This window comes from Gymnodraco acuticeps, unplaced genomic scaffold (genome assembly GCF_902827175.1).
Source record: "Gymnodraco acuticeps unplaced genomic scaffold, fGymAcu1.1, whole genome shotgun sequence".
Lineage (NCBI taxonomy): Eukaryota > Metazoa > Chordata > Actinopteri > Perciformes > Bathydraconidae > Gymnodraco > Gymnodraco acuticeps.
Genome location: NW_022992177.1, coordinates 188,166 through 332,344, shown reverse-complemented (window position 1 = coordinate 332,344; position 144,179 = coordinate 188,166). Strand labels below are relative to the sequence as shown.

Here is a 144,179-nt window from a genome sequence, read left to right as displayed (position 1 = left end):
TGGCCAGAACATAAGGGACTGGTTTGTTTATTTGCCCTATTTAGTTTGTTTCTACCTGCCCTGACTAAGCAAAGGGAAACGCCACATCATTATCTGCATTTTTGTTGTCGACAGATCCCTTATGTCGTGAATGGTGCTTCCTGCTTTCCTGCATTCTTTTCCTTATTGATTCACAAATGTACATCATTATTGCACTCATAGTCTTCACTGATGACTTTATTGTCACAACAGCTGTTTCCAGTTTGCTGTAACGATAAAATGATATGATGGATTGTTGACAGACGTCTCCTCCTCCTCTCTGTGAGTGCAGTTCTCTCTGCTCTTCTGTCTGGATGCAGGTTTCACACCGACAGACAGGGACGTTGACTGTAAACACTGTGATCTGTTTTGATGACGCACAACCCAGTCCCAGCTCATTGATATGGAGAGGGAACTGAGGGCAGCAGCTTCCTCATCAGCAAACACATTCCTGTGATGTTGACCAAATGAACTCCAGACTCTGCTGCATTATTTATGAACATATGCACGTTTGTGTGCATTAATGGAGCAAAGCCTAAAAGTGAGTTCACAGGAACACATGGAGCTGCTCTGCTACACTCAAATCACATACTGTATACTCTAGCTAGCATATATTCAATTTAAAGGAGAAGTGCCAACATTTTTGAGAATATGTTTATTAGTTAGATTATCATATTAACATTTTGATATCCTCTGTGTCCCCCTGCATCCAGTCTTAAGCTGAGTTTGTGTAATTGCCTTGTGGCTCTAATGTCCTACTTCAGAAACAGAAAGGATGGTGGTATGGATCCTCTTATCTAACTCCTCCTAAAAAAACAAATAGGCAGATTTCCCTCCAATATGTGAAATCATCCTTTTACCTCTCAACAAATTGTTTCTGCGCATGTAGTATTTGATAAACAAGCTTCTCTGATCTGATAACACGCCAGAACGGCTTTTTGAAGGTTTGCATACCAGCACTTCCTGCTGTCACGCTTTCACATCTCTTTGTTGATTTTCTTTTCAGGTCATGCATTCTGTAGTTGACATCATAGAACATTGCAGCCTGTGTTTGTGTTTTAGATATTTGTATTCTTCCGTAACTATAACTACTACTTTTTTTAATGATTTCCCATGGATCTTTATGTATAAACATTAGTTTGGCTGTTCATTTTAATAACTAAGAGTTAACCAAACTCATTGAGCTTACCTCACCTGTTTATCAAGCTCCAAAACCCTATTTATGGATCTATCTGCTCCAAACCTACATTCTTTTGTAGCTTGATTGTTGTCTTCTTGGGATTGCATTGATGTAATTACATGTATACGATCAGTGGCCACTTTTAATGTTTACCTAAACAATCATCTATTGTAACATTTGTAATTTTACCTTAAAAATGTAATAATGTTCAGTTTTTACTGACATTGTTGTAAATGTGTAAATTCAGTTTATTATTGAGGTCATAGCGAAAGGTTATGTTGCTGGACTACATGATTTTGAGAGCTGTTTTTCATTTCACCAAACTCTGAATTTACATAGTTTCATGTTAGTTGAATTTCAGTCCAATGAATCATGTATTATTCGCACAAATGCAAACATACAAAGACAGAAGGTTAAAGTGTCTTACACATCTATGTTCACACAACTTTCTTCATTTTAAATCCTCGACCTGTAAACCATAAATGATTGGCAGGTATGTTTGTGGGCATGTATATACTGGATTGTTGAGCGATCCACAGGGAGACTTTTTCTCTTCAAAAGAGTGAATGTAATTATCACACAACAATGCTTATAATTAGCCTGAGCACAAGCTGGTACACTCTGACAAACCTTGCTCCAGATTCTTTGAATTATATTGCTTTTTTTCTTCTTGTGAACATTTTCATTATCATACGATGAACTGTCCTCTTCCTGCGCACATCTCACTTTGTTTATTTTCTCTCACTACAGATAACCCTTTGTTGTTCTCTTCCTCCTTTTCTTCCTTTATCACATCTATATTAGTCAAACAGTGTCTGCTGTTTGCTCTCTCTCTCTCTCTCTCTCTCTCTCTCTCTCTCTCTCTCTCTCTCTCTCTCTCTCTCTCTCTCTCTCTCTCTCTCTCTCTCTCTCTCTCTCTCTCACTGATTACTACTTACTGTAGAAAGTGCTTTCCATAATCTCCCCCCTCTCCTCCCTCTGTCCCTCCCTCTTCTTATTAAAAACTCCCACTTTAGTGTCGCCCTGGCCCAGGTCCCAAACACCTCAGCTAAATGATCCAAGGCATCTTTCTATCCTCTCTCGCTCCCTAACTCCTCTCCCTGCTCTATCTCTCCTCTCTCCCTCCCTAACTCCTCTCCATGTCATCCCTCTCCTCTCTCCCTCCCTAACTCCTCTCCCTGCTCTCTCTCTCTCCTCTATCCCTCCTGCTCTCTCTCGCTGGCTCGGCATGTAAGGAGTGACGCACGGCCCTGCTGTCAGGTGGAGATAGCGGACCTGACTGACTGTTACGTCACCAGGTTATCTCCAAGCTGTCTTGCAGAACTGCTACACACACACACACACACACACACACACACACACACACACACACACACACACACACACACACACACACACACACACACACACACACTTGCACTAATATTTGGCTGCACATAAGCATCACCGTCAAGATTACTGTGCTTCTGCTTCTACAGTATATTTGACATGCACACACACATGCAGTCATGATTCACACCTCTTAAACCTAAAAGCAATTACTAGTACGCATGTCTTAGTGCTGCACCTTTGCATGCAGCTACACCAGGCTTGGAATTTCGTCATTTTAGGGGCAAGGCCATTTGGCCTTCCCGTTCACATTTTTTTCAAGGGCACAAAGGCCACATGACAGGGCACAAAGGCCGTTTGGTTAAATTACGCTGGTCAATCAACATGACTGAAAAGTGTAGCACTAACGTCAACACCAGTCGTTTTACAAATGGCTGAATAGCAATAGTGTTTCTTTAACGTATACGTTAAGTTCAGCCATAAACCACATAAGTCAGTCATGTATTATATCAAAACCGCTTAGCAAGAAAAATACTAGATTCAAAGGTGACAGCCATCTGCTAGCTTGTAGAAGCAACACTAGATGTAGACCCCTTGAAGGGAAGACGTTAGCGCTATCCAAACTAGCTAGCTATCGCTAGTTTTCATGACAAAATGTAACGAGTCGACTTTAAATAGGCTAATACAATGGTAATTACCTATCAATAGTACTTTCTATAAACACGTAAATGTTAAGTCCTTTCAAATACTACCACATACTTCAGTTAAATCATATCAAAACAGCTTGGTCCGCTTGCTTACCTGTGCTTGTCTTGCTCCCGCGGCTGAGGAGCAGGCTGTCGGGCCCCTACAGGCATTTCTGACGGAACAATCACAGCAGAGCAATCGCTCTGATCCACAGGCACGGGACTATCCTACTGCGTGCACTAATATGACTTTACTAGCGTTGTTTACACTGGAACTTTTGACAGGGGCACCAAGGCCACTTTGGCCGTGAATTGCATTTTTTTTCACAGGGCATCACGGCCAAAGTGCGGGGCAACGACGGCCATGGCCGTCGTGAAATTCCCACCCTGAGCTACACCCGGTGTAAATCCCTTACACATATATATATATATATATATATATATATATATATATATATATATATATATATATATATATATATATATATATATATATATATATATATATATATATATATATATATATATATATATATGACATTTCTTAACATGTACGTTTTATTCTTGCCCCATGTGGACAGACAATTTAAATATTGTTTCAAACAATCACCCATGGAGAACACAGGGTCTGACTTGCCGCATATGCAAAAAATGACTTACTTTATAAAAGAAAATCGCAAATTATATTGTCTTTCTTCCTATATTTCTAAGATATATACTTTCATCTTTATGTTTTGTATATCAGCATTATCAATCTTGAATAAAAGTATAATACCAACACCATTTTTAACAGCCCAAAGAGACATCTTGTCTGAAGTCTCGATCATCAGTCCAACCCAAACTGATTTCTTATTACGTTTTATAAACTCACATCTAACAGGCTGGTACAACCTTTTTAATTTATAACCTTTTGTTGTTGTCTTTCTTTACTTGCTTGTAAAGCATTTTTGAGCACGAGGAAAAGCGGCATTAAAAATACCATATTTATTATTATTATTGTTATTATAATTATTGCCATTTATGCTTTAAAAGTGACTCAAGAGATTAATGAATGATCAAGATAGTTGCACATTACTTGTGTTGATTTGCCAATCTATTAATAAACTTGTCGATTTAACTCCTTAGAGGGAACAATATATAATGTTCAAAAGTAAATCATAAAAAAAAGTGATAGTATTAAATAAACCAATATGTGGAGTAATTATACAAAAAGAGAATAAATGATGAGCTTTCAAGTTGATGATGGTAAAGCCCCCCAGCTGTCAGGCCATTATTGGGGCGGGGGGGGGATTGAGTGAGCTCCATTGCTGCAGCATCTCATCCCGATATGAGAGCAGAGGGTCTGTGCTGCAGTGTGTTTGTGAAGGTGGGCAGGGGTCCCACAGTTTTCATAATAGATGGATAGGGAGGACCCCTGGACAGATTTTTCATTAAGACTCTTAGCTTGTAATTATGTATTCGATATTATTTTATTTATATTTCTCTCTGTAAATGTATTTTCTGCCCCACATATTAAATAAAAACAACACATTTAATAGTGGTGGTTTAAGTGGGTCAGAATCTGCTTATTTAGTCAGCCTTCTCTTGTGGCTCCGTCCCTTATGCCCTGTCCAGTTTGAACCTCCCAAAATATGCTCCGCTACAAAGGTAATCTTTTGTTCTCACTCTTTGTGAATGTCCCTGAGGTGCTGTCAAAAGTACGCCGGCTCCACAGATAGCTCCACAGGAAGAGAAAGCATCTCTTTTTTTCAAATAACATTTCCAATGCCCGATTTCACATTTACAGTCTCACTCGCAAACTGATTGAAACCTTGATTCGCGAAGCAGGAAAAAAGGGCCACTCTCAATATTCCTTTGAAGTGGAAAATCCGGCTATGGTGAAGTTCAGTTGGTTAGGGTGGGAACACATGAATAAAATTGGACGCCCTGCTTTTTTCCATTTCATTGAATTTAGATCAGGACGCGACGCCAACTCTTAGATGTGTCGCCGAATTTGGCATCGGGACAGCTGCCAGAAAAAGAAAACTATACCAACCACCCACAACGTTTTCATCTTCCTGTCCTTTGTTATAATTGACGGATCGCTCTCTTTCATCTGATCATATTATCAGCTTCTTTGTTTGAAAAGAATAACACGTTTTCAAAATTTCACATTGCTGTTCTCTTACAATTGTTCTCTGGAAACATTGTCTTAATCCTCCAGCTCAGGCTGAAAGAGATTCCCAGTCTCACCAGAATGAGGACTCCAGACGCAGGCAGATGTCTGGAGTGCTGTCTGGGTGTGGTCAGGCTGTGTTAGACGATAAAAACCGCAGGACAGGCTTCCCCAAAGTAATGACGTTGAGCGTTTCCCTTTGTGTTCACCAGCTTACATCAGCCGTCCATGATGCAACACGGCAAAGGAGAGGAGGCTCACAATAGACATGTTGCAGGAGAACACTTTGAACATGAAGCACGATGGGACAATTGCAGTTTTCTTTTTTAAGCTGCGGCATACAGCTCACAGTACTCTGAGCATTTGATCAAACTCTCCCTCTGCTCAGACTTAGTTAAATCAGAGCTTCATGGAGGAGGGATAGCGTTACAGTTGTGTGAAATTAAAAATGCTGGAAGCAGAGGAAATGCAATTGAGATCAAATGTCGGCACCTCAGTTGTTTCCCCGACTCAGACTGCAAGGAATCTGGGTGTGACCCTAGATAACAACCTGTCCTTCACTGCAAACATCGCTGCTACAACCCGTTGCTGCAGATACACGCTTTACAACATCAGGAAGATACGTCCCCAGCTGACACAGAAAGCGACGCAGGTTCTGGTCCAGGCTCTCGTCACCTCACGCCTAGACTACTGCAACTCCCTCCTGGCTGGTCTACCTGCATGTGCCATCCGACCTCTGCAGCTCACCCAGAATGCAGCGGCTCGTCTGGTCTTCAACCTTCCTACATTTTCCCACACCACTCCGCTCCTCCGCTCCCTTCACTGGCTTCCGGTAACTGCTAGAATCCACTTCAAGACACTGGTACTTGCTTACCATGCTGCGAATGGATCTGGCCCTTCCTACATCCAGGACATGGTTAAACCGTACACCCCAGCGCGTGCACTACGCTCTGCATCAGCCAAACGACTCGCTGCACCCTCGCTGCGAGGGGGACCCAAGTTCCCATCAGCAAAAACACGTGGGTTTGCTGTCCTGGCTCCAAGATGGTGGAATGAGCTCCCCATTGACATCAGGACAGCAGATAGCTTGCACATCTTCCGGCGCAAACTGAAAACTCATCTCTTTCGACTCTACTTCGAGCGATAGAATTATTAACAAAGCACTTATATACTAATAAAGGACTGGCTTATCTAAAGCCAGTTGAGTAGCACTTGAAATGTTTGGCTCTATGAAACCTGATGTACTTATATGATTCTGTTTTCTTCAAGGTTGTGTCTTCCTGGTCGAATGTACTTATTGTAAGTCGCTTTGGATAAAAGCGTCAGCTAAATGTAATGTAATGTAAAAATGTACTACGTAAAGAGATTTTTCACACTTTTACATGACTTGAGAACTTTACTTCTTATATCTTAAAAGGGAAGTTGTGTTTATAGAGTCACTTCTCTGGCTGTGAACCCTACTGTTCTCAAGGTCCCTCCTCTTCCTCTCTTATTGACTCTGATAACTAAACTCAAGATACCTCCCATTAGAAACAGTAACCTTAATACACACTAAACTACAGTATAGGGGAAAGGCAAACATTATTTCTGAAGAGATAGTTTGCTTATACATTTATTTTGATGAGAAGATAGATTAACTGTCATGTCTGCCTGTTAGATCTCAGTGGCTCTATCAGCATGTTTGAGGCTGATTAATTGTTATGTAATGCTTGTTTCATTAGTTTAGTTTGATTCGCTACAGCATTTGTAGAGTTAAGTTTGTATGCTTGTGGATCGCGGCAATATAGCTTAACAAAATGACGTTAACTGGATCCACCTGCTGCATTTCCTCAAACGTTTAAGACACATCGTATGGTCTTTATCGCAGTTTTACATATCTGATTACAATACGTCAACATGTTTTTTTAAACATAATTTTTTCCTCATTATCTAGATTTGTTTCTGTTTACTGTTCCTCTTGTAATTTACTACACAAGCTAATGTTTGTTCGCATTAGTTATGCAACACAAGGGATGAACGACTCTTCCAGTTCTCTTTAAACGTCAATATGCATTTGTATCTTCCATAATGGTCTTGATCATTGCACCTGTTCTCCTTGATTTATAGAAACCTATATAAGTCATTCAGAAGCGTAAAACAACTCTCAGACAACAGACGCAAGTGAAATGATTGCATGGAGAGTGCATGGGAGGAAATCACCTGAGAGTGCTAACAGTCACTTTTGATTACATTACATCTCATACTATCATGATAAATGCATCATCCCAAAAGCAGATACAAAGACGTGGCGCTAAAATAGATGAATGTACACTGATAAAGACCGCTCCTCTATTTTTATTTTATTTTTATAAATGCTCCACCTCAAGATTCAAACCACGCGTTTCTCTGGTTAGATTCGACAATTTCCACAGAATTAGATACCAATCCAAAAAAAATAATTAAAGTATAACTGTTCCAATAGAAAGTCTTCAGCTTCAATCTTAGAAGTGAAATGGTAATTTTATGAATTTATATCCGCAAATTGTCCTGTCACATCCTATAATATGCAGCGCACCTTGATGCTATTGAAAGATCATTTGGATTCTGGCTATGAGTGTGTGCGATACATACAAATCACGTTATTATCATACATGCAATCATACATGCAATCATACATGATCCTGAGTTCTTCACTCTGGCTGGCTGTTGTGACTCAAAGAGGAAAATGTAAACAGAATGAATTTAGGGAAATGGGAATGGCTTCAACAATGCAGGGGATTTCCCCTCATACACTGAACAAAAATATAAACGCAACACTTTTGTTTTTGCTCCCATTTTTCATGAGATGAACTCAAAGATCTAAAACATTTTCTATATACACAAAATAACCATTTCTCTCAAATATTGTTCACAAATCTGAAAAAAATCTGTGATAGTGAGCACTTCTCCTTTGCCGAGATAATCCATCCCACCTCACAGGTGTGGCATATCAAGATGCTGATTAGACAGCATGATTATTGCACAGGTGTGCCTTAGGCTGGCCACAATAAAAGGCCAATCTGAAACGTGCATTTTTGCTTTATTGGGGGGGTCTGGGGGGTTCCGAAAACCAGTCAGTATCTGGTGTGAGGGGTAGGGGTAGGGTTAGGGTTAGGGTTAGGGTAATGTTGTGAATCGAGTGGCCCATGGTGGTGGGGTTATGGTATGGACGACGAACACAGGCCACTCGATTCACAACATTACCCTAACCCTACCCCTACCCCTCACACCAGATACTGACTGGTTTTCGGACCCCCTCAATAAAGCAAAACTGCACGTTTCAGAGTGGCCTTTTATTGTGGCCAGCCTAAGGCACACCTGTGCAATAATCATGCTGTCTAATCAGCATCTTGATATGCCACACCTGTGAGGTGGGATGGATTATCTCGGCAAAGGAGAAGTGCTCACTATCACAGATTTTTTCAGATTTGTGAACAATATTTGAGAGAAATGGTTATTTTGTGTATATAGAAAATGTTTTAGATCTTTGAGTTCATCTCATGACAAATGGGAGCAAAAACAAAAGTGTTGCATTTATATTTTTGTTCAGTGTACTTCCCCTCATACTTCTAGACTTATTCTTCCATATTGCTCCAAAACATGTGCAGGGTTGGAGAGGGTTACTTTAAAAATGTATTCAGTTACAATTACTTAATACCTGTAAAAAATGTAACCTAATCTAAGTATCAAAATACCATGATTACTTAGCTTTACTTTTAGATTATCTCAATATCAAATGCAATGCAAATACATATAAAGATGAAAATAATTACAATGGGTTTTTAATAAAGTGTGTTAGGTAAGTCAACAGTAACCTTAGAAAGGATACAGTACAGCAACAATTAAACACATGAGCACATACTACAGTTTGAAAACAAAACAAAAATAAAATCTGAGCTAAGAGTAAATAGTCAATTTTAGTTTAATCCATTAAGCTCACACACACACACAATTGTATGAACATATACATTCTCCAACTGAATTAAAAAAAGAACCAAAGAAACCATGAAGCAAATGCAGGCAGCAATCGTATAGATTCACACTTAAAGTATTGGCCTACATAACAGTATAGCTTACAAAGAAGAAATCAAGTCTGTTCCTTTTCCAACAAACACTGTATGCTCTTTTGTAGTAACATTGTAATCCAGCTCCCCAATTTTGAGAAACACAACAGAAATCTGACCACATGTTTTTGTTGTGTAACTGTAAGGGATTACCTTTTTTTTGTGTCCTGATTACATAAACCCATGTGATCCTTTACCCCCCATGCCTGAATGTGTGTGGTGGAAACTATTCTCTCTTTTTGGGATGTCACTCACTCCGGCTGCTGGCCTCATTGTGTGATTCATAGTTCATCTGATAGTAAGTCAAAGGAAGGAGAGAGCAAGGAGAGGACAACGAGCACAATCCCTCTGTGGCCTCAGATGTGCCAGCGAACCTTTAGTCTTCTCCTTCACGGTGACAAGTGAGAAATCGACCATCTGAGAAAGGGAGTTTGTCTCCCGAGCTCCTGGCTGTTAACACGGCCGATGAGAGGGAGACTTTCCGCAGTGATGAGAGGCGTCACGGGAGAAACAGACAGTGCTAGAGCCGGGAAACAATCTCTTTATTTTCCCGACATAAAAAGAATGTACAGTCTGCACATGTAACGACTCTGAAGAAGACAGCAGAGAGATTAGTGCGGAGCTTAATGTGGGAGACAGATAATCATGTCCTCACTTTGCTTTGGAAAGATCCTTCCCTTATTAGCCAGAGAAATCAAACAGGTCAATTCACTTTAGAGGCTGATCTCATTATGACTCAGTGTGTTAAACTGATGACTACAGTATATCCTTTCAATACAAGACAAGCATGTCCAAGTGTGCCATTACTTCGATTCAGGAAGGATGACTACTGTATCTGGAGAGTTTTCATTTACTATGGAAATGTCCATGAAAGTACTCTTGTTTTGTACAATACAGATTGATAACACACAATAGCGATTCAAACTACTGTGTGAATTGATTCTCGGGTTTCTAAATTATTGTTACAATTTTAGTACTCCGTATACTAATGGAAAATGTGTTTATTTCTGTTCCAAATGGACACATTGAAGAGCATGGGGAAAGCCTGCAGTCATAGAGAGCAATGCGGTGAATTGTTCAAATGGGGATAATGGTCCATATTTTTGGACAAACTGGCGTGTGGACCCTCAAACCTCCACAGCTGTGTAATTGGGGCTGGCGCGGGGACTGGGCGTGTGCCTCTTGAAATCTGAAACATCGGTCTGCGGCCGTGCCAAATGTTGATGATTGACTCGTTGGTCAGTGGAACCCGCAACCAATTCAATTTCTTTTAAACGTCAATCCAAAAAACACAGAGCTGCAACATTTAAAGACGAGAAAAATGAGGAAGCAAGAAACAAACGCTTCCAATGTGTTGTACAATGGCGAGTATTTAAGTTGAAGATGTACAATTGTCCACAGTTCCACTACAGTTTCAGAGAGGAACTGTAACTCTCACACAGCGTAACTTGATGTTGTTTTTTATTAGTTGCACACGTGACCAAGATGGCACATGCATTAAGGCGGGATCCATGCTGTGATCCATGCATTCACAATTTTTTTAGAAAAGTTCAAATCCTGCATACTTTGTCACCTCTGCACACCTGGCCAATCAACTTTAAAGTGGGCGTTGTTACAATATGTGATTGTCGGAAGAACTTAGGGACAAACCCCCTACATTTTGAAAATTGGTGGGGAAAGGGTTTCAGATGCTGGTAGACAATACGATAAGAACTTAGTTTGAAGCATACTGACTTATTATCAGTCACATCTGCTTCTGTTAAGGAAAACCCTTGGTCACATGCTGAAGGCCTACATGTAGTCCAGGTGCACATCCATAAGAGGTGCGCAAAAGGTGCAATGCCATTTTTTCCAGGTGCAAACCCATTTCGTTTGCACTCACATTTGGATGGGGGTAGTGTATGGCAGCTTGTTGCAAGGTAACAATTAACATTTAAAGTTAATGGTTTGTTTTTTTCAACTATGTAAAGGGAGAATCTTAGAACTTCAAATATGAAGTGGACAAGAAGATTTAACTCCTGATTTTCTTTACATTTCTAAATGCTCACCTGAAATTCGACACTTTCATGGGCTGCCACCCTTCCAGTTATCCGATGGTAGATAATCTCTGCATCACGACAGTAGAAGGCCAAACCCCGAGGTGGCCTTGATGGATTACTGTGGTGCCCTCTGCACTGTTTATCAGACCTCTTTTTACTGCCTGTATCTATCAGGCTCACAGTAGTTAAATAGTGAAGATAAAAGCATATAGTGCAGGGCCCACATAAAAAACAGCCACTCAGCTGATTTATTAGGTTGTCCTCCACCAAAGATCAGTGATTCTCAGGGCCACTGTGCAGTGACCATGTTGTGCTGTATCTGCGGACCCCCCTCTCAACTGAGCTTCCTGGCAGTCATTGTCACCTCCTTAATGGCCCTGTGTTCAGCTTTGATGCATTTTCACATGTTGAGCGACTGAACAGGGTGTTCTTTGGTTGGCTGGTTGATGTCACACTAAAGGCCCGTCTGTGGCACATGCTGCCTCACTGTTTGCCGTGCCACTGCTGCTTTTTATTTTAAATTCAAAGGATTTTATGATTTGATAGGACCTGAGGAAACACATCTCCTGTGTCCTGCCCGTGGTTAATCTGAAGCTGACACTACGATGGTTGTTTAAAGTGTGTTGCCTGCAGTCATTCTCCTGTATATGATTGACATTTGGAGATAGCAGGGGTTGTTGGAAAGGCTCTGTTTGCTCACAGTGATGCAGAGTAGGCCGGGGAGCTGAGAGGAAGAGCGTGGAAAAGATAGATGGAGAGATTGAGAGAAAATGTGAGAGCAGAGCATCTTGAAATACGATAACCTTAAGTCCTCCTCTGATGACACATGCTCCCATCTCTGACTGGGTTGATTGTGGTGACAGCATCCTTTGCTCATCTCAGCCTTGTCTCTGCATCACAGTCCTATGATGAAGACACTGGAAGAACTGTGTTTGTTGTTGTTCTTTATTATGTCTTACTATTGAAGACAGGGTTCATTTTAACAGAGAGAAAGATCGGATTTTGAAAATATCAAACAAGATCTGATATTATATTTGTTTCAACAACTTAATCCGGTATATTTGATGCTGAAATAAATATTTCTGGTAAAGCAAAGAAATATAACTGAGAAAATGTTTTCTTTGTTAACACCCAATTAACATGAATATGACCCCTACAGTTACGTAAACATCGAATAGTTGTACAGTTACAGTGTATATAGTTTCTACGCTTTTTTAATGTCATCAACATTGCTTGGAATAGCTTTTATTAGAGTAGAAACAGCACTCCAATCAATGTCTGAAAGGAAAATATAATAGTTTGTCTAAAATCTGCCGATGTTAATCTCTGACATGAGAATTACCAAACAACTTTATTTATTGAAATCTGAGAGGAAGTGTGCGACGGACTGGAGAAGTTTACCAGGCTGTTTATATGCAGTCTGAGAAAAAATTCCCTATGGACTTGCTAAGAGTTTAAGGACTTTTTGATGATTAAAAAAATTCCTATCGTCTCAATTTCAAGTTGCTTAATGGTTATAGGTGGTGTCAAACATTTACTGTGATGGCATGTTGGTCTATTGATCTCTTTTAGATGCTGACGTACATAGAGTGCTTGTGTAAGGGCCACATATTTAAAGACAAAGCCTTAGTTAATGAATGGCTACAGTTAGTTTGTGTGACTGGCTTCATGTTATATGAAACCATAAACTAAGAAATATTCAGTGTAATATTCTCTTATGTGCCTCACTGTCGAGGGCTTGTATGTCACTTTTTAGATTAAATCTTGCTGTGTTCTTTGAGAGCAGCTTAGTCTCGTTAGTTGTGACGTTCCTTGACGATGTTTGTGTATGATCATGTGCGTCATTGTTTGGAAATTTGCATGTGTGAGAGATTGTGCAATTCGTCTTATTTGTGCTTTTGAGATGGAAATCGTGGCAACCATGGTCATACAGAATGTCACACAAATCAACAGTCACTATGGAAGAAAAGTAAGAGAGACAGGAAAACAATAAAAGACGTTATACAACTTTAATGGGAGCATTCATGTATACTATGTGCGTGCATATGACTGTTTGTGCATGCATGCGTATCTCAGTCTCAAGAGATTCCTCACAGCCACTGGCATTTTTACGTCATATCATGTTGTCTTATTTCATCTTTTAACATGAGATCATAAAGGAAACATAGGTTCAAATGTTCAGGCCTTTTACATTTTGTGGAATTTTTATTTCCATCTTATGCAGTTCTTATTCAGGACATTTAACATCCATGCTTCCAGCTGCAGCAGACGCAGAGCCGGTATGTGATTAGAGCCTTCCAGCCTGACCACAAACACCACTGCCGTCACCACCGCCGCCACAGTCCTTCTAAGAAATAGATCACCTCCAAATATTATGTTGTGTAACCTTTAAACAACTGCAGATTTCTCTCTCTGCTTCGTTCTTGAGACACTCTGGACCACAAGCGTGACTGGAGGCCTGATGCAGATGATGGTCTGTCAGTTTGCGGACCCATGGTGAGTCCATCGTGATGACATTAACACTCCAAGAATGTCTGCAGCACTCACTCGCAACCATGTTTCCACCCTCAGCCCGAACAGTGGAGGCTAATTCTCCCCTGAAGAATGTGGATTGTTATGAAGAATTGCTTGTACAGTAACTTTGTTAAACCGCAGTTCTCCCTCTTTAGGTAAGCCTTTCTTTTCTTTGTTTGTGTAAAACCCCTTGAATTATCCATCAAGTATGGTATACGGTCATGCCAAGATTTTTACATAAATGTTTATGATGAAGCGAAAAATGAAAGGTTTTTCATGTTAATTTAGATTTGAGTTGTAAAAAATGTTTGCGACATTGCGGCAACAGCAAATTATTTGCCAGTATTTGCCATTGGAGCGATGCCGTGCAGCATCAGAGTGTAAGTGAGGACTTATAAAAAGAGATTTTTCATGCATCACAGAAGAAGTCCCACTGGGTCTGCTCATGACATGCAAGGAGCTTCAAATACTTTGAGGGGGGTCAAGCTCCTTTCCATTGGCTCGATCTCACCACCTGATTTCACTCTTTCCTCCTCCCTCCTCTCTTTCTCTCTCTGACCCTTTTTGTTTTTTGCGATAGCAGCACTGATGTGACGAGGGTTTCATGAAAGAAATATTTAGACAGATCACACGCTACAGCCAGAGCTTTGAAGCCCACGATGGTGGTGTTGACAGCCGCTATGGAGCGCCTAATTAGGCTGTGGAGACTCAGTGAGGCTCCTGATGCAACTTGGAAGACACCCAGCTAATGTCACCATACTGTAACACTGTGGAGATAAAGCATGCAACATAACTGATTAGTGTTTACATTGTGTCACTCACAGCTCCAGCATGGATTTACATTCAGGATGTAATTGCTGACAGCTTTGGATAATAGCCGGGAGAAGTTGTTTGGTTGTTAGTAAACTGATGGGAAATCCGAGGTTAGCAGGGGTGCAAGAACTGGGCTTGAAGAATCATGTTCTGCCTGCTGATCATAAATCCTGTCTCGGAGTTCCGCCTCGATAAAGAATCTGACGCAGGAAAGTGCAATGGCCGTCGCTTGTAATGCCAGCTTCCTGTGTGGAGACTCACTCTGCGCGGCTTGTATGAATTAAACATGGACCGGGGCCATTATAAATGACAGGGTCAGACCAGCCAAATAGAGATGTTGGAAAAACAATGCGACCAACAGAATCTATCATCTCTGCCAGCTCACTGAAACTTTGTCAAGTAAGGCCAAGTCAGCAACTATTAGACTACAGCTCCAGTGAAAACAATACTGAAACTAACAGAGCCTCGTTCAAACCCTGTAATGGATTATGACAGTAATGACTGAAGAGCAGTGCAGTGACGTGGTGTGTGCTGTGGTATCGCTGTCGGTATGTTATGAATGACAATCGGATGGAGGCTGCTTTTCACCATCTTATTAATTCACACACAAAAAAGACGTTATATACTCCAGTACTGTACGTCCTGACAGGCTGTTCCTCATGTGCTAAACACATTGGAGGTTCCCCGTATCAGGTTTTGATAATGGCCGATAGTTCAAGAGACCCTTAGAGGTTTTTTCAAATGATTTATTTATATACCAATGTTAAAACATTTATTTTACTAAATCATTTATTTTTTCAGCTGCTAAAATGAAATTAGTTGCTGCAATACTTACAATATATATATTTGATAATAATGAACTTGGGCTCTGGAAAATTATAAATAATTAAAATAATATAATGTTTCATTTGATGCCATTGATGTCATATTTAGTTTAGAATAAGCTCAGCTTTATCAACAAAAATATATGTATATATAATATAATATATTATATATAATATATATATTTGCATTAGTGCTGTCAAAATTATCGCGTTAACGGTGGTAATTAATTTTTTGAATTAATTGCGTTAAAATATTTAACGCATTTAACACATGTGCAGAATGGCCCGCCCCATACATGCCACCAGTGGCAGCGCCAGGGTATGGCTGGGGTAGGCTACACCCATACCAAGAAATGGCTTAGCCCCACCATGAAAAATGATGTTAAAGTAAGCAAAATAAAGGCTGCCAACTCGCGCGGAGTAAATTGCACAGACAGCAGTAAGATTGATTTCAGTAGCCACGGTTTTGAAAACTTTTGTCACGTAGTGATCGTCTTCTCAATAGAACATCTTTGATAACGGCGTGGTGTTGTTGCAGGAAGTCCCGACGGAGAATACTTTTGCTGTAGTACAGGGGTGCACATAACTGGTACGCAGGTTATGTGCGTAATCTGAAATGCTTACCGTCACTTGTGTCACAAAGCGCATTTGCGTACCGACGTAGGCCTACTTCTGAATACTTTCCAGAAGGCGGTTAGATCACCGGACGACAGAGTCGGTCTCCGTGTGCACAGACAGGGCTGCTGTTAACGTCGGTCTGTACAACGGAATTGTGCCAAAACTACGCCAACCGGCTGCGGAGGGAGACTCCCCCCCTTCACTGGAGAACTGCGCTAAAACAGCTGATCACAACGTTCACACTCTGTGGTCACGAAGTACTCCACTAGCCGCCGCCGCCGCCGCCCCCCCCCCCCCCCTCCGGCGACTTTCCTGAAGTACCGCCCCGTTGATAGAAATCAACAGGTAATGAATTAAGACCCCACGGTTTGATGATTGATAGGTGTGTGGTGTTGTCTTTCATTTTGACACGCAGAGAAATGTTATAATAAACATAGATAGCCTACTGTATGTTAAATGATATATCCGCCTTCTTTCATTTATCTTTCCATTCCCACAACAATATACATAAATAAATGGCATATTTTGGACATAGTTCGAATGGTGATTAATCATGATTAATACATGTTTAAGCTGTGATTAATCTGATAAAAAATTGTAATCGTTTGACAGCCCTAATTTGCATACATTCTTAGATTTTCTTCATGGTCAAAAGCTAATCATAATAATTTCCAAAATTGCACTTTTTTTTCTCCAAATCAAACGGGCACTTCCTGAAATCACTGACTTAAAGGCCCGTCTACACTACAGGCGTCGAAAAAGCTTGAAGCTGGGCGTGTCTGAGGCTTGGCGATTTTTTGCGAGCAACGCGACCAACAACCAATCACATGAATCTCCCGCCCCCGACATACAAAGCAATAGCAATGTTAAAACGAAGTAAACTGGATATCAAATCCCCAAACAGGCGAAAACCTACCAGTTTCACCCACTGTCTCTGCCACCTCCCTCCATGCCTCGCTCCTCCGGTTTGTATCCCGGTAGATGAACAGAGACTGATCATACAGCACCGGGTGATTCACTACCGCTATAATGAATTTTCCCTCCATTTTTTTGAATATGAGGAAATGACCTGCGTAGTCTCTCCCAGCATACACGCGGTTTGATTGGCTAGCTTGTACTGGCAGATTTGCATAAACGGGGTTTCATTGGCTGACGCCAGCTTCGAGCAAGCATCGAGCCTCAAAAGTTGAACATTGTTCAACTTTTGACGCCGATAGACGCTCGCGATGCTTGCAACGCCTTGCCATGCTACCCACAATGCAGTTCGGCGAAGTTTGAAAATATCCTACGTCACCCCATTCAAATGAATGGGCGAAGCGTTGAAAGCTTTTTTTGACGCCTGTAGTGTAGACGGGCCGTTAACGGCCCGTCTACACTACAGGCGTCAAAAAATGCAATTCCCAAAAAATGCAATTCCCGCCAGTACAAGCGCTAGCCAATCAAACCGCGTGCAAGCTGGGAGAGCCAGACCGCAGTTCATTTCCTCATATTCCAAACGAGAAATTACGGTAGCAAATCACCCGGTTCTTTCCGACCAGAACTATTTACCAGGATACAAACCGGAGGAACCAGGCATGGAGGGAGGTGGCAGAGACAGTGGGTGAAACTGGTAGGTTTTCGCCTGTTTGGGGATTTTATATCCAGTTTACTTCGTTTTAACATTGCTATTGCTTTGTATGTCGTATGACATATGACATACGTATGTTTGGGTATATGTTTTGGAGAAAAAGAGGGATTGGAATTATACTAATTATTTCGATAGGATGATTTTATGATTTATGAAATGCAGAATGTGCAAGAATAGAACAAAAAACAATGTTTCAGCAGTTTAAAGAAAAACAGAGCCGGAATATTCTGTACAAGATAAACAGGAAGTAAGACATACGCAGCGTCCACACGGCAGCGTGCGTTGAAGCTTGCCGGCGGGCATGTCTGAAACTCGACCAACAACCAATCACATGAATCTCCCGCCCGGACACACAAGCATATGATTTGATTGGCTGACGCTTCCGTCGACGCTTCAAAAGTTGAACTTTTCTCAACTTTTGAAGCGAGCAACGCGAGCAAAGTGAAGCGACGGAACCACAATGCAGTTCGTCCTGTTTTCAGTGTAGCATTGTTTCTCTTCAACACATGAAGTCATAAAAACAGAATATTGAGATATTTGTTGCAGTTAATTTGGGGTTTTATATTGTTTTGACGTCATGTATGAGACTTTTCAGTCTGTGGCTTTAAGTATGGTTTTATTGTTCTGTGTTTTACATATGTTTAATATCTGTTTGTTTATTTTTAATATATATATTTATTGATGTACAGCGCTTGGTCATCTCTGTTGTTTTTAAATGTGCTCTAGAAATAAAGTAGGATTGGATTGGATAGTGATCAAAGTGTCAAATCTGATTATGATCGTCAAATCCTCTGCAGTAATCCCCATCTATTACTGTAGTTGTTTTCATAAAAACTGGTGTCCTGCTGCAGCAGCCTCACATGCACTGTGCTGTTGGTCCCTCTCCGGACATTAGTCCAGCCTCTCTGCTGCTGATGAGGAAGACTCCGGTTAGCCGAGAGTCCAAGACTCCATCCAAATCTCTCACTGGGTGAAACTTGGACTCCCTGTTTGTTTCATATGCCTGAGCTTCGTTATCTGGACCGCAAACAGACACATTGATTAAGTGGACCCTTAAAAAATAGTGGAAGGTTACCAGAACACATCTGTCTCTCTCGTTGTGGAAATAAACCAAACAAGAATATAATTAAAACGCAGACAGGGGTGATCCTTACTGAGCGGTAAACACTGTCGATTCTGTTTAATCCTGAGACATTAACAAATTACGATAAAGGAAAACAAATATTTTCAAAGATATCACATCCCTTACTCGTGTTACTACGTTCTTCCTACATGGAAAATTGAGTTGGCTTGAATCTCTTGTTGTGAAATGTAAATTATTCTGCATCCTGGTCTCTGAAATTGGTTTCTAGATCCATCTGTGGCTTTTCTTAGAGGACTTTGTAATGTGCAAAAGTGTATGTTGACTCCCCCTGAACTCACCAACAGAGCTATGTTGCAGTGGTTATAGTTTTTAGAAAAGAAAATGGGGGCTTGGAAAATCACAGTTATTTTTTCTTAAAATAAAAAGGCTTTACATTGAATAATTTAAAAAGTCTAAATGATGAACTTGAGAAAATCGTTAACACCTTGTCAGGTACATTTTGCAAAATGTTCTGACTAGCAATACTGTGAGAGCATTGCATTACATATTTATTACAGAGTTAAGCTGAGTTGCAGTACGATGCTCTTTCGAAACTGAGCCGTTCCTTTATCTTCCCCACTTTCATAACCCAGTCCGTTATAAAACACTATAAAAACCCTTTAATTGTACATTGCTAACCAAACAGATTCCTGTGTTGATTTCTACACAGAGCAGCTGGAAAGATTCCCGCTGGAGAGAGAGAGGAGTAGACAGAATAAAATGATTGGTTGGTAACAGGGTGGCCTTATGTTCAGAGATACCCTCTCAACACTGAAGGGTCAAGGATATGATTTGCAGTCCCGCCACAAAATGCATACTCACCTAGTTTCTACATAACTACTGCCAATAAAACCAAATAAAGACATCTACCAATAACACAATATAGTAATAGTTGCCTTAAATTAGTCAGGTGAACACAGGTATGTCTTACTTCCTGTTTATCTTGTACAGAATATTCCGGCTCTGTTTTTCTTTAAACTGCTGAAACATTGTTTTTTCTTCTATTCTTGCACATTCTGCATTTCATAAATCATAAAATCATCCTATCAAAATAATTAGTATAATTCCAATCCCTCTTTTGCTCCAAAACATATACCCAAACTCCCAAGATGATAACAAGTACAACAAAATACAAAACCAACATATGCCAATCTAGATTAGATGGACACACACAAATGTAAAATAAAAGATAGGAGATCAAAACAAAGGTTTTCTCTCATGATCAAAAAAACTCTCAGTTTGACAGCTACGTTGTTGCTCCAAACCAGGAGGGAGTGAGGTCATGAACACACACAGTCTCTGCAACAATGTTTTATATGTTGGCACACTTTGGCTGTCCTGCGGTGTTAGCATGAGTGTATCTCTCACATTCTTCATTGTCAGACAGACTATCATCTAGTGTGGTCTGAAAGGTAAAAAGGACCCCGGGGGGTCTGGAGCTCCAGTCTGCATCCTCTCCTCTGTGTCAGAGTCAAGTGTTGGCTAATGGAGCCTGTCAAAATCCCTGCAGCCTAAAACCACCTGCCCTGAGAGGCCTTGTGTGTAGATGTCAAGTTACTGTTGTAATACCCACCGGCCCCGCAGCAAGACTCAATACTGTGCTGTCACATTTGATTTATACACACAGCGGAGAGGAATACATGTTACAATTAATCTGAATTAAGCCTTTGTAATCCTGACAGAACTCTATTAGCCATGACTTGTGTGACCTCTACATTGAAAACGCCTCTGTGTGTGGACTCGGTCAGTAAGGTAGCAGGTCGGCCATTATTCACATGTGAGAAAACAATATCAATATTATCATGTTTGTTGAAATGTTTGAAAAATAATGATTTAATATTCTGAAATTATTGACTGTCATTTATCATTACTATTGAGTGCTTTTAATTAAGTGGGTTGATGGGCACTACAATAATAATGGATACAACTTCATGGTACTCCATTCCAGCATGTGTGCATCGAAATGAACACACACACACACACACACACTAAACAATTGTGTATCATATTAATGGTAAGAATTGAATTGGGACATGAAGTATTGCATATCAAGATCAAATATAAAAATGGTATTATTGCTGCAATTGATTAACATAATGAGTATCATAACGTTGTTTCTGTGCGTGGTTGAATCGATCGTCCAATTATTCGGCAAAGGAAGACAAATCTAAACTCTATTGAAAAAACTAATATAATTATTTATTTTTAACATGAATGTCAGAAATGATATGTTTTTTAAACCATTCATCCAAACCGAATGGCCGATGGGTTTGTCTTTGCATGTGTTAAAGCTTGTCAGCAAGGTCGAGAATGAATCAATGTGGACGATTGTTCTCGGAATTGACAATGGGATAAAGAATTAAGTGGCATTATTGTTTGTGCTGCTGATGCAAATACATCTCAATGCTTGTAGTTTCCTCAGTTACCAACGACACAGGGCAAACTGCAGCATCACATCTAATTGTTGACTTGACAAATTTATAAATATATTATAAACCCTGACCCAGTGCAGAGAAAAAGAAAGGCAGAGTAAAACATCTTGTACTTTAAAAGATTAGCGGGTTCTGTTACTCAATGATTTAGGTTAGTAGAAAGTACGAGTTAATTGACCATTTATTTTTTGTTCTGTAAACTCGGGATAGCTACTCTAAACTTGTTTGTTGAGTTGCCTCTGTGGAATGAATCTTTGGTAGTATTTTATTGTGAAAGCGACCTGGAGGAATAACAAATTGCAAAGTGAAGGTGAGGCTTATAAGGAACCAATATAAACACCAAAGATATCTTCATTCTCCAGCCATTACATTGTGCAATAAACATATACATCATATTGACAGGTTCGAGCGGAAAGTTCTCGATTGACACTTTAATCCATGAGCTGGATACTCTCCTCCTCAATATAGAAACCCTCTCTCTGCTCCTGGTGTTCACACATGCAGTGTTCATTCATGCTGCAGAAACGCTGCAGGTCGGTTGAATGAACCTGGCTTTCTCAACTTGCATTACCAGCAGCTGTTATATGAGCCAGGACCAGAGCAGGAGAAGGAGCTGATGCATGCTCAAAAGGTCTTGTATTTGTAGCAGCAGAGTTTGCCATTCCCTATAAAAGCTAATTGTGTTTTCTTTTATTTATCCTGTATTAATACAGGCTATGTAAGCTGAGCACACATTTTATTTGACAGCAGTGGTGTGGTTACAAGTGGGAGTTAATGTCAAAAGAACAGGCAGGCACAGATTATAGTATGGAGAGATTATTTAGTTACAGAAGAGTACATGTTTTGATTCTAGGTGGCTTTGTAGATGACTCCATGACATCAGCACATTACAGTCAGAGCTCCCCCTCCTAAATAACTTCTCTCCTTGGCTCCTGAAACATCAGAGCAGAGAGTTAAGTATGGAGCAGAGATCCAAAAATGATGAGATATAAGATTGCAATTTCCCGACTGGGACTTTTTAGATAAATAAATAACAGTGTTTATTACGTCTCTCATTGAGGGAAGACCAACCAACCTTAGTGTTTAAAATGCAGTGGTGTGAGTGTTGTAATTATTTCCAGTCGTGACGCTGAGAGTGAATGGTAAACTGGATCTCAGGGCTACATGTGGAGACAGCATCATGTCTATAACATAAAATCCCCATGACACAGGGAAACTCTTTCAATTATCCTTTTCATACAATTCAAAGGGGAAACTGCTTGTGTTTTTCAACGGAAAAATAATAACCGCACATTATGTAAGTTTACCAACAAGGTAGTCTATATGAAAAGTAAACCTAGGTTATATTTTGAGACCCTCTCATTATCCAAACTTACAATGAGGAACCCTCTTGTCTTTTAATGTTTAGCTTTGACTCTCTTTAGCTCTAAGTATCATGTATGGAATTCCGTCAGAGAGGTCAAAGGTGAATGTCAGCCATGCTTTGGTTTCTCTGAAGCAGTAAGGGTATCAGCCTCCAGTTTAAAGCAGGGATAAGTTGCACATAAGTGTTTTTGAAATCATAATCATACCATGTCTCCATATTCTTATTGATATGGGGAAATGCATTAATGTTGCATTTGTTGCCAATAATAGAAAACGTACAGTGCTTAATGAATTGAACAGTAGCACAGTTCAAAATAGTATCACCTGTATATCTGTTAGATACCTCGTGTGGGCTGTAAACAAGACAGGAATAAGCACTCTAAATCTTAAAGGTCCCATGTCATGCTTTTCCGGTTATTACCCGTCCCCTTGTGTGTTATGAAGGTTTTTATGCATGTAAACGGTCTGCAAAGTCACAAACCCTCAAAGTACACCCTGTAGCGAGTAAAACTCTAACACAGAAAATACCTGTCTATGCTGCCCCAGAACGCCTCGTTGGACATTTCTCTTTTTCTTCCTGGGTACAGTGACGTGCCCATACACAAATGGACCAATTCGTGGAGCCGTTATGTTACGTCCGCGGAGCCTTTATGTTACGTCTGCGGAGCCGTTACGTTAAGTCCGCGGATTGGTCCAAATGGACGAATCCGCAGACTTCCTCACACACACACACTCAATCTTTTCTCGGCTGCAGCTCCGCCGATTTCTCCTCCCTGAGACGGCGGGACGCGGCGAGGCACACACAAACTCCCAGCCAGGCTGCGGGTGGGTGGGTGTGTGTGTTCGGGCTGGGTTTTGCTGTGTCTCGCTGTCTCGCAGACGGCCACTGGGCTCACAGGGAGGGAGGGGGGGGGCAGGAGCTCCAACAAGCCGTTTAGGACAGAGAGTGAATACACATACTATACAGAGATGCTGTTTGAGAAACCAATGTGATTTTGGAAAATTGAACAATGTAAATATATTCTAGTAGACCTCAACAATGGAATTATGATCAGTAGAAATGGCCATGACATGGGACCTTTAAACTTTGGACACTATATGAAGCTGCAGGATATGGTTCATGGAGAGAAGTCAACTACTGCTTCTAAGGAATCTCTTGAAGAGTCATATCCAATCATTAACTTAGTACCTTTATTTGTCAATGGAGGGGAATCCAGCAACCATGGTGCTGTGCTTTGTAACAGATAGCAAAGAGGAAGTCTGATGTTGACAATGCATCATTGTTAGTGACTCTATGTTAATTATTTTAATACATAAAAGGTTTTGCTCGTTATAGTTCTCATGATTGGAAAACATTTACCTCATTGCTTCCTGTTTCACATCCAATGAATTTCTCAGTACATTGCATTGCCAAAGCAAGCAAGCACAATGAAGAGCTGGAAATGAACATGAGACGCAGTCTAACTTCCAGTTGACGGATGGGCATTGACCTCCTGCCCTTTCTTCCTGGGTATTATAAATCCTGGGTGTGTACATGCTTAATACCTCTGTGTACTTGGTGTGTGTGTGTGTGTGTGTGTGTGTGTGTGTGTGTGTGTGTGTGTGTGTGTGTGTGTGTGTTGTGTGTGTGTGTGTGTGTGTGTGTGTGTGTGTGTGTGTGTGTGTGTGTGTGTGTGTGTGTGTGTGTGTGTGTGTGTGTGTGTGTGTGTGTGTGTGTGTGTGTGTGTGTGTGTGTGTGTGTGTGTGTGTGTGTGTGTGTGTGTGTGTGTGTGTGTGTGTGTGGTAAAGCTTACAGTGGTTTATCCCAAGGTCACTGGATGACATCACATAATGTCAGTGTCTCGTACACAGCGCACTACAGCAAGAGCTCCTGCTTCTCTGCCAGTCATCATGGATCAGCAAAATATCCAGCCAAGGAAACTTGAAAATACTGAGTATATTCTTCCCAGATGGTGTGCATGCTGTATCAGCCAAACATGATGTGCATGTGCCGTCAGCTGCACATACAAACAAACATGAAATGCTCTCATACATATGCAAATATGGCTGGAGGCTTGGTTTGTCAGACACACTCACACTCATGACTACTTGCTCATACATTTATCTACGGGCATACGTTTCCTGAACAGACTTAATCTTGGGATTCCTGAGCTGTTAGTGAGTCTGCAGGCTTATCTGGCCACTGAGGCCAACATCAGAGCACAAGGAACACTTTTCTCCTGCACCGGAGGAATAACAAGCTGTGCTGTCTGTCGGAGAGCTCCAGTCTCTGGCTTTTACCACTTGGACCACGTTTAGGCCCGCTCCCCAGGGAGCAGAGTGAGGGCTGCAGGGAAACTCCAACACGCATACATGTAGGTCTGAGCACCAGGAAGCACAGACAGGAAATGACCTAGGCCTTTGGAAGTCATTAAGCCCTTAATCTGATACCGCAGGGATGGGACACACTTCAGCAGCTCCCATCGCTCTCTGCTCTGGATATTTTATTCAGTCTTTCCAGATAATTTTTCAGTTTGCAATTTATTTTTCGCTGCGTAGTAGACTGTTTTTATTTGATTTGATTTCTCATGTCTAAATTATTAAATCCATGTATGTGTTTTATTTAAATAATTTAAAATCCATCGTGTCATGGCAAATCAGCTAAGTAGGATCTTGTCACCAACATACTTACAACAAAGGAATCATTGTTTTTTAATTGTACAATTTTGATGAAATAGATATTTTTGAAAGGAACTCAGACATAGTGTAAGATTTTTTTTTGGAATAATTCCACTTATCTCTTTTTGGTTGTTTTGTGTGACAACAATGTTAGTTGTATCCTGTTAAGTCGCTGTACGACACATCCCCCATGCACATCTAGCTGGTGGGATAGAGGGAAAAATAGTACAGTGCACAAGTAAGGCGAAAGGGGGTGTTTAAATTTTTAAACATATGCCATTTTAGCACTTTAATTATTGAACACTCCCAGTGAGCCGTGAATAACTTGTGCATAATGCAGGCCCAGGGAAATGTTTCAGCTCTATATATTCTGAAAAATGTGGCTCATGTCCGAACTCAGTGTAGCACTCATTAAGGTTTCCTGAAGGAGAAAAATAAGCAGTCAGGGGTTTGTGGCGTCACAGGGTTTGAAAGTCAGCTAACTGTTTTGTCAACATGAAAACAAATTCCTGGAGAAGATGGCCTTGACTTAAAACTGCCTCCTAGCTCAGTGGATACACATAAAGAGACACGCCAGCACAGATTACAGAAAACACAGGAGGCTCCTGATGACATTAGTGTCCTTTGGTTCACCTTCAACCCAGAACACAGAGAGATACTCACTGCCTGTGATGGTGTAGTTTGAAAACGCTCTTTAGTGTAACATTATAGCATTTCATTTCATGATAACTTTATTATTTCAGCTCCGGGAAAATCTTACTTAACATGTGAACTCCTTATTTTCAATCACCATTTAAATCGAAATCACGATATACCCGTGTAGATGATAGCAGTAGAATTACAAAACGTACATGTTAATATTAAATATGATATTATTGTGTAAAATGATCCAGCAAATAATAAATATAGGCTTTTGAACAGACATGATTTCTGACTCTCTCTCCAGCTCAATAACTTGTATTTTAAGTTTAATTAATTGCCGAAAAAGAGACAAAACACACAGAAAACCTAGTAAGGGGTTCATTTGACTGATAGCATTATTTATTATATATATATTTATTTCTATTGGTATTATTTTGGCCATGATCATTGTCTAGTGAAAATCTGATATCGTGACAACTCTAAATTCAACAGTAACATATGTCTCTGCTGGCTTTGCCTTTTAAAGGGATGTGTTGGTACAGAGAGTCTGTGCATGCACCGCTCTTATAAACACTCCTGACACCAGTTCATGCTCAGTGTATCCTGGGGCACACATGCCTTCTGTAAATTGAACCAAATCTATTTTGCTCTAAACAAAAGTCAGACAAAAGCTTATCATCCAGTCACGGGAAAAGGCAAATAATACAGCTTTTTCAAGAAGTTGTTTTTTTCTAATTGTATGCCTTGATCAAATCTAGGTTTTTTCCGTCAATTAAACACACGTCCTCTCTCTGTGCCAACTCTGAACATCTGTTTAAACAACGTCAGGCAGAGAAATCCCTATTACCAACAAAAGCCCTGCATTTAGAGATGAATCCAGTCAAATGCTTTTGCTGAGCTGCTGCTAACTGACGGTATTATATCTCTGTCAATTTCCATGGTAATCTGGTAAATATATTAAGATGCCGAGTGATTTACTTACTGAGAGAAAGTGACTTGACAGGTGAACATGAAGAAAACTAATGTAGGCAACACTAAGGGGGGATACAGTTCTTCACCAAACACAAGGAGTATTTCAATTGTCACTGACAGATGTTTGGCATTTTAGCCAAAATGTCTCAAATGTCTCCCTAGAGGTCTTTCCTTGGCAGCACCTTGAGTGGTTAAGATGAAAGAAAATACAAAAATGGAACAATTGCATCTAAAAAAAAAAGTAAAGTTTGCAGTTTTACCCATGGAGGATGTATTAAATACACATTCGAAGTTGATTAAAAGAGAGCTAAAGTATTGGCTGTAATGTGTGTATTTATTTAAACAAGGACCACGCATACAAATACATTATTCTCAGAAGAGATGATTTATGCCAGATTTAAGGTAATAGCTCATTTCCATCTATACAGGTACATAACACTAAAAACATTGCATATGATCTATCACGCAAACAATTATATAACAAGATTAAAGTTCAGGTCAATCAAATAGTGCATAGTACAGTTAAAATATAATATTACAATATCATTCAAATAGATAAACTCTGATTACAGTGTAATTAATGTTGGCATGACTGGCTCTTTCCTCCCCTTCATTCCACCTCCACAGCACATCTGGATTTGCAAAGCTCCTTATTAATTTGTTTTACTGCTTGGGTCAGGATTTCACTTATGAATGACATGATGTTTTATATCATGCTTAATCTATCTGCTTGGATCTCTGAATCTATTATAGGGTGTTAAGTTATTATCGGATAAGAGGTATTTCATTCCTGTGTTATGAGGTATATAATGAATAGCCTTTAAAAATTTCATCGTGTTAACACTTAACTTATAGCACATATTGTACTCGGCAGGATCATGTGCGATTTTTCCCTGATGTTTACAACTCTCAGGCTTAACCAAATGACAACTGTAAGCTGTTAGAGAGGTTTCTCATTTTTGTCAGTTTACTTAAGACAGTCTTTCCTATATTAAATGACGTCAAACAGCCACTGGGAAGACTAAGTAGGGCTTTTTAAAGCCTGTTGCCGTCTACAAGACTGTCCTCACGCAATTCTTAATGGGATATTTTGAGGCCCTCCTCCCTAGTTGATGAACGGAAAAAAATTAAGGGGACGAGACGCTTTATATTCTCAATTTAAGAGGCAAAAACGTTTCCTTAAAAGTCTCTGTTCTGTGTATCAACCATGTAGGTGTTTCCCATAAAATGTTATTGATAGAGATGGAACCAGAGTGGAGAGTGAGAGTTTGTAAATGGAGGCCTAAATCTGCCTGCTTCCTCTTGAGGGACCACACACTTCAGAGATCACTTCCTCCTCTTCTGGTCCAGGATCAGCCTGACGTGTGTCGGCGCCGCGCTCTGTGATGGCAACCAGGACAAACGGTACAAACAGCGAGGGATTCATGGCAGCTTAAAAGCCTCTGTCCCAAATATAAGTTACAAAAAAAACAGAAACAGGGAAAGGAGCTGTCAGAATCTAGAGATGAAGACCAGCCATGTGAGATGCGATCTGATTGGACGGAGGCAGGATGAGGCAGAAGGTGCTGCTGATGCTTCTGGAGGACAGGAAGTCTGCCGTGGTGTCCTGTCTTCTCTCTGTCTCTCCCTCTGTTTACGTGCCAGTCTTCTGTGTGCCAACTCTTCATAGCTCAGCCAACATCGACAAGTGATTCAGAAAAACTGACTTTTGTGAATGTCTGAAGTTTGGAGAATTTGGCCACAGGAGAGGAAAGTTGCTTTGCGTGCTTCGGTGAAAGCTCGCAGCTGTTGGCTGGTTCTGAGTGGTACCCTAAATTGTTCCGTAGGTTTTCCTCCGTGTTTGTGTCTGGCATTTGGAAGACCAATAGCGTGTACTTCAGATTCCTCTCAAGTCCTCCCTAAGCAGCCAGACACATTCTCCAATAGCATATTTACACCGAAGGAGAATAAAGTGGTCTGCCAGCCTGCAATGTCACTGAATTATTACATACAGTATTTGGTATCTGAGTTTTTCTCTCCTAATTCTGAACTCACAGCCAATACAGATTACAGATACAAGTTTAGCCTTGGGGTTTATTAACCAGTATTCACTTTCTTTTTCCACTAAGCAGTAACAGCTGCCCATTGCTGCCTGAAAGGACACAAATGAGAGTGAACTGAAGCAGTAGAGTTGACGTATGATCCCCCTAGATTATTGTAGCTGCTTTAACAATATTGCTAAAGACGGTTTACAAGACTGTCTTGATAGTCTGGGATTTTACCATATCAAGAGAAAAAGAAAACTCTAAAATGTAACATTTATGTTTAACAGATCTCAGATCATCTACCAATTGTGTTGGGTCACCACGAAGTAAAAATGTGGATCTCCAAACAGAGTCAACAGATCAAAGCCTAAACTAAATCAGGCTTGTTTTTTATCCTCAGTCATTTCAAGCTTAAACATTTAGAACAGGCCGACTTCATCTTCGACTTCATCTACTGTAGTAGCTCGGAGAGAGTTTCAACAGTAATGGGATTTTGTCATCGCATTAAAGCCCTTGTGATCTTTCAGTGAAAGGAAAATCAACAGAACTGAAGTAGCACGGTGTCTCGCCTGAGGTTTGTTCCAGGTAATTAGTTACTTAAACATACAGAACAAGGCAGCATGTTGCAGTCAATAAGGATCTGTTTGATTGTTGTTTGTGATTATGCTTTTGGAAAAGGTTGTCCATTACCTTCACCCTTTTTCCTGACTGGAAAGTTGCCGTGAGGCACTTTACCCATGACCCCCTGTTTCCCTAACAAGTGAATAGAGCCTAAGGATCTGTTTCTGGGCCTGAGCTCCCGGCAGCATTCCTCATGTTTAGGAAAACATGTAAACTGACGTCGAAAAAATAAAAGTGAGCAGTCAGCTCCCTTGGCCTTTCTCGCCCAGAAGCCCATATGAAAGCTGACTTTTGTGTGCTGGACAACTCTCATACAAGGTGGACGGCCGGTGTTTTCCCTGGCATGTCTTGAACAAACACAGACCAATTGCACTGGGCTGCCTGGTGTGTCAAGCCATGATCTACAGTTTTGTTTTGCATTATTTGAGAAGGCTCAGGAAGTTAATCTATACTCCACAGAACAAGAGAGACAGATATATAATACAAGTTCCTGCAGTTTCCCTGTGTTAGCATAAATCCCAGGCTCAAGCTGATATCCAGTGTCTAAGACAAGCAGCAGGTCCCACGCCAGCTAGCTGCCACATGGTCTGAGCGAGCTGCGGTGGCAGAGCAGCTTTGAAAACTCTGATATGAAATATTCAAAACTCACACATGCAACTTTCCTAACTCTCCTGAATATATGCAATCAAATGTGTGGCTCCTTTCCCACTCAAACCTTGGAATTGCATTATTCATCTGAGGCAGTGTTTCAACTTTCTCTCTTTCTTTGCCCGCAGTGCTCCCACCCACACCAGTGAATTAAGTCCCCGTCTTCTAATTCAATCCCAATATTCTTCCCCGTCATTCTCCAAAAACTGAGCCCTGCCAGTGTGCACATGTTCTGTCTGTATATGAATAACACATATTACAACATGTACAACATATGCTCATTTTTTATCCAACAACTATATTGTGTTACTATGAGTGAAAATGTGGTTCTCTTAAATGTCAACAGATCAAAGCCTAAACAACATTGGGCTTGTTTTTATCTTGACTGTCATTTCAAGCTAAAACATTCATCTAGTTTCTTTGAAAGAGTTTCAACAGTAATGGGAAAACAGATTACGCTCATTTTCAGGTTCATACTTGTTTACATGCTTCAATGTTCAAGAAACACATTATTTTTCTCCATCACCTTTGCAAAATCATCATTCTCAAATTGTGGCGGGGAGAGGGAGAGAGTTATATTTTAATGAGCATTTAATGTGACATAGAAAGAGGATACAAATCAAATATTAACAGCTTGTTGAAACTCGTGTTTTCTGACTGGGGCAAAAAACTGGGTTGTCTTGTTTCACATGTGGTGTTTCGGTAGGCACTCCAGATACCCAAATGTATGTGAACAAGCACAGAAACAGTAAGGTTATTAAGATATATCCCCTTAAAGTAAATGTAACACCACCACAAAGTAAAAATACTACTATAGCCTACAAGTTAAGGCCCTGTAACCCTTGTTGTAGCTCATCCTTTATGCGTTTTCAAATCTCAATTTGTAATGTTAGATAAATGCAGTATATTTTCCTCGACAATGTTATGGTGTAGACTAAAACACGGTGCCATTGATTGATTTCCTGGGTAGTTTCTACAAATCCATTTTTTATTTAAAGTCTGTTAAAGACCTCACAGTTTACTGTTTGCTGTTCTGTTAATCCTACCTAGAGCTGCCAGAAGAATTTAATTAGTCTTGGTTTTGTTCAGAGATTATGTCCCACTGGTTGAATGTGATTTCTGAGGAAATATTCAGGCGGTGACACTTTCTCTGCCATGAAAATGAGCAAAACCAAAACAACTATTGGCAGTCCCAGTCTCTTATATGTATTGGCATCAGCTTTCAAACATCAACCCGATTAACCCCTGTGTGTGTTTGTGTTGGTTTGCATGTTCTGTACTGTGAGACACCTGTTTTGGTGTGACATTTTACGACACTTCTTCTAGGTATGTTACAGTCTGCCATGCCTAGAGAGTCGGCAGCTTTATTTACCAACAAACACAGGAGGAAGGTAGCGACAACCTATTCTCTTCAACAGTAGACAGTATTGGACTTCAAGCAGGGGAATATTTGCATTAATAACTCAACTGGAGATAATTATATTTTGAAACAGTAGAAAACTGTACAAATATTGGATATAGGACAAGGTCATGCTAGTCCACACATTTGAAAAGCTGATGGGAACATGAAATGTTTGTTCAAAGACAGACAAATCTATTAGCCATTATTGCAGATGAATCTTTTATTGATCATTGTTGTTCTTGTCATTTAACTAGAGGGTAATTACAGTTTCTGATAACAGTGGGTAATTCTCATCATCTTTATCTTGAGTAAATGGATATAGGATTTGTAAAAGTGTTACTAGACATCTAAATCCTAAAGCTCTCTTGTGCCAATGACTCACTGGATTGTACAAATTGGAAAATTGATGGGAACATTTCGCAAATGTTGAAACCACTGACCCAGGCTCATACATAATGCAGCTGGCTCTGATGTAGGTTCCTGCTCCATTTTTGTCCTGATTGAGTAATACAAGATAGCACAGACTAATTACAGTTTGGGAAACAACGTCAGGTCAGATCCGTGTTTCTGAAGAGAAGGGAAGCTTGTTGACTCCTCCTGGTTTGCATTTGGCTTGTGTGTGTGTGTGTGTGTGTGTGTGTGTGTGTGTGTGTGTGTGTGTGTGTGTGTGTGTGTGTGTGTGTGTGTGTGGTGTGTGTGTGTGTGTGTGTGTGTGTGTGTGTGTGTGGGTGTGTGTGTGTGTGTGTGTGTGTGTGTGTGTGTGTGTGTGTGTGTGTGTGTGTGTGTGTGTGTGTGTGTGTGTGTGTGTGTGTGTGTGTGTGTGTGTGTGTGTGTGGTGTGTGTGTGTGTGGTGTCCACAGCACCTCAGTGGAAACTTGGCCATGAGCCGACCGTTGCCCATGAGGGCTGGTAAACACGCTGCAATGGAGTGTCAAACACAATGTAAACTTGTTTCCATCACTCCATTCAGCCGCTCGCTCTTCTTCTTCGCTTCGTTTCCTTGGTCTTTGAACTCTAAATCATCCTGTGTTTTATGTGTAATCATGTACAGATAATCCACATTGGGTAGCTCATGTGCTTCATTACAATTCCTGCCAAGTGTGATTGAACCGACAGCTGTTATTGTTGAGTTACATTAAAGATAACTAAAAGTCATTTGCAACCAGATTTTTTTGAAATGTAATTTAGTGTGAGGTAGGTCATCTGTTCATGTTCCTATGGGAGCATTTAGAGCATGTACAGTGTGCAGTGGATCAATGGTAAACAACTGTGTAGCACGTTCACACGTCCTGAGTATACATCATATCTGTCAGCCGCAGTCCCAGAGGCCAGTGAGGGTCTGAGCGAGGTCACATCAGATCACTGCCCCCCATGCTACACCCAAATCAGATGTCTGATGAATTGCTCTCCATAAAAAGATTCCTCTGTTACAGTGGACCGTGACACAGCCAAATAGGGTAAGATGGTTACGTGAGCATTCCCCAGTCGTTAAAATTCTTACGGGTAATTCAGAAAGGCCTCTAGACGGGTTTGTCGATACAACCTGTGCCCAATGATCTTGCCCGTGGCTGCTGTAACTGTGGTTTTTGGTTTTCATCTGAACCAGAAAGTGATGCTTTTCATACAAGAAAATGCAAGTTATGCTGGGTGTCATTCCTCCTGACAGTTTTCAGGAAAAAAAAGACAGCTGTTTTGGCTTTTCATAGTTGATCCAGATATTCCACAGCTGGCATAACTGTAATTTTACTCTTGTTTTCCAGCCTTTAAAATATTATAACCTGCGTCATTTCATATCACCGTACCACACACAGATAAAGTTATTTTGAACAACCTTTTGTCCCTGACATGATGAATTTGCCTCTAAAATATAAAAAAGGAACACCAATGTCACAACAGTAGTGCACGAGTGTCCTACAAGAAAAATGAATACCTGCATATTCCAGTTTTCTGGCTTCAACTCCTCTCGCCTTTATCTTGCTCTTATCTTCTGTTTGTAAAAAGAGAATGTTTCTGTTCCTGTCACCCCTTAAATAAACCATTCAGATGAAGCAGTCTTGTTTCAACTGTTCCAAAGAAAAGTTACAAATGTGGGTTTTGATAAGGTGAAAAAAACTGATGTTGTCGCAACAATCTGCTCGCACTTGGAGCCGACAGCTGTCCTGTGTGATACACTGCATTGAAAGGGGCTGTCTGGCACTCAGTGAGCATGTGCTGAGAGGTGACGGACAGGACCTGGCCTCCTCCTGCTCCTATCGCTCCCTGTTAGCACTTCTTCTCCTCCTGTACTTCCCGCTAATCACAACTGACAAGGGGTCCACAGGACTCTGTCTACACACACTGATAGAGAGAGTGCTGAGCTGTCTGGGAAAGAGCACAGGTAGAGACAGGGAAAAAAAGACAGATTTCAACAACATCTGCATCACCTGCTAAATAGTCTGCTTCTCAGTTTTGAAGGCTGCAGGATTTGCATGAATTAATGAAGGACATGAGGTTGCAAGAGCATGGCATGACAGAGCATTGTCAATTAGAACGCTCTGACTGATGTGGATGCTGTGAGAAGACCAGATGTTGAAAAGCTTCAGGGGCAAATGTATACAAATATGTACGAGAGAGGGTCGAGAAGTACTGTGCACAGTATACGTCATATTCTTAGTGTGTGCATCAGCAAACATGTGCTTGCTTAGATGTTTATATATGTGCGAAGGTGTGATCCCAGGAGAGCTTTACATCTGAGGGTACACACGTGTGCCTCCTGGACTGAGCACACATTTTCTTATGCACACGGAAGACCTGCATGCTGAAACATTGATGGAGACCTTCCACTGTGATGCAACACATCATCAGTGACACTTAAAGTACGATGAATATTTCAATGACCTGGTGCAGTGGGGACATTAGGAGTCAAGCTGGAGGGCAACCACAGGACTATTCTGAACATTTCACAGCAACACTTTGTGTGTGAAGAGGTAACCTTTTTCTCATCAACATCTAAAACATTGCTACCTAGTTCAAGAGGTGTCGATAAAACCACACATCAAAAGGGCACCAATTGAGATTAAAAATGGCCTGAAATGTTTATATAGGTCAACCATATTTTATAAAAAAACTGGTTTTGCTGCTGTATTTAAAAAAACAATAATTCATTTTTTTATGATGTAAGAAGAGATAACAAATCTAAACATAATTCAGATCTAATTAGGACAATGCCTGCTGGGCTGCATGGCTGAGATAAGATTTGGGGGTTTCACTGCTGCTGTAATCGTGCTCCCTGTGTGAAGTGGGAACTCGGGGGTGTGAATAAGCTGAGAGCTGGTTGGAGAGCTGGTGACAAACGCTCCGGATTTGCCCCACAAAACGCAGAGCAGTAACCTGACGGACACTCGCTTAAACTGTTTAAATTCCTGAGCAGCGTATCCTCGAAAGTAGCAGGGGAGCCCCTACTGTTTCATGAGAGACTGGGAAGTGCTCAAACAATGGACACGGGGAGCGCGTTTTGTCGCTGAGTGTTCACGGAACGGGACTGATGTTTTGCAAAGACTGCTGCTGCTGCTGCTGCTGCACGGAAGGGGCCGTGGAACCACAAAGCGAGGAGAAGGAGAACTCAAAGGGAAGACACGCCAATAAGGAGGGCAAAGCAGGACGCGTGTGTGCAGAGAAGCAGTGCCCTAGATCTGAATAACATCTGAGTAACTCTGTCATTCAGGATCCTTTTATGCTGTTTCGAGCACAAGTTTCTCCACCCGCACCTGGATAAACAAAGGGAATGCGTTCAGTGGCAGCCCATCTCCATGCGTAACTGGAGACGCATGGGCGCGTATTCGCTGTACTTTTTCATTATGCGTACAATAAATGATGTTTGTTTTGTCACCTACTCATGTCCTGTCCCATGACCACACTGCTATAGATGCAAAATAGACTTCCTCATACTTCATATCTGCCATGAGTGATGGCGATGCCTGCAGAATCTGACAGTACCGGTGCGCAGAGTAGCACTCGTGAAAAAAGCTTCAGCGCACCGGATAGCAATGGTTATGTGAAAACATGTGTCATCCCACTGTGCCGTGACCGAGATTACGAGTCGTGGGTGAGGCTAATGTTCACAAAAATATGGAGTTCCCAGAGACTCCGGAGTGCGGTGTGTGTGGGGTCGCTTTCGGTTTTTCTCGCTCTGCTGGTCAAATGTGCAGACTGGAAAGCTGAAGCCAGCAGCAGCAGCGCTGACAACACACTCTCGCGTTCATCGTCTCCCCTTCACTTCGTCTCAGGCTGCGCGGCGGAGCTGTTGCAAACTTGCTGGAGTGTTGTTTCCCCACTGGTTACCCTCGTTTGTGCCTTCTTTTGGGTCGGTGTCTACTTAATCCGCTGCGGAGTGCTCATCCAGAGCGCCCTCTCCTTTCTAACCTTGTGCCACCTGGGCGAAGCAGCGGCGTGGTCTCTCGTGGACGGGACAGATGAGCAGCTGTTTTCATTCACGACAGCAGCCGTGGTCGTGCTCTTCTGCGTGGCCACCGGTGCACTCATGGTAGCACGGCTGAATCAGGGCATATCGTTGATATTTTTCATCAGCTTTGTCAGGACTATCTCACTCTTTTCGCTGCAAAAAGTTCGGTCCACTTGGAGACCGTACGTAGCGTACCTGGTTGGAGTGCTGGGCATCCTGCTGGCGAGGTATGCTGACAAGCTCCTTCCCAACCAAGGGAGACACAAGGAGGGCTGCACCCCCGTGACTGGAGCCAGGGAAGATATCCCTGTATTTAAAAGGTGCAGGAGGTCCAGTTCTGTGATAGCCTCAGAGATGGCACACAGTCAGTCCAACAGTAAGTCACATCGCCGGACCTCTCTGCCATGCATCCAGAGGGACCAGGTAAGAAGTTTCTGTCCCAGACAACTTTTCTATGTTTGCCTTGTTTTCTGCTTACAATGACCAGATTTGTGTTTTTGGGAAACGGAGGAAAGGAGGGAGAAGGGATATAGCAAAACCAATCATACAACATTGCCTTGTTTATTATTATTATAACAATTATTATTACCATTATTTGTATTATGATTATTTATTAAAAACACATTTGTATTTTTATAATTATTATTAATATTATTACTGTAAATACATATTTGATTGAAGATTACAGAGGTGTATTTTTTATTTCTTGTATGTGTAGTATAACACAACACCACAACATCAATAATAGAATAATAATTGTAATAATAATGAAAATACAATATTATTACTTGGATCATAATCATTTTAAAAAGTAGTAGTTGTGGATTTTCTTTTTCTTTTCTCTTGTTGTATTACAGTACGTGTTTACATGTCATGCCTCTGTTTTACACTACAGTGCGGATAAGACATTTTGCTTTGATCTTTGCTCAGTTGTTGTTGCTCAGATCGTCTTTGGACTGATATCATGTGATATTATGTGGATCCACTTACAGCCATTGGCTGGCAATAAAGGAATTGCAACCATTTATAATATTTTATTTTCTGTTTTAACATATCTCTGCATAATGCTTCATTATTTTTGTATTTTATGTTACGTTATCTTCTTCTAAAGTTATGAATTATTCCACATGTCTGAAATGCTCCTGTGAAGATGTGCTCCAGTCAGTCCGAGTTGATGATTTATTAATGCAAATGTAACAGTATAATTGCAAGTGTAGCTCTTTTCTTAAAATAAAATTCCAAATTTGGTATTTAGTTGCTGAAGTGATGCTATTTTGGAAACAGCTTTCAAGTGCTGATGAGAAAGGGAAGCTGAGGACACGATGTCAATGATTCATCTCATCTCTAATTATTTATGTCAAACATTCTCCCCGGATGATCTCTAAGCCACTGCCACAAAACTGACAAATGCATTATTATCTCTCTGTCCTGGACTTTAAAACCACTTGCTCCTCATCATTTATCGGGGATTGCCATCCGTAAACTCCTGGAATGTAGCAGCTCTGCTTTAAACCTCCTCTAGTTCTAAAACACATGCATACCTTTGTTGAAAGGAGATGGGGGGCTTCACTCAAGCAGACTTATCAGCTCCTCGGCCCTCCTTATGGAAAAGCAATGAGCATGCTGAGCATGTGGATGGGAAACAGATTTCTGCAGTGATCAAAGCTCTCGTTGTGACCTGTGAGTGCGGTGAGGTTGTGAGATGAGAGGCTGCTCTGTCGGCCGGCCACTTGAAAGATGCCCTCAGCTCTCAGGCTAGTTAGCGTTGTAGTGTGCTTGTTTGTTTTTCTTTGTGGTGACACTCACACACTCCTGCATACACACATCGGATATGAAAAGACTCTTAGATACTTTACAGTTTACATTTTATTCTGATTTAGGTTTGATGTCTCAGCTGAAGCTAATCCAAGTGTCAATCATTATTAGTTTAATGTGAAGTAGTTTCCTGCAGAAAGGGAGTGAGCTTTTGGATGAGCTGGAAGATGGTTGCATATTCATTGAATACTTGCTGGATGGTCATAAACAAGGATGTGCACTGATGGCATATTATTTTAAACTCTGCTGTGTTTAAAAGTACTATGATGCAAATGATGGAGAGAATGTCATATACATATTACATATACAAAGACAATTGAATTATTATACATTGTCGTTTATATACATTTTCCATTAAGGTTATACCTTTTATCTCTAATCTCATATTCATATCATAAGAAACAAGAAGAAAACTGTATAGCTAAAAAACAGTGTTTCCATTTTGGTAATCGTGAACATTACCAGGTTTTTAATCAACAAACCAAAGATTTTCTTTGCTGTTGCAGAAGATGAATGTCAGATGAATTTGAATTCAGACTCCATAACTCTAGGGGATTTAATATGGAGTTTCTCAGAGAACAATGAAAACAGCCCTAACAGCAAGAGATTAGTTGTAAACAACTCTCATTGATGCAACTACGGTACTTAACACATTTTTCTGCTTCCAATTTATTTTCTTATAGTCATATCCCAATAAAAGCTGAGCAGAATGGAACAACAAGATGAACAAAACAGAGAATATATTGTAAAGATGGGTAACATGTAAGACTTCTCTGCCTCTGCTCTGTCACCTCAGCCAGGCTGGAGCCCTCTGCTGAGAGATGATCTCTATTACACGCTTCTGTTGTGGGGTAAGACAGCAGTGCTCAAACTGTCTTCATAGTATGTGAAAATAAGAATATAATAGATTTTCTGTAACGAAACCTGAGTGAGCTACCAACCGCTCTCATCTCTAAGCAGTTGAGCTTTCATGGCCTGCCTGTAATTGAGACACACATGGTGTACATATGCTGTCTTAACCGTGTCTTGTCTGTGTGGTCTGTAATGTGTAAACACGTCCATGCTGACCCTCTCTAGTCATCACCTCGCTCACACAGGGCTCTGGCCTCCCTGGGGGGGGTCAGACCCATGTTGGGGGCCACAATGCAACCACCACATGGTGACGGTAACAGCAGAGACGGTAGGCAGAAAAAGTGTCTAACTGCCTCTCCCTGGGAGACAAAATGACTGCATGACAATAACAAGGCCTAAAGAGGCTACATGATGTTGTTACACTTCTGTACCCTTGCCGTGTTCAGCAGAGTTATGATGTTTAAAGGAAGCTGTAAGAGCACCATAACAAGGAGTAGATTTGAGTGACAATGTTTGCATTAGTGCCGTGCGTCTGAAGTGTTTGAAGAATGGTGTGAGGTTGAAGAAGGGATTACGGTTTATACTTAACTTTGTTTTCTTTCAGGAATCGTTTCTCACAGACCTTAGAGTCTTATATAAATGCTCTTCAGATTGATAGGCACTGTGTAAAAACAGTTTATTCATAAAATAAATAGAGCGAAGAGCTATCCCTCTGACTCTTCTTCCTCAGAAGCCTCAAAGCTGCCATGTTGCCCTCGCCGCTCTGCCAAAGCCATGCTCCGAGGCGATTTGTGGATTTAATAAACAGCCATTTTCCCTCCTTTTGATTAGAAAATTGTCTGCCAGTATCTATCAGCTCACTAAGTAGATGCATTTCGTCCTTCCCATCATGAGCGTAATAAAATAAGGTCATTATCAGCTGATCTGATAGCGGTTAGCGGGGGCCTCTGCGGGATAGTCCTCCTTCTTGGGTTAATACAAAATGACAGGCCGGTCTACTGTGTTTCAGCTGGGAATATTGAACTGGAGGAAGAGGTGTGGACTTGTGGCGTGGATCGCTTTTCACAGTGTGTAAGGAAATTTGAGTCTGAGGCTCTCCGTCTGCAGACATCAGCACTGTCATAGAACTTCCTCTCCTCTCATGCAGAGGAAACCAGTCTGCCATGTTGCCAGCTCTTATCCAATGTTGTTAACTAATCTTACCTGAGCTGCAAAGTCTGAGCAGGGCTGGCTGGCCAGGAAGGGGAGTGGACTTTAGCAAAACACTGCTTTTCAGACTTTTCTCTTTAGGAGGCGTTGAAAGCCCCTCCCTTTTCTGTCAGTAACTCCATCCCTCTCCGCGGTGCTCTGCTCTCTGTCCTCTCACTGACACCAACACAAATATTATCCCAACCAGAGGAGGAAATTCTTTCTTAACTTGGATGATAAAGATATTCTTGAAATGTATGGTAATGACTTCCTGTGGAATGGGATCCAAACACAATTACTGTTGCTGTTGTAAATGTTTCCTGTTACTCTATTTTTGCTGCACCATCCATAATTGAATTGTGTTTTGGATGGAGGAGATTGTTGATAGCCTGTAGGGAAGTGATTTACCACTGGGCCACTGCGCTCTCTCATTCCAACAGCTTGTTTGTATTCTAAACACATCGCCTCTTGGGATATCATTTTTTAAAACTTTTTTTTAACTGGACTTGCCTTGGTTTGGAAAGGGTTTCATTGAAAACCTTACTCTGCGTTAGGAAAGGTAGCTGATACCAGCATGGAGTTGTGTGACTTGTGATTGGTCGATCCACTTCACACTTACAATCCCCATTCAGTCCTGTTGTATGAACTGCGCTGTGTGTTTGTGGGGTAGAAATCAAAAGTAGGTCATTCGAGGTTTTGTTGAGTAGCCAGGCAAAACTGCAGGCTCACTCGTACGCTCCTGCATGGTGGAGGGGTCTTGGTCTTACTGATTCAGCGTAACAACTTTAAGCGTGCCGAAGCTTGAGCTCCAGATTTGTTTGTGTACTGTAGTACCTCTACCACGTTGTTGATTATGCAGCGTGAAGCCACATTGCACTGGGATTTGGTCTGTGGCATAAACAAGAGCTTCATGCCACATTTTTTGTCTCTCCAAAAAGATAGGAGTGCGTCTATGGCTAGTTTCCAGATGTTTAAAGAATGATTTGGGATTTTCTTTCATAGTTTAGGCATAGTTTACTTCCTTATGATTACATTGTTTTCACCAACTAAAATGATACGATCTGTTTACTAGGCAACATCACTCTAACAAAGGGCACCTAAAATGGTGGTAAAAATAGGTACTCTGTAAACGACATTCACAACAACAATAACAACAAAAGTCTTATGTTGAATAAATATGAAGATACACCTAGTGGCGGATTTAAGTAGCTTAATCTAAGCATAAAGACTACTGTATAAACAGGGAGAAACAGCATGCTGGCTCTGTTATAATATAAAGATTACCATGATATAGCAACTAGTCGTTATGCTAAGTAAAGACAATCAGCTGCTGTCTGTAGCTTTATATTATAATGACAGTGTAATCGCTGACTGCCTTATTATTTCCGCATCTGAACTTTTTGTATTGACTTTCTGTCTTATTTGATCCAAGGAATCAACTGTGTAGGAAAAATCTTGGTATTACCGATTGTTACAACGGAAAAAAGTACGAAACTAAGACCCTCGAACATAGCAGGAAGTTTTAATAAACGGAATTATCCTTTAAACTCTACATTACATTGCTCACCCATCTGTGTCCAATTCCTGCATTAACTTCATTTACAGCAACGAGAGTATCTCACATCCTAGTTGTTGCCCTGAGCCTCTGATCTCTTAAGCCAACCCTACCAGAGGTCCAGGATGAAGGTGAGTGCCTCCCCTCGCTCTCCTACCCCCTGGCACCACCAAGATCTGGCTCCCCACTGATTACCAGGAAATTATGGAAGGACGTCTGTGAGTGCATTTAAGCGTGTGTGTGTGTGTGTGTGTTTGTGTTGCCAGCAGCTTGATGGCTGCCAGCTGCTGCAGGCTTAGAGGTTGAATCCGCTCGTAGAAACACGGAGGGCCTCAAACCACAGACACAACCCAACGCAGCTGGAAGTGCTAGACAGGCACAGGCCTCCAGTCCTGAGACACAGCACACATATTAACACCTCAAGATCCTCACTCATATTTGAAAAGAACAGCAGAAGCTGAAGCGAATAATTTTCTTCTCTTGTATGTGATGAAGGGTATATTACATGCTGTACTTTCTTCTCCTGCTGTCTTTTCTAGAATGAGGCAATTATGTCACTTAAGTTGTCTGTGTTCCCAAAAGAGACTGACTATTTCAGTGGAGGTGAACAGAATGTTCCTGGCACAAATGTGTGTGTGTGTGTGTGTGTGTGTGTGTGTGTGTGTGTGTGTGTGTGTGTGTGTGTGTGTGTGTGTGTGTGTGTGTGTGTGTGTGTGCGCGTGCATGCGTGCGGAGAGAGGAAAACAATTTGTGTTTGTGAAGAACTAGAGCATTTGCATATGTGGATGTGTTGGGTTAAGTGTGAATAGGACTGGGGTTTCTTTTGAAAAGTTTCCCTACTGTGGCCAATATGATGATTGATGCATTTTTTGGCAAACGCAGGCAAGAAAATAGATCCCTAATGCATCAGAACATGCTACAAGTAATATAAATCACATTTTATAAAATGTTTAAAAACAAATAGTAATATTCAGCACTCTCAAAGTAACCATGTTCAGATAGAAGGTATGCAAACGCATTATAAAACTACACAGAAACGACATATCTGGACAAACAACCTTCATAGACAGCGACTGTAGGAAATGAGTACAAAGGGTAGCGTCTTCAGTGGCAGAGTATCTCAGCAGAAGTGGTAGTAGAAGTTGTGTTTGTTGTGCAGCTCAGGAGGAGGTCTGTCACACTGGTCTCCCCCGCTGATCTGACTCTCTGTCTGGGGGTTTTCATTTTCACTAGTTTCTGGAACATCTTGAAGAGGTTGTTTGAAACAATGCGTCTTTGGCTTGTTTTTAGTTTACCAAAATAAAGTGAATAGTTGTATACTTAAATGGGTACATCTCATACTTGATATTTGGTATATATTAATATTGTTGTCTGCCAAATCCCCCTTTCTATTAAGCAAATAAGTCTAACATCTAATGTTTTCACACGAACAGTCACATGTAAGAGGGTAAACCTCAAATACAGTCGAACATTTTATTATTAACAGGAAACATCTGATACAAAATGTACTCAACTTTTAATTAATCACATTTTTTGCTAAATCTCACTACATTTAGGTGTAGCTCAAAAAGGACTGAAGTTGTATTTCCAACTCTTTGTGAAGAATTGATGTTTGCAATGTTGAGGCAATGTTTTTGCTCTTTAAAGGATGGGCAGTTTAATGGGGGCTTGTACATATCCGGTAGGAGGGCACATCACTTTGGGGAACTGAACTCAGCACGTTCAGCTTTCATCTTTATTTATCCTCCTGAAGGGCCTTTTCAATCACACGAGGAGCCCACCTTTTAGACAGTGATCCCTTACATGAGGGGACATTCCTGTGCCTGCCCCGGCGCTAAATGAGCTGGAATGTGCAGGTTGAGCAGAGCCTGAAGGACGGGCCTGTGGGCGCTCTGCTCGGCCCTCCCCTTCCCGCACGCCCTGACCTGAGCCAACACCACCATCCTGGGCTGTCACCAGGTGTGCAGCTGGCCTCTGCCGAATGAATAGACACTCTCACATCGCCCCGGGGAAGTGTGTGCGCGAGTGTGTATGTGTGCATGTTTGTGAGAGGGAGTAGAAGCGGAGAGAGGAGGGAAGAGTGGTGCAAGATGTAAATAACTGCAGTCAGTTGAATTTGTGAAAAACAAATGGAAGAAACAACTGTTAATTTCCTGCCTCCGAGTGTTCACATGCACATTTTGGACAGAAGGGTCTCTCTGGTTATTGTGTCTCAACTAGTAACACAGTTTCACCCTTCATTTAATAAGCAGGAACATTTTGAACCTCACTGACTGGTGTCGTCCAATAAATCCAAAGATGTTGATTAATAATATATTTGAGCAGTTCACTGCCTAGTTTGTTACTCATGGCTACAACTGGATAGGATATTGCATAATAAACTTCATGCAGCAAACATTTTCCCGTAAACATTATGACTTTTTCATTTCGCAACAGGACTTTCATTCATTTTCAGTAACAGATATAAACGATTAAGACGTTTTTGTATCTTTCCCTTGGGGAAAAAGTATCATTCCAACAAACAAAAACTGCTTTGCTTATAAAAGTTATACAGAAGTAGAAGTACAAGTTTTATCTCCAAATTGAACTTACAGTATCAAAAACAACAGAAGGTATGACCCTGAGTTATACAAAGTAAATATTTGTAGTTCATAAACATTTGAGAAGCATGTTAATTCTTATCAAGCTCAAACTCATTTTATAACTTACTTTATACTGTAAGACTTTTAATCTGTAACAATGCATTACATTTCATAAACTTTCTCAACTCATAATCTGTTTAGTAACTAGTGGACCTCAATTAAACACGGTGTAGTAAAGAGTGTGATATCCCCCTGTCAGCAAGGCTGCATGTCTGTGTAGCTCGATGGCGTGGTGCGAGGAGAAGTGTTATTGTAACCTCTGCCTGGTGAGCACCCCCGTCCCTCACTGGCTCGCCGTGAGTCTGTCTGTCCCTGCAGCCAACAAGGCTTCTGCTGTTCCCCGCTCAATGCCATGTTTTACTCTCTAAATATGTTGGAGGAAAAAAAAATCTCGCATTTGCTTAATGGTAAACCTTGTCTATATGATAAGGATTTTTATGGACATACCATGTTCGAACAGTTAACAATGGGGTTGTGTTTTTACCATATTGGTCAGTTTCCTGAATCTACTCAAACTAAAACGCTAATGGTTGACTTAAGGACATTTGTTAAAAAAAACAAAAAAACGTAATGGGCAAGAAAGTAATTCAAAAGAAGCAACTTTTACAGCCAATTGGTCCGTGGTTCTGTTGTTTCCTATTCATCTGTTTTTGTTAGCATCATTCCTTGAAGAAAAACGTGTATTGAAGTGTGTTCATTGTCACTGATGTGGGACACAAAAGAAAAGTCTTGATTCACTTTTGTTCCTTTTAATATGCTAAGCACAATGAATGTCAAACTTGTATTATTTATTTTTCAAAGTGAATGCCATTTCAAATTGATATCCACTTGTCGGGTGCATGGTGAGGACAAGACATCCAGAGGGCCTCAAGATGTTCCCACACTTGCAAGAGTTCAACTACAGACTGTATTGTTGAGTTTGGAAGCGTGAGTTTCTGCTCAGTTGTTAGAGAATTGGTAAGACGAAGGCATGCTCTCGAGCTTGTCCTCGGTCCGTTGTCCAAAAACCATGCTTAGGCCGTTGGCTCTCCGTCTGTGAGGAGTATAATAAAGTAGTGAAGCCCTCCAATAAGACTTTTCTATACACTGTAACCACCTGCCCATATACACACACACACACACACACACACACACACACACACACACACACACACACACACACACACACACACACACACACACACACACACACACACACACACACACACACACACACACACCATGCAGTCTGGTAAGCCAAGGTGTCATTGATTTGTTGATGCTTTGCTCTGCATTGCCTGGAGACACTAAACAATGTCAGGGCTGACGTGTTCTTGTGTAGGTGACATCCGTTTATACTCGGCCACAATCGATGGCTATGAACAGTGCGTACGTGTGTGTGTGTGTGTGTGTGTGTGTGTGTGTGTTTGTGTGTGTGTGTGTGTGTGGTCAGACAAGTCCTGTGGAGTGGAGATAGTGGGCACCCCTTCCTTCCCAAGATAGCCAAGCTCACCAGCTAATTGCTTTCTGGAGTACGTAGACATGGACGCTGGTTCATGTCACAGCCTGCAAAACAAGACGTGAGAAAAGACATGCCATGACAACATATGAGCCTCGCTGATAAGAGGCATGGCATTGTTTTAGAAAACTTCAAATGGATTCCCATTAACAGCCCATCGTCCACCCAGATAACAGACATGACTGTGTGACATAGACTGTTTCTGAAAGGTTTCTATGTGTTGTAAAGAGAGGTTGAAACTGGAAATGGGACTCATAACAATGTGATTGAGGTTAAAATAGGCGCACTGAGCCTTTATTTGAATGGTTTTGTGCCTGAGGCTGCTTCAGGTTTCTCTCTACATCCTCTCTCTCCATAATGTTTTCCGATAGCTGCTTTTCCATTCATACTCTCGCTGATCCCTTCGTCGCCTCCTCTGGGACTGGACAGCTTAAATGAAATCTCTACACCTACTGTAGCAGACACCTCTTCTCTTCCCCATCTGTCCTTTCCATCGACAGTGGAAGAGTTTAGTGTCAGGTATTCATGGTTTGAAGACCACATTGCAGATCATTGTTTATAGAGCAGTGCAACCGTCTGTAATTCTGGTTTTATATTTTACATCTCTCCATGGTCAAATCCACTCAGGTGTTAAGATTTAAAGGTCCCATGTCATGCTTTTCCGGTTATTACCCGTCCCCTTGTGTGTTCTGGAGCTCCAACAAGGCGTTTAGGACAGAGAGTGAATACACATACTATACAGAGATGCTGTATTAGAAACCAATGTGATTTCGGAACATTGAACAATGTAAATCTATTCTAGTAGACCTCAACAATGGAATTATGATCAGTAGAAATGGCCATGACATGGGACCTTTAAGTTAAGAGGTTTGGTAGGTGATTCATCAATGCTTTTGGAGAGAGCGTTTCCATTATAAGGCCGAGGAATGGCATGTGGTGGTTTTGGCAATGCTCCACAAACTGGAGAGGCAGAAGGACATTTGACGTCACTGGAAACGTGACCCACTTCTCAAGAGGCGAGGAGCCTTGGGCTGGTTGAGCAGATGTTGCACAGATGAGCCTGGGTGCATGCACACACACGCATACATGCGCACCTACCCTGTGTGCACACGTTCTACTCTGCATTTATTTTCTGTTAAAATACCCACAGAGAAAATAAATCACTGGCACGGGATCTTTGGCTGAATCTCATTTGGGTTTGTGGTTCTGCACAGACGTACACTGCTGGGTCCTCATTGTGTGCACTTGCAAAAGAGGTAAAGCACGAGAAAAGGGAGGTTGTTAGTGGGTCAATCAGGTCGTATCACAGGGGTTTTCTTTAAACGTGTGTCAGAGGGTAAGAAAGGAACCTGAAGCAGCTTCAGCAGTATGCTTTACAGCTGCATTGCTCCTTTTATGTAAGGTGGATGTAGGGAAAAAGAGACGATTTTGGACCTAAGAAAAGTGCTACTTCAGTTTCCCACTGACTCCATCCTGCCCATCAGCCCGGGGCGATCTCCTCCTCCTCCTCTCTGCCATCACGGTGGCGCTTTCAGATGTTACATAATACCTTTCTTTCTGGCCTGTCAGTTGTTTAGACGTGTGACAGTGCAATGGGCTCTCTTATCTCTCTTCCATTTGCACTTTTTATTGAAAATGTAAAGGAGCCTGTCACAGAGTTGGTTCCAAAAGATTGGGTAGATTACACTCCTCAAGCTGTGATGAATTCCCCCTTGAGCATCAAAAATGCACCGTCTCTCTCGCTATATCTTTTTTTAATTGTATTTTAAGCAACCATTATCAATATTGTTTGACTAACAAGGGACTGTTGTGTTTTCTTTGTGTACATATTTAAATAAATGTTTGCTTGTATGCTTGAATTACATGTTTTTTTATGTAAAGCATCTTTGAACATTTTGAATACTGCTAAATCATTTAAATGTCTTGGTATTTCCTATCATTTGTATGTAGTTATGAATCCAGTGAAAAACTGTCACTCAGCTCTGCAAATGGTTTTAGCATCTTGACCTCATTGTTTTGGTTTCACCCAATACTTCCCTGTCCTGTTTTGCTTTTACGGAGTTGTTTTTCAGACCAACACCAAACAGAAGACAGACAAGGTTATTGACAAGCTTGTTAACATAGCAAAGCATTTAGCAGCTCAAGAACCAGACCGTTCCCTCAGGAGTTGATGGAGACGGAAACAAAGCTAAAATGACAGTGAATATTGGTCAGGTGGACACACACGCGACACCCATAAAACGCATTGCTCTCTGCCTGCTCAGTGTTTAAAATGAATATGTAACATTTGCTTACAAATACATATCAATTTAAATGTTGATACTAAGACACTGGTGTATTTATAGTTTGTCTCTGCTGCCTTAAGTGGCCAGAAACTCTATTGCAGGATCTTTAAAAAAGTGTTTTTCCCCGCTTTATTCCTCTAGTTTCCTATCAAGCTTTTCTCTCAATTCATTCGTTTTTTTACGTGCCAACTTGTGAATTTAAACTCCCCTGTTGGAGATAATAATGTTTAATCCAATCTGATTTCACCTCCTAAACATAATACACACAATTTGTGGTGTAACCGATCCTCTCAAAAACTGTAGTAATGAGAGCGAAAAAAAACCTCTGGCATTTCACCGATGTCAGTTTATCAAATTAAATTGTGGACACAGTATGTTAGTAATGCTCGCAAAAAATCTTTGTTGGAGACGGCAGTGGGCTGAATGGTCCAGCCTGCAATCTGAGATTCCATGTGATGTTCATTTACACATCACATGGACTCTCACATTGGAGGCTGACTCATTTGCCTTAATATATAAACAGATCATTTCCAGTTATTTTCCCTTGATTCTTGCATTGCGATCACTTGGTATACTTCTGATGGATTTGTTTGGATTTCATCTATGTTGCTTATCTGACTCTGTCCATAATGGGGTCAGAGCATTTCTCCATTTCAAAAAATTGCATTTCGGCACTGTCTGCCAAGCCGCAGCTGGCAGTCACCTCCCAATTTCTGAGAAAAAAATCTGTCGAGTATCCCGGATCTATGGAAAAAGGAAACATCGATGTCGATCTCAATCATAAGCTTGGCTGTGTGCTATTTATACGCTACATGTTGTACAGGATTTTAATCTGGCTCCATTTTGGCAGACCTTTCCCATTCATTTGTTATTTTCCCCCCGGGGAATAGTCAGAAGCTGCATGGTTTCAGGCAGCAGCTGGGTCAGGCCTTTTTTCTCCAGAATTCAGACAAAGTCCATAAAACAAAATGGTGGCTCCTCCAGTTGCTCCCTCTGCCTGTGATGAGCTCATTATTTCTGAAATGTCAGTGGTAATGAAGATTGGTCACCTTCAAGAAGCAACCCAATTGACTGTGTCTGAGGTCCTTGGATTTCTGGTCACGCCCTGCTCGTCGCAGTTGTATTCTCTGTTGCTGAGAGCCAACCAAACAGCATTTCATACAGTACTTATGGAGATCATTCCTGGTTCATTTCACATGTGCCCATATTGTTGCTTCATGGCAGGAATGCACTTGGATGTCGAAGGAAGCACACACATTCATGAAACACACATTCATGAAGCACACACACCTGCGTAAAGGGGGCCGGAGCCTGTGATGTTGCCACAGATGTAATAAGCCCTCATTCATTTCCACGATGGCAGAATGTTAAGACTGATTCAGGGGCCGCTAGATGAAAAGGTCAGCAGGCTTGTTTTGAGTGAGTGTAAGATTTCCATCATCACGCCGCACACTCTACCAAGCCCAGTCCAAACTACACAAACAGTGTCTCTGAAGCCCTTGACAGCCTCGATTCTGCCATTAAGTCAATAATCTGCCCTCACTCTCTCCCTCTCCTCCTCCTCCCCTCACCACTGACCTGCTGTTAGTTTACGTACTTCCCTTTTTACTTACCCTCAACAACGCTTGTCCAAACAGCAGCATCACTTTCCCCCTTATCTGTTTCCCTTTCTCCCACCGTGCCATTTTCCATAATTCTTCCTTCTCTTTTTTCCCCCTTCCTCACTTCTTACCCAGCACCTTTCATTGTTTCCAGACGGTGATGAAACATATTGAGGAAAGTGTGTGGAACTTTAGGGTCTGTTTGCACGGAGAAAGACAGGATCACACACACACACACACACAGGAGTAATTGTTCCAGGAAAGTGGCATCTGTGCAGCCCATTAGACAGGGATTCAGTGGACCTGTGCGGGCCTTTTACATATGGTGGTCAGCTGCTGGAAAGGAACTGGAACCAGAGGTCACATTTGAGAGAAAACATTAGGGGAGATGATGCATGGTGGACACACACACACACACACACACACACACACAAACACACACACACACACACACACACACACACACACACACACACACACACACACACACACACACACACACATACACACTTTTCAAAGTCCTGTAGTGCCCTTCACCGCTTCCCCGCTTCCATTGCTCTGGCCAACTTGTTTATAACCGCTGGGCCTGGCAGCAAGCTGAAGCTATACCCTGTGGGCTACAAAATAAACTCTCACTCTCACACATTTGGAGCCTCAACAAATTCTAACACTCATCCCCTCCTGGGTCACTTCTTGAATCATTAGCCCTAAAAAAGTCTGACACATGTTCATGAGTAAAGGGGGTGGGAGAGAGTGAACTCTGAAAGGCCTATCATCAGTAGCAACACAGTTATTATTGCAGAAAAGTTCTCCACTACTGTAATGGCGGCTGAAATGGCTCTCTAGAGTGCAGGTCCCTGACTTTAATGAGAGAAGAGGAGCGAGTGAGAATGAGAGGAGAGGAGTGAGGGATTGTTTTGCAAAAAATGTTGGGAAGTTAAGTAAGGAGGAGTCCTTCTCTTGCGACCCTGCAGCTGTGATTCATTAGTATATTTGTGTTGCTATGTCTGAGTTGACTGGACCATATATGGATCCGGGCCAGGCCGCGATACTTCCGACTGTGCCAATGTTCTGACCCTTATCTTTAAACATAGAGGCATTCTTAATACAAGTGTAATGGATAAAACTGGATTGTATTTTACTGCATTTATGGATCATCTATTGAACATAAAGCTCCCACATGTTTTATGTATATTTATCATGTTTTTTATTTGACAGATATTTTACTGTAGTTGCAAACTGGTGAATTTGAGGAAGGTGATTTGATGAGGGGTCATCCTTGTTTTGATAAGAAATCATCTTGTGAGGCTTACACAGTTACACATGCTAATATTACTGTTTGTAGCTCAGCAGATGTTTTGTTCTTTACTACATTGGTAATTCATGGTTATAAAATCATTGCAGCAGAGAGAAGCAGTAATGCTCTTGATGTTGTGACCCATGTACACTAATATTCAGTCTTAACCTGTTAAGCCCGGTGCCGCCGCGGGAGGTGTTTTTTTTCTTCTTCTTCTAAACCTATCTTAAAAAGGTCAAATTGCACTTGTTTTGCATCAATCTTGATACAGGTTACTTATTATATGTTATAGTTTGGATTCCTAAAGCTTTTTGTTTACTATCCCATCATTCAAGGGTGGTTTTCACTATAAGTAATGGTTTAACTATAACTATAATAATTTACATTTTTTGACTATGTTCAATCTGAATTTACTTTAAAATAAAAACATCTATATTGATTCTGACTTTTCTCCATCCAACTCACAGGTGTATCATTTCTTTGAGAAAAAAGATTATTAATGTACCCCTTTTAAAAGTGAATATATAGTCATTTGTTCTGGGCATGTCATTTTCTTTGCCTGAAACCTGAAAAACAGGCTCAGGGCTTAACAGGTTAATGTAACACCTTCAATGCATAATTGTCAATATAATATAAATAAATAATCAGATTTATTTTTTCAGTTACTAATTCTCTGTAAAATATTCAACATTTGACATAAATAATACATTCACTATTGTTAGTAGTAGTAGTTTAACTACCATCAATAATTGTACTGCCATGAAATTGGAGTAGATAGCCCATTTAACTCAATTTAACTTACAGTTGGAAATACAGTTGAAAGCAAATCAATGTGGTTTTACTTAAGTTAGTCTTAATCAAGTTAGTCTGTTATAAATTACATTTGTAAACACAATCACCCTGTTTCTAATAATTTTGGCAGTAAGCCACATTTAAAAAAGTTAGTTATAGTCAGGTAATGTCATTACAGGAAACTTTTTAAAGAGAACTGTTCCTTCTGGGTGGTATGCTGTTGGTCACGCTGATATGCGAGAGAGATCCTGCTCACGTTGTTTGAATATGTGTCGTGTCAGAGCCTCGGGCGGTGGATGTAGCTGTGCATGCTGCATGAAAACGAGACTCATTAAGTTTACTGTCCTGCCAGGTGGACTGCAGCTTGTTTCAGCACACACACTCTCACACACATAGTGCACACACTCAAACCGTGATGCATGCATGTATCCATGTGTGCTTGCTAATGGTTGCACAAATTAGCCCAATTACCCACTTTGCAGGGACAGAGCTGTTGGGCTTGTAATCAGATCAACTGAGATATGGTATCGTTGTAACCAAATTAGTGATGCTGCAGAGTATCGTATATCAGGTTTTGGCCAGAGCTCAGTCATATTTGTGGCAGAGAAGTGACATGGAGCGATTGTCCCAAATGCAATAACTGAACTTGCGTCATGCACATTAACAGGTTAAGGACAGTTGACTGCATGTGAAGATAGACTGATGCTCAATAAAGATCACACTTACATCTTAATATACAAATACAAGAGTATATTATGACAGGAGCTACAGTTTTGGTCAATGTTGTCTCACTCACAGCAGACTATTTTCAAGGTAAAGTTAAAAGTATTCATTTCATGGAAAGACATTTGCTCAAATTCATTGCTCATTTTATTTTTTTATTTTGTCGTTCAATAAAACAGGCAATATATCTGTGTCTATTATAAGCACTGTACTTAACAGACGGGTGACTAGAAAAGCTCAACATAACGTCCAAGCCACTTCAGTCATGTGATGCATCTTGTTCGTCTTATTTAAAGCACTGTAATACATCTGTTCATTGCTACGTCCCCAGTCCGGGACACAATTAGTGAAACTAAATTGGTACAACCACATTAGCAGCAGCTGCCTTTCCTACATTTTTTATTTATAAATTGAGGAGTAAGAAGCAGGGCCGAGCCTCCCATGCAAGATAGTAATTTAACAATGTTTTAACAGAAAAAAACTTTTTAAAATCCATACGTAATATTATATTGAATTTTGTGTCACAAAATGTTCCTTTTTTTGTCACCGGAGATGCACAATAGATGTTTTGACTGAAGACACAATTAATACGACCCCAGCTGAAACGTCTGGTGCCAGTCTGGGCTTTTTCAGTTCTTGTGACTCTCCCCATCTGATTTGACCCTCCTAATGGTCTTTGTGGTGGGAATGCATACGGGCCCCAGTAATGGAGTCTGGATCACATGTTTGTCTCGGCATACTCGTCTCTGATAGGCCCGTGGTTCTTAATTACCAGAGTGACTGTTTATCCACACTGTTTGCCTGGATCCTTATCAGCCCTAACAGTGTTTTAACTCCCAGTGGAGAATGTGTGGGAGACGGCGAGAGGAAGTGTGCATGTGTGTGTGCATGTTTGATGTACTTTGTCAGACATGGGTCAGAGTGTGTGGAATGCAGAACACGCAGATTCTGCCAGCGATATCCTGGTTGTGGTTGTTCGATGAGGCTGTGTTTTGCGCTCCCTGTTGTCGGGCAAAGAGTTAGACTTCTCAGTCATCGATGGGACACTCGTGTTTTAAGTTGTGAGCCTCTCTTCTTGCTTCATTCCTCTGCACCAACGTTATCAAGCCAACGTTATATTTGCACGATCTGCATTCCAAATCAGGAGCCCTTGTAAAGGTGTGACGAATTTGGATTGTAAAAATGTTCACACAGTTTATCATCTGTCTACTTTTTATTTAAAGTGGAGCCGCTAGAATGAGTTGGTACTTTGTGTGTGTATACAAATGTGTTTCCATATGCTTTAACTTGTGTGTCTTGTGCATGCATGTGTGAGTGCGTGTGCATATGCAAGGATGTGTGTAACCTGAGCTCTGGCCATCTCCCTGTGTGTGAGTAATGGTCCCTGTTTTATTGGCCCGCTCCTCAACAGACTCTATGAGTAATCACATAATGCCTGCTCTGACGTCAGAGCTGTTTCCATGGTAACACAGCGCTCCCCACTCTGGGGAGGTACGTTCATTTTTTTTTCTTTCCCCCACATCTCGTCCTATGTGCGCTCGAAGCTCCGGCTGCGGATGGAGACATTACTCCTCGAGCTAAAAATCACCTCCCCCTAATCTGTAGTTTCACAATGTGCCCGTATATTAGAGCCGCACACTTTGCTCTCTTTTACCTTCCACTTTTTTAAATTTCATCCCCATCTCCCAATCTGATCCTCTCCCTCTCTTACTTCCCTTTCCCTATTTTAGTCATCCTCAGTCTCTTCTTGCCTCCCAGCTCTGTCTCTTTCATGATTAGCCCCATTTTACTCTGTGTCTTCCCCTTTCTTCTCTTCTCAAAACTCTGTAATGCCTGACAAACCACCTCTCCTATTTCCACGCCAGATGTATTCATTTTTCTCCGTCTTTCATGCACTGTTGAATTCCAGTGAACGGCCGACCCCTCTCTTTTCTAAAGGCTCTTCCTCTTCACAGTTTTGCCTTTTTCCTTTCTTGTTCCTCGCTCTGGTGAGAGGACAGCCTCTGATGATAAGGAAACATACTCCCTGGTGTATCCGTGCTTATATAAGATTAATTCAGCTCCAGCCATCCCCTAGGGTGCCAGAGGACAATAAAGCAAGTTCAGGTTTAGTTTATTACCGAATATTCGAGAAGCAACGTGAACAATTATCACTTTGGGGTTGCATGAGTGCATAAATACTCTATTGATTAATTGGAACTAAATTTCACATTAGGTCAGATATTTGTGGATCCAATAACCAGTTTCCTTCATGGTTTAAGTCACCGAAAGGTTTTAAGCATCGGAGTTTTTCCGAGCCCCTGAATGTTAGTCTGGGTCAAAGTGTAAATAATCAGCCTAAATCTGTAGCTAGCGAGGCCGGTCTGTCTGGCTCGCAGACACTCACACAGGGAAGCTGTTAATGGCTCTGTGTTGTTTCTGTTGTCATTGCTCAGAGAGGCCGGGGCTGAAAGCATTACACTGCCCATTTCAACCCATTTCCTTCCCCTACTGAAAGTGGTGTATAGTTGCTCACAAAAAGGGGTCTGCCAAACCAGCAGTGATCTAACTGCCGCTCTGTCATGTGGATACTCGTCTCAGTCACTCTTCCAGACAGGAGCGTGATGGGTGGCTCACAATGAAGACTGACTGGTTGTCTGTGTGATGTGTTTGGGTCGGGAGCAGATCAGTGTAATAGAGTCTCTCTCCGATCAACAGGGCCCGCAGCGCACAGGCGTCCGTCTTAATTTTCCAATCAATTATGCCCCAGTGGAAAACAGGCCGTCTGACACAGGTGCATGTATGTATGTGTGTGTGCTGCTGTGTTAGTGTGTTAGAGAGAGAAAAATCACACAGAGGAAACAAGAGTGGTAATTCATGAGTGTGTTTCTGTGTGGTTTGCCAGAAAGGCAGCCTTTCCAGATGACAGCAATAAAAAAAAGTGCCGCCTTACAGCTCAGCCCGGAGTCACGGCTGGGTTTCTGGCTGACTTGTCCTTGCCTTGTTCCTGGGGCCCAGGGACAGCAGAGACATACCCATTAGTGCGTTGTTGCATGTGACTGGAGTTTTGACCCGAGAGCTTGCAAGCACTATCGAACCATAACCCAATGAGCCACAGTTGAGGGTTATTGCCCGGGGCGAGGCCCTTTCTGCCAACACAGGTCCCCTGGTTTCGCACGGCTTATTATGGCACTGCCAGCTCAGCAGAGGTATCAAATCCAGCCAAGGACAGGGACAAGCTGAGGTTTAGATACTGACAGTGAGGGTTTAAACAATGCAAAATGTTTAGAAAGTGGGAGATCCATTGTCAAATAAATAGTTCAGATAGAGATTGATACGACTCTGCTTCAGTCAGTTTGCTTAGCGTAGCATAAAGACTGAATTATGTGGGACAGCTTGCCTTGCCTGTCCTTCATCATCTCTTAAGATCACTGATTGACATTTTATATATTTTTCGTTTGAATACATAAACAAATTATTCCAGTCTTAATGCTAACGTCTCAATGGCTTACATCCAACGGAGAGAGACGAGAGTCGCTGTAATTTAACTGTAAACTGAACTATTCTTTTAAGTGAACCCCTCTCATCAGTTATGCTGTCGTGTCAGAGCCCATCAGTGTTAATCTACCAGTTGGTATCAGAGTGTATAAAAAGATTGGAATGAAATGTGACACATGGAAAATGCACTGCTCTACTAAAACAATCTGCCTTCGACCTGACAGGAGCCATTTAGCCTTTGGCTTCCAACTTCTGACAGCTCGTTATTGTTGCTGTGATTAGTTCTGTAATTATGTAATCACTGACAGTAAATATTTTGGATGTTGATGCAGGTTGGGTAAAGTCTGTCTTCAGTTTCTTCCACGATTGTTGTCTTCAGTGTTTTACGGTGTGACAGTGGCAGTGACAGCCCCCCCCCCTCAAACACACAAACACACACTCCTTCTCTTGATGGTTTTCTGAACAGATCTCATTGCTTCAGGCTGTCCCAGCTGGACTAATCTAATAATTATATGGGGAGAACTAATTTGTTTAGGGGTCTGTTTTTCATTAAATCAATGCACACATGCACATAATCAACATGCAGATTTTTTAGATGGAAAAAAAGGACCATATGCCCAACTTTTCACAGTTTTTAACTCTAAGGTGGCCATTTTGTATTTACAAGTCTTGCACGGTACAGCCTTATCAACCGTGCAGCTGAAGCTGTTTATGGCTCTGTTTTATGATACCTCTCTTCTAGTCTACCTCCCTAATTAATTGAACTACTTCCCATTATACTGGATTATCCTTTCAAATTGGGCATTTTTCGAGCCAGGATTGTGAAAACAATCTTGGCTGATGGTCCTCATTTATCCAGAGCTGGAGCAGACATTATTTGTTTCTGCTTTTACATGGTCTACGGAAAGTGCAATTACAGCAATAACAGATGAGAAGTCACACTAGCTTCAGGCTACAGACCAACTTTGTGGAACTTGTACAGGATGTGAACCTCTGCCGAACATGATCTTAAAACCAGGATTAATCTCTCTTTTCATTGTTTGATTAATCATCCTGCCACCATTACTGATTGGCCAATTAAGAGAATAACAAACGCGGAGTTGGACAGTGTAATGACGGAGTGAGGTTAAACACAGCCTCCATCAGACTCTCCATCATGTTTTCCCTGCTTTTTCAGATGGTAGCATGATGAGCCTGCTGTTCTGCGGTGTCGTTGGACCGTGTCGTGGGGAGCAGAATGTAAAAGGCAAAGGTCTCAGCAAATTGTTTCCTCAGCTGTGCCGCAGAGAGGACTGTTTAGAACAGGCTGAGAATTTCAAAGCCCCTTTAGAGTTATGTTGTCTTAAACTTTCCCTTGTTGTGAGAGTTTTGTGGCTTTCAGCACCAGAATGCAAGGTCTCGAGCCACCATTTTGTTGGGCAGAAAAACTATTCAGGAGAGGGAACGGACAAGTGTTTTCACAACAAAGGGACTCTGGTGTTTCCTCTGCTTATGTACATTTAAACACCAGGGATTACATTATGAGTCTCTTGGCAAATAAAAAACACTTTGATGAACTTAAGGTGTGGTTTTGGTTACATTTTAACAAATTGAACCCTTGTCTTTAACACTTTGTTTACTTTTTCAGTATTAAACAAAGATCAGTGGTGAGCCGTCAGGGCCCTCTAGGCCCTCTCCGAGGGCCTAAGATATTCTAAAAAATTATATTTGAAAACAATGTTTTTTTTTTCAATATTTCTTTAGTTATATTTTTTTTAATATTTTTTCATTATCGCTCGTATTTAAAATAACATTTCCAAAGAAATAAATCGAATGTGAAGGGTTAAATGAAAGAATCTCGTCTCTGCGAGTTATGTGAAGGGCCCGCTATAGTAACTCCACGAGAGAGTAATGTCAAGTGACAGTACAATTGACCAATCATATCTTCCCTCTAAATGGGTGGGCTTTATTTTCGCGGACTTTATGACAAGAGCCTCATTCCAATACCCCTCCTCCTTTCCCTCACTCGCGTCCCTTCCTTGCATCTTAGCTCCGCCTCCGTAAAATGCGAGCGAGAGACACGAGGAGGTGACGCGAGGACAGAGGAGTCCTCAGGTATTAATTGGGATGTCCTCGTTCACTCAAACGTCACTCTTAAACGACGTCTGTTAATGATGACATGTGCACAGCTGTATCCCCTCTCATCGGGCTTAACTGAATAACCCTTTAGAACCGGCCCATTTCTGGTTAAATATTTATTTAAATGAATGAATCTTTCTCTTGTTAGTCAAGGAATTTAATGTATGATGGTTGGTCCTGCTTTTGTGTTCCATTTTGGTGTAAAATGTAGCCTACATTTAAATAAAAATATAATTATAGTAATGTGAAAGCCTTTTAGAAATGAATTGCACAAAATAATTCCCACGGAGCTGTAAGCACTTTTTATGTGACGCTTTTCCACTCAACTTCCAGTTGTCGGTTTTCCTCTGTTGAAATCGACCAGCTGTGAAGGAGGGGGCGGGGCTTTTATATGCGAGTAGTGAAAACACTTCCGCGTAGTCTGCTCCCGTGTATCCTCCTTTTCGTCTTCTCCCGCACCCCTCCTCCCTCACCCCTCCTCGACTCCTCCGTAGATGTTTCTCAATACTCAAATTTCCCCTCCTCGACTCTTCGACTCCTCGGTCCTCCGGTAGTGACCCGGAAATGAATTTCAGCGCGCCATGTTGAAGGACATCTCATTTCTCTAAATGCACTTCGAGGACCGAGCATCGAGCATCGATGAGGCTCTCTGGAGGAGCTCTAACCGAGGAGACACTGATGCATCCTCCACGGCTCATGGATGTATAATAAGAACTGGATACAGCGTGGGAGGCGGGGCCTCATTCATTCCTATGAGAGCTAGTATGTCAAATATGTCTTATATGTCTTAAATTACATGATGAATTGAAAATGGGGGACCCTGATGTAAACAAGACGAAAGTCTTTCTCTGGTCTGCATCCCCTTAACAATTGTATGTTTTGAGCTGTACTGTACTGTACCCAATATACAAGCTGTTAATAAACTTTTCAATCAATCAATCAATCAATCAATCAAGCTGCTCATTAGCGCATGATGATAAAATGGCCCAACTTTTGAGAGAGTGAAACGTCACAGATTACCCAGCATGCCTGAGAAGTACCCGTATGTGCACTCATAGAGCATGCGCAACTTTAACCAAAATGCTCGTTCACATCAAGCACGTCAATTTGCGTACACGTAATAGCACCGTGCGTTCATGACAGCATGGTAATGGATTGTTGTTATCATGGATTTGATATGAACGAGGCGGCAGTTAGCGGCTAGCTAGTAATGATGCTAATGTACACATCAATCGTTATGTACTTATATTACGCTGTAACAGGATCTAGTGATATCCAACAGAGCTTAATTTAGCATGAAATTATTATTGCACTGTATATATATAGATATTTATATACAGTGCAATAAGCTTCTTAGTGCAATACGAAGCTACAGGGACGTTAATAATGTCGGTAATATTAACTTTATTTAATACAACATTTACGGTACAAGATTTAATCATACAGCCCATGTATGATAATTAATTACAGCAAACATGTGCAATATATCCATTATTACAGCTCCGTGGGATGGCAGTAAGACGATATGGATCCGTTCTTATTGTGCATCCATGGGTAAAGATAAACGCAACTCACATTGGTTTCTCATACAGCATCTCTGTAAACTACGTGTATTCACTGAATTTCACTCTCTGCCTTTAACGGCTCGTTGTAGCTCCAATAGCTCCAGCCCCACCCTCCCTGGGAGCACAGTGTGCTCTGATTGGTCGGGACACGTAACATGAACGTGCCGGTTGGCGCGGTCCCGTGGGTTAGATGCGCGTTCATAATGCAGAGGGAAATAACTCTCAGAATAACGTTATTAGCTAATTTTTACAACTTGAGGAACGAATGTTTTTAATAAGGGCTATACAAGTGTTCATACTGGGTAGTTTATTTAGTTTAAAACAAATTATCCAACGAGTTACAGACCACTCTTTCCCCATGTAAGTCAATGGGAAAAAGTGTTTCCGGGCCTGGCAACCAAACGGAAGTGTAGTACCGCCGTTTGGCCAGCACGAATATTTTCATCTGAGTCCGGCGCACTTCCTGGGGGCTTGCCACGGCTCCTCCACGGATGCATTTCCGGGAACGGTGGAGGCGTGACGCACGGCCGGACTTATCTCAGCCAATGACAGCTCTGCATGCATCCCTTGGATATTAAATTAGTAACTGCTTTCATCGCAACGCGATGTTTACAGTGAGAACAGCTGTGAGGTCCGTGCAGAAAGCAGAGCAGTGTGTAAAATATATATCACTCAGTATAACAGGCCTACATTACTTTCTGTATTTGTATGCTGTAGTTTAGTAAACACAAACAAAGAGTCGATATTTTTCTAAGACCATTTAGTGCTTCACATAATAAAATACACAACGGCTGTAGCCTGATTGATTGATTGATTGAAAAGTTTATTAACAGCTTGTACAGTACAGTACAGCTCAAAACATACAATTGTTAAGGGGATGCAGACCAGAGAAAGACTTTCGTCTTGTTTACATCAGGGTCCCCCATTTCCAATTCATCATAAATAAGCCTGATTATGCTTTAGGGCAGGGGTGCCCAACCAGTCGATCGCGATCGACTGGTTGGTCGATCGCGGGGAGATTCCCAGTCGGTCGCGAGATGTGTCTAAAAATAGAACAACAATATTCTGTTTTATCGTTAATTACATAATCTTCCTGTGCCAGAATAATGCACTTGAACGCATCAAAGCTTTGTGATTGGCCGGCGTGACCCCATGTGTCGGGGCGTGGCTGGTGGCTGGTGGGCAGTGGGCACTATTTCGCTGACGTTGTCCGTGTCAACAGGAGTCCGCACACACACAAGATCGCAATTATGGCAGAAGCAAAAGAGCCCAAAATATATCATTTTCACTCCGAGTGGGAGGATGATTATTTTTGTATTTATTCCAATTCTAAGTCCATCTGTCTCATCTGCATGCGAGCGTGGCTTTATCGAATAAGGGTAATTTAGGAGCGGCATTTCCAAACAGTGCACAAACGCTTCGAGACGGAATTCCCTCCTAATTCTGCCCAACGCTTCCAAAAGGGGAGGGACCTGAAAGGACAGCTAAATGCACAGCAGTCCATTTTCACCAGGCCCAACAACAAGAGCAAGGCTGCTACCATAGCATCTTATCGTGTCAGTCACGTTCTTGCGAAACACATGAAGTGTTTCAAAGACGGCAAAGTTGTGAAAGAAGTATTCCTGGAGGCTGCCGACACGCTTTTGGGGGACAGTAAGCATTTCAACAGGTTTTTGATATGATAAAAACCCAAGTTAGATACCGTTATTAATCAGCTGTAAGTTTTAGTTTGTTTGAACTTAAATTGATTATAGTCTTTTATCAATTCAGGTTAAGAAACTAGTGTTGCTTGCATCCTATTAAAGGCATTTCTTGTTATACTCTACTATAATGCAACAACAAAGGGTTTGATTCTATTAATTTTGTCTTTTTATTGCGCTTTGACAGCAGATTCTGTGTAGCTTCAGATCTGAGTTGTCTTATTAGTAAGCCTAATTTATACTTTTGTAGCAACATTATTTTTATATAATGGCAAAGAAAGGGTTCGAGTCTTTTATTTTTTTCCTGTGTCATATGTGGCAGCACTGTTCAATGTTTCTTGAAAACATTACCCACTGTAGTATGTGACGTGTGAATAAACTCCAACTCTGTATCAACCACACTGTTGTGTAACTTCAGTTAAATACTTGTATGTGTGTAGATTAGAAATAGGTAAGATAAAGGATCTGTAGTATGTTATGAAGTGTTAATCGTACAAAGGTCAGTTTTATACAAGTAGAAGTGTGTATTTACCTGGTAGTAGGCTGTCAGTAATGGCTACGCCTCTCTATTTGGACTGGTAGATCTCGGCAGACTGGCAACTTTAAAAGTAGCTCTCGGTTAAAAAAAGGTTGGACACCCCCGCTTTAGGGGGATATATCCAGTCTCTGATTGTGTTACGTTATTATGAGAGTGCTCTCATACTTGTTTGATTCTGAAATTGTATAATTATATGTGTGTGTATATGTCCGCATCTGTAGCCTGTTATTTTCTCATTATACCGCACTGTGAATGAATTAAAAGTAAATATATAAGTCGTCATGAACACATCTGTCCATCAGACAGAGGGCTGCTGCCTCCTGTCATCATTAATGGACGTCTCTTTAAAATGACTGCTCAGAGGAGAGGAGTTCTCATTTCTCTAACCGCCTGCTGCTTCCACTCCTCTCTCCTCGGTTCCCCTCCTCAGTCCTCCGCTCGCATCTCCTGTGGGCGGCACCAAGTCTCGAGGAGGGGAGTCGAGGATAGGAGTCGAGGAGGGGAAATTTGAGTATTGAGAAACCTCTCGTGTGCATTTCAGCTATTGGGACGTCCTTCAAAATGGCGTGTCTTGATCGATTTCCGGATCAAGTCCCGGAGGAGGGGAAGAGAGGAGTCGAGGAGGGGTATTGGGATGAGGCTAAATTCTGCCCTGTGAAGTTTATGCAAGTGGTGCAGTGACGCACCCTAAAACCCGGAAGTAAGCTGCGCTTGGGTTCCCTCGACAAAAAAAGCAATGGGATTTCTCCATAGGATTTTGGAAAAAAACTCGAAATAAGGTCTGTGAAATACGAACCTGTTAGATAAATGCACGTTTTGTTCAGCCGGATAATATCCACATGTCTACCCTACTTTTATAATTTACTAATCGTAAATCTAATCGATAGATTTATGATCGATAGATTTATGATTAGCATAAGTTCGTTCATGATGGCTCATGTCAGTGATAGTGATGACATCGTTGCGAAATTATTAACCGAGTCATTTTCAAGATTGTGTTACAATGATAAACTGGAGTGGCAAAGGATCAGCTGCATGACCCCGCCATCAAGACAGAGGGCCTAGGTATAAAAGTCACGGCTCGCCACTAACAAAGATTCATATCATTCAGATCATAAGTGCTATGAGTGCCAAAACAGTTGTCCCTACTTGAGTTACTACAAGTAGATATTGTTTTGTAAGCATTGATGAGAGCAATTTTAATACATTGTCTAGTTAGATTTTTGGGAGATGTCATAGGTTTAGTGAGGTTTTTCTCATTAGGTTGATAGAAACAGTCCTGGCTGCATAACCTTTCCTTGAAAGCATATTAAAGCAAATTAATTGATTATTTTTGAGACAGGGTTGTTATGAGCACATGGTGTACAGCTTATAAAATGTCAAAACCTATTGATTAGGACATGCCCTTCTGTTACTACTAAATTATTCACATAAATAGGCCATTAAGCATTCTATTTATTTTTGTCATAGCTAAAACAATTGTAGTAAAAAATCAACCACAAACTGTTTTCTATTATGTAAATATGTGGTATGACAGGTCATGAGTAGCTGTATATCATGGACAAAGAAGATTATTGTCATGCTTTCTGTATTAGTCTGGACATTCACTGCTTTTCAGCCCACAGCATAAACACAATTTGATCAAAAATATACTTAACAATAACTTTTAACACCATGTGTCAATCTGATGCTGCATGCTGTACTGATAGTACAGATTGAAATGAGACAGCCTTTGCGGTGACCACCCCTAAACATTTGATCTATTCATATAAAAACTGCTCAGCCTACTTTAAGCCGCTGCTGAACACCCACCTCTCCTCGTTGGCATTTGATAGAGTTAAGCTTTACACCTAGATTACATGTTTTGTTCTGCTGAAATAGTTTATTTTTAATTTTCCTTTATTGTATTCTGTGCCTGTTCAGCACTTTAGTGAACTTTGTTGTTTATTTTAAAGTGCTGCACAAGTTTGTCTTGAACTGTTGTATACTCATTTTCACAGTTGTTCTCTAAAACAAGAGAAAATGTACACTAATCCAACAATAAGCTGCAGACACGACACTAAACAAAACCGGAGTTACCATGCATATTAATGTAGTGAGTTGTTTGTTCCCTGTGTTCATCTCCTGACAGCAGTTTTGCAATTATTTATGGATTCTATTTTTTAAGTGGAACAGGAAGAGTATTTCAGGCAATAGCTTGTGAAAACAGATGGCAAACATAATGTTCTGCTTATTGATTTTATCAGGAAAAAATAAATATAGCTATCTCAGGCCCAGCTTTCATAGTGTATGATCTATGCTCCTTCTGTTCTGAAGCATCTGAGACAGTATCAGTGAGAACTGTGACTGATGAATGTGAGGAATGTAAGCTGATGTGACTGGATGTACCGTAGCTTCAGTCACATGGCTAGGTAAACACAAGTAGCCTTTTGGCCTGGTGTGTGTGTGTTTGTGCGTGTGTGTGCGTGTGCATGTGCGTGCGTGTCAGCCACCATTTACTCATCAAGACGAACCAGGAAAAGTCCCTTCAAGAAAGATTTTGCTCCGTGTTTTTGAGTGCGAATAAAAAAACAAATGCTTTGTGTATTTTTACTAGGATTCCTTCCATGTTTAAACATCAGACCTTAATGCTCTTTCTGATCCTGAGCACACGTGCCTAAATGGACACTATTGCACATCTGTATGCACACACACACATGAGAACTGAGCCTTGCAAAGACATATATGTATGGATATAGTTAAGGTTGTTTACCCTACAACCATACACTCAAACATACAGTGTGTACAAACAGAAAACCAACTTCTTATAAGTTATGAATGTATCAGTCAGTCATATATGACTGTATGAATTTAAACTCCCTCATGTGCTAATAAAACCAGTCGCACAATGTATCTAAGTACAATTAATCAAATATGTTATTGTATGCTCCTTTACATGTCTTCTCTGCTACATTTTATAGGGAAATATACTTTTTACCTCTGAGTGTGTATCTGTCACATACAAAACCATAAACAGATCCAAGAGTAAGTAAGAGGGCTGTTTAGACAAAGCATGAGCGCACTGTGCTGATTAAACTAATAGTGACTACAATGTTATAATGTCAGTATTGTGTGGACAACCCATTGAACTACCCCATGTGGCGAATAAACAAATGTTTTTCTTTTTGAATAACTTAACATTGTGGTATTATTACCACTTTTACTACTTCCATCCCTGGCTTACATACTTATAAGCACAAATAAAGCATGTATCCCTCCCAGTCACAGTGTGAAATAGATGTTCCTCTGCAGCGGGCCTGCAAACAATAACTCTGGGTGGTCCAGTCACAGAGCTGTTGGCGCTTTTCAGAAGAGTTCTACTGAAACCATACATCATGTACCTTTGCCAAAGACCCGGAAACAGTGACAACATATTATAACTACTTTGTCTTTGGTTAGGGTTAGCAGACAACATAGTTTATATTGTGTATTGCTTGTTAAGCCTCAGTGAGCTCCAGTGCGGGTGTCATCAAAGAAGATAACTTGCTGTCACTCAAGAAGCCTGCAGCCTTTTTCCCCCATAGCACACCAACCTCTCCTATATCTCCCTGTTTGCTTTGCCCTAAGCCAGGTTTCCAGGGTGGCTATCAGCGTGATGGTCCATGCTTAACGGCTTTATGCTGTGCCTCATAGAGAGAAGCCCACCAGAGTTAATCAGAAAAGTCTCTCATTCCCATGTACCTTACTGGTCCCCGCAGACCCCTGCATTCCTTCTACATGGGGAACTAGAGCCTTCCGGGAATTTTCCTGACAAAGCAAGCGTTTACAAGCTAATGGAGTAAAACCTGCCCATGGGGCTGGCCGGAGCCTCTTCTAGGGGAACAGGCTCTGTGATGCAAACCCTTCTACCTTCAAAAAGAGGAAGCATAGATTTATGCACTACACAGGTACACATACTGTTTATTATCACACACACACTGTGAGTACATCAGTCAGAACATAGGTGCTGTCCCGACTGTATATGTCTTCAGCAGTGATTTATAAAGGATGTAGGGATGTGATTTAAAGGCATATGCTTGAGCAAGCAGTCACTGTCTGTTTGTTTACAGGAGTCCTGTGGGAATCTTGATGGGATTGTAAATGTTCTAGGCGCAGCTGAAAATAGTGGGGAAATGTGTGTGTTTGCGTGTGGGAATGTGTGTTTGTGTGTGGGTATGTGTGTTTGTGGTCCTCTGATGAGCACACACAAAACATAGAACAGAGGCCTCGCTGCGTCAGGGCTGTGAATAAAAGATGAAATAATGTATGCACTGGAGGCAGCATGCATGAACACATTTCATACTGCTTTAATACAATTGTCGTTGACTGAACTCTGTTGTTCTCCAATTCTTATTCTCTAGTCACGTTATAATTGTATAGCAAAGCCTTAGTCGGATCCTAAAGCTAGAATACTTTAATATGAAATAGTACATTTCCACACGTCACTGTTACGCCAAAACAAACCTCAGAGTGGTTGCTTCAGTTCTCATGCCAAGGTCAGGTCCAAATTGTTTTGTTATTCAACTGTTCATTAACTTTGAAATCCCCTCTTTGACGTAGATCGCCTCCTCCAAAAGAAATATTGCCTTCTGTCGCAGTCAGACTTATGGCTTCATAAAAACATTTTACAGTGGAACTGTTACACCCAGCCCTGTTGTCTGAGACATGCACTGTGCACTGAACCAGAACCCATCTATCAAATTCTCATTGCTTAAATAAGACCTACAGTATGAGCAACAAAATAGAGACAAATGTGGCTCGAACCTTTTTTATTTTTGTATTAATGTACGTTACTGATCCTGTGGCCTTTTATTATGTAATTCATAAATGTGACAAAAGGTCTTTAAGTAGAGATATACATCAATACTAACATTTCGTTTTTTCAAGTGGTTAAATTAGAGTTGGTGGATGATGGGCAAATGCACTCTTTATCTTAATATTGTCCATGTTTTCTGATGAACATGATCCAATGACATATGAAAAGTAGACAGAAAGTGACCCCTTACCATAATTAGCCGATCAACAAATAAGTTACCTTTGGGGAAATGTCTGGACCACAGGATGAGTGACAGTGCCAAGTTATGTTAGATTTGACTTACTAAATTGTAGTGTCATAACCTATTTATTCTGACAGAACTCTTCCAAACAAGTGTGCTGTGGCCTTTGAGTGGCTGCTATTGTTGTCATACTGTGCATTGTTTAAATCAGCTGGGAATTAAACCACACAAAGCGCACTGGCACCTTGCAGACTGAAATGAGCAGTCTTGTTAAACAAACAAACAAGTGAGTGCTGTGTTCCCTTCTGCGCTCTCCAGGCCCCAGCAGTTATCCTGACTGGACCATTATACACTAATGGCGTTGGCATGCTGTTTTGAGGTGGGCTGCCAGGTCTACCCAGCCAGATCCCCTCTTTTTCACCCTGCTGAATGTGCAGAGCTGGGAACTAAAGTGCTAGAGAAGGAGTCGTCCAGAGAGCATACGCAAGGAATAACGGCTTATACATAGATAATATTACAAAACAAAACACATGAGGTTATACAAAATATTTTGTAGTGTTCATTTAGGCTTCAATAGGAAGATGTTTGCTTTGTCAGTGGTTGTGACACATTTCGTGCCGTCATTTTTGAGGTCAGAATATGGAGTACTCCCAATGTGGTTTTCTCTAGGCCATGGCATCCTTTTTGCCCATGCTTTAACCCTGGGAGAGTGACAGATCTATCTCTGGTAGAGACTCAAACACTGAGCTTTTAGGATCAGGCTAAGTCTGTACCAGGAAACGTGAAGATGATAAATCCCATTAGTCACACTTCAGAAATTAGCCGAGTCTGAGGAAGAAAGTGTGAAGAGTATGGGAGGGGAAAACAGAGAGCAGAGTGTGAAATATATCATGGGATAACATTGATGTACATGTGCATTGTTAACGGACATGCAATTCTTCATTAACTGTTCACTTTACAGGCCGGTGCCTGAGACAGGGATTGCGAGTGTGTGTGGATGCCAGCCAGCTCTTATGTGTGCTAATCTTCACAAACACACAAGTGTGTTCCTCATTCCCTGCACATGGCCTCCTCTGCATTGGCTTCCCCCCTAAATAGTTCCCTTTCCTCCGGCGATGACGCAAATGACCCACAATGACTGACCCCGCGGTAAAACTTGTAAAACATTAGCCAGCGTGAATAGGAATGGCTCTCCTTACCCTCCCCCCCCCCCCCCCCCCCCCCCCCCCCCCACCCTTCAGCAGGCAGGGAAGGATTTATAAGTGTCCTGCCAGCCGGCTGCTGTTCCCCAGGTGGATGTGGCAGAGCAGGAGGCGTGGCCAAGCTTTCCGAGTCACCTGGACTTAGAGCCAGACAGTTTGGGTCAGACATGTCTGGCTGCCTGTATCTAAGTGTCTTTTCCTTCAGTTTGACTGAATACTGCAGCCCTATTAATTCTCAGCAGTGTAATGTCTATTTTCCTTTTGCCTTCTAGCATTACCATTGCCTTGTGTCCAATTAAATTCAGGACAGCCTATGAAGCGATTTTCCAAAGAGGGCGCAAATGTAAATGCAAGAGTGGAAAATACAGGGAGTAAGAGAAAGTAACATTAAAGATAGAAAGAATACAAACACACACACTAATTCACTTCTTTAATATTGCTCATTATGTGGAAATCTAGGCTTTTTTTAGCCTGCTATATTGTCAGTGAAGTTAACATAAAGTAGACCGTTTCTGTAGTCCATATGCTAAATATAGAATTCTTCAAGGCTGACAGAAAGTCTGTATCTGTCTTCTTTTCAGAGTGAGAAATAGATGAAAAGCACCAGGTAGACTAGAGGGTTCAGCTATCAGCGTCCTGCAATTCAAGCTACTTTATACAACATGACTTTCTCCAACTGATGCATACAAATTCAACCATTAACCACAAAGGCAATCATGTAAATATACATGTCATAATTCTTTTAAAGAACACTCATAAAACAAAAAGGACTGTTTTCCAAAGAGGATGTGACACCAGTCGTGAGAATGCTTCCACCTGTGGGTGCAAACGAAAATTACAACTGATTTTAAAAGCCATGATGAGCAATATAGAGTTTACCATGGCACTAACGACCATGAAAGTGAGAACAAGGATCTTTGGTTGCTGCTTTGACGGTGTCCTCACGGCTAAGCCGCTGTAATTCTGAAGCCTTCATATAGTAAGAGTCAAATCTGACCTACTTTCAAGTGGGTGTGGGGTTCTCTGAGTCAAGCACTGCATACGTCAGAATATCTTTGACAGAGAGCAGTGATAAAAGAACAAATGCGGAATCAGTAAAAAAATATTCCAAGACCTTGAGGCAGAAAGTGTGAGACAGAGTGCATGTGTGTGTGTGTGTGTGCGCACATACTTAAGTAAGCAGATGTGTGAATTCATGACTTTGCAGACCCGATTGTAAGTGAGAGCATAGTGAATTTAATTGGACAGGGAGGTGGTGCATGAAACCCTGGGTCAAGCTGATAGGAAATCCTGCAGTCTGATCTGCTGGCCCTTCATCACTGCCTTAATTATCCCAAACATACTGTAAGATCAGCATTCTCTCTTGTTCTCCTTCCCTTCTCTAAACCACGAGATCTCTTTTTTGCACTTGGTGTTGTGTCCTCGATGGACTCTGAATTTGGGTCCCAGTAAATCCAGTGCACTAACAAGCTAACATAGATACTGAACATCCAAGGAGACACACATCAACTCCACTCATATGAAGCCAGTAATGAGGGACAAAATAGGACTTGGGAGACAGAGAAAGAATGAAGGAGGCAAAGAAGAATGAAGACCCGATCATGAGTGAATGATTAAGAAACATCGCTAGCAGTTATCACTGGGTTATATTAGGACGAGGCAGTTTCCGGTTCCCTTTCCAGACAGATTTAGAAAAGTGCTCAGTAGTAAGTCGATGACAGGGGCTCATTGGGAGGCTTCAGGATGATCAGTGTGAAAGTGGAGCCCCTCTCTGGGTGCTGCAGCTCCCACCACTTCACACCCACAGGAGAAGTGGTTCTCAACTGGTTACTGGCGGGAGCAAGTCAAACAACAGGCAGGTTCCAGTAGTTTGTTTGTGCTTTGACACCGTGGTGTTTACCCTGCACCTCAGAGGCACGGCAGCTTGCTGTGGGCTGTGGCTCGGAGCCATGGTGGTGGACAGGGCCCGGCTGCTTACTGGCATCCACGCTGCTGCCCTCTTAACACTCTGAGGCAGGCAGGTAGTTTACTCGGCTGCAACTGTTTTGAGTCATGACGAGAGTGCTCATTTACAGAGGGCAGCAGGCATGTTTTGGCTGGCTTCTGCATCTGACATTTTCACATCATCTACTTGGGAGTATCCTTTCCTTTATTTACCTTATTGCATCGACATTTAAACACACTGTCATCATGCTGGACAGTAAGAGACAGGGTTTCTTGTATGATCACACAGGTTATAATCTTAATCTGTAAACATCCCCTTATCCATAAACTATTCTACTCTTTTTGTAAAATATTTGGGACAAAATCCAGTGTCCTTGTGTTATGCAATAAAGGATGCTATATCTCATTTTCAATTTATATACGGTTTCATCAGTCTCTATATCTGTCCTGGTAGGCACGTGAAGGTCAATTTCTAGTGTTTGGTTCCTGCAAAAACCCTGACAAAACTATGAAGTATCCTTCTTTCACAGATTAGCAGTTAATCACTTTCCTGGACAAGACAAAGAGGAATTTTTGCATGAACAACACTCACTGTATTTGTTGCTCAGACTGGAGTCTCCTTCAAGGATTCAATTGATCCAAATCATAAAAATAACATAATAGCAGTATTTTCTGATTCTTTCTTACTTGTTGTGGTATCCATTCAGTATACTGTGGTTTAATTTCCACCTTCACCCCAATACAGTGTCAGTGAAAGGAATGTTGTTTGTGTTCAACAGCAATGTGTCTTTCCAGGAACATTGACTTGGTGATTCACTTTGTGCAGGCTTCATAGGTGGAAAATAGTTTCAAAGAAATATGTGGGCAGTGAGTTCTTTGGGCTACCCACAGTAACCTGAACAAGGTTCCTGGAAAAAAAACATTGCTGTTGAAGTTCTTTAATGTTATTCTCTAGTCTTGTGGGCACCGTAATGGGGTCTAGTCATTGTTTCGCAACAAAGTTCAACTCTAGGAGGTAACACCCCAGTCGTAAATTGATTGAATACAAATATCTAAAAACAAATGGAAAGTAGAACAAATATTGATCAAGCTTCCAGTCTCTGACACTCCATGTTGTTGGAGCATGAATGCAAACTTGACTAAAATGTTTAAGTAAAAGATAAAAAACCTCAATACAGACAATGCCACAATCACTTTGTATTATAAATATATTTGTATCGGTATTCAAATGAAACTAAATTGAGAAATGTTGAATATGATATGGTACAGATAATGGTTCAAATGAGCTCAGTATGATTTTATCATCTCCAATTTATTTTATGGAAGGTTCCCTTTTACTTGGCAGCACTTTCTATTGCTGTAAGCTGAACTTCACTGTTATCATTTTTTTCCTCTTGTTTGTTTCTTTCTCAACAGTTTAAATCGGGTGGAAAGAAGTAGAGAAAATCTCCACAATGGAGCGAGAGTCCCATAAAAATGGTTGGACCTTATTGAGTGTGTCATGTTGTGTCGTGATTGAAAGACAATATCTCCTAAAGACAGTCTATCAATTACCAGCATTGCTGTAAATCATGGAAAGCCACTGCTAGACCTGAAGTATTCCTAGTTATTGGGCGTCATAATGAATCTAGCAGAGGGTGAAACAAAGGGCATAACTTCTACAAAGTTGTTATTTCTCCCAGTAGGTGCACTGGAGCTTTAGGACAAAAACAATTCCATTTGGAACCTCGTCTGTGTTTTTTTGCTTCCTGGAGGGTGTCCATGAAAACATCATTCATGTGTGGTTTTACCTCTTTAGACATAATATTGGCAGCAAACTATCATATGTTTTAAGTATAATTTCCTCTGTCTTCCTGAGGCAAAACAAGGTAATAACGTTTGAACTGAATTTATTTCCTTGCTTTGTGTCAGTGTTGTTTCTTAAAGTTTTAGCTGAACACACATTACAGTATAGTACTAGTATTTTGTATTGTTGTTGATGTGGTTGTTTGCAGTGATATATACATTGTAGGTTCATTGTCAAGTTCTGCTTGGATTATGTTGTATCTCATGATTTATATTGTTGCTTTTTGTCTTTGAAAAATAGGTGAATAAATAGTTTGTGTTACAGTAATTTCTTGTGTATTCTTACACCAGGGGTTTAAAGCCTGAAAGCCCTAACACCAAAGCTTTATTTACGAATTCTCCAGCACTTGTTAAACATTCAATACAGTGGCACCAGACTGCATCCACTGTTTGGTTTAGTAATTGAGTAGTACACCATCCACATGTATTTGTTGATCAAATGTTTTGACCGAGTCTCAAAGGAATCAAACTCCACTGTGGCCTATCAAGTCCCTCTGTGCAAGAGGCTATCTGCGACACTCAGCCTTGATTTTGTGTGGGTTTTTTGTTTTGGCACATCAAAGGGCCCATGTAGACTTCTATGTAGTCTGGTTCTGTCTCTCAGAGCTTGGAGATGAAAGGTTGGGTTGCGTAAGAACGAAAAGGCTGTTTATGTGAGTGCGCCTGGAGAGCCTCACTGATACTAGGAGCTTCTAATGGAGCAGGACTCTGCCGTGACCATGGAGGAGCTGCTGCCAGCTCGGTGCTGTAAAAGCAAAACCCAGTCGCCAGAGCAGTAAACTAGCACAACTGGCCTGTTAATACTATCATTCACAGTAATTTACATCTCATACATGATGAGCCTTTTACACAGCTGATTGCTTGTTGTCTTCCTTTTCCATCTAGTATGGTTATTTTCATGCATGAGAAGGCACATGCACGCTTGATGGAGCTTTAAAGTGACTCACAGATATTATCATGCTGACAATCTGAGAATCCAAGCTCTTGAGAGCTGCAGTCCACGTGCTGGAAAATGGAAGATAAGTGAAGGAGATGTTTGCTGAGAAAGGGCAAACCCCTCATCTATTGCATTTTCTTTATTTAAACAAATGTCAAAAATTGGAAATGAATATGTGTACATTGTGTTGTGTGTGATAGCTTTAGTGGTGTTTGTTTGCTTTTTGTAAGGAAATCACAAAAATGCAATACAAAAGGTTTACCTGCTATTTCACACAACTTGATTTACAATACTGGTATTTAAAGGCCGTGAAAAGACATTTCCTTGATTAATTGTCAACTTACATATTTAATAAACAGTACAAATATACCTGTGTTTTCAGCTGTCAAATATAGACAAACTAAACTACCTTATACTAAGGCCACAGGAGCAGTTACTACTTTGTTTTAAACAAAAACAGCCTTTGGAAAACACTCAACAAAACAACAGCTAAGTCCAGACAGGCCGTCACACTGGCGACGGAAACCCACTGTTTCCTAATGTTCTCACTCACAGCATGACACAATTCAATGACCTCCTCTGACACAATAAATTACACCTGAATTATCAATTTGGCTCTAATTCTGTGTTTGTGCAGCAGCAATTTGTCACAGCGACACGCTGGGTTTCTCAGGGCTTCTCAGTTCTGGGGCAGAAAGCCCAAACACAGGCGGGGGTGGGGGGGGGGGGGGGGGTTAATGTTGACTTGGCTCTCCTGCAACGCGAAAATCAGTGACAGAGCTGCACTGATGCCTTCGGTGACTCCCAAGAAAGTGGAAAGCGCGTTTACGAGGCCTGTGGGAGGACACTGTGGCTGGTAATTAGACAGCGTAAAAATCATCAGCCTCCACCAGGCCTCGGGCAGTGAAAAGGAGCTAAAGTAAACCAAACCTGACTGTGAAATTGCATTAGACGTCTGTGCTTAGTGGAAAGTGGAAAAAATAGACAAAACCCTTTTTTGCCTTTTATGAGCGTTTCCATTCCCCCAACACTTCCCAGACTCTGCATCACCATTCCTGCTCCTCCTCTCCTCCTCCACAGCGCAGTATATCTCCCTTACGGTGTTAAAGTTCTGTTGTAGGACGCAAACGGAAACAGGATGTTCTTGACTGTGGTTTTGAACATGTCTCTGTCTCTGCTTTCCCACAGATGCTCCCCCGCTCGGAGTGGGACCACAAGAGAGGCTCCCGAGGATCACAGGTTAGTGCTGTCCACACAAGAAGAGGCACAATAATAATCATAAACAGCTGACAGGAAAACACACACATAGGAACAAGCTCCCTGATCTCCGTCACTCGCCTACACACACCTTATAAATGACGCAAATGGCTGAAATATTAACAACTAACAGGCCCGTTCACCCACTCATTTTAGCCCTGGTTAAACAGCATGTCCTGAGGTGTCACTTCCCACCGGAGTCCTTGTTGTACTCTGTTGGACTAAAGGACACAGGCCTGTGATCTGGCTGTAAGGTGCTGCAAGAGCCATTAAAGGCAAGGGAATTGATTCTCGAGGCACTCGGACACAGAGGGCACAGATTGTAGAGGGCAGACACACACCGACACATCTTTGAGATTACATTTCCCATCTTTCGGGGGGAGAATGTGTGTGTGTTTGGGAACTGGTGTATTGAGCTGCTACAGAGCGACATGGCATGGCTCTGTAGTACAGGAAAAACAAACAATGCCCTTGGCTTTGGCATGGCCATATGCAGTATGTGTTCTGTACTTCATGTTCTACTATCTGGAGGATATCCTTTAGAAATGATGAATAGGCAACACGTCTGTGCTGACACTGTGTGCTTGGGTAGCAATAAATGCTGCAAAGTTGGGGTGAAAATCAGGGGATTTTTCTTGAATAGCGATCATAGTGCAGCACACAATTTGGCTTGAAATTAAATTACAGACTGTAATTTCCTAGAGATGCTAAGACTCATATATCTGTTCCCAAAATCAGCCTTAGAGCATTATCCCCTTTGAGGGGAGACATTCTCAAAGAGCCGGTTACACTTTTGAAACTTCGTCCAAGGCTCATATCAATTTGTTATGTGTGGTTAGTAGGCAAGCACATATCCTTTGATTGATGCATTCCCTAAGCTGCCATTAAGGTTTTTTTCATTTGCGTTCATCACTGGAATCCTGTAACAGTCCAGAGACTGAGAAGATGTGTAAGAAGTCGAGGCTTATGTTGGAATCTCTCTCCATCTCGTGGCTATTTTCCCTTGGCTCTGCTCTTTTGGACCAGGCTGTTGGTCAGAGAAGCTGGTAGCGCTGCACTGTGCCATGGCTCCTCGCAGAGTAAATCACACACTCCGCTCTTTAGTCAGTGACCAGAATGTTTGCTTGGTCTTCAGTGTGTCATAGTAATGCACACATTAGCTCATATTCCAAACTACGTATCTTTATTATTTTTCTTCGCGAGCACCCTTGTCCAAAGCATGCGTGGATGTTTTAGCTCAGGAATTGACACTGAAGTTATGTATGGAAAGAGCTATTTAAATATTTGTTTTTCGACTTGGAAACATATTGGTTTTGGAACATTACCCTGGGAGATTATCGCAGAAAAGAGTGTTTGTAGGCCTGGATCTTGTGGCTGTTATTCCAGTGGCGTTTTCTCCCGGAGGCCAAGGGAAGCCAGGCTTCCCCTGTTTTTTCGGATTGTAGTTATTATTTAAATAAATAAATAAAAACACTTTGTTTTGTTTCGATCATTCTCCTTTGCTGTGTGTTGCTGCCGGCCCGTCTCTCCCACATTCTCATTGAGTATTTTACAAAGAGTGAAACAAACAGCGCCCCTCTAGATGTTATGGTGAAACGGTAGATTGCACTCTCTGTTTCGAGAGGAGGCCAGCCGAATCTGGCTTCCCTTGGTGAAAAAAAATGAGGGATTGACCAATCAGATGAGGCTCACGTGATGCCCCTGCCAACCCGTGATTGGTCAGGGCCATGCCAAGGGAAGCCAGAGGCGGCTGGCTTCCCTTGCCTCACAATCCAATCAAATCGCATCAATTTAGTGGTGCAGTGACGCGTCCTAAAATCCAAAAGTAAGCTGCGCTCGGTTTCCCTCGACAAAAAAGCAACGGGATTTCTCCATAGGATTTAGGAAAATAGCTCGAAATAAGGTCAGTGGAAAACAAACCTGTTAGATAAATGCAAGTTTTGTTCAGTCGGATAATCTCCACATGTCTACCCTACTTTTATCATTTTCGAATCATAAATCTAATCGATAAAAGATAGATAGCGTCACTGCATCACTCTCACCGCCGTTAGAAAGTAGCAAGCAACTGAAGCAAGTGCAATTATGGAGGGTGGAGATTTGGAGTATTTAATCAAAAAATAATTGTACTAAACTTCCGCTACAGCAGCAACAACAAATACAATCTGATGACAGGCCGATGCCCAAACTGGAGCTGTGTACAGCGAGGAACAAAGGAGCGAATCGGACGTAAAACGTTAAAGGTCTCCTGATTTAGTTTGTGAATGAATGCTTATTAGAGTTTCGGCTGGAGAGTGCGTGCGGACATGTCGGTTCGATAACAGGCGTGTGTAAGTCCTGCATCTGTATGATACAAATGTGTGTAAAATGATACCGGGTGCTGTAATCACTCATCTGGCTACGTTATTACATTGACCACCACACCCCCGACCCAAAAGAAAGGACGTATTATTGGCTTCCCCTAATTTTTTCCCCACGCCACGCTACTGTGTTATTCTAAGTTACAAAAGGCTGGAAGAGTGGTCTGTGAGGCAGACAAGCCATGATATTGCAGTCATGTTGAAGATTTCTTAAAATCACTGTAAGCACTTCACAAACTGAGGGTTAGGAGGTTAAAATAGGTCACTGACCTTTTTCTTGTTGGATCTATCATGATGGGCTAGAGTATTTTCTAATTAAATTGGGTCCTCTGGCAATACTGAAAAACTACCTACAGGTTTGACTTGCATATTCTGCCTGGGAGATAATTGGATCTGCCACAAATGATACGGACACATTAACAGTTTTCAGCCTCTTACTTTTGATAAAGTGCAGAAAGTATAACATCTCTAAGCTGGTGCCATTTCTCAGATGAATAGATTGACATTTAACTTGGTTTAATTAATAGCATGCATATTCAGTTTGCAAGATGTTTAAAAAAACGTGTGACTATGCCTGCTGCTGCTGATGGATAATATGTGTAACCACTAGTATCATGCGGTTAACCCTCGCTCATTCATCGTCTAGCAAAAGCTATCTGTTTTACCTTATGCATCTCTTTTGTTTGCCCTGTCCTTTATGCTGGCGTTTCTCCTGCCTGTGTCTGTTTCTGTAACTCAGTATTTTTTTGTAATCTTATTTGGCTTCTCTTCTGGAATCAAACACCCTGAAATATGCTCAGGGAAAAACAAGCCTGTCTTTGGAGATGAGATGGCTGCATGTTAGGGGTCAATTGGCTTGACCTTTCCCAGTAAATCTTTAATGAGGCAGTTATTCTTTTTTGTTTTGTTTTGATCCCCCTCACACCCCCTTTTAATAAAATATGTAATAGCGTGTAATTGGATCCTGGCTGCAGCCGAGGACCTGGCTGCAGCCGAGGACCTGGCTCAGCGTAGCTTCGGTCTGAGCTGACGGAGGGGTTGTGAGGGTAGTCGGGTCGCGGTGGGGGTGACTGTTTTGTTGGGAAGTGGGAAGCTGGTGGGCGTAGTTTTGGCTGTTGGAGCTGAGGCAGGGAGCGAGGAGTGTCTCGGCGGAGTTTAGTGTTACCGTTGTGCTGTGATATCATTGCTCTGTTGTTTTAAGTAGAGAACATCTCCCAGGCTCCTCTTCAACTAATCCATCTCGACAGATGTAATCAGGGCCATTACACTAACTGCACTGCCACTGAAACAGAAAACTGCATAGTAATGATTTTTGAAACATGCAGAGGGCTCTGTATAAATTAAATCAACCGAAGAAAAAATAACAATTATTTTAATAATAATAAATTCCCCAGCTTCTTGCTCAGCACATTCCCATATTTCTTGAAGTGTGCGAGGATGTGTTTAGGAGGTTGATTGTAAAATACGTGTATGTATCTGTGTGCTGTCCTTTAGAAAGAGCCAGAGTTGCTCACATTATTGAAATGTGTTTACTAAGAGAATGAAATGCCTTTCATTCTGGAGTAGGCCCCTGAGGCATTTGTCCAGTCTTTAGGGTGGGATACATTATATTCTCACCATTGCACAATTTTAAAAGTCCTCATATCAATGGTATTTTACTAGAGGCTAAAAGGGCTGTATGTTTAGATGAGGGAGCCAAGGGGTTAAAAGTGCATAAAGTGGACCATCTCAGAAATTACAAAAATGTGATCTCTGTTGTGTTTACCATTAATAACCATCATTAGACAGGAGGATCAGAGTTTGTTTGTTGCATCAAATGCATTTAATCTTTCTTCTGCATAGCTATTTGCCAAAAACATGTGGAAACATCAGGAATACCAATAATCATATTTGAATGACTCAGTGTTGTTGCAACAGATGAATTTGATGTTGTTGTTTGCATCAAGTAAATGGGTACAAGAGGACATATTGTAGATGTATGCACTCCAGAATTTAATAATGTATTTTTACGACTGCATTGTACACCGTGTACACAGTGTGGTTTGAGTATAGTTATCATAAACCTTTTGTTAATAAGGTTTTAAAGGTCCCATGTCATGCTTTTCTGGTTATTACCCGTCCCCTTGTGTGTTATGAAGGTTTTTCTGTATGTAAACGGTCTGCAGAGTCAAAACCCCTCAAAGTACACCCTGTAGCGAGTAAAACTCTAACACAGAAAATACCTATCTATGCTGCCCCAGAACGCCTCGTTGGAGATTTCTCTTTTTCAATTTGTTTCTTCCGGGAACCGCATGACGTCATGCGGTTCCCGGAACCAAAATGGACCAATCCGCGGAGCTCCTCACACACCAGGACCTTTAGCGTACATTTTTAACTAACAGGGAGTCCCATTGACTTGCATAGAGCTCCCTGGTTGGTAATAGACGAGTTGGGATCGATACGATACGATATTACTTTATTTGTCAGATCAAGTCTGAAATGTAACTTGCGTCACAGCAGCTCCATGTCCAACATCAACAGACAAATATCCAGACACAAATTCATGAAACACAAACAACAAACATTTAACATAACAGCACAATCAGTGAGAGAAAAGCTGCTCAAAGAGCCTTCAGCGTGCATTTGATCTGGGATTTAGCTCTGTATTTACTGTGAAGAGTGACTGATGCACAAAGGAGTGCTTCAGTCTGACTTTATTGAATCGTGGGACCCTGTATCTCCGATTAGATGGTAGCAGTTCATATTCTCTGTTCAGAACATAGTTTGGGTCAGAGATGATGTTGTTGGACAGCCTCACTAGGTTGTTATGATAGGCTGAGTCATAGAGTCTCTGACAGGGTTGACCAACAATCTTTGAGTAGATTTTTAACAGGTGGAGCAGTTTTGATTTTAAAGCTGCTGACAAACATTTGTACCTGGTAGTATTGCAGTACTGTAGAATGGACACGATCACAGATGTAAAGAACAACAGAAGAATTTCTCTGCTCGCTCCAAAAGACCTAAGACGGCGGAGAAAATAAATTCTTTGTTTTGTCCTTTTGCACAGATATTCAATGTGATCCTTCCATGACAGCAGATGGTCAATCATTACACCCAAGTATTTGTATGAAACTCCCTGCTTGATTTCATCTGTATGGATGACAATGGGGACTTTATGGCAGTCAGATGGTGAGCCAAAAACGATTTCCTCAGTTTTCTTGGTGTTGATCTCAAGAGCATTGCTATCAGTCCACTCGACCACCTGATTTACAGCCTGTTGATGCAGCTCAGGGTCGTCTGTGTTACTGAGCAGAGATATTATTGCAGTATCATCAGAGTACTTAATGATGACTTGATTTGGTGTGTTGTACGACAATCATCAGTGTAGAGAGTAAAGAGCACAGCTGAACTCACACAGCCCTGGGGGGCACCTACATTGGTTATGATGGCAGATGACAGGGTTTTGTTAACCTTCACAAGTTGCTCTCTACTAGTGAGGAAAGCAGCATACCAGTAAATCAGGTATGGATTTACTTCCATTTTGGCCATTTTTGACACCAAGATGTCTGCTTGTATTGTGTTGAATGCTGATGAGAAGTCTAGGAAGAGGGCTCTTGCATAGGTGTTGCGTTTATCTAAATGTTTAGTGATGATGTGAACCAGAGTGGCCACAGCATCTTCCGTACCGCACCCTTGTTTATAGGCAAGTTGGTATGGATCAAGTTTGTCTTGATGTACTGCAGAGTCTAGTCAGTGACAGTCACTCTTTAAATCTTCTGCACTATTCAGACTAAACCAGCACCACGACTTATTTGCAAATATTATTTCATCAATCTTTGGTTCACCTTACTGCAACTAAAGCTGCACATACATACAGCGGAGCGGGCCATGAGTACAGAGACGCTGTGTGGACAAACAGCTTTTCACTTTTCAGGAGTGATAGCCGGTTTGTTTTGACTGGCCCTTGGTTTGGTTTACATTAACTGCTTCGCGGTGCTTATCCATTGCATGTCTATTGACGTACTGTTTCAAACTGTGTTCACACAGGCAGTTAAGACCATTGATCATGCATACTGCTGTTAATCATAGTAAGATGTCATAACAGCCTGTTCATGCATGCTTTAATATATGGCTTGGCTTGTTGAGGAGTCATAAAGTCTGCTTATTGATGCTGGTAATCAGTGTTGTCAAATAGCATGTCAACCATAGCTGGGGGCTTGTGACCAAATATTTCACAGATTTGTGGTTTAAGTGTGACCAGCGGTGCTGGCAAAGAGGCCGGATTAAGAGAGGATCAGTGGGTGTGTCAGGAGCTGGCATCAGCCGAAACAGGAACTGTTCAACCTTTTAAAATCCGTCTGCCTCCTTCCAGTTAAATGCAAAAGATTGGCCAGCCCCGAAAATACCAAATGACTGCAAGCAGGAAATAATCCACATGCTCCAAAAATATTACTTCCTGAATAGCACAAGTAAATCTGCAATGGCACAGAAAATGTCTAATAAATATTTCTCTAAATGATCCAACTGTTAAGGTGCCTCAAATATCTTACAGCTAGCCTATTTCTTTAAAAAGATGCAGCGTTAGTCAGAGCCAGGCTGTCTGTTTTCAACAGTTATTCCGCTAAATGTCAAAGTAACTCCTTCTAAGCGTTACTCTATCAGGACAGTGGGTCTAGTTGTTTTCACTATCCCAAAGGCAAAACTGACCATAATAAACAAACCAAACAGTGTAGATTGCAGGTGAGCCCCTCATCCCATGTGCTTACTGTATATATTAACTAACCAGAAGAGGGATTTGTAATTTTCTCAACGTGCAGGCCTGCTGATGCCAGCTGTCTTCAAGGCCACAGTTCGTGTGTATATGTCTTTTGAAAACAAAGATCTGTCTCACTTAGAAACAGAGGAATTATGAATCATTTTCAAACCGAGGAAGCTGTTGTTTCAATGTTCAAAGAAGCAACCTTTGCCTCCTCTCTATAATTTAGAGTGGTTACTCCCATCTTTCCTCCACACAATTCCGAGATTCAGTCTCTCTAACAGTGATGGGTGTATTTCTCAGAAGAGTCTCTACAGAGAAGAGTGTGAGCCAGTGGCAGACAGCTGTTGACAGTTTCCAGATGTGAATGTGTGTAACTATGAAGGTGGTGTAGTGCAGCAGTAAAAAGAGAATGTATGCTTAGGAGACCATTTAGAAAAATAAGTCATTAAACACACAGAATATACAGCCTCACAGGAAATGTAAAAATACATTGATTTTAATGACGTTTAAAAGAATTTACAAACACTGCAGAAGTGTCCAAGGTAAGCACATCCACCGTGGTGTTTTCAGGAAAATATCAAGAATTGTAAAAGCTCCATCATAACATCTGCCCAAAAGCTTTTTTTCTAGGATACTCACAGTGGTTTTTCCCAGACAGAGGTCACTGTATGGGGCTCCTATGAGATCTATCCTCTCAGCAAGTGAAGCCTGCTGCTGCGGAGATAGCTGTGGCTGATGAATGAAAAAGATCATCTAACCTGACAGGAAATGCTTATATAACGTTATGATATTGTAACTTACTTATAATTCGATCTGTTGCAGGATGTCCATTGATGATTCTCAAGTTTTAGGTTGCAGACTTTTGGGAGATTAGGCACATCTTGACGTATCTTCCAGCCAAACACAACTTTTAAAGCGATGCATATAAAAGCTCGAGCGGTTCAGTGAGAGGGTCTTAATGTGGAGACGAGAGGGCTTGTTTTTTTGCCATTTTTTCAGCTAATTAAGTATAATACAAATTAATTGGAAGCAAGGTCCCCACTGTGTCCCTAAATCTCAAATCCTAACCATGCACCTGGAACTTTCATTGCATTTTATTTTTTAACCTAAGGTTTTAGGTATTACGTTTTTACTCACAGTGCATAGTCACACCCAGCACATGTATTATTCCCTCCCCTTTTATGGTCCAGTTCATTAGGAAGTCAAGCTTGGTGAGACAATTCTAACCGTCCTTGGAAAGTGCTTAAACGGATACACATGTGTGTCTTAGTTCTGCATCCTCTGGATACTCTATTTATTTGAGTGTCAGTCTTTATCCTGCAACATATGTTTTGTTTTAACTTTTGTATTGCCAGTGTTATGAAAACTAGGGATAGATATAATTGGGAGGGATGAAACCCTCTTTTAATGGTCACACATGCAGAGCACACAGCACACACAGTGACATTTGGCCTCTGCATTTAACCCATCCTAGTACCAGGAGTCTAGTACTAGGAGCAGTGGGCAGCTAGTGGGCAGCTAGTGTACAGCACCCGGGGGGTTTCAGTTTGTAGGAGTTGCACATCAGTTGTTTGTGTGTGCACGCATGCGTGTTTGGAGATGCTGAGGACAGACAGATGTTCTCCAGCAGCTATATTCTGTTAAACCCCCTCTTTAGTGAGCTCCTAAATCAGCCTGTAAATGAGCTGAGAGACAGGTGTTTATATGTTATCCTCACAGCATGCATCAGAGGATAGGGAGGAAAAGTAAAATATGTGGAGAAGAGGAGGGATGAGGGGAGTACAATAGTTGTCTGTCCATTAACGTTCATCAGCCATCCCACAGGACTTAAAAAGAGATTAGCTTGGTCCCAGTGCTGACCATGTGTGAGGTTTATCAATAAATGTGCGTCATCATCACGTGTGGATCACCGCGTGTGGAGGAATGCCCTGACACCCGCTGAACACATGGCTTTTGTAATCTTGCAGTCCGATTGGAAACATATAAATACAGTGACTTATCTGATACCACAAGGAAAATAAAATGCGAAACCAGCACTGCTCCCACAGCTGGAGACAAATGAAAGGTGTTCACACATGTATTGTTGGGGTCAACCTCCTGCCACTCAGTGTAAACAGAACAAGTCTGGTGCATGGCTGCTGGTGTCTGAGTGAATGGGACATTGGGGGAGAAAAATCTGATAACATTCTTCGAGGGGAAAAGGGAACTCGCGATCCTATTGGATACATTTGTTGGCAGCCGAGACAGACCTGCGTGTAGTTGTCATTGTGGAGCTGCTCTAGGCACTGGCAATTAAGAGCTAGTTGTGAACTTTTCACTTTTCCCTGCAAAAACAAGGCATGCTGAAGCCTTCGCAGCATTAGGGCAGACGATCAGGAACAAATTATGGCTGTTAGATGTCTCAGGGGTCAGGAGTGGGGAGGTCAAAGGTCAGATTCTAGCGGAGACAGTGCTAATGAGGCCATTCATTAAGCATTAAGTATTGCACAGCTGTTCTGAACATGTGTCAACCTCCTGTTGTTGTCAACTCCTACAACTGTGATGTACCACACCCTACTCCTCCTCACGTTGTTGCTTCTCTGAGCTAAAAGGAACCATATAAGGTACAGAATCAAGCCTTTGATGTGCGAGTGGATGTAAGTGTGCCAGTGCATGTGATACCACAATTATAATACAGTCTACAAAGCTTGGCAGGATCGCAGTTCCACATGGGGAATTAAATATGTCTCCTATGATAGGAATCCAAAGTAAAGTGTCTATTGTTTTCTTACTTACTTATTGTTGTGTTTGGGAATTGTTTATAGGTATCATTTGTTTTAATTTGTTCCATATTGGGAATTGTTTATAGGTATCATTTGTTTTAATTTGTTCCATATTGTTTTTTCCTTGAGCTAAATGGCTGTGTGTGTTCTGTGGTAGTTTTAAACCAAGTCTTTGTTGTATGAATAAAGAAAGACTAGAAGTGAGATATTTAATCAGAGCCTTTACTTAAGAATAAGTAGCAATAAGGCAGGGTACTATACTCTAACCGTGACAAGTAAAAGTACTGCCTTCAAAACTGTTTGTAAAGAAAAGTATGTTTCAAATATCAGCAAAATGGAAATGTACTAGTAGTCCTTCTGCAGGCTGAACCACCTACATCTGTGTTTTACTATTATAAATGGTGTTAAATGTGTACAAAAACAGTCAGCAGCAGTAAGGAGTGTAGTTGTATTTGCAGAGTGTGCTCGGTCGCACTTGTAGTAGATGCAGTACACCTCATCCTCACTGCAGCAAGGTGAGAGGTTAGACAACTGGAGGTCAGAATAACAACCGTTAGAGCTGCTGTAAAGTTACTCTTTGTTGCAGGCTGTGGGTTAAACTCATTTTATATTTTTCTGTGGAATGTTGATATGCTTCACATTTCAAAACCCAGCAAAGAGATGTAGAAAGACGCATTGAATTAAAATACTCAAACCTGCATTCATCCCTTCTTTTGCTACTTTGGCTAATTGTTCAATGTTTTCTGTCAACCAGAGAAATACACATCTAACAGTAGCTGCTCCATGTTCTCCAACTAGTTACTAGTCACTAACTTTGTCCTTATGCGGATTGGCGCTGGGTAGGTAGTGTCCCTTCGGTTTGTCAAAACTCCTAGCTTTCTGTTGCCAAAATCAACACTAATGAGAGCATCGAGACTAAATCAAAATAAGAAACGCAAAAATAATATGCTTAAGATGCCAAATCCTGTGTAGATTTGAGTTAAAATAGAATGTAAATACCTTTATTGGTGAAAGTTTAAGAATAAGTTAGGATTATACTTAAAAATTAGTATTGGAGTCATTGCACTTTTCCAATAGAAAGAGTTAAAAAAGTGTGTCTCTGTGCCTAAACTAAAACGTATAACTTCAGCATACTGTAGCGACCCTGCATAGGATGTCCAGGGTGTCACTCAGGCATAGGGTTGCCAACTTCCAGAAATGGAAAAACGGGACACATGCATGTGTCCCCCGCGCGCGCTGGAAGATTTTCGGGTTCTGGCGGATTTAGTTACTTTTTTTTGTTACTTTATTTTGGTTTTAGGGTTAGGGTTAGGTTAGGGTTATGTTATTTAATTATTTTGGGGGAGCCAGCACCCTAGGGTTCGAGGGGTCAAACCCCCCAAAACCCTCAAAATGCATAGAAAACTATGCATACCTATCACACAATACAAACACAATGATCTTACACCTGCATTAGGCTACTGCATTACATTGTATATCAGCATGTTCAAATCGGATAGGTGGGCACTAGGGACATCTGGGCACCTAGATGTACAATTGGCTATTTTGTCCAAAATGTTAAAAAATAAATATTTGAAAAATGGTATTAAGTAATGCGAAGTATACATGATGTGAACATGCACGGTACATCATTATTAGACTTAATGTTATCCTTCAACCAACCATTTTCCCAGCATTTTCCCATCAATCAGCTGACTGACACACACACACACACACACACACACACACACACACACACACACACACACACACACACACACACGCACACACACACACACACACACACACACACACACACACACACACACACACACACACACACACACACACACAGAAGACCCGAGACAGATCTCCACTCACAGGCTTTATCCAACTGTGTTTTTCTTCCACTATTTGTTGTAAGACACAAGTCTTTTCTTTTTAGAAGGGACAGGGCCCAGAACCACATCCTCTCTCTCTTCTCCTCTTTCATTATCACCTCCTCCACCGGCAGCGCTCATTTTCCCACACACACGTGCGAGCATTGTGCCTGCCCTGTCAACTGAGCGGTCCTAGCGCCCTTCTCATACAGCACACAAACACACAGGCAAGCAGCCAGACACACTGCATTGCGCGCAAACAGAAACATATTTTTTATTTTTCCCTTTAGTCCGGGACAAACAATGTCCCGTACGGGACACGCCCTTTTTGGCTCAAATACGGGACGTCCCGGCTAATACGGGACGGTTGGCAACCCTACTCAGGCATCCCCCGTCTCTCTGCCAATCATAGAGCTGCACAGTGATGCTGGTTGAGGTGCGGGCCTGTGGTTGGGGGAGCGGACGGGGGAGGGCGGGGAGTTGTGACGTAGACACTGCTATATATATATATGTGTAGGGGTAGGAGTTAGGTTAGTGTGAGGTAGAACCCACAAAGTGTACATGTACCTGTGATCATCTGTAAGAACTAGAGTTATTAAAGCCTAATAACGAGAAGCCTGTTTCCGACTCACCTTGTGAACGTTACATTGGTGTCAGAAGTGACTTTTCGAACGGAGGACGTCTATCCTGACGGGAGTCCGTAACTGCGTCACGGAGCTAGCCGGGAAGCTAGCGGAGATGGAAAAGTTCAGCAAGATGGGAGTGAAGCAGGAAAGTAGTGATGAAGAGCAGTCGCGTTTTCTCCCGGAGGCCAAGGGAAGCCAGGCTTCCCTTGTTTTTTCGGATTGTATTTATAATTTAAATAAATAAATAAAAACACTTTGTTTTGTTTCGATCATTCTCCTTTGCTGTGTGTTGCTGCCGGCCCGTCTCTCCCCCATTCTCATTGAGTATTTTACAAAGAGTGAAACAAACAGCGCCCCTCTAGATGTTATGGTGAAACAGTAGATTGCACTCACTGTTGCGAGAGGAGGCCAGCCGAATCTGGCTTCCCTTGGTGAAAAAAAATGGAGGGATTGACCAATCAGATGAGGCCCACGTGATGCCCCTGCCAACCTGTGATTGGTCAGGGCCATGCCAAGGGAAGCCAGCCGCCTCTTGCTTCCCTTCAGAGGCGGCTGGCGATTTGATTGGACACTGCCATCCAATCAAATCACATCAACATCAGTTTTAATACTGTAACTGTCACCACCGCCGTTAGAAATTATCAAGCAAATGAAGCATTATGGAGGGTGGAGATTTGGCGTACTTAATCAAACATAACTTTACTAAACTTCCGCTACAGCAGCAACTAAAAATTAAATCAGATGACAGGCCAATGCCCGCACTCGAGCTGTGTGTACACCAGTCTATGGTCTACACAGAGGAAAAAGGGAGAGAATCGGACGTTCAATGAGGACAATTATGTCCGCACGGAGTGGCTAACTGGAAGCGCTAAACTTCAGCGTCTATTTTGCTGGCCATGTCTTCTTTTTGACAAGGATTCGTGCTCCCTGAACAATCCTTGGGCAACTTCAGGATTCCTCGACCTTGCCAACCTGTCACGGGCAATTGAGAGGCACGGTAAATCCAAAAATCACATAGATTGTGTTATTGTCACTCTGCATACATTAATAAGTAAAATGCTTAAATTGATAAGGAGAGAGTTCAGCTGGAGAGTGCGTGCGGATCTTTCGGTTAGATAACAGGCGTGTGCAAGTCCTGCATCTGTGTGATACAAATGTGTGTAAAATGATACCGGGCGCTGTAATCACTCATCTGGTTACGTTATTGACCACCCCCCCGACCCAAAATATGGGCTTCCCCTACATTTTTCCCCACGCCACGCTACTGATGAAGAGGAAGATGGAGTATGCGGGTGGTCGAAGGACATGAGTAGAGAGTTCATGAGTGCACGGGAGGCGAGAGAGCGCCTGAGAGAGTCGGCGGTGAAGATGGCTAGAGACGCGGGAATGTCGCCGTCTTCAGCGGCATTTCGTGCCATTTCCAAGCTGGATGTAAACAACAATGGCGGCGCCCATCAACCAGCAGCAGCCGCCGCCGGGTCTGTGAAAACACCCAAATACTCGGGTAAGGCAGACTGGGAGGCTTTCCATGCCCAATTTGAAATACTTGCACATGCTGGGGGGTGGTCAATAGAGACTAAAGCACTACAGCTAGCTTTGTGCCTCACAGACGAGGCTCTTTCATGTCTGCTACTGCTTAGCCCTGTGGACCGACTCAGCTATGAAGCGTTAGCGGGGGCTTTGAAGAGGCGGTTTGGACAGTGTTTCCCGCCAGAGCTGCTCCGGAACGAGTTGAGTGACCGCTGTAGGGAGTTTGGAGAGACGCTGCGTGCGTTGGCTAACAACGTGGAGAGCCTGACGCGGCGGGCGTATGCACACATGCCACCCGGAGTGCAGAGTGAGCTGGCACGTGATCAATTCATCAGGGCTCTCCGCCCTGCGGACTTGAGGGTCGAGGTACAGCTGCAGCATCCACAGTCCTTGCAGGCGGCCTTGGTGATGGCTGTGGAGAGAGAGAACGTGTGGATTGGAGCTGCTAGGAGCAGCGGAGTGCCGGCAGCACCGGCTGTGAGGAGCTGCAGGGAGGAGGAGAAGCCTGCATGGATTACCGAGATGACGGAAATTATAAGGGCTGTTTCTCTGCAGCCAACACACAGACCAAATACCAGGTGTGGTCAGCCAGGACATTTGGCCAGAGACTGCCCCAAGGCACCCCGGGCCCAGGGAAACGACGGGGGGCCCGCATAAAGGAGAATATGTGGAACCAAGCCCAAAGACTCCCCAACCAAACCACAGCTCTATTGCCACCGACTCAGACATCCGAGGAAGGAGCCCGACAGCACAGCCGGGGGAGCCAGACTCTACGCCCTCCTGAAGAAGATCACAGCACAGGCGTGGAGCCTGTCGTCGCGGTGGGCCGTGCTGGTGGGGACTCCTGCTATGTCCCTGTCGATGTGGAAGGGGTGCCCTGCGCTGCACTGGTGGACACAGGCTCTACAGTAACCCTGGTGAGAGCAGATGTGTTGCCCAGTGGGACTATGTTCGAGCCGACATCGGTGCGTCTCCGCACAGTCACAGGAGAGTTGGCGGCTATGAAAGGAAGAGGCGTGCTGTCTGTGTCGGTGGGGGGAGTTGAAGTGCGGCACCCCGTGTGGATAGCGGATGTACAGGACCCGTGTATTCTGGGTTTGGACTTTTTGAAGGCGACGGGCTGCCTCCAGGATCTTCAAGCAGGCACAGTGAGTTTCCGGGGGGGGCCTGTGATTACTATGACCCGTATCCACAACCCTGCTGAGCCTGCGGGGAGACCCCCTACACCCACCGTGAGTACCCTAGAAACCGAGGAAAACCCTCCCTCCGTTCCGGTATCCCCGGTGACGCCCACTCAGGACAATTCCCCACCTGTCCCCCCCGGACTGCGCCACCCGAGCACAGCCCCCCCCCCCCCAGTTACCCCAGACGGAGGTAGAAGAGGCTCAGTCTGCAGTATTGGAGGTGTGGAGGAAGAACTGTGGTGGCCTAAATCCCGAGCAGCAAGAGCAATTGGGGCAGCTTCTGCTAGAGTTCCAGGGCAGTTTTGCCATGAAGGAGGAGGAGGTGGGCCGAACGCATCTGGTGGAACACGAGATTGATACGGGGGACTCGCGTCACGGGCAGCACCTGTAGTCATGGTCCCGAAGAAGACAGGTGGCTGGCGGCTGTGCTCAGACTACAGACCGGTGAACGGGGTCACCAAGAAGGATTCATACCCCCTTCCCCGCATCGATGAGTCCCTGGACCTAGTCGCAGGGTCGTCGTGGTTCTCTTCCTTGGACCTCCGCAGCGGGTATTACCAAGTCCCTCTTGCCCCAGAGGCCAGACCAAAAACGGCTTTCTGCACCGGCCGGGGACTATGGCAGTTCAAGGTCCTCAGTTTTGGGCTGTGTAATGCCCCGGCCACCTTTGTGCGATTGATGGACAGGGTGCTGTCGGGGATTCCCCGCCAACAGTGTTTGGTTTACCTGGACGACATCCTGGTGCATGGCAGCTCGTTTGAGGCGGCCCTGGGATCTCTGAGAGTGGTGCTGGAGAGGATCAGAGCCGCTGGTTTGAAGCTACATCCAGATAAGTGTCATTTCCTGCAGAGAGAGGTCACTTTCCTGGGCCACAAAGTGGGGGGGGAGGGCATCGGCACCCTGCACGAGAAAGTGCAGGCGGTCACAGGCTGGCCAAATCCTCGCAACCAGAAACAGCTGAAGAGTTTCCTGGGCCTGGCCTCGTACTACAGGAAGTTTGTACAGGGTTTTGCTTGCACTGCACCCCTGTTCCAGCTGCTGCAGAAGGACAGGGATTTCCTGTGGTCTGAGCAATGTCAAGCAACGTTTGACGGCCTTCGGCGTGCCTTGAGTGAATCCCCGGTTCTCGCCCCAGCCAACCCCAGGCTGCCGTTCACCCTGGACACAGACGCTAGCGCCGTTGGGGTAGGCGGAGTGCTCTCCCAGACTACACCAGAGGGGGAGCGGGTGGTGGCATACTTCAGCCGGGCGTTCAACAAAGCGGAGCGACGATACTGCGTCAACCGCAGGGAACTTTTGGCAGTGGTGCTGTCCATCAGGCACTTTAAGTACTACCTGTGCGGGCAGGCGTTCACGGTGAGGACGGATCACTCTGCATTACAGTGGCTCATGACGTTCAAAGAGCCAGAAGGGCAGGTCGCCAGGTGGCTAGAAGAGCTCCAAGCTTTCAACTTCAGGGTGGAGCACCGGGCTGGGGTGCGCCACACAAATGTAGACGCTCTCTACCGCCGCCCGTGTGCTGCCGGCGGATGCCACTACTGCGAGAAGAGAGAGACTCGTGAAAAGGAGCTGCTGGAGGAGGACATCGTCTGTGCGGCAGCGCAGCAAGTGGAAGAGGTTATCTGCCGGGAGCTCCAGACAGTGGATGTGACAGAGTGGAAGCAACAGCAAGAGCGGGACGCCGTTCTACAGCCTGTACTGCAGTGGGTTGAGTCGCAGCAGCGGCCACCGTGGGAGGAAGTGGCAGTGCTCTCCAAAGCAACCAAGGGGCTGTGGTGTCAGTTTGAGACTCTACGTCTGTGTCAGGGCGTACTACAGCGGGCGTGGAAGGAGCCAGCAACGGGCGAGAAGAGGTGGCAAGTGGTGGTCCCGAGGGGTCTGCAAGAGGTCATACTCAAGGCCATGCATGGAACGGCAGGCTCTGGGCACTTTGGCGTCACTAAGACTCTCCAGCGCCTTCGTCAGGGCTGCTACTAGGAGCAGTTGTTGGAGATTTGGAGGGATAACTGGTCCGCTTTTCAAATCTCCGCGCGTTCCTATGAAGCTGGTTATAATACAGGAAGGAATCCATAGCTACAAAGTAACCGTTAACAATAATCTACTTTAATGGCAATATGACAATGCAATACAATCATTACAATACAACATGATATATTACAGTTATATTGTAATGCTTAAGGAGTAATACCGGCTTACTCCTGCCCTGGTTTGCATACTGCAGAGCTACTTTCACCCGAGGGCAGCATGTGAAGAAGAGGCCGAACGCCAGGGATCCACCGGATATATACCAGAGTAAGAAGGAGGGGTTTGGTGTTAGGTCAGCTGGTCATCTTTTCAGGTCATCTCATTGGGAGACGCAACGCTGGCCAGCAGGAAACCAAACAGGCTCACTTTCCAACAAAAGGTCTCAAGGCCTGCATACCTACACCTCCCCCACAGAGCAATAAAACCCTGTTTACTCCAACCAGCCCAGAATGTTTATAGCCATTTGTAGTCCTTACATTTATGAAAGGATAAAACAGAGAAATCAATATAAAACACAAACACAGGTATTGTTTGAACAGTATTCACTTAACTGCTACTGTTGATAACCACCAGAGAAACCCAAGGGACCTCCCTTAATATCACAACCACTGTAGCTCGTTCTAAGTTGAATGCAAATCAGGACATGCTCTCACCTTCCCCCATCTTCCTTTGTCCTCAAAACACATGTCAACAGGCCCCAAATGCAGCTCACAGTTTTACCCAAATTATTCCCATTTTAAGCTTATCCATAGTTTGCTAACATGAATAAATACAAATATAACTCTACACAGTGCAGGAGGGATGTCGAAGACTTCTGTCGCCGCTGTGATCCGTGTATGGCGCGGAAGGGCCCCCCTGGTCGTTCCCATGCTCCGCTGCAACAGTTTCCCGTCGGGGCCCCGATGGAGAGAGTAGCGGTTGATGTGGTGGGGCCTCTACCCTTGTCAAACAGGGGTAACCGCTACGTTCTCACGGCCATAGACTACTTCACAAAGTGGCCAGAGGCGTATGCTCTCCCTGATCAAGAAGCAGAGACAGTCGCAGATGCCTTGGTGGCCGGCATATTCAGCCGTTTTGGAGTGCCGGAGACCCTGCACAGTGACCAGGGGAGACATTTCGAGTCCCGGGTGTTCGCCTCCATGTGCTCACAACTGGGCATGCACAAAACACGCACCTCCCCCTTGCGACCACAGAGCGACGGACTAGTCGAGAGATTCCATCGCACCATGGGACAGCAGCTGGCCATCCTCACGTCTCAGCATCAGTGCGACTGGGACGAGCATCTGCCCCTTGTGCTCATGGCATGTCGGTCTGCAGTCCAGGAGTCCTCAGCCTGTTCGCCTGCCCTCCTCATGTTGGGGAGAGAGCTTCGAACCCCTGCTGTGTTGGCGTTTGGTCGGCCACCAGATTACCTAGACACGCCTCCAGGTCCTGAGTACGCCAGGAGACTTCAGGACCACCTTGATTCCGCTCACGCCTTTGCCCGCGATCAGCAGAAAAGTGCTGCGGTGAGACAGAAGCGGAACTACGACACCAGGACCAGAGGGCAGCATTTCCGGGCCGGGGAGCTGGTTTGGGTCTACAGCCCACAACGAAAGAAAGGCCGGTGCCCAAAACTGGACAGTCAGTGGGTTGGTCCCTGCAGAGTACTGGAGAGGGTGGGGGTAGTGGTCTACCGGGTGCAGCTGCCACCAAAGGGGAGAAAAATGGTGCTCCACAGAGACAGGTTGGCTCCGTACAGAGGAGTCGCTTCCCCACAGACCCAAGGAACATCGGGGCCCACAGCTGTCCCCTCGACATCCCCACTCAGGCCCCCCGGCGAACAGAGCAGCAGTCCCCCATCAGGGACTGAGAGTCCCCCCATTTTTTCGCCGCCTGGGCCAGATCCGGCAACCCCGGTCCTCCTGACCCCAGTCCCCCTGCCGAGAAGGCAGACACGACCCCCGGGTCGCTTCAGAGACTTTGTTTGGTAGTAAAGTTATAGTGAGACCCCTCAGTTCCTGTAGAGGGCAAGAATGCGCCCTGGTCTCACTGGAAGGGATGGTAGTCCACCCAGACTTTCCTAGTCAAAGTACAGTGTGTAGATGTAGTGTTGTGCTGTGTTTATTTGTTCCTCGTGGTCGAGGAACTTTGTAGTGGGGGGGTAGTGTAGCGACCCTGCATAGGATATCCAAGGTGTCACTCAGGCATCCCCCGTCTCTCTGCCAATCATAGAGCTGCACAGTGATGCTGGTTGAGGTGCGGGCCTGTGGTTGGGGGAGCGGACGGGGGAGGGCGGGGAGTTGTGACGTAGACACTGCTATATATATATATATATGTGTAGGGGTAGGAGTTAGGTTAGTGTGAGGTAGAACCCACAAAGTGTACATGTACCTGTGATCATCTGTAAGAACAAGAGTTATTAAAGCCTAATAACGAGAAGCCTGTTTCCGACTCACCTTGTGAACGTTACAATACTTTCACCTTCAGTTCTGTAGGATAAAGAACACAAGTGATGCCAATGTCTCCGTTAACCACATTATGTCCTCACATGGGAGCTGCTGACATAGTTTACCCACCTGCTCTTCACAACTGCTGCCAATAAGCTGCACACAGCCACTATCAGATGCTATCATTCATTAGCATCAACTCACATTAGCCCCAGCAGCAATGATGTTCATTTCTCCTTTCTCTGTCTCCCTACAGTCATCAGGCACCACTGTGATGGTGGACATAGCAGTGATGGGAGAGGCCCACGGGCTGATCTCAGACCTGCTGGCTGACCCCTCTCTGCCCCCCAACACCTGCACCTCGCTGCGGGCCGTCAGCAACCTGCTCACCACCCAGCTCACCTTCCAGCCGCTGCACCGACCGCGCCCTGCTCCCCTGCTCAACCCCAGCGATGCCTACACCTTCTCCGACTCAGAGGAGGGACCGGAGAAAGAAGGGAAAACGTCCATCCATAAGGTAAGGACATGCATTTCAAACTCAGAACTCCTCCAATAGATACTACATGCTGCGTGAACATACATCATGTGAGCAATTCCTCATACTCATACTGTGAACCTTGCTCTGTATATTTTTCACATTTCTGTTCAATTGTACCCTGTTTGAAGCTGCACAGCTCTTTCACTTGATATTCTGATTATGTCTTATTATTAAGTTAGTAGTAATATTTGTACTGTAGTTAGTTACTATTTTGTAAAGATTTCTTGCACAGATCCTCTTTTTTTCACAGTTGTACTTCAATAAATACAGTTCTAAAATATGTTTAATCTTTTTACATCTTAAATGCGCCATTATACACCAAAGCACATTCCTTGTGATTCTGAAGTGAAGAGGAAGTGTCATGATTTACATTTCACCGGCAGGACACCTAGTTGTCACCCAGATTTATTTAAAAATGTCACCAGGAGTCTATTCTCAGATTACAAGACTGAGTAAGCAACCCAGTCTCATGGCATTTCGTGTTCACCAACACGATTTTTAATCTATTGATTCGTGTTCACCAACACGATTTTCCCCTTTTTTTCGTGTTGCACAGCACGATTTTAAAATCAATGTATTTCTACTGGTAATGACGCTCATGGAAGCACGGCATTCGTTTGTGTCGGCTGCCCTTAAAGGCAATGTGAGCGTCCATTCTCATTGGATAACGGAGAATTGTACACCCGGAAGTAAGTATTCCCCTTACTGTCGATTGATTTTACAGTGATATCTGCACTACTCATCGACTAAAAAACACCAGATTATCCTTGTTAATTACACAACATTGATTGGTTTAAATTGTGTGCAATGCTTTTGTATTTTTCCCCAACGATTCGGAGAAACAAATATTTTTTCGGAGTAAAGGATGGCAGAAGACACTACACTACCCAGAATCCCCAGCTATCGTTTGGACTACACCATGTGCTCTGTTTGACAAACCCCGTTTTTTTTCACCATTCATTCCAATGGCTGGCGTCAATGTCACGTGATCTTCAAATTTCTCCCTGCAGAAGAAAAAAAACATGACCGAACTTCGTTTTATTCTCGGTCGAAAATGCCTATTTTAAAGTTAGTTTGGCCATTAAAATGCGTTTTGATGTCATTTGATGTGAGAAATATGAGTTGTTATTTCAGATTATGTGTGCAGTGGATGTACATGATCTTTAGTTTGCTAGTTATTACGAAGATTACTTCAGGAAATTGCGTCCATAGAATGTTTTCATTGTTACCAAGGTGGTTGCTAGGGACGCTGCTATCGATATTATTTCTGTTATGTTGTGTAACTGTTTAATGGTGTTATCTTTATTGCTAGCCCCTTCCCCGTCAATGTATAGTGTTGGTCCACAGCGCAAACATATTAGTTTAACAAAATCCGCATCTAAAGATAGCCTACGTTATTTTCCCCTGTGCAATTCCAGTCTCACATCTCACAGCACATCGTCATTAACAAATACCGGAAACAGACCGAAAACATTTAAAAAAAAAAAAATAATACTTTATTTCGAGTGTGCTTGCTTTTCTCTTTGAAAGTCATTCCATAACGGCATTGTAATACACGGTTCGGCTGCATTAAATATTACATATCTGCTGTACTTCTCTATTTATAGAGCCCTGATGAGAAGACTTCTAGACAAACATGAGGAACTGAAAACGTGACGTGGATCATAAATATATCAGCCATTAAACAACATCTTACATTTCTTTTCACACAATACGTCTCCTTGCAGTGTCAACACTAATTCGGCTGACTTTTATATTTGATCCAATTGGTAGATAAGCTGTATTTACACCATAAAGGTGCACAGCGGATATAAAGGGACACCTAGTGGTTAAAGCATGTTATTGAATTTCATTATTTTTATTATTAGATATTAATAGGATCCCTATAAAGTATATTCATTACTCGTTATTCTCTACTAATAGTTAATTAAAGACTGTATATAATGACTATTGGCATTCGTTTGTGTCGGCTGCCCTTAAAGGCAATGTGAGCGTCCATTCTCATTGGATAACGGAGAATTGTACACCCGGAAGTAAGTATTCCCCTTACTGTCGATTGATTTTACAGTGATATCTGCACTACTCATCGACTAAAAAACACCAGATTATCCTTGTTAATTACACAACATTGATTGGTTTAAATTGTGTGCAATGCTTTTGTATTTTTCCCCTTCGATTCGGAGAAACAAATATTTTTTCGGAGTAAAGGATAGCAGAAGACACTACACTACCCAGAATCCCCAGCTATCGTTTGGACTACACCATGTGCTCTGTGATAGTCCTCAAGCTCTGTGATTGGAGAGTGTGCTCCGAGGGTTACGCTGAGCCTCGAACAGCACTTGAAATGGGATGGAACCACGGCAGACTGTCCAAAACTGGATTTGAACGGGTCCACCCTAACCCACCTGTTGTTAATTGATAACATTACATTACATTACATTAATTGATAAGCCTGAAACATGCACTTGTCAAGGTTCAGAGGCACATTTTGCAAATATGGCAGTAGCCATCGATCAGCTTAAGATAAGATATACTTTATTGATCCCAAGTTGGAACATTTGCGTTACATCAGCATGTGTAACAGTTGTAAATATGCAGTGGTGTTTATTTGTAAATCATTTAGTATAATCACACAAATTCTGTGTTTTATATTTAACAATTCTGTGTTCTTTATTTATTGATTGTTCAATACCTGACAAGGCCGGAGATGAAATATCTACATAAATCTTATAAGAGTAATAATAATAATACATTTAATTTATATAGCGCTTCTCATCTGCCAAGACAAATCTCGAAGTGCTTCACAATAAAGGATACTAATACACTTTTATAGATTAAACAAATAATTGTAATAATAATAAGAAATCAAAAAATAAAATATAAAATATAAAATATAAAATAAAGTACAAAAATAAAAGTCTGTGATAGCGATAAAAATGGCAGTACTCCAGGTGTTTTATGATATCAACGTTTATTGGAAGGCCTGCCGAAAGAAGAGGGTCTTAAGGCCGGTTTTGAAGACCTCGGTGGAAGGGGCAGATCTCAGCTGATCTGGGAGGGAGTTCCAGAGTCGCGGGGCGAGTGAGCAGAAGGCTCGGTCTCCCATTGTTCGGAGACGTGTGCGGGGGATGTAAAGAAGAGGAGCGTGGCTGGAGCGGAGAGAGCGGGTAGATGTCTGGGTATGGATGAGGTCACAGAGGTATTTTGGGCTTTGTCCATTCAGGGCTTTGTACGTGAGGAGCAGAACCTTAAACTGGATCCTGTAGTGGACCGGGAGCCAGTGTAGTTTTGCAAGTATGGGGGTTATGTGTGCGGACCTTTTTGTACCGGTGAGAACTCTGGCTGTGCTGTTCTGGACAAGTTGGAAGCGGTTGATGGATTTGGCTGGGAGACCGGAGAGGAGTGCATTGCAATAGTCTAGTCTTGAGAAGACGAGTGCATGAACCAGTTTTTTGATGTCATCAGTTGAGAGTGAGGGCTTCAGTCGGGAAATGTTTTTCAGGTGAAAGAAGGAGGTCTTGGTGATATGTTTGATGTGGGCTTGGAAAGACAGAGTGGGGTCAAACCTTACACCGAGGTTGGTGACAACGGAGGAGAGAGGAATGAGCTGACCATCAAGGGAGGGGCTGATGTTGGCGGCCTTGGCAAGCTGGTCGGTGGTGCCTATCAGGATTGCCTCCGTCTTGCTGCTGTTGAGCTGAAGGTAGTGGTCATCCAGGAGCGGATGTCTTCCAGGCAGGTGTTTAGTGTTTGGATAGTGGTGGTATTGGGTTGTGTTTTGATGTAGACCTGAGTGTCGTCGGCATAGCAGTGGAAGTTGATGTTATGTTGTCTGATGATATGACCCAGAGGTAATAAATAGATTAAAAACAGGATCGGCCCCAGCACTGAGCCCTGTGGGACCCCGCATGTCACTGCGGTGTCGTCAGACCTGGAACCCCCCAGATACACGTGGTACTTCCGGTTGGTGAGGTAGCAGAACCACTTCAGAGCCGTGTCCGTCACCCTGGTGTAGGTCTCGAGGCGGTGGGGGAGGATGGTATGGTCCACTGTGTCGAAAGCCGCACTCAGGTCAAGAAGGACCAGGATGCCATCAGTAGGTCGTTTGCTACTTTTATTAGGGCTGTTTCTGTACTGTGTGCAGGGCGGAAACCTGATTGGAAGGTCTCATACATGTCATTGTCAGACAGATGAGACTGGAGCTGTGCGGCCACGACCTTCTCAAGTACTTTGGCAAGGAACGGGAGGTTGGAGATAGGTCTGTAGTTGGAGAGGAGTTCTCGGTCGATATTTGGTTTTTTTAAAAGTGGGGAGACAACTGCTGTTTTGAAATGGACAGGCACCTCACCAGTCTGTAGTGACTTGTTGATGAGTGTTGTCAGGAAATTAACCAGGGTTGGCGAACAGGCTTTTAGCAGCGGGGTGGGTATGGGGTCGAGGGAGCAGCTGGTAGGCTTTGATTTGCCTATGATGGCTAGCAGTGCAGATGACGTCACCTCGTTGAAGCTGCAGAGGGTGATTCCGTTGATGAAGGGAGAGCAGGTGGGTGGGGTCCGAGCTACTGTTGAGGCTGTAATGGTTGCTCTGATATCTGCGATCTTGTTTTTAAAGAAAGCAGAGAAGTCATTGCAGAGTTCTGGAGAGGCAGCTGGGGGGCCTGTGTTGGTGGAGTTGAGAAGGCGGTTGATAGTGGAGAATAAGGTTCTAGGATTGCTTTTGCCGTTGTCTATTATTGACGAGTAATATGCAGAGCGGGCGTTTTTTAGAGCAGTAGCATAGGCACTTTGGTGTTCTCTGAAGGCCAGTAGGTGGACGGCGAGAGCTTGCTTCCTCCATAGTCTCTCCAGCTGTCGACCACAGGTTTTCATGCGGCGGAGGGCGTCCGTGAACCAGGGAGAGGACCGTTGGAAAGTGGCTTTCCTCTTTTTTTCCGGAGCCAGGATGTTGAGCGTGGTGGTCATGGTGTCGTTGTAGAGCTCAATCATGTCGTCGGGGCAAAGCAAACGGAGGTCAGTTGAAAGGTTTGCTGTTATGGTTTTGAGAAAAAGTGGAGTGTCCAAATTATTGATGTTTCGGTACTTCATGACTGTCTCAGTGGGGGGTGGCTGGTTGGAGGATGGGATTGTCAGCGTTAGGGAGATAGCCTTATGGTCAGACACTTCAAGATCAGAGATGTTTAGGTCTGATGCAGGTATGTTTCCGGTGATGATGAGGTCAAGTGTGTGACCATGATTGTGGGTGGACCCATGTACATGTTGTGTCAGATTTAGTGAGTCGAGGTAGGACAGGAAGTCGGCAGCCATGGAGCATTTGGGGGAGTCCACGTGTATATTAAAATCGCCAAGTATCACAATGTTGGAGAGAGTGGGACATACTGAGGTGATGAAGTTAAAAAATTCTGGGATGAAGGTTGAGTTGGATTTTGGAGGACGGTAGACTAGTACAACTAGTATAACTGTCAGGGATTTGGGTGGAAAACATTTAAAAGCAAGGCACTCAAAGGACTGAGTATGGGGAATAGTCAGTGGTTGGAGAATAATAGTTTTTTTGTGCAGAACAGCAATGCCGCTAAAAGAGTATAATACATTATAAAAGAGTATAATACATTATGTATAATATCAGTTAAAATAAGTGCTTCAACATAGTTAACAATGCTGGAGGTATGCACGAATATTGATAGATGTCTTGTAATGCACTATTGAGGAACCTGCGACCCAAGTTTTTCATTCAATGTATAACTACACCATAGTTGTGTCGGCCCATGTCAATAAACCTTAGAAAATCTTGAAATCTTGAAAGGGATGTGCAAAATAGTCATTATATACAGTCTTTAATTAACTATTAGTAGAGAATAACGAGTAATGAATATACTTTATAGGGATCCTATTAATATCTAATAATAAAAATAATGAAATTCAATAACATGCTTTAACCACTAGGTGTCCCTTTATATCCGCTGTGCACCTTTATGGTGTAAATACAGCTTATCTACCAATTGGATCAAATATAAAAGTCAGCCGAATTAGTGTTGACACTGCAAGGAGACGTATTGTGTGAAAAGAAATGTAAGATGTTGTTTAATGGCTGATATATTTATGATCCACGTCACGTTTTCAGTTCCTCATGTTTGTCTAGAAGTCTTCTCATCAGGGCTCTATAAATAGAGAAGTACAGCAGATATGTAATATTTAATGCAGCCGAACCGTGTATTACAATGCCGTTATGGAATGACTTTCAAAGAGAAAAGCAAGCACACTCGAAATAAAGTATTATTTTTTTTTTTTTAAATGTTTTCGGTCTGTTTCCGGTATTTGTTAATGACGATGTGCTGTGAGATGTGAGACTGGAATTGCACAGGGGAAAATAACGTAGGCTATCTTTAGATGCGGATTTTGTTAAACTAATATGTTTGCGCTGTGGACCAACACTATACATTGACGGGGAAGGGGCTAGCAATAAAGATAACACCATTAAACAGTTACACAACATAACAGAAATAATATCGATAGCAGCGTCCCTAGCAACCACCTTGGTAACAATGAAAACATTCTATGGACGCAATTTCCTGAAGTAATCTTCGTAATAACTAGCAAACTAAAGATCATGTACATCCACTGCACACATAATCTGAAATAACAACTCATATTTCTCACATCAAATGACATCAAAACGCATTTTAATGGCCAAACTAACTTTAAAATAGGCATTTTCGACCGAGAATAAAACGAAGTTCGGTCATGTTTTTTTTCTTCTGCAGGGAGAAATTTGAAGATCACGTGACATTGACGCCAGCCATTGGAATGAATGGTGAAAAAAAACGGGGTTTGTCAAACAGAGCACATGGTGTAGTCCAAACGATAGCTGGGGATTCTGGGTAGTGTAGTGTCTTCTGCCATCCTTTACTCCGAAAAAATATTTGTTTCTCCGAATCGAAGGGGAAAAATACAAAAGCATTGCACACAATTTAAACCAATCAATGTTGTGTAATTAACAAGGATAATCTGGTGTTTTTTAGTCGATGAGTAGTGCAGATATCACTGTAAAATCAATCGACAGTAAGGGGAATACTTACTTCCGGGTGTACAATTCTCCGTTATCCAATGAGAATGGACGCTCACATTGCCTTTAAGGGCAGCCGACACAAACGAATGCCGTGCTTCCATGAGCGTCATTACCAGTAGAAATATATTGCTTTTAAAATCGTGCTGTGCAACACGAAAAAAAGGGCAAAATCGTGTTGGTGAACACGAATCAATAGATTAAAAATCGTGTTGGTGAACACGAAATGCCATGAGACTGGGTTGGAGTAAGTGCATTGAACAAATCGATGACTGGATGAGTAGGAACTTTCTCCAATTGAACAAACAGAAAACTGAGATTATTGTTTTTGGAGCGAACGATTAAAAGTCATCACAGAGCTTCAGTCGGCAGACTTCAAAACAACGAATAAAGCTAGAACTCTAGGTGCAGTGATGGACTCAGACCTGAAATGTAACAGCCACATTACAACAGTTATTAAGTCTGCATACTATCACCTAAAGAACATATCTAGGGTTAAAAGACTAATGTCACAACAGGATTTAGAAAAGCTTGTCCATGCTTTTATCTTTCAGCAGACTCGACTACTTTAATAGTGTCTTCACAGATCTCACAAATCCATTAGAAAGCTGCAGCTGATTCAGAACGCTGCTGCTCGAGACCTCACTAACACTAAAAGAGTGGATCACATCAGTCCAGTTCTGAAGTCTTTACACTGGCTTCCAGTCTGACAAATAATTGATTTTAAAGTACTATTGCTGGTTTTTAAAGCACTAAATGGTTTAGGACCAAATTATATTAACGATCTCCTGCAAAAGTATGAACCATCCAGGAGTCTCAGGTCTTCTGGGACAGGTCTGCTCTCTGTTACAAGAGTCAGAACTAAACATGGAGAAGCAGCATTTAGTTGTTATGCCCCGTTCATCTGGAACAAACTCCCTGAATCCTGCAAGTCAGCTGCAACTGTTAATACTTTTAAATCCAGATTAAAAATGTATCTTTTTGACGCTGCATTTGGATGAGTTGTTCAAATTCAAACTGCAGTTTGGCTTTCATCCATGTATTTTATACCTGTTGTGTTTATTTTATTATCTTTGCTTTTTAAAATGCCTGTTTTTAAATGCCTTTTTATAATGTGCTTCCACTGTATTTATTCTTAAATGTCTTTTATTTTATTTTGTAAAGCACTTTGGGTTGCCGTGTGCTGAAAGGTGCTGTATAAATAAACTTGCCTTGCCTTGCCTAGTTGCTAGGAAGGAATCTTACCCAAATATAAAAAGTCAGAATTGTTCATACAGAGTAGTCTTTTTTTTTTAAGAAACAGCTGAAATAATCGTAAAATAAAAAGTGAAGTCTACTTTATTAAGGACAAATGATTTACACAGCCCTCCACACACATGTTAATCTTTTAGCCCGTGTTTCAGCTAATGAGTGCTTCCTGCTCTCAGAGCTTTTAGCATCAAATAAAGGAGTGTATTTTCAGTTGAGTGAAGAAAAATAGAGCGCCTCTACTGCTCCGAGCCCTGTTCTCCCTTTCATAGCCACAGCTGTGTCAACATGACAGATGTGAGGAGCCAGACAGTGTATGAGTGTGTGTGTGTGTGTGTGTGTGTGTGTGGTGTGTGTGTGTGTGTGTGTGTGTGTGTGTGTGTGTGTGTGTGTGTGTGTGTGTGTGTGTGTGTGTGTGTGTGTGTGTGTGTGTGTGTCGTGTAAAAGAGGAGAGGCAACATGAAGGTGAACACGTCTCTCAAAAGGTTACAAAGAGGGATGAGTAAGTGTCAACAACACTAGACCCCCCACCACAGTTATGGATCCTGTTATCAATCTGAGGAAGATCCCCGGAAGCTGGCGATTGGTCGATGCCTGCGCTGCAATCGAGCCACTCTTTTTGGTTGACAGGTGCTTTTTTTACAACGTCTGAACTTTTTTTAAAGTAGCTAAGACGAAGTGTGCCTGTGGAGTGGCGAGTGAAGCTGCACTCATTAGGACTCGGCTCCCCAGAGACCACGTGCCGGCTCAGGAGGAGTGAAGGTGGTTAGTGCGGAGTGGAAAGCCCTGCGCTTGCTTTTCTGCCTCCTGGCCAAGAGTTTGATGTCCATCGTGGTGCATACTGATTCAAGCACTTTTCCAAAAACTAAACACATGGCATGTTCTATGTGCTGCAAAAAAAGCCACTAGATCTGAAGCCCATACTGTATCAAACATGGATAACAAAACACACGACTAATTATATAATGTTTAAACTTTTACAATTTCTCACTTAACCATGTATTGACCTTGATTAAAACTGACAGCAGCAGGAAACGGATTTACTGTAGTTCTGTTTTCTGTTTTTCTTTTTTTATGAAGATGGCCTGGTTTTTACCATGCTGTTGGTGCCGATGGGGATGTGTGTATGTGTGTGTTTCTCTCGTGTGTTTCTGCTTTTGGTGTGTGTCTACAGGGCTTTTATCAAAGAATATAAATATGCTGCTTCAAAATTGTGCCACAGCATCATTATTCCGCTTTGAAAGTTGAGAGTTAAAGGCATATTTGTATGCAGTTTTAATATCCAATAGAAAATACAATACAATACAATTTCTCATCACAAAACCATTACACACAGGATGTTTTGGGGAGAAACTCGGTCTAAAATCGTGTTTGTTCGTGCAGTATTGTATGTAAGGTGTGCCATTACAAATTAGATAATCTACAAATCTAATTAAAATATTGCCATCTTATTGTTCATGAACAAGTGTTATGGTAAGGGCTCCAGCGTAAATGGAAGTCAGTGAAATGTCCGTTGAAGTGACCAGCGGCGCGTAGGAGTGTGTATGCTTGCACTCAGTACATGACGCATTGCTGTGAATGGGCTCATTCAGGATTCTGAGGCGTTCTTTACTAGGTCATCCTGCAGAAGACTGAGGGAGAGAGCCTGCCATGTTTAGCGCTGCTGTGCCAAGCTGCTGCATGTCACTGAGCAGATGGAGGCAGCACAAGGGCACAGACCAGTGGGAACCCCAGAGAAAGAGCACAGAAAAGACAGATAGAGAAAGAGACTGTGAACAAAACAAAAGAAACTCACAAAGAGAATGAGAAGCAGAGAGGCAGATTCCCTTTGATGAAGTGTATCTCTGCAATGCAAGACTCACAAAGTATTAAACAATGTGCCATGAGGGGCTTCATTGCCACAGCTGCTTGCAAATGTCCTCCATTCAGTCATGACTGTGTTGATTCCCTTTGGATCCAAAGAGCTAAAACAATTAAAATGCCTCAAATCATGAAACATTTTCAAGGTTTTATCAGCTGAATCCTTTGTTTCATCTTGGGCAGAGTCCTGAAAACAACTGTCTCATTTAGATGATCAATTTGACTCCAGACAAAGCGTAAAAGCAATAACCGTATCTCTTTCAGAGCCAACACAATTACAGATATGCCTTTTTTGTTTATTACGGCAGTAAATTAAGGATTAGGATGTTATTTATTTATAAAAAGATGGGTGTATTAGTGTAGTTAGTAACTGTGTGTGTAAGTGTCAATATCTTTAGATTATATTTATTGATCTCAAATGTCTACATTTGGTTTGTTGCGGCAGCATGTTTACAAGGCATTTCACAGAAGTTATACATAATACAATGTTAAATATCTCACACATTTTTCTCTGTGTTTGCAGCGTATTAGGCGGAGTCTCCACCCTGGTCTTCTGAGGAGGATTTCTTCCACGTGGACCACCACCACCTCCGCCACAGGCCTGCCGTCCATCGAGCCCGGACCCGTCCGAAGGGACCGCAGCGCCAGCATCAAACCCTTCCATGAAGCACTCACCTGCAGGTACCTGAGCTACAGCTGAATGACTGATGTCCCACTTCTCTCTCAGCCTACACTTCTCTATCCTCAGAAACACGCTATTACTTGTGCTTCATACAGTACTATTTGTTCCTTCTATTTTCTTGCTGTATTATGTGTAGCTCTTTAGAATAAAATCCCTAAGATGTTTTATTTCAATGCACTAATAAGGTCCTACAGTGCAACACTGCACTGTAGGTCTAACTGTGGAACAAATGATTTAATAGGGACTCCTGCTATGGCTACCCCAGTATGACACATCCTTTTGAAGGTTAAGAGGTTTATTCCCAGCAGTGTGGCTGTAGTTATACCAAAGACAGCGTGAGTGAACAGTAATGGCGCAGCAGTTCGGAAGAGGATGTGTGCCAGAATGGGAATATGCCCCACAGGCGAATGCATTAACCTGAATAACTAAGACACATCCACTCTCAGCACAGAAGTGCTGATGATAGCATGAGGATCAGGCTTTACAGAACTATTATCATTCAGAAGTAGATCTGCATGCATTTTACATTATTATTTGTTGAAAGCTGTTGTGGGATGAAGAAGATTACAGGATATGTGTGAGTGATGCTGAGTGTTTGTGTGCATTTGTGTTGTTCATGAAATCATGTCTTTGTGTGGTGGGGTTTATGCTTGGATGCATTTTGTTTTGCAAAAGCTGTTGCACATGCAGTGAGTCACCAGAAATGTCAAGACAAGGCAGTCCCATATTGTTGAAAACACAACAAATATCTCTGCTCGTTTCTGCTGTTTTTGTTTGGCTAGTAAATCACATTGATGCATTCAATCTAGAATAAACACAGGGTCTTAATTTATGAGAGTCGTTATGATGATTACTGAGGAAAATATTTCAGCATCATTTACTGTGATCAGTGCAGAGATTTCATTCCTTACAATTACTTTGTAATTTTGTGACATTATGTCTGGATTATTTTAGAACAGCTTTTGTTCTGCTTTTATGAATGTCAAAGAAGTGAAAAATGGAGATTCAGCCTGAAAACAATTCAAGATGTTGGTGTGTACTTGAATATTAGTTTGTGCATACAATATTTGTATGATGTGATGCTGTAGCAGACAGCACATACCCCACATCTTTAAATATTAACTGTGTCTCAACAAGAAAGAGTGTCTTCGTGTTTCATCTACTTTATTCAGTTTCTCCCCTGTCGAGTGTGTATCACAGGCATGAAAGTCTTCTGATGGAGAACAGCGCTTGTCTGCAAACACCGACGCTTCTGAGTCTCTGTGCTGCCATGTAGCATCACAGATGCTTGTCGAGTGCCACATAGGGGGACAGTTACACATTGTAGTTTTGTGTATTAACGTGTGTGTGTTGTTGTTCAAAGTTTATTTTCATATGTTGCAAAATAACTTTTGTCACATTTTTAAACTGGGGCTGGGGCTAAATTAGTAATGTGTAGAGAGAGCTTCAGAAAGCCATTCTGATGTCTGACTCAAACAACTCAGAAAACAGCCTTTACTGCATGGATTCAAGCTGTTCAGTTTCAACTGATGACAACCTTTATGTTATCGTAGAATCAGTTGAAAGTATTATTTGAAACATGAATGACAACAATATATGTATATTGTCAGGGCCCAAAACATTTTCATTGGGAGAAACACACTGCAGTTTCAAAAAAGGTTTCAAATAATAAAACACTAAAGTGCAAGAACACATACAATCATCTTTACAACACATATGCAGCATTTAGAGAAAACTCACCAAAACACAACATACTCAAAGCGCTGCATAAGCAAAATTATGCAAATAAAAAATGCTGTAAATACAAAACACAGCATGAAGATCAAAACAAAAGGTGAACCGTTGCCTTTTTCGTATTATAGTATATAGTATATAGTATAGTATTGAGACATGTTTAATTCTAATACAAGCACATTTATTACCAAAATAAAAACATATTTAGACACTAAAATCGTATTAGCTTAGTTTTTACTACAGGCTTCATGTCTGGAACTTTCACTTTATATCAGCTCGCTCACATACTCCAAGACCAGGGAGTGAACCTTTAGATACAAACTAGCCCACTGCTGTTAAATGAGGCATGACTCTGCAACTGCATGCCCTCTTCCCCACCTCATAATAATCTACAGATTCATTTTGGGTGGATAGTTTTACGGAAATGTGATGTTTCCAGAAGAGTTGCCATATGTTTCTGTTTTGTTTGGATTTTAGAAGCATATCCAATCACAGGGCACCAGGTGTTATTGTTGACCAAGTGAAGAACGGGAACTTGTTGTACTGAGTTGATAAAACTTATATAGTCAGTTATAGCTTGATGAAATTATGTCTTTCTTAAGTTTCTTCATCCAGGTTTTTCCAGTAAAAGATTCTAGCCTTTGCTTGTGTGTTGCAAAGTATTTTTTTGTTTTGAGGAGATTAATTTCATGAGGATATTACCTGATTATGGCTGCTCCGTAAGACTTAACTGTTCCCGTAAAAACGTGAAGGTTCTCTCTTCCAAGGTAATTGTTTAAGCTAAGATGTGAGAGAGACAATGCCTGAAGCTCATGGTAGATAGACACACCTCAAGTATTTGCTCAGTGTATTGCCCTCATCTGATACCCATGTAGTGTTGGATGCAAATGCAATATTCCTTCCATGACAGTTTACCTTGCACATACAGTAGAAGGTGAATGATTGTCAAAATAATGTGTATGGAATACAAATAGACTCTTATGCCCACAACTGTCCTGCTCTAAGGAGTGATACAAAGTGTTTGATGTACAGTACCTAATACCCTAAATACACTATAAGGCCATTAGTATGTGGCAGTTTGAAATCCATGTATTCAAATGGCAAAACCTTAATTTTGCTAAATACAGACAGTAGTTTGCTTTTAACCTCGTGGCAACAGTTTGAGGAAAACCGCCTTTTACAGCATGGCAGACCAATACACAGACAATGTCTGCAAATACATGTTTTTCAGAGGAGGGATTATGGGTTTCCCTGCACAGAGCCCTGACCTTAAACCCATCAAAGACTATTTGGATAAATTAAACCAACATAACCTTTATGGCGAGTTATCTCTCAAGACAGTGCCCAACATCAGTACAACTTTAGTGGATGAATAGGAGCAAATCCCACTCAAAAAGCTTGTGGAAAGCTTTCCTGGTGACCTATATCGCAGCAGATTAAGTACTTTGTGCTAGTTTCCATGTACTTTTCTCCATGTATTGTATGTTTTCATCCACCCAGTAATTGCATATTAAAGATGCAATGTTCCCTCTGTTTCTGTGTATGATCTGGCCTGAAGTCTGCTGTAGGGGGATTTCCCCTGCATATTTTGCACATATCTGTGTGCATTTAGGACATTCTTTGCTGACCACTAAGAAAGCACATTACACAGATTCTAAAGGTTCAAGTTAGATAACCTAACACCAAACAACATTTCGAATAAGGCTTTCTTTCATTCAAGTTTCCTGAATGTTTTATCTGAAGGGAAGTGACATGTGACATCCATTCATTTTGAGGTAGACATTTCACTGCTTATCCATATTGAAACATGAGACTACATAGTAGATAACTCATAGAAAATGATACAACTGATGACTATGGTAAATTCAACACTCAGTTTTTAATTATATTGTTCACTGCAACTTTGCATTTACTGAGAAAAGAATAATCTGCACACTGTTTTTGTTTTGCGTCTCGAGCCATCTAATTGTGTGGGCTGCCAGTGGCTTGTTTGGGTGTGTTTGCACAATGACAGTGTGATACTTGAACACGTTCTGTAAATGTAAGCACACTGAGCAGCTTCTGTACACAAAGCTCCGTCGCCTGGTCTTAAAGCCCAGCACTGCCCAGTAGCAGGCCCCAGCTATGGCCACTTATGGTGGTGTGAGTATAAACAAACACCTGGGCCTCTCCCCAGTCACCAGAACATCACACAGTTAACACACACACACACACACACACACACACACACACACACACACACACACACACACACCACACACACACACACACACACACACACACACTTAGAAACACTGTCACAGCGGCTTCTTCTGGCAGGGGTTGTAGAGACACGATTGGAGAGCAGAGAGAGTCTCTGGGTTTGGTTTATTGCAGCTGAGAGGGCTCTCCTCCGAGTAACACTTCATTTAAATTTAGTTTCAGGCATCTGGCTTTTTATACAGATGTCTAAAATAAAAAAATGAGCTGGTAAAACGTAAGTGTCCAGCTTGAAAACACAAAAACAGGGCTCATGTCCACTGACAACTATTTAACCTACTGTTGTGTTAAACCTGTGATGCTACTTTAATATCAGCCACCTGCCATCACAACATCTCTCCAGTTTTGAGAAGTAGAATGGAGTTTTGTTTTAATTGATGGGCAAATACAAGTTATATAACTTGTATTTGTAATTAAGATCTGAAACACAGTAACATTGGATTTTTCATACAGACAAAACAAAACACCAGTTATCATACTCGATATGTAAAGTGTCCCATTAGGAAAGTGAGAGGTTTGTGGTAGAGGGACTGAGAGTGAGAACACATGGAGGGGAGAAAATGAACACATGGATTCAATTGCCTTCTCTCTGCTCCATCATCAAATCTGTACGATCTTAATTAGGACATTAGGCTTCTTTTTTTCTCCCTCCTTTTTCCATCTTGCCAGCTCTCAGTGACGTACATTGTTAAGAAGGAATAACACTAACTTCAAAGCTACAATATCTGCTTTTTTATCTCACACAGCCGGTAAAAAGGGGGCCGATTGAATACCTTCCATTTCTCTCAGCCCCGGCCACTGTGTTGTTATCTTCTTCACGTCATCTGGCTTGAGAGTAGGTAGATTACTGGAAGCAGAAATAATGACTGCTTTGTTTATCGTGGCTTGGACACTGTCCGTTCGGGCTCTGAACCAAAGTTAATCTGTCAACCTGCCGTGAGTGGTTGAGTTTAAAATCTGGGAGTTAACTGTGGCGGGAAGGGAGCGGGTTATTGCATGGCTCGAGACTATTAAGATAAGGTACATGGAAGGAGAAGGCTGAAAAAACAGAAAATATAGCAATTTACACAGTATTTCCTTTAGCAGGATAATTAACTTGATGAAGGTTTATTCTGGGGAATGCCTAGGTGCTTTTCCAGGAGAACAGGAGTCATTATTTACTTCAGAGAAAGACTCCAAATAGACCGCTGACAGATACATTTGGATGTATTTACTGTATATTTAAATAATGAGTAGACAAGAAAACCAATTCGGAACATTGCAGGATGATATTTGTGAAAAAATAGATCATTTGAAAACCGCTCCTCCTTCGTGTCGAAAGGAGCCAGTTGAGGTGGTTCGGGCACCTAGTTAGGATGCCACATGAGCGCCTCTCTAGGGAGCAGTGGCGAGCCGTGACTTTTATACCTAGGCCCTCTGACCACCCCCCCCCCCCCCTTCACTCGAAAAAAAAGAGGAGATATTATGTCACAGCGTATACTTCAGCGGAATATCAAAACAGCGGCCCGGGGTGCAAAACTCATCAATGACAGCGACCCTCTACCACACAAAACAACATCATTTATATAAACACCTATCATGACAGGGCACCCACAGCCAAGTAACAATTACAAATGAATTAAGTCGGCACGGCGGCCCACATTGAAAATGACTTAGGCCTACCTTTGATGATAAATCACTGAAACACAAAGTCCATCTTCCTGTCCTTTTGGATGAAGCACTTGATGGCGGGTCATGCAGCTGATCCTTTGCCACTCCAGTTTATCATTGTAACTCAATCTTGAAAATGACTCGGTTAATAATTTCGCAACGATGTCATCACTATCACTGACATGAGCCATCATAAATCTATCGATCGTAAATCTATCGATTAGATTTATGATTCGAAAATAATAAAAGTAGGGTAGACATGTGGATATTATCCGGCTGAACAAAACGTGCATTTATCTAACAGGTTCGTTTTCCACAGACCTTATTTCGAGCTATTTTCCAAAACCCTATGGAGAAATCCCATTGCTTTCTGTCGAGGGAATCCGAGCGAAGCTTACTTCCGGGTTTTAGGATGCGTCACTGCACCACTTGCATAGACCTCACAGCGGGCGGAACTTGTCATAAAGTCCACAAAAATAAAGCCTGCCCATTTACAGGAAAGATATGATTGGTCAATTGTACTGTCATTTGGCATTACTCTCTCATTGAGTTACTATAACGGGCCCTCTGTGAATGTAGAGAGGGGCAAACAAGCTCTCCCGTCTTCACATAACTCGCAGAGACGGCATTTAAACCCTTCACATTCCAACAGAAACTGAACAGGCAGATTCGAAAAATGTATTTCTTTGGAAATATTATTTAAAATACAATTAAATCAAGTTATTTTGGTAAAACTAAGGAAAAATGTAACAACAACAAAATATAAAAAATAATATTTAAAATTTTTTTTTGTTTTTTTAATGTTTTCAAATATTGTTTTTTAGAATATCTAGAGGGCCCTGACGGCTCGCCACTGCTAGGGAGGTGTTCCAGCCACGTCCAGCTGGGAAGAGACCAAGGGGTCAGGGGCGGATCTAGACAAATATTCATGGGGTGGCAAGAGGGTGGCAGGAGATTTTGAGGGGTGGCATCCCCTGACAGAAGTATATGCTGATTTAAATCGCAATCATATCAATCAATTAGGGGTGTAACGGTACACGTACCCGTACTGAAATTATTCAGTACGGGCCCTTCGGTTCGGTACACGTGTGTACCGAACGAATATAGCGTTAAACGTAAAAAATTGAGAACATGAACAACTTTCTGGAAGTAATCTATATCATAGAGCGACCAAGTCATTTCATTGGACGAGAGGCATACTATGAGAGCTGGTCACAGGGATGCGTTCAAATGTAGTCAGTAATTTGAGGAACTGTCGAAATGGCGAACGCAGATAAAGTTGAGCTGAAAATCCTCCAGCATCATTGAAGTCTCCGGTTTGGGAACATTTTGATTTCGCAGTTACGAACAAGGATGAAGGACAAAGGCAGGGGGACCGAACCAAAGCTGTTTGTCGGCATTGTTCAACTAACATTGGTTACGCGGCTGGCAATACATCACACTCATTTGAAAAGGCATCACCCGAATGTGAATATCACCGGTACCAAAAGAAAAAAGACTGAAGTGCAAACCCAACTCCCACTAGCATTTAAGCCTCCACCACTCGCAAAGAGTTCAGACCGAGCCAAAGCTATTACAAACGCCAAATATCCTTATGTTGCTATGTTAGCAAAGCGCTACCTGGCTGTATCTGCTGCCACTGTCCCTAGCGAGAGGGTGTTCTCCACAGCAGGAGACATTGTTAGTGCCAGCAGATCTGCCCTTTCAGCAAGCAATGTGGACAAGTTCATCTTTCTTTAAACAACATGAAAATACAATGACAAGCAAGTCCTAATGTCAAGCTGGCTGCTTAGGTAGTACAGTTCAAATACAGATTATTTCAGTTCATCAAAATGCTGCACCTTAATGTTTATTTTACTATATTTTGTATTTATTTGAATACATTAGTCACAGTTTAATAATAATTTAAAAAAAATATTTAATGTTTTGTGATAATTTTTTCTGCTGTACCGAACCGAACCGAACCGAACCGTGACCTAAAAACTGAGGTACGTACCGAACCGAAATGTTTGTGAACCGTTACACCCCTACAATCAATGTTAACTTGGAAAGCCACAATATTAATATTTTAACTCAATCACATAGGTGATATTATTGTGGCACATCAGTAAAGCCTTACATATAAGGTGGCAGACATAATTTTATGAATTTTAACTGAACAATAACTGAATGAGTTTGTTTCACTCTTAGACCAGCAGTGATACCAAATGCAGACTGCTAAGTACATTAATTAACTGTCTCATCGATGTTTGTCTGAATTAATATGATACTATTAACAATCATATTATTCCTATCAGCTGTCAATCACTGTTAATAAATAAATAATAATAATAATAGATTTAATTTGTTAGCGCTTTTACAGGTGCTCAAAGACGCTTTACAGATATAGTGAAGAACTGTTATGATTCACATATTCATTTATTATTGAATAAACTATATTTTTTGGAGGAGTTAATGATGAATGTTCATCAAGATGCTTGCTCACCCTCCTTCAAATTTGAAAAACAAGTAATTATATCATTATTGATATACAGTTACAACTTTGACTTTACATCAGAAAGAACACACATTAAAGAAGTGACTAACTGCATCAGTTAGGGTTAAAAAACGTGTATTCAGCTAAAACATCGCTGCAGTTATTATCCAGTGGAAGGTCCTTACCTACTGACCTAGTTAAATCAAAGTGGTTACTTTCTGTTGGCTGGGCAGTGTAGTTTTACACACCGTCTTATTTTACTTTCTCAGGACTTAAAACTGTTTTTTGGGGGCAGACCCCCTCAAAGAAAAAAATATATACACGCATACAAGGTGATCATCTTAACAGTTTGTTATTCTCATCGAGTCATCCGTGAGCAGAGCATCAAGTTGGCATGTCTATTACAGCTGAATGCGGCGATTACTATTTTGTTCAGCAAAACGCCTCACAAACTTATTAAGATCAACAGCTGTAGTGCGTTTTGATTCAATGCTGAGTACAGCCAAACTTGACATTCTCTTCTCTGTCATTGTAGACCGCAACTACCTCATTCCTTCAGTGCTTGGGTCCGAAAGGCTTCTCGTTTTGCGCCGTCCCCCCGTTCAAGTGAATTCGCCACCAATCTTATTTCCACTCTCGCGCCAGGACCGGGGGAGCGGTTACATGACGTGCATATTGTGCTGCATTCACTTGTACTCGGACATTAGAGACTTTCTCTCATAAATGTCCGATGAGCCACAACTTTTCTTTCAAAACAAAGATGCCAACTGGGGTGGCAGCTGGGGTGGCAAGGCTATTGTTTAGGGTGGCAGTTGCCACCCCATGCCACCCCGGTAGATCCGCCCTGCAAGCGGTAGACCTACACTGTAAAATATTACCATGATTTCACAATATTTAGCTGTAATATTTTACAATAAATTACTGTTTTACCACTTTACAGTCTTTACCTGTAATGTTCACAATATAACACTGTAATTTAGAATGTCACAGTGAAATCAATACAGGCACAGTTAATTACTGTGAATGTACAGGATAAATGATTACCAAGATTTCACAACATGTTACTGTATTATTTCATAGTAAAATACTGTATTCAGACCATCCTCTGTGATAACACAACACATTAAGTGATTTTCTTGCTTTTATCGCTCTTGCTTGGCTTTAAATACTAATTTCTTTCTTTGGTGCAGGTTTTACTTAAATTGAAAGGGGCACCGCTGCATGTGCCTTCAAATAAATGAGGCAACATATACATATGTAAAATTGAAATTGTTGTCTTGGCTTATTGTTTTCAGGTGCTTCCTGGGCATTAAACCTGAAATGGGCTCGAAAGCCAAAAAAAGGCATGTCAATTTAAACCCTCATGTCAGCACATTCTTCAGAAAACGTGTTGACTTTGAGTGGATGTCGGTGTAGACATGTGCTCCCCTCCTTGTTTTCTGTCTCCCTGGCTCCGCCTCTGACCAGGTGCACCTGGTCTGCCCCTAGCTCCGCCTCTGCCCAGGTGCACCTGGTCTGCCCCTGGCTCCGCCTCTGCCCAGGTGTTCCAAATTCCACTCAGCCGTGTCTATATATAAAGAGAAGCTGGAGGAGAAGGATGTCTCGCCTATCCTAACGCCGGAGACACTGTCCTTAGAATACCTCTTTGCCATTTTGAGCTGTAGGCCATATTTTTGCAGATGTGTTTATGTTTAGCCTGGAGGACCTGGTAGTCCAGTTTTCTCTACTTTATTTTGTTTCCCACAGGGTTTATATTTGATTTCTGGTTAGGCGGGGGAGCTCTGGGTCCTACGGCCCGTGGTGTGGCTGGCTCGGGTTCCCTCCTTCTGTTTATTCCTTTTGGCCACTCCTCCAGACCTCTTTTTGTTTCCCGTTTCGCTTGTGTGAGCAAACGGCTGATTATCAATAAATGCTCGTTACCAAGTACCGGTTACTGCGTGTATTCTTTCATGTTGCGGGTCTCAGCACGAGCCACTACCGCGGAGTAGAGGTTGGGGCCGTAACAACATTTCCAAGACACTGTGAAATTACTTTGCACTTCAATGGAGTAATAAAAAGTTTAAATGGGCATTTTCTTTGTTTTTCTTTGTTGATTGAGCTGATTGAATTGTGTAGTTATGGTACAATCCCAGTCAAATTTACAATATATTATCGTATTATTTAGATTTGTATATTTACAGTAAATTACTGGCTACTGTGTTGCATTACTTCTACAGTAATAGTGTGAACATACAGGTAATTACTGTAATTTATGTACAGCAAGGTACCATAATACCACAGCTCTGTACTGCTATATCACAGTAATTACATGGGCATGGCAACTGTAAAGTCACAGTATTTAGTTGTACTTTTATTCTAATTAACTGTAAAATATATACAGTAAATTACTGTGAAATATTTACAGTCAATTACTGTGAAATATTGACAGTAAATTACTGTGAAATCCCTGCAACTAGTAGCCAGTAATTTACTGTAATTTTACAGCCAAACATTTTACAGTGTAGGACCAGGTGGAGGGATTATATCTCTTCGCTGGCCTGAGAGCGCCTTGGTCAGCCCCAGTCAGAGCTGGTTGATGTGGCCAGGGAAAGGAAAGTTTGGGGCTCTCTGCTGGAACTGCTACCCCGCGACCCGACCACGGATAAGCGGGAGAAGATGGATGGATGGATGGATGGATCATTCCAATAACTTGTATATAGACGTATAGCACTATTCCACTTTTTTTTTCTCACTTTTTTAAAAACTATTTTTCTTTTTGTATTACTTTTAATATAGTATATTTTAATATTGTCTGCTTATCTGTATTATTAATAATAAAAATAATAAAAATAGATTCAATTTGTTAGCGCTTTTTCAGGTTTATTTGACTTTAACTTTAACTATATATTTATTTGTTGTTCCTTTATTTTATTTTATTTTCTCTTCACTATATATGTAAAGCGTCTTTGAGCACCTGTATTATTGTGTTGCATTGTTGGAGAAGCCTGTGACCTAAGATTTTCAATGACATAATCACTCTGTAGTGTTAGTTTGACAATAAAGAACCTTGAACCTTGAAATAATACAATCAACGTATCTGAAAATTGTAGGCTAATGGTTAAATACAGTAATCACTACAGCATAATCAATGTTTTGATTGTTAATCAATACATTTGAGACCCTTAAAACCTTTGTGTCTTTGGTTCAAAACTCCTCACTGATTTAACAAAGGAGACAGGGCAGGTTTAGTTTCTCAGTATTTAATTGACGCTCTTCTCCTAACCCTAAGGTTCTAATCCAAACAAATCTTTAATATTTAAAAGCCATTTCTTTGACACAGGGTGGAAACAAAAGATACAGCAGGGTGTATTTTGTCTTCATACTGTATGTATATCTCACAGGGTCAGTTAAATTACTGTAACCACAGTGCTAACTACTGTTACTACTCTTAAGAAGCTTTTTGTGATAAAAGCAGAGTCACTTGATACGTGACTGACAGATTCCCCGAGTGAAAATGGTCGGCCTTTTTTATTTACATTCACTGCTTAAGGCTCAATGTCAGTAGCCGAGGTTATTCTGCTGCATTAGCAGAATAGGAAGAGTGTCTGCCAGCTCTTCAGCTTTCATTAAAAGTAAACCTTTTAAGCCAAGAGCTGCTGCCTGCCCAGACCCCCCTGACAATAATGTAGTAACTGTTCGCCCGCCAAACTATCAAACTATTTTATATTCCACACCTGCTAGGCATTACACACAGTGGTCCAACCTGGCCATGCAAACACAACAGAACAGCCTTTGTTGGGGCCTCAGGACCATTAGGCAGGGTGGGTACAGCTCAAAAGTGTTCAAGAAACAATTTATCAGAAGGAGATAGACACACTACAGGGCTTTGTGCTCCCTGTGACACCATGCTCTAACGGCAGGCATTTCCTGCCCTGAGAAGGCAGGTTTTACAACATTTAGGGAGAGGTATTTTAATTGGAACCACAGCCTGACAGTGGCCTCAATGGAGAAACATGGAAAATCTGCAGCGAGGGAGGCTGACACTGATATATCATAAAGCCCAAAGAGGGTGGGCTCCATTTATAAAGTCATTTATTACAACTGTTTCAAATGTGTTGTGTTGTTTATCGTGTTAATGTGTTCATCCATTAAGTTCATTAATGAGTATTTTATTTTAAGCATATGTACAATGTCTGTTTCATGTAAGGACAACACAGTAGGATTCCCATTAGGTTTTTTTTCTTGACAATTTCTGCCGACTGGTTAGACATCAAAGACAGATGTGATGAATGGCATGATTCCCAATTATTTGGCACAGCTACAGCCGGCAATAACTCACACATTCTGCTATACAAACACACATTCATGTTAATCTGTCCCCGTTTCCTTTATATTTGAACATTTTGTGGTGATTTGGACTTTCAAACCATCAGTACAGATTACTAAGACATTTAATAAACACCCACAATTCATCTTATCCTTCAAAACTACAAAACAGATTTAAGATAGCATTAGCATATGTTGATGTTAATTACTGAGCTTAAACTGTGTAGTCTCCATACATATTAACATGTTTTTCTTTAAAATATTATTTGAGTATATTGATTCTGACATACTGTATATATGTAGTTGTCAAACATGGAGAAAAACAGCATTACAACAGGGGACGTCATTTGCTATGGAGTTACATGAAAAAAAAATGTTTGTTCACTTTATCTGTAACCTGTTAAACCCCTCTTGTCTACAGCTGTGGGAGACCGTACATCAGACTGAGCCATGGGGAGGGGTCTTTAGACAAGGGAGACAGGATACCACGGTCAGGTATGCTCTTCTTCCTTACTATTTCTACCACCACCTCCAAGCTGCTTAGAGAGTGTTTGTTGGCATACGTACTACGACACAGTGTATTTTACTTTTTTTGTGTATATATAAAGACAGAGCGGAAATGGTGCAGAGACAGAAAAAGGGGAGGGGAATTATATACAACAAAGGTCCCTACAAAATAATTGTAGAGTTGTTGTAACTCCCTCTTTCTGTGCCAGTTACAATGTGCTGTACATAATACATATAAGAGATATTGAAAACAGCAAAAATACAAATTATTTCTACAAACAAACAAATGTCTGTCTTAATTAATAACTTCTGTATTAGTAGTGGTGTGACAGGATAAGTACAAGCTATGTAACCAATTTATATTATGTCTTTATATATTTATATTATGATCATTTTCTTTATTCAAATTAATTAATTTCAAGATAATTATAATTTTGTATTTTAACATCAGATTTCGGTTTGAGTCACTTAAAATGTCACATTCAATATTATATTATGTGCATTAGTATTCAACAACCAATACATTTTAAGATCCACCATTGTAAATTCATAAATACCAGTCTTTCTGATGATACATACTCAGACCACTGTATAAAGCACTGTTGCCAGCAGATACTCTGTTACACATGCTTTGAGTTAGAGGCCTGCAATCACTGAAATGCATCATTGATAATGAATAGGAGCCCTCACCATCTCTCAGACTTGCAGAAAACATATAGAACAAAGGGGGATAAGAGGAAGTGGATATACCAGAGAATTAAATTAAACACCCTTAAAAGACTGATGTTGTGTATCAGTATATCTGTTTTCCCTTGGGCCACAGTGTGACATCTCTTTGTTGTTTCTCTTTCTCTAGCAGAGGACCCAATGGTGGCGTCATCAGACTATGACAGCACCCACGAAGCCAACCACAGTGACAGCAGTGATGTAGCACACACAGAGGAGGACACAGAAGAAGGAAAAAATCCTGCGCAAAACGTCATCCTCCTCCCACTAATACCTCCAGAGGTGAGGCCAGGCTAAATGACTGCTCATACAATATAACTCTGCTAATGAAACACGAGAAAGATAAAACGTATTATCATTGAATTCATTTGTCTTACTGCTTTTCATCTTGTGGCCCAGGACAAACCAATTCTGGCTCCAGAACCATTAGTAATGGAGGACTTGGAGCCATTGATGAGTCAGCTAAATAATTGGAACTTCCCCATCTTCACGTTGATGGAGAAGACCAACGGGAAATGTGGACGGATCCTCAGTCAGGTGAGCACATCTAAGAGCGACAACGATAAAGCTCAGAGGTCCGCCAGAGTGTCAATAAAACAGTTTAATATTTGCATAATGATGATGATAGCTTGAAAGTAATAAAAAGTGAGGAGATACAAAGTGACTTTTTTGCATTCATAAATGAATAGACTTGTTATGCACAGCACCAACATTTTAATATTTACTGATTGCAATTTCCTCCTTTCTTTCCTTTTTGTGTATGATTTTACCCCTTATAAATGTAATTTGTTGATCATCCACGTCTGATGATGTTCACAGACAATTTCATTTTCCTGTTTCAGGTCTCGTACAGGCTCTTCGAAGACACCGGCCTGTTTGCAACCTTCAAGATCCCAGTAAAAGAATTCATGAACTACTTCCATGCCCTTGAGAATGGTTACAGAGAAATACCATGTAAGCTTTAATATATCTCTGCTCATGTTTTTACTCTTCCTTCAGCTTATTGTTACTGCAGCTGCAACACTGAGTGCAGCCACTAGAGGGAAATGTCATACCATCAAACATATACGACTGTGTTCAGCCTTTATGGAGTTACATAAGCAACCTCACTGTGCACCCTGGTGGAGAAGATGACACACAATGAACTGACTTGTATTTCCTGACCCAGATCACAACAGAATCCACGCCACAGATGTGCTTCATGCAGTCTGGTACCTCACGACGCAGCCTGTCCCCGGCCTGCCGAGCCTCATCACTGACCACGGATCAGCCAGTGACTCAGGTGTGTCCATGGTTACATACATTCATTTGTCCTGGTGGGGGTGCGTGAATCTATCAGTTCACACTGATGGAAAATGTCACATAGGAACACATGAGCTCTCAATGCCCTTTCATTTGTTTTTTCTAAACTTTTGTTAAGCCATTTAATACCATACAAATCTGTTTATATCTAGGCCAGACTTTTTTATTTAGATTTTTCCATCTGCCTGCAGCTTTTCCGTGAGCCATCTTATTTATGTCTGGGCATCAAACCTTCAGGAGTGTGTGTTCTTATCCTTCTCACAGTTTGTCTTATCTTACTCAGGCTTTTGGCACTTGCATTTATGTATCACAAACTATTTGAAGTCTAGAACAGCATGAAATTGCAGGCAGATTATAGTTCCTTCTCACCCATATTTCCATAACCTCATTTGTATGCCTTACTAGGGCATCCCTTTGATCCACATATAAGTGGATTTGAAGTGTGTGTCTGTGCTCCAGATTGTGCGTGTGTGTGGTAAGGCACATGAAAGTGCAGTTGTGTTTGTGTAATTTCTTCCACCCTGCTCTTCACCGTCCTCCCTTTGTCTGCTCCCCCGCGGCTAGACTCCGACAGTGGAATAACACACAGTCATATGGGCTTCCTGGTTTCAAAGACCTACACTGTGTCAGAAGATGGTTACGGATGCCTGTCCGGCCTCATACCTGCTCTGGAGCTCATGGCCCTTTACGTGGCTGCTGCAATGCACGACTACGACCACCCTGGGCGGACCAACGCTTTCCTCGTGGCCACCAGCGCCCCACAGGTACTCGTGCATTGTAGAAAACAGATTTATCAAAGGCAGTTGAAGTTAATTTGCTTGATTTAGTGTTGTATTCAGTTTTTCTTTGTAATCAACAAGATGATTATTTCATTGGCCGTTTTTCCTCCACGTTGACTAGTTCACCGCCAAAATGCACTGGCAACGCTGAGGCAAATCATCTTTGTCAGCATAATCAAACCATCACCAGTTACAGTAGCTGCTCATTGTTTGTCAGAAATTGACGGGTGCTGTGGTTGTGTTTGTAACGTTATGTTTAGATCTATTATTGAGTAGTTTATAGGATATCTGTCTCGACATATCACCCAAACAAAAAGCTGTCATAAAATCAAAGAAAGAAAAATTGCTCTTTCTATCGATCCATCTATCTATATATATAGCACAGTGGCTATAACGTTCTTGAACATGGTACAAGCGTGATGTGTTTTTAAATTCTTGTGTTGTATTCAATGTCTCCTGAGTTACATTCTAGCAACATTTAAATAATCTGGATCATCAAGTCTCTCTTTGTTAGTAATATATGTGCAGGATTGCTGGATTCAAATAAAGGAACTTCTATACTAGTCAATGCTTATGTAAAGTGCTTGTGTGTTTGCAGGCAGTGCTCTACAATGATCGATCGGTTCTGGAAAACCACCACGCAGCCTCAGCCTGGAACCTCTTTATGTCGCGGCCAGAGTTCAACTTCCTCGTCAACCTGGACCATGGGGAGTTCAAGCGTTTCCGTTTCCTGGTCATTGAAGCCATATTGGCCACTGATCTAAAGAAACATTTCGACTTCCTAGCTGAGTTCAATGCCAAGGTAGATCTAAAAACACAATTGTTTGACATTAAGTACTGAAAAGATGTGACTTTCTGGTGTGAAGAGTTTAAGGGTTTGGTTGATAAAATCACTGGAAAATGTTCATTTTGACAACATCATACATTTAAAAACTTCTCATTTAGTTGATTTGGCCTCTAATAAGTACTTTAGGGATTATACAGTAGTTTTAAGCCAACACTGGGTCTACATACCTGATAGTATAAAGTGAATTATTGACGTTGAATAATTATTTTATTTTATTTTTCTTGGAAACAAGATTTGATTGCATAACCAATTGTCATGTAGCTTCACATGGCAACAGTATTCTCTAGTTGAGTCAAATGTATCCTTTAGAGCAGTGGTTCTCAAATGGGGGTACGCGGACCCCTAGATTGGAGTACTGCAGGGGGTACGTGAGATTTATTTTATGTTAATGTAAAAAAAAAAAAAAAAAGTTTTTGCGGTGTGGGTTTTATATTAACAGTTACACATATTTCAAAACGCGAAGTGTAATAACTGCAGTTTGCCTCCCTGTCAGAATGACAAAGGTCCTCAGTGAAGCACAAGCCCATGTTTCTCACTACATTGTAAGTACAACTTATTAAAAAGATCAGTTCAATGCAACTAATGTCGTCTCAGTGTTATTGCATGATGTTAAAATTGGTTTGCCATGAATTTAGTGATGGATTCTAAACATTTGAAATGTAGCATTTAAGTATTTCTCAGTTACAAGGTTGTTGTTTTAATAAATCAGACTCTGATGGTGCAGCACTGTACTGTACCTCTTTATGTAGGCTTTTCTTCCCTAACAAATTGTTTTTGCGCTGATCAGGGGGTACTTGGCTGAATTTTTTTTTCAAAGGGGGTACATGATTGAAAAAAGTTTGAGAATCACTGCTTTAGAGCAGTGGTTTCCAACCTGGGGGGCGCCAAAGATCGCAGGGGGGGGCGCCAGGCCTCAGATGATTTGAGGCCAAATATCATATTTAGACTTTTTTTTTTTTTTACATATAATTGTAACGCAATACATGATTGTCACTAAAAGCCTTGTCTCTACATTACAATAAATTAAAAAATAATAATTGATTACTTAATTTGAATAAAAATTCAAGTTAGCAGCTATTATAGGCATAAAAAGACAGAAATGTATAATTCTTTCTTTGATAGAAATGTTTCTTCTGCCCGTGAAGTGTCCAAACCAGGCTTTTCTGGATAAACGCATGTTTAAAACATGTCATTGTCCATGCCGGTTTCAGTTGGATTATTTGTCACAGTTGCTCCGATCAGATCGGTCTCCTCCATTTTGTAGATTATTTACGACTTTTGAATCCACATAAACAGATCGGCAAAATCCGGCTTACTTTGAGTATTGTGCAGTTTAATCCCTTTGTGAATTAGTTCCACTTGCGCCGTCCTTTCATTTCTTCATTCAGCGGGAATCCAAATGAATTAATCCTGAGTCCAATAACCATCAAAGTCACTCCAATAGTGCTCCTTAATTACGCTTTCATCCTCTTAACAAAATACTTCACATTCATCCAGTTTGTGACAGTAGCTGTATAGCATTTTTGAGACTTTTAAACTTTAATTACCGCTGTTGCGCCCCCCCCCCTTGCGTGTGTGTGGGGGGGGGGGGGCGCAACTTCCAACAGGAGTCATTTGGGGGGGCTCTTGGTAAAAAAGGTTGGGAACCCCTGCTTTAGAGGGGCTTGCCATACTTTCATACCTCAACTATTTTACTAGACAATAAACGTTATTGAAGGGGAAATATCCAGCGGTTTTCAAAGAACAAGTCTGTTTGTGCAGAACATTTCAGCAGTTCCAGTATGTTCAGCTGATGTCAACAACACAAAGCGCCCTGCAGCTTTTCAAGAACTCATTTAAGTGCAGACAGAATGTTGGTTTTGGATGAGGGATTTGGGTTTTTCCATTGTGAGCATTAGTACAGTCGTGTTGCTCGATGTCCAGAACCTGCCAGAAAGCATTGAGTCTCTGGGCTTGGCAGCAAAAGTACCAGCGATGTCTCTCTCATTGTTGTGCACCCCACTCTGCTGTTCCTGGAAGCAAATTAGCTTTCTGTGAAGTACTAAATTTCATACTTGATCTCTTTAGCTACTGGATTATTAGGTTAGATAAGACTCTGGGAGTCAGGGCTGCTCCTTCTTCAGATCTGAAGCTCATTAAAGATAACTAGAGATAACAAATTGATTCAAACCTTGTTAAGATAAATGCAAGCTTTAACTTCATGTGTGTGAGCGTGCCACATCGGTAGAGTTGATAATAAGAGATTTCACTGATTCAATTCAGAGAAATTCATCATTAATAATATCTCATACACATAGGAACTGGTCATAACCTATATAAACAGTCTATGGTCTTGACATATATTTATAGCATAGTAATTAAAACCTCTACCGTTTTGGATTAAGCGCATTAAAAGAAAGTATGCACATATTATTGTCCTCATTGCTTTTGTCTTTTAAATTGTATTCCAGTGCTGCTGTATGCCTTCTCCCTGATTGATAAACCCTCCAGACATTACTATGAATACACAATCTTTGAACAACAGATACATGGCATCACATTTACATAACATCTGTACATCACATGCTTCGTCTGCCTACACATTTGAATTTGTGACATGTCAACATGTCTGTTTTGTGATCCCTTAGGTGGGTGATGATCCCTCCACGGGTATTGACTGGTCTAATGAGAATGACAGGCTGCTGGTGTGCCAGATGTGCATCAAACTGGCCGATATCAACGGGCCTCTGAAGTGCAAGGAGCTGCATCTGCAGTGGACGGAGGGCATCGTCAACGAATTCTATGAACAGGTGTGTGAAACGTCTCTGATGGGGACCCAATGTATTTGGTAAACTAAAGATCAGTGGCCTGTCATGTTTAGGTGCAGGGGGGAACACAACAAAACAAACACCTGCACAGTATACTGTTACACATGATCAATAACAGTACTCCTACAACACTAAAATATATAAGAGTTTATTTGTAGTCCATCCCGCAAACAACACACCTTCCTCCTGCTGTAAATACTGACTAACCCATGTGTCATAGCCCACAACTCAAAATATGTCGAACAAATAAACAATTTTCTCCTCCTATTTCAAACAAATGAGCCTAATACTAAGCTATTGTAGTCAAAACATATTTACGGTTATATAAAAGAGTAAAACATATGTATCATATAGGGAGGCTTACACTTAACATTCCTACATAATTGGAACTTTGAACCCTAAAGCCAACCTCTGAACCTTCATCTTAATTAGATCCTTAATGAGAATCAAACAGAACATCCTTATTCAGATCACATAATTCTTCAGACCTAAAATCTAACTGGTGACAAACACAAACATATGTACACAGTTGGTAAATGTATTTAGACTGCTTGAATGTATCTATCGTTTTTCTCTTGGAGCAGAGGAGCAGAACTGCATTTTTGACAAATGTCAAATGTGTCAAATACCATTTAAAGTTTGACAGACAACTGAATTGTTCTTTCTCAAACTCCATAGAAGACAGTAAAAACTGAAACCCCTCCTCTATATTTTTTTCTTCCTCCCTGTAGACTTTTGGCTTCAGGCGTTTTCTTTTCATTCAATCTTTTTGACGTATTAAGATATTAATGGCAGAGCTCCCCCCGAGAGCTGCTATTGTGTGAGGAGCTGTCATGAATTCATGATGAAATGTACGCATCTGTTCATTATATATTCTACTTTTGGTTTATGAATTTCCATGTTACTTACATGAGCCATGCAGTGGTTAAATAGGAAAGGAGTCTTAGTTTTGGCTGTAAGAATGGGTTCACATGGACGCTTTGTATGTCTGACTTTGTTGTCAGTGAATAAGGTGTTCCCTCATTTTACTACTACAATAACATACAGTAAGATATGGCCACAGTATTTCGTACACCTGTCCAATCTATATACATTCAACACAACAGCTCTGCTATAAATTATATGTAAAGATTTTTTTGAATCTTTTGACACTGCCGGAGATGTTCACCAAATTCATTTAAACATTCATTATTGTGGTCAACGTTAAAGCTAGTGTTGTTCTGGACTATATTCAAATTAATAAGAAGTCATATTTACATACATAAGGAGGGCTGAATATTAGAAACACCTCCGAAAATTATTCAGTGCAATACAACACAACCACTTACAATGACTACAATGCTAAAAGGTGTTATTGAATTAACAGCTCTTTGAATAAATACTTATACAGGCATGTTAAAAGAAGGCTTTATGACAAAATAGCTGCCTTGGATTGCCTTACATTGTACATTGTGTACCCAATAAAGTTGCCATAGTGTACAGTGCTTATGTACTAATTACCTGATAGTTATCCGTTCAGCCTAATGCCGCCCTCAATGACCTCCGATACACTTTGTCCTCTTGGTTCTGAATGCTTGCTTTTCTCCTAATGGCCTTTGAGTCTAGCTAGGGCCATTTTGTGCCCCGCTACTTCAGATGGGACAAACAGGACAAACAGATTGTAGGAGCCTTGCAGGAGAAACGCTCTTCATTGACAATAGTTGTAGGGCTGCTATGTGTAGTGACACAGGCAGGCTGCCCAGGCAACTGTCCTTCAGGTGGAGCAGCATCCTGATTACTCTGACAGCCTTAAGAGTCCAGCAACCTTCAGAAAACCAGCAAAACAATTAAGCTCCCCCTCAATATAGAACTTGTTCAGGCTTGTATACAAAGCGTCATCATACACAAACACTTGGTCGTCAAGCACAAAAAAACATGTTGACGGAGCCTTGAGGATAAGATTTGTTTTCCTCTGAAATTGATTATGATGTGTGACCTAGGATCTGGGTATCTTGAATCTAAATCGCAATATTGGATGAATCTCTGGGCTTACAGAGGCTTACTCTTATATATATATAAGAGTAATATATATATATATATTGTAAATCCTACTACCAAATATGAGCAGACTTATTTATTTGGATAGCTTATCTCAAAGACATGATATTTTGATTTGGGAAAGCTAACCTTGCAATACATGTTTTTAGGAAGTAGGAAGCTGGATCTCAGAACAGCTTCTCCTATGTTTTATTGAGAAAAACAACATATTAAGCTAGCAGTGAAACAACATATAACATATAAGGTAGATGTATTATCACTTAACATTGCCATAGCTCCCCACACCCCTACAGGCATGTAAAACATAATAACATACAAAACCATACTCAAACCCCCTCAAAACACATTAATTATAATAATTGTTATACAATTAAAATAAATATACTTTGGTAAATGCATTGGTTAAAGTTTAACGATAAATGTAATGCAACACAAGTCAACATCCAACTGATATCACTTTACCAACAAGTAGCAGATTAATCCCAGATACCGCCTTTTGATGCCTGTTATTGTGCTGTACATTAGAAGGAACAGGATCAAAGGCTTGCTACTGTAAACTGTATGGGATGACATGTGAGGTCAGTTACCAAGGCAACGAGGAAACCTTGTTATAGCTGTTCTTCATTGCCATCGATACAGACGTCACCGACACACACATGCTGCTGCTCCACAGCCGTCATACTATATTCTTTATTTAGCTGTGTTACGTTCCCTTCTAAATCTAGGGGGTACAAAGGGAAGTAACAACACACAAGGATGACCAAGCACGACAAAAAAGGAGAGAAAACCGATCTCTGAGTAACGAACAAGTCGTTTAATGAACAAGACAGGAACACGGGCTCACCAGCCAACTTGCACAGAATACTACAGCATCGATATATATCACGGAGCTCCCCTCCTATCAATCGGCAAGACACAGGTCTGCACACATGCAGCCAGGGGAGAAGGGGCGAGCGACAGCAACCTTCCTCCTGTCCTATATGGAGGCCCTGATTGAGGATTGGGAGCACCTGGGGAGAGGCTGCACCTGGGGACAATCAGGCTCTACCTGGGGAATCAGAGGGAGAGAGAAAAAGACACACACCCAAACACCAGCACCCACTACGGCACGTAACAACCCCCTCCATTAAACCAAACAAGTGTTTGGCCACCGTTACTAAAACACACATTACACAGTTCACAAGCCTACTCTTGAATGCTTGGAAGCTGCCACCTGCTGCTTCCAAGCCATACACTCCGCCACTAAATGACCAGGGTCAAGACAATAGAAACACAATCTCTTAGTGTCGGGACCTGGGAGAGAAACAGAATGAGCACGTGTGACACGTCTGTTACGAGCCCTACAGTGAGGATAACTGCCCTGAGGATAACTTTACCCCTGGCTATATCATTACCCATTATCACATCCACACCGTCGACAGGAAATTTGGAGAGCACAGCAACTGGAAAGAAACCAGTAGCCAGTTTGGACTGGACATGGACATTGTGGAGAGGTGCGGGCACAAAACCCATTTCAATACCTCTTACCACGGCACCTACATCACAGGCAGACTCAGCACTCAAGGGCAGAGCACTGGCAAGAATGAACGACTGTGAGCCACCACTGTCTCGTAACACAGTAACCTGACGCTGGTCCTCCAACTTCCCTGACAGAGAGACAAAAGCAGTAGAGATGAACGGCTTAAAACACTCATCAGGGCCCATTTTAACAGTGGCCTGACCACTAGGACACACTGTTTTAATCAAGCCCACCCCTTTTGGGTGCTTGCCACCTGCTGCCCGCTCTCGCTTCCAAGCTGCACAGTCGGCTATCATATGACCTGGGTCAAGACAAAAATAACAAGCTCTGTTTATCCTGGGACCTAACAATGGAACACTGGCACAGGGAACGTAATTGTCAGGAGCTCTACGATAAGTGTCCCGCTGAGGAGGATCACGCTGAAAAAAAACGCTCTTGTGTATCAGCGCAAACTCGTCTGCCAGAGTGGCAGCCTGCTGAAGGGTAGTCACTTTCTGCTCATTCAAATAGACTACCGTACGCTCCGGTACACAGTTTTTAAACTCCTCTAACATCATCAGCTCACACACTGAAGCAATGTCATCCGCTTTACACGCTCTACCCTACCTGTCAAAGAGGACTTTCTTCTCCCTCGCGAAGTCCACGTACGTTTGGCCAGAAGTTTTCTTCAGGCCGCGAAAACGCTGCCTGTAGGCCTCAGGCACAAGCTCATATGCCCTGAGAATAGCACCTTTCACATTGTCATACACCAAACTATCCTCGACAGAAAGAGAAGAGCAAGCCGCTTGAGCCTTGCCGACTAGCTTGCACTGTAAAAGAATAGCCCACACCTCTTCTGGCCACTGCAGAGCAGCAGCAATGCGCTCAAATGCACCAAAATAGACTTCCACCTCTGATTCACGAAACACAGGGACCAAAGAAATATGCCTGCTCACGTCAAAGGAGGCAGCAGGACTAGAAGGTGTAACTGCAGAATCACCCACCACAGCTGCTTGGAGCTCTAGCTGACGCATCCGGACAGCAGTGTCTGCCTCCAACTTCCTGACTTCCAGCTCCTGCTTCCTCCTGAGCTGAAAATCCCTATCACGCTCCTCCCTCTCACACTGGAGACGAGCCATACGCACTTTTACCCTAGCATCTAATTTAGGTGAGGATCCTGCCGAGAACGAGCCAAACTGAGGTGTGGTGAAAAGTGTTGCCTGTTCCGTAGCACTCTGAACACCAGGAGTAACACCAATGCAGCCTCCACCATGAGATACTGCTGCTACAGCCCCGGCCACCGTGCCAGGAGATTCCACTAAAACCCCCTGTTCAACTAGTCCAGTTAGCAAAGTAGCCTTGAGTTCACTTTTAACAAGAGCAGAGGAGACAGAAACGTGATAATGGTCAGCAACTAACCGCAAATCAACCTTCCTACAGCAGTCTAGCTGACCCACAGTAGGACTGGCCACAAACTGCTCCAAAACAAAAGCCATCCTTAGCAACGGCTACTTACAAATATATATAAATATATATATATATTTTTTTTTTACAAACTTCCCCAGATCCTGCCTACCAAACTTACCTAACTATCTTCTGGGGCGTGCCGGGCTCGAGGCGACTTTAAAGGCAAACATCAGCGGCCGAAACCCTGAATCGCCTGCCCCCAACTGGGAATAAATCCCCACCCAGGATTACCCCGAAAATAAAAAAGGCAAAATAAAAAACGAGTGCCTGAAGGAAGGACTGATTCAGCCCAGCTAGACACTCCCCTGTCTAAACTGAGGAAGTCAATGCTACCAAACACAATATTAACACTAAACCACAAACAAATACTCGCTCTTTTTCTGAAAGATTGGACGAGCCCCCATGTTACATTCCCTTCTAAATCTAGGGGGTACAAGTAACAACACACAAGGATGACCAAGCACGACAAAAAAGGAGAGAAAACCGATCTCTGAGTAACGAACAAGTCGTTTAATGAACAAGACAGGAACACAGGCTCACCAGCCAACTTGCACAGAATACTCAACCCAGTCTCATGGCATTTTGTGTTCACCAACACGATCTTTAATCGATTGATTCGTGTTCACCAACACGATTTCCCCCTTTTTTTCGTGTTGCACAGCACGATTTTAAAAGCAATGTATTTATACTGGTAATGACGCTCATGGAAGCACGGCATTCGTTTGTGTCGGCTGCCCTTAAAGGCAATGTGAGCGTCCATTCTCATTGGATAACGGAGAATTGTACACCCGGAAGTAAGTATTCCCCTTACTGTCGATTGATTTTACAGTGATATCTGCACTACTCATCGACTAAAATCCTTGTTAATTACACAACATTGATTGGTTTAAATTGTGTGCAATGCTTTTGTATTTTTCCCCTTCGATTCGGAGAAACAAACCCAGTGATAGTCCTCAAGCTCTGTGATTGGAGAGTGTGCTCCGAGGGTTACGCCGAGCCTCGAACAGCACTTGAAATGGGATGGAACCCCGTTTTTTTTCACCATTCATTCCAATGGCTGGCGTCTATGTCACGTGATCTTCAAATTTCTCCCTGCAGAAGAAAAAAAACATGGCCGAACTTCGTTTTATTCTCGGTGGAAAATGCCTATTTTAAAGTTAGTTTGGCCATTAATTTAAAATGCGTTTTGATGTCATTTGATGCGAGAAACATGAGTTGTTATTTCAGATTAGGTGTGCAGTGGATGTACATGATATTTAGTTTGCTAGTTATTACGAAGATTACTTCAGGAAATCGCGACGTTTTCATTGTTACCAAGGTGGTTGCTAGGGACGCTGCTATCGATATTATTTATGTTATGTTGTGTAACTGTTTAATGGTGTTATCTTTATTGCTACCCCCTTCCCCGTCAATGTATAATGTTGGTCCACAGCGCAAACATATTAGTTTAACAAAATCCGCATCTAAAGATAGCCTACGTTATTTTCCCCTGTGCAATTCCAGTCTCACATCTCACAGCACATCGTCAATAACAAATACCGGAAACAGACCGAAAACATTTAAAAAAAAAAAAATAATACTTTATTCCGAGTGTGCTTGCTTTTCTCTTTGAAAGTCATCACATAATGGCATTGTAATACACGATTCGGCTGCATTAAATATTACATATCTGCCGTAGTTCTGTATTTATAGAGCCCTGATGAGAAGACTTCTAGACAAACATGAGGAACTGAAAACGTGACGTGGATCATAAATATATCAGCCATTAAACAACATCTTACATTTCTTTTCACACAATACGTCTCCTTGCAGTATCAACACTAATTCGGCTGACTTTTATATTTGATCCAATTGGTAGATAAGCTGTATTTACACCATAAAGGTGCACAGCTGATATAAAGGGACACCTAGTGGTTAAAGCATGTTATTGAATTTCATTATTTTTATTATTAGATATTAATAGGATCCCTATAAAGTATATTCATTACTCGTTATTCTCTACTAATAGTTAATTAAAGACTGTATATAATGACTATTTTGACATGGGCCTGCACAACTATGGTGTAGTTATGCATTGAATGAAAAACTTGGGTCGCAGGTTCCTCAATAGTGCATTACAAGACATCTATCAATATTTGTGCATACCTCCAGCAATGTTAACTATGTTGAAGCACTTATTTTAACTGATATTATACATAATGTATTATACTCTTATAAGATGTATGTAGATATTTCATCTCTGGCCTTGTCAGGTATTGAACAATCAATAAATAAAGAACACAGAATTGTTAAATATAAAACACAGAATTTGTGTGATTATACTAAATGATTTACAAATAAACATCACTGCATATTTACAACTGTTACACATGCTGATGTAACACAAATGTTCCAACTTGGGATCAATAAAGTATATCTTATCTTAAGCTGATCGATGGCTACTGCCATATTTGCAAAATGTGCCTCTGAACCTTGACAAGTGCATGTTTCAGGCTTATCAATTAATGTAATGTAATGTTATCAATTAACAACAGGGGTCACAAACATAAGACCAGCTGTTAAATAAAGCTCTTCTGACCTTAGCTGGCATGTGTGTATATATATATTAATGCTGCCCATTATGGGCACAAGCCATTTTCACCCATTTATTAATGATATGTTTTAAATTTGAGTGTTTCCTATCCCCTAAACCTCCAGGGATGTACACAGTTTAATACTGGCAACTTCTTATTATGGGAAATACGAAAACGTCTTTTAAAACTACAACTCCCAGTAGAGACGTGCCATAGATAGAGAACATGTTGCGAAACAGAATAGCCAGCATGTGTAGTTCTGGGGACGGGGTGGGGGAGGGGGGGACGCGGTGGACCCGTTCAAATCCAGTTTTGGACAGTCTGCCGTGATTCCATCCCATTTCAAGTGCTGTTCGAGGCTTGGCGTAACCCTCGGAGCACACTCTCCAATCACAGAGCTTGAGGACTATCACGGGGTTTGTCAAACAGAGCACATGGTGTAGTCCAAACGATAGCTGGGGATTCTGGGTAGTGTAGTGTCTTCTGCTATCCTTTACTCCGATTTGTTTCTCCGAATCGAAGGGGAAAAATACAAAAGCATTGCACACAATTTAAACCAATCAATGTTGTGTAATTAACAAGGATTTTAGTCGATGAGTAGTGCAGATATCACTGTAAAATCAATCGACAGTAAGGGGAATACTTACTTCCGGGTGTACAATTCTCCGTTATCCAATGAGAATGGACGCTCACATTGCCTTTAAGGGCAGCCGACACAAACGAATGCCGTGCTTCCATGAGCGTCATTACCAGTAGAAATACATTGCTTTTAAAATCGTGCTGTGCAACACGAAAAAAAGGGGGAAATCGTGTTGGTGAACACGAATCAATCGATTAAAGATCGTGTTGGTGAACACAAAATGCCATGAGACTGGGTTGGAATACTACAGCATCGATATATATCACGGAGCTCCCCTCCTATCAATCGGCAAGACACAGGTCTGCACACATGCAGCCAGGGGAGAAGGGGCGAGCGACAGCAACCTTCCTCCTGTCCTATATTGAGGCCCTGATTGAGGATTGGGAGCACCTGGGGAGAGGCTGCACCTGGGGACAATCAGGCTCTACCTGGGGAATCAGAGGGAGAGAGAAAATGACACACACCCAAACACCAGCACCCACTACGGCACGTAACAAGCTGTTTCAAATGTTATCAGGCAGGTACATTTCCAGTATCAATTGTTTACTATTCTTATTCTTCAAAAGAGCCAAACTGCACCCACTAATATCTAACTTTAAGAAAGAGTTTTGTAGAGTTTGAGTGAAGTCTAGAGAAACTCCCTCGAGGGAAATTAGGGATTTAAGCGTTTTTCAGACCAAATACATGCACACAAATCTGTAGAACACACTACAGGTAAGGGAAAGCAATTATGCATGTTATGTCCATTTGATCACCAAGGCTACATTCGTTAAAATAAATTGAGAATTTTGGTTTCACACAGGCTAAAGAATATATACTCTTGGGTAAATTGCTATGTTAGTTTGACCTCTCCCTCCCGATCCCACCAATTGGACTTCCTCTGTCTACACACAGTTACCGGACTTCCTTTATTATTGCTACAGCAGCTAAAGGTCACTGGCTTCTCGTGTTTGTAAATAAATGATAACGCCATTCTGATACTTACTTATGGGTGTAGCAGGCCCCTTCTATACATTGTGGGTTTTGGATCGAAAAGCAAACAGCTTGGACATTGATAAGCGTGACATCTATCCCACGTGTTCCCTCCGGCCTGATGACTGAAGTATTGCAATGTGAGTCACGCCATGTATTGGCCTTCATGCACTAATGTGGTTCATGCTTTATGTAGGGCGACGAGGAGTCCAGCCAGGGCCTTCCCATCAGCCCCTTCATGGACCGAGCGGCACCACAGTTGGCCAAACTCCAGGAGTCATTCATCACACACATTGTGGGACCGCTGTGCAACTCCTATGACTCAGCTTTCCTCATTCCTGGACGATGGGTGGATCCCAACCCAGAGGGAGAGGAGCCGGAGATAACAGAGAATGAGAATGAGGAGGAGGAGGAGGAGGAGGAGGAGGAGGATACTGCAGAGGAAGACGCATCGACCAGCTCAGAGGCATCACGTAAGCACTATGGTCAAAAACAAAGATTTATAATTAAACAAGGGACCCAAGCCTGCTCTGGAAGTGACCAGAACAAATTAGAATGCCTGCTTTTGTGTGATAACGATTTTGCATTAATGCCATTTGTTCTCTTTATATGGATTTGATTTTATCATGTAATTTACAGCAGGACATTCAAGAGTGTTTCCCCTCTTAAAAATACACATTTGTTATTTGGCAGATTTAGATACATTACACTTCAACATTGGATCACAATGCAACAAGGAGAGCACATTAAAGCAGAAGAGAAGTGAGGTTTTATTTTTAGTAAGCCTCTGCAGGAGCCTGCAAGCAACACTTTACATGTTGTCGTATGCATGTATAATTTATGCAACATATCCATATTTCTACCTTTATTAATCATATCATATAAATAAACAGAGAGGAAAGACATCTCAAAGGGGGCATATCATGCAAAAACCACTTTTTCATGTATTTTCTACATCAACATGTAACCCTCTGTGTAAAGAGATTCTGAAAGTTTCAAGAAAAAAGATTCGCTCCCTTTTTGTCCTGATCCATTTATATAAAAACCTGTCTGAAGTGAGCTGATCAGATTGTGGCCACTTTATGATGTCATAACGTTTTTTTGGCTTGTGTAACCATTAGCCAATAACCAACCAAGGTAACCCCCCCCCCCCCACCTTATCACCTGAATCTCCTCCTAGAGCACCATTGGGTTCTTTTGAACCAAATATCTCTCAGAGGGGCGTGGGGAGTTGCTCCTTGTTTTCATCTAAAGTAACAGACAGAGAATCAGCACTTTTGAAGCAGGGCTGAAACAGAGGGGATAATGGGATGCTACAATGATCTGTTTGGTATTTCGAGCCAAACACTTCAGAGACATGTTTTGTATATACTGTATATGAGACCTGTAATATATTGATGAAAAACAGTATAATAAGGGACATTTAAATGGCTTTGAGAGTGGTGTGTGTGTGACACTGTGACAGTGTTCTCCTGTAGTTGTGCAGCTTCTGTCCAAATGTATGACCACGTAGTTGTCTGCAATTGAATAATTGACTTACATTAATTCATCAAAAGAAAGTCTTCACAATTTCTTTCTATTTTCTTCAGAGAAAGCTATTTCCAAGAAGAGAAGGAAAGTGTTCTGCCAGATCACCCACCACCTGATGGAGAACCACGAGATGTGGAAGAAGGTGATTGCAGAGGAGGCCCCGAAACAGGGCCAGGGAGCAGAAACCGTCCATTTAAACAATGTAGCTGAGCCAATCCTGGCAATTCACGAGGAGGAAGAGGAGCCAGGCAGCAGAGAGGAGTTACTGGAAGGAGAGGATCCAGAGGAGGGAGTGGAGGAACCAGAGTGGCCCGTGACTGCGCAGGAAGACTGTAAACCTGCAGAGGAACGAGTGGAGGAGGACCCACAGTGAAACAGCTCATGGGAAATATGGCGTCAGTCAGGGCAAGGATGTGAAAAAGTATTTCTTGTTTTCCAATCCTATCAACTGACTCCTATCTTTGCCAGCACATCACTTAGACACAACACTGTAGATGTTTGGGAAATGTGTGCCTATACATAACAAAAAACAGGGTGGGAAATATGTGCTTTACACATTTTATCTGAATATCTGGGTTCACCAAACATTTAAAGGAGCTTTCCATATTGCAATACAGGATGATTTGTGTACTTTGGGATACAGACTCTTTTGCTACTGTCAAGAGAAGAGGAAGACTGCTTGCACAGACCTCAACCCAATGTGGTAACACGGGACTGCAGACATTCGCTGCCAATTTATACATAATTATTTTCTGAATGCAATTATATATAGACATCACAGTTACTTGTACTTGTGTTTCAATTTTAGCAAGAGTTTTTGAGGTCAGACATGGGCCATATTATGTTTTCTTTTTCTATATATGGATTATAAAGGGAGTCAATCGATTAAAGAACATTGGCATCTTTTTTTTCTTCTTCTGCCAAAAAAAATTACTCACCCTTAGGCTTAAGCATATGAAATCTAATCTTTTTTTTTTTTTTACATTTGTTGCCAAATTACTGTAAGTACTTTATACCAATAGGTATAGTCATATTACTTTAAGGAAAGAGACAAGAGGCTCCTCACACTCTGTATTTGTATGCGTGTGTGTCTGCATGTTTATATAAGTTCTTCTCCAGAGGATATAGATATATTTATCCGATTTATTTGTGCCATCTCTGGTCTCCAGCCTCGAGATAGATATAGAGGTCTTTACAGGGTTCACTGTCCTAATTGTTGTATTCCCAAGGCCTGCACTAAGACTGCATTAGAGGGTGGCTGGAAATGAATTTGTGCTCAATACTAGACCAAAAAGGGAACGTCAGTACAGAGAACAAACACTAATACAACCAAAGTATCTAGGAACAATATAAGGGGAGATAACAACAAAAATGGACCAGAAATGTATTACCTAAAATAATTAAGAAGGAACATCCTACAATATTCTTTGAAAAGGGTCCAAACATCAGGTAGACTAACTAATACACTTTCCTTTGTATTATCTTTGCAACCCATAACTCTCTGACTATGTATTTGGACTCAGTGTGCTGTATTATAGTCTCAACACACTTTCCTCATTATGTAAAAAAAACCTGCAAATGATGCTGACCGTTAACCCTCAGGAAAACCTTAACTGTAGACATTCAAAGTAAACATTTGTACCACCTGTGAGGACAGTACGTTACAAATATGCAGGGATAGTAGTACATGAGTTTAGAATATGTTCATAAAAGGCTGCAGTTTATGTCACAACAAAGCCAATAAACACATTGAACTCTTCCCCCGTCACCTCAGGGCAGGCCCGGTTCTACGGGGGTGCATAAGGGTGCATTGCACCCTCAGTTGAGTCGTTATGCACCCTCATTTGAAAAACGAAAAGTGAAAAAAATTCTAAATTGAAAAAAACAAACAATTCTAAAGTGAAAAATATTACATATATAATAACAATAATAATAATTGTAGTACTAACAAGAATAATAAGAAGAATATAGTCAATGATGGACATCAGAAAATGGTTAAAACAACCAGCTCTTATCGCCAGCAGTAACACTGCATCTACTGCAGGTAATAACAGTTCAGATCATGGGGACATTACGTTACCCGCGGCCACAGTTGAGTACCCAACTCGCCTGTACAGTGGGGTAAGGCACTCATTTTGCAGCTCATGGTTTAAAAACAGAGATTGGCTGGAATATTCATGTGAAAAAGATGCCATCTTCTGCTATGCATGTAGACATTTCGGTTCAAGTACGTCAGATGCCTTCACCACAACTGTACCAGAGTACCAACTGCTGTCTCCTGGTACTCATCTGAGTAACTCACTCACTAAAAATGAAATACTATATGACAGTAAAACAAGAATGCAGTTTGAAAGAGGAGTGATTTGTAAAATATCCATAAAGAAAAAGTAAATCTGTTTACAGTTCTGTTTCATATGGGTGTTGAGATGTATCCATAGATCTCTTAATGTTGCTCTCAAAGTGCACCAGATTGATGCTTTTAACTTCAATATAAAAAAAAAATCTTCCCGGGGGAGCATGCCCCCGGACCCCACAAGAGGAGGTGAGGACCCCCCTAGAGGGTGTTAGGTCCACTCCCCACTTATAAAAATAGCACCCTCTCTAATCTCAGATGCACCCTGAGTCATTTTGTTCTGGAACCGGGCCTGCCTCAGGGCGACATTCATTCTCTCAGAGCTCCAGCGTCTGGATTTACTATTTCTGCCAGGTCAAGTCCAATTTGATTTATCACATATTTCTGTGATGATACAGAGGGAAATAATTCAGATAAAAAAATGTTTATCACTCAAGAAAAATGTAGTTTGACATGTACAGTAGTCAAGGTTAATGTGATTCAAAGTGTTCATGCAAGGCTGAAACGATTAGAAAATAATGTTTTTTATTTCATGAATTGGATTGCAGTAAAAGCTACATTTTCAGTGATGGCCAAATTGACCGTGATTGCAGCATAATGTGTTATTGAATCACTTACTCAAGCACTAAAGCATCAGATTTGTCACTTGGGAATAACCATGACCCAATGTTTTTCAATCATAATCACTCCCATTTACTCACATTTGCACATCTTTAAAGTTGTTGTTTTCTTATGTTTCACTATCACTGGGAAAAAGGAAGTGAATATGTTAGTTTTTGCGATCTTTACCCCACATTTGTAATTGTTAAAATCAATGATTCATTCAACAAAAAGAAAGAGCTCTTGAAACGTTTCCAAAAGACATAAAAACATTGTTTCTAAAACATGACTTAATATTGGTAAATTGAATATAAAACACAAATCATAAACCCTACATTCAATCAAGAGAAGCCATGAGGAAAAACAATTACAAAACCAACTTTGCAGTAGCTGGAGTAGCCTTCAAAATGTCTCTGAAGAGTATTCCACTTTGCTTTAATAATTCACAGTTGCATATAAAAACGTGTTTGAGAAACCGTAGGTAGATCTTAAGTTGAATAAGTGAAGTTGAGTTGGTGGGTCAATTTTTTGTCACACACGAGTGCGGTGAGGCAATAAGTAATGAATTATCCAGTGATAAGCTTGTCGAGTTCTCATGACCTACATGCTCACCGTTGCTCTCCTCCATCATCTAATTTCTTTAAAAACTGCACATAGAGCCTCCTGTAGATTGGACATAATGGAGTCTTCCTGTGATTGAAATAACATTGGGTGTAGAACATCATGTCCTTGCGGATCATGCATTAGCGTACTTTATTACCACCCGATGTTCCTGGCTGTGGTGAATAGCGCACTTCATCCATAATGGCCTGTTAACTGCTGTCCTGTCTCTGGCTCAGTGGGGAGGGGGGGGGGAACTCAGGAACGGCAGCTTAGGCCACAGAAGTCGACTCACTGATTAGAAAAACATCGGACAGAGAATCATTTATATCGGACCAAACTTGTTAGCAGCAGCTGAATCAGACTTTTTTTCCTGACCTCTAATGATCACATGTAGCCGCCCTCATTGTTTATTCTAAACAACATGCCTGCTGTTGTTTGTATGTTGCCTGCAACCCCTCTAATGAGCTATAATCACCATTACAGACACAATGAATACATTTTATTCATTAAAAATAAAATAACGCTTTTTTTTCTATCACTATTTGCGATGATGAAACTTCCACTTGTTTATATTTCAACCAACCAGGTTGTACAATTATACAATTACATCAACTCGAACTCTCCTTTGTGAATGTATAGAAACAGCATACAGTGTGTGTGAAAGAGAAAGATGGTGTGTTTGTGTCCATTTGAATTCTTCCATTGGCCTCTCTAATGTGACTCCTGTATTTAGCTAGCGTTTGCTGTTAAGTAGAGGAGGCTATGAGTCACAAGTAGAGGTGGTGAAAAAATGAAGGGTAAAGTGATGCATTATGTAGTTCTTCAATGCTTCTCAGATGAAATAATTATTCGCAGAAGGACCTATTGCATATTTCTCCTTGTGCTTCCACTTTGATCTGCTTAGCGTGCAGATCAGAGATCCTTACTGGCAACAGTGGTAATACAATAGTAGCATTCATCCCACGTCACTCATCACTAAAGACGATGGGATTCTGTCCACTGTGATAGTATGTTGATGATCTTTTTTCAGTGGACTATATATGCATTTTTCCCCCAGTCACATCAGTCTTAAGTCAATACTTGCATTTGAGCTGATCCAGTATATCAGTTTTGTTTGTGTACTTTTTTTCTCCATTGGTTTATTTGAGTGTCATACTTATTCACACGTGTAGCATAATTGTAACCATGGGAACCAAACGAGCTTTACAATTATGTAAAAAAAAAAGAAATGAGACGAGTATTTTTATATAGTTGACACATGATTAAATAATTGCTTTCTTCTCACTAGTACCTTGCACTTACCACATGTACTAATACTTACACAAGGAAGACTTTGTCCAAATACACAGTATTTGTGAACGTTAAATGATTACTTTTCTTGCAGGTTGATGCTCCATTTTGTACAATATACATATATGCTGTACAGTAAAGACATTTTAAAACTTCAAAAACTCTTTTAGATATACATTATTTATTTTTACCATTTTGTAATTTAGACACTATACTGTAGCTTCAATATTGCCAGACTTACTGGAAGTGCCTATATTGGTATTATGTATCATACAGTGAATATATTTGAAGATCATTAGAAGTCGTCACAAACTGAACCATGTGGATGTTGTAATGTGAATACATTGAATTACAAGACTATAATTTCTGTGGTATCCCCGTCTCTGTGTTGTGTTTTTCTTTCAGCTTCTAATCTATATTTAGAATGTGCTTTATATTAAAATACACAAACTACATTATTATACAATTTGAAGTTCTGGGTGCTTTGCTTCATCAAGACCATCAACGCTTTCGATCAAGTTTAGATCTTGAACCTGAACATTTTATCTTTTCTATTATTATATTGTATTTTAAAGCGTTATTTATTTGCAATCCTCAAATATTTGTTTTGTAATGCACATGTCCCCCTTTGAGCACAGATGTTTGTCAATTTTAAAATAAAGTGGAGAAAGATTTTCTTTAAATTAGAAATTTGCCGAAATTGATTACAATTTAATTGTATTTATAGTTTATAGAGATTTCTTAAATATTCAATGTAAATGTTTGCAGAAAAAACAATTGCAGAAAAAAGTTCTTTAACGTTAAATTTACGATTAAGAAATCGTGAATTATTCCTTCTCTAGGGTGAAGTTTAAAGAGCCTGTGACACGAGTTTCTCCCATCATCCAAACCCATCAATTTGAGTAAATAGTGTCCCCTTGAAAACCGTTACTGAACTGATTTTGGATATTTGTACTTTGATAACCATTAATCTGCCCTTCAATGTTGACCATTTTCTGGATCTTCTCGGGGATTCTTCAAGTCCCGCCAAATTATGTGTGACGTCATTGCGGGCACAGCGCTCCAGCTGCACCGTTCAGGATCCCAGCATCTGCATGTAAACGCACGATGGCGCACACAGCAGCAAGCGATGACAGCTCAGACAGTTTCATTTTGAACGTGTCTGAGAGCTCATATGAGGCTGAAGGATCGCTTTATGTTGTATCTGTTAGAAGTTTAGGAATTAGGTGCGTCAATATGGGCGATCATACGGTCATGTAGCCAGTGGTGGACTGGGACTAAAAATCATCCCGGGACTCTCGACCGGCCCACTTCGGTACCGCTAGTAAATTGTCAACGGGGGGAGTGGGGGATGTCAGGGGCGGCGGGTGCTGTAGATAGTAAATGTAAATATGTAAATATTTGTGTCACTGCATCCTGGTAAAATACAAATATAATGCAATGTGTGTGTCTTTGACATTAGCGCTGCCAGCCACCTGTGCCCTGTACTACGAAGCCAGTTCAACATACCCTGGATATGTTTGAGTAACAAACTAACTAACAACAACAAACTAACAAACGAGATCTCACTAAACGGTCCTACGCTGGTTATCAACTCGGTAAATCAAGCCAGGGTTTCTCTCACCAGCTGAGAGCGCGTTCACGTCTAAAACACGAGTGGATCTGACTTTAATTACATTTGACTCGAGTGTTTCGTCAACATAATGTGTTGCTAAAAATAATACTTCTGCATACAGTATGTGACACTGTAAGTGTTGCACGGCCAGATACGGCTGGAGAAGCTGACTCAGATAAGGAAATATATGATATATTATGATATTATATGATCGATGATCTGATTGATGATGTAATATGAATGATAAGTGCGACACGTCGGCGTCTTCTCTGCATATAGGCCTACGGCAGTTTAAACTGTATTTCCTTTATCCTGTAATATGACTTGAGAGATTTAAACTCCGCACACTGAGTTGATCTCTTTTCTATAGACGCCGGAGGCGGGCAGCGTCAGGTAAAAAAAAGTTATTTAGCCTTCCCAAACCTGAGCCTCACGCGCCGCCTATGGGGGATGTGCTAGTGACTTATCCGACCGGCCCACTTCGGTACCGGCCCATCTGGATTCGTCCCGATGGCCAGTCCGCCACTGCACCCAGCCCAGGTAAACTGTAAACGGGGGGAGCCTCGCTGCGGGGAAACGGTGGACCTAGTGTCCCGATCGGAGTGGGAATAATAATAATAATAATCCGTGCATTTTATCCATTAATTTCCCCAACATTGTGGTGAAAAAAACACACGTTTAATCCATGTTGGTGTACTACAACTACAAAAAGCATCGGTTTGTTTTCTCATCAGGAAATGCAGACCGGCACAAACAAATGATTTTTAATCATCATTAGATCTCACGATCATTTAATGTATCATATGTTCGCCGAATTGACATGAAAGCACTAATACATGTAGTTTCATCCACTTGAGTTTACAACTACAAAAATAATCGATTTGTTTTTATTAGGGCCGGGACTTTAACGCGTTAATTAAGATTAATTAATTACACAAAAATTAACGCGTTAAAAAAAATTAACGCATTTTAATCGCACTTATTTTTGCAACCGCGGAACGTTTCTCACTGGATGAGTTTCAGGCGTACCGATTATACTGGAGCACCAACTAACGTTCATGACTTCAGACAACAACAAACCACAGTGAACAACAGTGGGAAATGTTGTTTTAAAAAACGGACGGATGGAAGCGTTGATAAGAGCACGGTTGTGTGCAAATTATGCAAAAAGGAATTCGCATATCACCGCAGCACATCAAGCCTCAAGTATCACCTCAATGCAAAACATATAGCAGCTAGCGTGGAAGCTAGCGTGGACGTTAGCCTCTTTTATCGCGTTCACACCATACAGTCTATGGTTCACACCAAAAAGAGCCGGTACTAAAATTAGTTCATGAGAACCTTTTTACCCCCACGAAAGTCCCTGCTAGAGAGCAGAGAGCTGCTAGAGAGCAGGGACTTTCGTACGGCTCTTTTGTGAGAAAAGAGCTATATTTCTGATTGGCTGGGCGGATTGCAAACCACGCCCCGTAAAACTCCCAAAAAGTTTGGTGAAGCCGCCATTTTATTATCCTCGCATTAGCATTATTAGCATTAGCCCAGCGCAGAAACGCAGAGAGACTAACTTATGGCAACACAAAATAAAACATGGGAGCAGTGGAGATGAGGAGGTGTCGGCGTTCTGGCGATTTACTCGGAAGGCTGCTGGGACTCCCAGCAGCTTCTACTGAAGCCAGTCCCCAACTCCGGGGACTTCCGGCCGGGGACTTTGGGCGGCAGTATACGCCGTGAAGTGGTTTGCGGCCTGCCAGTAAACCCAAAGCAGAAGAAGAAGAAGTGACGTCAGCGGCTTCATTTGTTCTCATGAACTAAGTTCTCATGAACCTTTGTGGGAAAAGTACTGCGGTGTGAATGCGCCTAATGGTATACTAAAATCCATGTGAAAAAAATTGCTTCTCACTGTTCTCAAGTCAAATATTTATATGCGATTAAAAATGCGATTAATTTCGATTAATTAATTACAAAGCCTCTAATTAATTAGATTAATTTTTTTAATCGAGTCCCGGCCCTAGTTTTTATATCACATCCTACGGGAGGAAATTCAGCAGCTCTCACTACCGATTTTTAATCCTAATGTAATCATCATCTTCACCACGATCATTTATGTTTATGTTCGCCGAATTGACATGAAAGCACTGACAAATATGAATATACTGTAGTCAACTTCATTAAAACGTTATTAACGTGCCTAAACTCAGTAATTCACCATTTCTACGCATGACAACACACTTTGTCCGTGTTTGGCTCTCTCGCCGCACAGTGAAGCGTTCCCGCATTGACGTCACTTCCGGCTTCCCCCAAAACTTCAAAATGAGTCGAAGGAATTTCCCCGCGATGTTCGAAATTATTGATATTTAACGGAACGGTATCGCTTTTTCTTTTTTAAACTGACGGTTCGAGATTACTAGTAGCCCAATATTTCATTGCACAACAGTTGTTGGGATGCTGTCACAGGCTCTTTAAGGGATCACACACAAACACACACACACACACACACACACACACACACCCTTACTGTTGATGTTATTTTAAAGGAAACCCAGTTGAAGCAGACAGCAGTGGTTAAGAAATCCAGGCCAGAAGTAACAAGAAGACCAAGACTATGAAAAAACCTTGTATTGGGTACCTACAACTTCTTTTATGTATTACATTT

General features: G+C 41.7%; 1 protein-coding gene across 2 annotated transcripts; it reads left to right on the top strand.

Moving 5' to 3' along the window:
- The first annotated feature begins 35,061 nt into the window (after positions 1-35,061).
- Positions 35,062-137,157, top strand: pde3a (phosphodiesterase 3A, cGMP-inhibited). 2 transcript variants are annotated; one of them, XM_034204976.1, is made up of 14 exons: positions 35,062-36,636; positions 73,991-74,041; positions 93,826-94,086; positions 104,798-104,955; positions 117,802-117,875; positions 118,747-118,895; positions 119,013-119,150; positions 119,456-119,567; positions 119,782-119,895; positions 120,480-120,679; positions 121,293-121,496; positions 124,169-124,330; positions 133,732-134,008; positions 135,125-137,157. In XM_034204976.1, the coding sequence occupies exons 1-14, from the start codon at positions 35,719-35,721 to the stop codon at positions 135,436-135,438; spliced, it is 3,132 nt and encodes a 1,043-aa protein (XP_034060867.1). In that variant the 5' UTR covers positions 35,062-35,718; the 3' UTR covers positions 135,439-137,157. The 2 variants fall into 2 exon arrangements, with proteins under 2 accessions (XP_034060867.1, XP_034060866.1); XM_034204975.1 differs by having other exon boundaries at positions 118,744-118,895.
- The last annotated feature ends 7,022 nt before the right edge of the window (positions 137,158-144,179 follow it).

Coding starts and splice junctions, on each gene's coding strand:
- pde3a (XM_034204975.1), top strand. CDS start 35,719: ATGGCGATGCCTGCAGAATCTGACAGTACCGGTGCGCAGAGTAGCACT. Junction 119,151..119,455: donor GTGGACGGATCCTCAGTCAG/GTGAGCACATCT, acceptor TTCCTGTTTCAG/GTCTCGTACAGGCTCTTCGA. Junction 119,896..120,479: donor CGGATCAGCCAGTGACTCAG/GTGTGTCCATGG, acceptor CCCCGCGGCTAG/ACTCCGACAGTGGAATAACA.